The sequence below is a fragment of the Geotrypetes seraphini genome, chromosome 1 (assembly GCF_902459505.1).
Source record: "Geotrypetes seraphini chromosome 1, aGeoSer1.1, whole genome shotgun sequence".
Lineage (NCBI taxonomy): Eukaryota > Metazoa > Chordata > Amphibia > Gymnophiona > Dermophiidae > Geotrypetes > Geotrypetes seraphini.
The window spans coordinates 322823194-322967372 of NC_047084.1; the positions used below are offsets into that span (position 1 = coordinate 322823194).

Sequence of the window (144179 nt, forward strand, 5' to 3'; positions counted from 1 at the left end):
GATACTGCCATTCCAAATTTGAAAGTGTCCGAAATCTTTCCTGGTTGCTACGTTGCCTGTACTTACGATAATCAATGGTGGATAGGCAACGTTGTTGAAGTCTCAATTGAACAAAATGATGCATTGATAAAATTTATGCATCCTCACAGTCCAGCTCATTCGTTTTATTGGCCAGAAAGGCAAGACGTTTGTTGGGTTACAGAGCAACACCTCATCTGCATGCTTTGTGCCCCTTCAGTTACATCATCCGGCCGCCAATATCAATTTCCAGAAACTGCATTGAAGAAAGTGGCTCAAAAATTTAACAGAATGTAAGATTGCTGGCAGTTAAAATCAAAGTGGACTTCACTTCGGCTTGGGAACCATATAAGATACCCAATTTAGGCTTGGGAACCTAGGCTAAGACACCCTAATCATTGGCTTTGGAACCAGAAAGATACCAACAAAAGGCTTTGGAACCTTGACAAAGAAACCAAATGAGAGGCTTGGGAACCTGGACGAAGTGGCCCACCCGTGGCTGGTATTGCACAGCTATCGGGCGTGACCCCTATGACGATGGGGTTGCCAGTTCAAACTCTTGAACTGGTAGTGACAATGTCACCATGGACCAACGCAATAGAGTAGTAGTAATACTACGTCAATACAAAACTGTAACTTTAAAAATGACAGAACTATGTTGAAATAGAGGTTGTTGCCGTGGCAACGTCTCCCAACTTTGTCCCCCTTTTTCAGCCATTGTCAACCTGCGTTGAAAAATGAAGTCCACTTTTCTAGGGGCTTTGAAATATGCTCTTTCTAATGAGACTGATTTGAAAGAGTTTCTAAAAGGTATTTTTCTGTAAAAGCAGGCTGAAAATACCCTATTTTTGGCCTTTTTACACAAATTAGCAACTTTACACTTAATTTGTAAACTAATGGAAAGAGCTTGGAGGTTGAAATTGTACTTTTGAAAACAACGTTGTACTGAGACATTATGCGCCAAATTTCGCATTTATTACTCAATTATTGTGGGAGCTAAGTAATGTCAAACTTTGACTTTTTTTGGAGGACTAATTTTTTCGGCCAAGTTTACTGTAATTCAGGCATTCAATCAGTGCTCGGCAAAAATTGTTATTGGTAGCAATGAACAGAGCTCAAAAAGTTGTGCAGGGTAGCTAAGTTTCCAAAAAAACTGAAACACAGCTCGGGAGATATTGTGTCTCAAAGTTGTCAGAATGTCATTGTCGTACTGTATTTCATTGTGGTATGGGGTCAAACAAATGGCTATATCTCCACAAATATTCCACAGGCGAAACTAAAACTTTACCAAAGTTCGTTTGAGACATGGTGGACTCTGCATATGAAGTTTCATCAAAATCCGTAATGGTCATGCAGGGTACTTTCCAAGAATCTGATCACTTGACATGGAATGACCCAGTTACGTCTCCATCTCCTGCAATCATCTTATGATGCCTTTGAGTTATCTGCCCGAGCGGCTGCTTGCTCTGTGGCTATGCGTCGTTTTGCATGGCTTCGTACCATTGACATGGACCCTAACCTTCAAGACCGCCTGGCTAACATTCCTTGTCAAGGTAACGACCTCTTTGACGAGTCAATCGAGGCAGCCACTAAAAAATTATCTGACCATGAAAAATCATTTGCTTCAATTGTCAGACCTAAACCAAAGCCAGCTCCTGCTAAGCCTGCATGCCATGCTGTTATCTATCAAGGCGTTGTGCTCCAAAGCTGGTTCCTTATACTCGCCCTCCTCTGAAAAAACAGCCACCTCAGAAGCAACAGAAATCCCAACCTTCTGCTGCACCTAAGGCTTCTCAGCCTTTTTTGACTGTTTACAACAGAGCATAACCTCCACCGTTCTGTCTCTGTCTCCTTTTCCCCCTATAGGAGGTTGTCTGCATTATTTTTACAACAGATGGACAATAATTACATCCGACTTCTGGGTGCTTACCATCATCAGGGAAGGATACTCTCTTCATTTCAATCAGGTTCCTCCAGAGCTTCCTCCAAGAGAGTATCCTTCCAATCCATCCCAGACCGCCCTTCTTCTTCAGGAAGCTCAAGCTCTGCTTCATCTCCATGCCATCGAACCAGTTCTCCTAGAGCAGCAGAAAAGGGGGTTTTACTCCAGTTACTTCCTTGTTCCGAAGAAGACGGGCGATCTGCGACCCATTTTGGATCTCAGGGCTCTCAACAAATTTTTAGTCAAAGAAAAACTTTGGATGTTGTCCCTGGCATCTTTATCCCCTTCTCGAGCAGAACAACTGGTTATGCTCTCTGGATCTCAAGGAGACCTACACTCATATTCCCATCCATCCGGCCTCTCAATACCTCATATTTTGGGTGGGAAATCTGCATTACCAATACAGAGTTCTACCCTTCGGCCTGGCCTCGTCTCCCAGAGTGTTCACCAAGTGCCTGGTAGTGGTAGCAACAGCTCTACGGAATCATGGTCTTCAGGTATTTCCCTACCTAGACGCATATCTCCTTGAGAGAGGCATATAAAGATATGGTTGGCTATAAAATAAGCCAGGTGTATACCTAGCAGGGCCTCCGCGTGTGCGGATCGCCGGACTTGATGGACCGAAGGTCTGATCCGGAGATGGCGCTTCTTATGTTCTTATGACTGGCTCATCAAAGATTTCACATCTCTAGGGGTTATTGTAGTGACCCAACGGACTACCTGGTTCCTACAAAGTTTGGGATTCAGCGAGACACATGATGGTACTTCTGGGTCACATGGCCTCCACAGTACACGTTACTCCTTTTGCCAGACTTCACCTCAGAATTCCTCTGGACCCTGGCATCTCAATGGACGCAGGTTTGCTATCCTCTTTCTCGACCCTTCACAGTCACTACTTCTTTGAAGAAGTCTCTCCGTTGGTGGATGCTCTTTTCTAATCTTTCCAGAGGCTTGCTTTTTCAAACGCTCCCTCATCAAAAGGTCCTCACCTACACTTGGGGCGCTCATCTCGATGGTCTCCGTACTCAAGGCCTCTGGACCAGTATGGATCGTCAGTGTCATATCAATCAGTTGGCACTCAGAGCAATCCTCAAAGCTCTCCATGCTTTTCAACATCTCCTTCACGACACAGTAGTCCTCATGCGCACGGACAACCAAGTCGCCATGTATTATGTCAACAAATAGGGAGGGACAGGGTCTGCCTCCCTTTGTCAAGAAGCTCTGGAAGTTTGTGACTGGGCAATCTATCACAACACCTTCCTCAAAGCTGTCTACATTCAAGGGGCACAGAATTGCTTAGCGGACAACTTGAGTCGTCTCCTGCAACCTCACGAATGGACTCTCCCTTCCTCGCCTCTTCATCACATTATCTCACAGTGGGGAACGCCTCAGATAGACCTCTTTGCAGCTCCCCACAACTACAGACTGCCTCAGTTCTGCTCCAGGATATACTCTCCTCACCGCTTCGAGGTAGATGCTTTTCTTCTGGAATGGACGAATCTTTTCCTCTACGCATTTCCTCCATTCACTCTCATTCTCAAGACTCTGGTCAAGTTGAAGAACGATCATGCCACCATGATTCTAATCGCTCCTCGATGGCCGAGACAACCCTGGTACTCCCTTCTACTTCAACTCAGCAGCAGGGAGGCTTATCTTCTACCAGTTTTTCCTTCTCTGCTTACACAGAGTCAGGGATCTCTACTTCATCCCAACCTGCAGTCTCTACACCTGATAACCTGGTACCTCTCAACATAAACCCTCTTCAGTTTTCTCACTCTGTAAGAGACATTTTAGAAGCTTCTAGAAAGCTTACAACTAGACAATGCTATCACCAAAATGGACTAGATTTTCTACATGGTGTTTTTCTCATCATAAGGAGCCTCAGCATTCCTCCTTATCTTCTTTTTTGGACTACCTGTTGCATTATCCAATTCTGGCCTCAAGTCTACATCCATACGAATCCATCTCAGTGCAATTGCGACTTTTCATCAGCCTATTGAAGGGAAACCCCTCTCTGCTCATCCAGTGGTTTCCAGATTCATGAAAGGACTTTTTAATGTCAAACCTCCTCTCAAACTCACTCCTGTGGTTTGGGACCTCACTGTTGTCCTTTCTCACCTAATGAAGCCTCCATTTGAACCAATTGATAAGGCTTATCTCAAGTATCTCACTTGGAAAGTGGTATTTCTCATTGCTCTCACTTCTGCTCATCGAGTCAGTGAGCTACAAGCTTTAGTCACTGTGTTCCATCATGATAAGGTGGTTCTTCGTACTCATCCGAAATTCCTACCTAAAGTGGTCTCAGAATTTAATCTCAACCAATCCATCGTATTTCCAGTGTTTTTTCCAAAGCCTCATTCTCACCCTGGAAAATCAGCTCTTCATATTCTGGACTGTAAACGTGCTTTGGCCTTCTACTTGGAACGCACCAAACCACACAGATCTATCTGCTCCTCAACTTTTTGTTCCCTATGATCCAAATAAATTGGGACATCCTATTTCTAAGCGTACCATCTCCAACTGGATGGTGGCTTGTATCTCTTTCTGCTATGCCCAGGCTGGATTACCCCGTCACAGTACAGTCACAGCCCATAAAGTCAGAGTAATGGCAGCTTCAGTAGCTTTCCTCAGATCTACACCTATTGAGGAAATTTGCAAGGCTGCTACTTGGCCCTCAGTTCATACCTTCACTTCTCACTATTGTCTGGATACTTTGGCCAGACAGTATTACAAAATTTATTCTCCTAAGTTGCCAACACTCCCACCATCCCATTCTGGTTAGCTTGGAGGTCACCCTATGTGAGAATACCTGCCTGCTTGTCCTGGGATAAAGCACAGTTACTTACCGTAACAAGTGTTATCCAGGGAAGCAGGCAGCTATTCTCACAACCCACCCACCTCCCTTGGTTGGCTTCTCTGCTAGCTATCTGAACTGAGGAGACGCGCCGCCCTGTGCTGGGCGGGAAGGCTACTCGAAACTTCTAGTTTCTTCAAGAAAGTCTGCTTGTGAGGCATCTGCATCGGGGCTCCATCGGATGATGTCACCCATATGTGAGAATAGCTGCCTGCTATCCCTGGATAACACCTGTTACGGTAAGTAACTGTGCTTTCTCAACAGGTGGGTGACGTCACTGACAGAGCCCCACAGCGGACAGCCTCGCAAGCAGACTTGCTTGAAGATCTTTGTAAGAGCTTACAAGTACTGCACTATGCATGCACGAATACCTTCTCGCCCGAGTCAGGGCGCGCATCTCCTGTGAGGTACCTCAGTTCAACGTTTTCCGCGGAGCCGAGAAGTCCTCTTCACTTCAGTTCTGCAGTACTTCGTTGCCTTCTCGCACCGTGGCTTTGTTATTTTTCTCAGTCGCTATGCCCGCGTGTCTTTCTTTTTCTTTTTTTAAAAAAAGTTTTCTCTCGTTTCTTTTTGGCCTTAGGCCTAGGCCTGGCCGCTGAACCTTGTTCTTTTGTCGGTCTTTATTTTTTCTATGTCCCGGCCTCTTACCGGTTTCAAAAAGTGTAGCCAGTGCGGCAAGGTAATTTCTCTCACCAACCCTCATCGTCGGTGTATTGTTTGACTGGGTCCCGAACATTGTCCCGACACTTGTTCGCGCTGTGCTGCCCTTCAATCTCAAGCCCTTTGCAGAGGCCGTGCTAAAATTCTTCAACTATTTGGCACTATGGAGCAGTCTGCTGAGAGGGTCTCGACCTCTGCTTCGGGGACGGCCTCGACTTCCACAACCTTGACATCCGTGGTTGCCTCAACCAAGGCCTCAATAACTTCGGTCTTGAAGGCCTCGCCTTCAATTGAAAAACCGCAAATACGGAGGGGGAAGTATCAGATCACAAGATGTAGTGCTGGGATAAAACTGAAAGCTCAGGGTAGCAGTTCTAACCATTAGGCTACTCCAGATATAGGGCTAGATTCACTAAGGGCATGGAACTGATTCTTGCCCGTGGACTGATTTTCACGAATCACGCCGCCAATCCAGCGCCCAGATCGCTCTAGCGATCCCAACGCATGCACAGACTATCTGTACATGGTCTGCGCTTGTGTCAAAGAGCAGTGACTTTTTTTTAACTTAGTCCAGTGAGCCCATGAGTTAAAACCATGGGCTCCCACTGGGGGAGGGCCAGGGCAGCAAGCAGGAGAGTCGGGGGGCAGAGCAGGCTGGCAGGAGCAAATTGGCAGGGAGCAAGAGGAGATTCGGGGCAGAGCAGGCCAGCAGGAGCAAATTGGCAGAGAGGCGGGGCAGGAACCAGGAGAGGAGATGCAAGGTGGCAGGAGCAAATCACAGGAGCTGGAACGTCAGGGTAGACAGCAGGCAGAGAGCAGGAGATTGCAGTCAAAGCAGTGAACGACTGGTCCCCAGAAGTCGCTTGTTTGTGATCGGCCAGCCCAGTTGATGTTGCAGGGGTTTTGTTAGTGAATCGCTGCCTGCCTACGTTTCAATGCCATTTCCCCTCATTTGCATGCACAGATCGGAGGATAATCAGGATACAGGTTAGTGAATTGGGTCCCAAACTGATCTGTTTGCTTAGTGAATCTAGCCCAAAGTTATGGCCAGGTGGCAGGATTGAACACATTGAGCAAGAACAATATCAGCAGCAGAACCTGTCTCTATAAAATCATTTTACTGCTATTATTTTTTTATATAGATTATTTATTAGCTCTTATCTTTATGTTCATATTCAGTAATTCTATTAATTTAAATTGCTGCATTTATTATACATGGATAAAGTGGTTTGCTAGCCTGCTAGTCTATTTTAAAGCAAGGAACTGGACATTAAATAAAAGAATAAAGAGTGGCCTAGTACTTAAGCATAGCTGCCTTAGGAGGTTGTGAGTTTGATTCCTACTGCAGATCCTTGTGACTCTGGACAAGTCACTTAACACTTCATTGCCCCAGGTAGAAAATAACTACTTGTCTAAAAATATGTAAACCGTTTTGATTGTAACCACACTCCCACCCACCCCCTTTACCCTTTCCTTAGACTAACTTAAACTATACAAAGCAAAAAATAACTTTAGTTGGCTTAAATTATACTCACAGCAGCTTAATTTCATGCTTTACCTGTAACCTATGTCGCCCCCCCCCCCCCCGTCTGCCCTTAACACCGTCTCAGAGTATTTTTATCCATACAATTATTTATAGAACAGGAGCGTTTTAAAAAAAATATGTAATCGGCATCGGTCCCAATTTATAACTACCAATGCATTATCACTTACCGCTTTAGTGGCAACCCACGGTTAACTAGCACTGTGCAGCAACTTGTCGCTTTAATAATTCGGTGCAGGACTGATACACTGCCACGAGCAACACCTGGTCTACCGGCACTTGGATGCGGCGATCACTCTGCACGTGTCGGTCGCCAAACGCATGCGCTGGTAAATCAGTTGACGTCTGATACGGATGGCGTGTGAACCTCGTGCATCAGCCCGGGTAAAGAGCAAGTGCGACTGCGCAGAATTATTGACAGGGGGGGTGGGGTGGGGAAGAAGGAAGAAGCGGTATTTGGACGTCTTGGAGGATCGCCAGGTAGGTAGTTGGTCACTGAGAAACTCCTACACCTCCAAAGGAGCCGCGTAGGAGCTACCACCATCCCTACGGGATTACCGCAAACCTCATTCCCGTGCAGCTCTGTACTCCAATTTGCCTTTGAGGTCACTCGCGAGAGGTTCCACAGCATCCCTTCTACGGCGTCTTGCTCTCCTCTGACGCAATTTCTCTCCTTCGGATGCGTCAGCGGGGATGGAGCATCGGAGAAGGAAAGCTGCGGGACTCATAGTGGGCAACCCCAGGTTTGAGTTTTTGAGGGATAGGTCCGGATCGCAGACAGGCAGGAGAGTGTGCGGGGAGACAGGATGAGGTGGCAGACCCTGGGGAGGGGAGGCCGGTTCCTCGGTCTCCTGATGCATGTGAGAGTGTGAGGGCAGCTGAATGTTTGTACCTTGCTATTTATGCAGCATTCCCCCACCCCCACCCCGCTGGCTGGGTCCTAGGGTAGACATTTGAAAGGGTGCCCTAAAGCCAGCTGGCTGTTTCTGCTTCATCTTCGGGCAAGCTTCGGGACTACGCAGCTAATGGCTAATGTAAAATGTGACTAGGGAAGTGAGATAAAAACCAGAGAATTAGGAGATGATCAGTAGAAAATAATTGAAGCTCTCTTCCCCTAAGCTTCAAAGGAAAGTAATATGCATGTACTTTTCGTGTTTCCAGTTGTAATTTTAACTGTTGTCATCCTATGTCTAACTTTAATAGTCAGTTATGAATGTAATACTGAGTTTTCATTTCATGTTTAAGAAGAAACTTAGGACTTCTGTGAAAAGAATCATATGTTGTAGAATGAAGAGGGACTTGTTCTTTCATTTTATTGACTTGGGCCTCTTGAGACACCACTCTGTTCAGCTGCTAAGGATGGTTGCTGTCTTTTGTCATCAACTTCCTGTGGTCCCTTAACCTAGTGGAGAATGCACTGAAATTTAATGCAAAAGCAACATATCAGATAAATTTAGTTGTGTTAGTATATACTGTTAACATTGTTGCAGAAAACCCAGTTAAAACATAGCTGCTTATTTTGACTTTGTTGAATGTCCCATTTTAAATCCAATTCCATCTATGTTCGAGGGTCATTTAATAATTTACCTACCCAGTATGAAAGAAAGTAGCAAGTGTGTGTTGAACCAGTCTGTGCACGTTGTAATATGTCTTAAGGTTACTCATGCACAGTTGTAGAAGAGTGACCAAGATGATATAAAGCAGTGGTCTCAAACTTGCGGCCCGCCAGGTACTATTTTGAGGCCCTTGGTATTATAAACAATGATTCTTTATGGAAAACTTGTGCCTTAAGTGTCCAGCGGTCGCGTTCTGGAACGTTGCCCACCTGTAACCTCACGAAAGTGCTTTCCTGCGTCTGTACGCAATTGTCCTCTCCACTCCACCTCACAATTGCATCTCTTACAGTTGATACTTTGATAGTTTTTCATTTTCTGCATGTTGCAGTTTATAAATCTTTCCTTAATTGCTTCTGATAATTTCAGATAATCCACATTTTGGATTTGTAGATACTTACATCATGCAAAGTTGTCATTTCTTTAATAAGACGTTAACTATTTTTTTTCTGCGGCCCTCCAAGTACCTACAAATCCAAAATGTGGCCCTGCAAAGGGTTTGAGTTTGAGACCACTGATATAAAGGGAATCGAACTCCTCTTGTATGAGGAAAGATTAAAGTAGTTAGGGCTAAGGGGAGATATGATTGAAGTCTACAAAATCCTGAGTAGTGTAGAATGGGTACCATTGGATCGATTTTATTTATTTATTTATTTTTTACTCCATCAAAAATTACAAAGACTAGGGGACACAGAGTTACAGGAACAGAGACAAGAAATCTTATTTTGTCCCGGTTTCTTTGTTTTAGAATTGATAATGGATTATATTCCTGTTTGCATTGGACAAGGTCGGTATGGAACATCAGGTAGAAAAACAATTGTCGAGAGAGCATTTTTATTTGAGAATGATTTAAACCACAATGGAATCTGTTGAATGTGTATATGATTAATGCTTGTTCAGTAAGGATCAAATTAGAAATTATTGAAAGCCTACGCACGGATGATCACCCAGAAATATTATGTATTACTGAATCTTGATTGCTGGATTCAGATGAAATCATAATGGACTAGCTTTGTGTTGATGATTATATGGAGTTTTCTACCCCATGAATTGGGAAGAGAGGGGGAAGCCTGGTATTATTAGCTAAATTGGGGTTTAAGCCCAATGTAATGATTATCAAGAATGACAGTAACATGGAATTTCAATTGATATCTCTTGAGACTCTTAATGTATTGTTATGCTACTGTCCTCCAGGAACGTTATGTTCAGAGATGTCCAACTTTCTTACAGTTTTAATTGAAAATAGGATTGACCCTACAACAACTATAGTGATAGGTGATTTCATTATTCAAGTTAATCAAACTGATAGTGACCTGCAAGATTCCACATTTCTAAATGCAATGTGGGGTTTAGGGTGGAGTCAGATTGTTTCCTCCCCAACTCATATGAAGGGTGACATATTAGACCTTTGTTTTGTACATTCATAGTTTGACAGGTTAAATCCGGTTCCTTGATCAGATTATTTTGTAATAAAATTCTTGGTACTAACAAAGATGAAATGTGAGAGAGATTGGAAATCCCCTTATTGGATTAGGGAAGAGGGGGATGCGCAAGGGCTCACTGTAGCTGTGAAGGAAGCGATCAGAGACAAGAAGACTTTGTTTAAGGAATGGAAAAGATTAAAAACGGACGAAAACTGGAAAAAGCACAAACAGCATCAACGCAAGTGCCATAAAGCGTTAAAAATGGCCAAAAGAGACTACGAGGAAAAAATAGCCAAAGAGACGAAAAACTTCAAGCCGTTTTTTCAATATATTAAGGGGTAACGACCAATGTTCCCTCTAAGGATTGATGAGGTGTGTGCAAAAAAAATATGCATGAGCGACAAGTTACATACTCCACAAATTTATGAGCAGGCGCGGAGGACGCATTTTTAAACAAATGTAGTTTATCCTTGTACTCCTTATGTATTTTTAATCATCTATGGATATGTTTGTATGTTTATTGTTCAAATGGTTTTATTTATTTCCCCAAATTTATTTTTGTTATACGCATTGAAAATATTTGATATTGCGTTTAAATCAAAATCTCAATAAACTTGAAACTTGAAACGAGTGCCCGTGAGATTGTGGGAGGGTTAAATACTCAAAACTTAGAAGAATAACAATTTACTTAAAGTTTTTGCTTCGCCAGCTTTCTGGTATCTTTACATACAGTGGCGTACCTAGCATATGTAACACCCAGGGCCCATCATTTTTTGGCACCCCCCCATCTGTACGAAAAACATGATTTTTAGTAACAAGCCACACGTCACACATGAGTACCTAGGAAAAGGCAGCATCTTACATTTTGCAGTGAGCAGTACATCAATACACCCATTGTAAAACTAAACAAGCCAGACCAGCACAGATCAATCCTACAACGTCAATCCTAACAGAAAACCATGTCTTTCGAACACACAGAACACAGAAAACACCTTCGCCTAGTATGGAATATGTCATCACAAACTAACCCCTCCCCCTTTTACAAAACTGTAGTGTGGATTTTAGCCACAGTGGTAACAGCTCTGATGCTCATAGAATTCTGAGCATCAGAGCTGCTACCACCACGGCTGGCGCTAAAAAACGCTCCACAGTTTTGTAAAAGGGGGGATAAAATAGAAATACACAGCTTCAATGCTCTAGCTCAGGGGTGCCCAAACATTTTGGGCTTGCGAGCTACTTTAAAATGACCAAGTCAAAATGATCTACCAACAATAAAATTAAAAAACACAAAGCACACTATACGCTGAGAAAATGTTAATTATCATTCCTATTCTGAGTTTTTTTCAAAGAGGTCAAGGCAGATGACTCTATGCATTGTCACCTCAGTAACAACCATACAAAAATAGACAAATATACCCCCCTTCCTTTTTATTAAACCACAATAGCAGTTTTTAGCGCAGGGAACTGCGCTAAATGCCCAGCGCTGCTCTCGACACTCATAGGCTCCCTGCGCTAAAAAACACTATTGCGGTTTAGTAAAAGGGGACCATAGTGCAAAATATAGACAGCATATATAAATTCAAACACATTTTGATCACTAAATTTAAAATAAAATCATTTTTCCTACCTTGTCTGGTGATTTCATGAGTGTCTGGTTGCACTTTCATCTTCTGACTGTGCATCCAATCTTTCTTCCCTTCTTTCAGCCTGTATGCTTCCTTTCCTCCAGACCTCATTTCCTCCCCCAACATTTTCTTCCTCTCTCCCTGCCCTTTCATTTTTTTTTTCTCTCTTGATGCCCCCTTTCTTTTTTTCTGTTTCCCTTCTGTCTCCCTGCCTGCCCCCTTTCTTTCTCCCTACCCTCCACAAAGCTACTGCTGCCACCATTGGGGGAAACAGGCCCCAAAGCCACCGCTGCAACCATTGGGGGAAACAGGCCCCAAAGCCACTGCCGCAGCTGCCCCAAGCTCTCTTTGCTTTCCCCGACGTCAATTCTGCCGTCGGAGAGGAAGTTCCGCCCAGACAGGCAGCGATTGGCTGGCCCGAACTTCCTCTCCGACTGCAGCCTTAGGGCGGACCGCCTCCCCCCCCCCCCCGGTATGACACTGAAGACATGGCAGCGGCTCCTCTCACGAATCACCACCTGCGTCGGAAGTCCGATGCAGTCGGGGATCGTGAGAGGAGCCGCCGCTGCATATTTCAACTTTAAAATACAGGCCGCCGCCGCTTCCTCTCACTTCGCCCTCAAGTGAGTGACAGGAGAAAGCGCATGAGCGACGCCACTGAAAACAGTGAGCAATCGCTCATGCGCTCACCTTAGAGGGAACACTGTTAATACGACTCACAAAGGAAGCAGTGGGACCGTTCGATGATCATGGAATAAAGGGAGTACTAAAGGAGGACAAAGCCATCGCCGATAAACTGGGTGGAATCCATCCGAAGGTCATTAAGGAACTGAAAGGGACTATAGCTGAACTGCTTCAACTAATATCCAATCTGTCGATCAAATTGGGAAAGATTCCGAAAGACTGGAAGGTGGGGAATGTTACGCCGATCTTCAAAAAAAGTTCGAGGGGAGATCCGGGAAACTACACACCAGTGAGTCTGACCTCGGTACCGGGAAAGATGGTAGAGGCGCTGATAAAAGACCGCATCATTGATCACCTTGATGGATATAATCTGATGAGGACCAGTCAGCACGGCTTCAGCAAAGTTTGTTTGACGAACTTGCTGCACTTCTTCGAGGGAGTAAACAGGCAGATAGACAAGGGTGACCTGATTGACGTATATCTGGATTTTCAGAAGGCATTCGTTCGACAAGGTTCCATATGAACGATTACTTTGGAAAATTGAGAGCCATGGAATAGAGGGTGAAATATTCACTTGGATTAAAATCTGGCTAGTGGATGGGAAACGGAGAGTGGGGGTAAATGGACAATACTCGAACTGGAAGAACGTCACCAGTGGGATGCCGCAGGGCTTGGTGCTTGGACCCATACTCTTCAACATATTCATAAAATATCTGGAAATGGGTACAACGAGTGAGGTGATTAAATTTGCAGATGATACGAAGTTATTCAGAGTAGTGTAGACGAAGGGGGATTGTGAAGATCTGCAACGCGACATAACCACACTCGAGAAATGGGCAGCAACATGGCAAATGAGGTTCAACATGGATAAGTGTAAGGCAATGCATGTCGGTATCAAAAATCCCATACACAAATACAAGATGTCCGGGGCAGTACTTGGAGAGACCCCCCAAGAAAAAGACTTGGGAGTACAAATCGATGAAGCCGTCCGCAATGTGCGGTGGCGGCAAAAAGGGCAAACAGAATGCTAGGAATGATTTAGAAGGGGATCACAAATAGATTGGAGAAGGTTATCATGCTGCTGTACCAGGCCATGGTACGCCCTCACCTGGAATACTGCATCCAGCACCGGTCGCTGTACATAAAGAAAGACATGGTACTACTCGAAAGGGTCCAGAGAAGAGCAATTAAAATGGTTAAGGGTTGGAGGAGTTGGCGTACAGTGAGAGATTAGAGAAGCTGGTCCTATTCTCCCTTGAAAAGAGAAGACTGAGAGGGGATATGATCGAAACATTCAAGATAATGAAGGGAATAGACTTATTAGATAAAGACAGGTTGTTCACATTCTCCAAGATAAAAGTTAAAAGGGGATAGATTCCGTACAAACGTAAAGAAGTTCTTCTTCACCCAAAGAGTGGTAGAGAACTGGAATGCTCTTCCGGAATCTGTTATAGGGTAAAACACCCTCCAGGGATTCAAGACAAGGTTGGACATGTTCCTGCTGAACCAGAACGAATGCAGGTAGGGCTGGTCTTGGTTAGGACACTGGTCTTTGACCTGGGGGCCCCCGCGTGAGCAGACTGCTGGGAGCGATGGACCATTGGTCTGACCCAGCAGCGACAATTCTTATGTTCTTATGAATTATGGCTCCCCGAATTAGACAGCATAGATAGTCTTGAGATTTCCGAAGTTGCCGACCATTGGTATAACACTTTAGAAACCTGTCTAGAAGACTCTTTAGCTCCATTAAAGTAGGTGGTACCCTGGTGATCGCATACTGCCCCTGGTTTCAGAAGATATTAAAGGTTTGAAAAGAGATGTTCAGCAGAAGGAGAGATCATGGTGAAAGAATCCGCCACAGGAAGCTCAGATTATGTCGGGGGCTTTGACAATATATAAAAGCATGCCTTTAGAGGCAAAAAAACCCCCTACTTTTCTGATAAAATAAGTAAAGTGATAAATTCATCTAAGGAATTATTCAGGATAGTGACAAAACTGGCAAATGGACAAGTAGAACAGACTGGTTTCTTTTTTTACTTGTACTGATTTTCTAACATTGTCCACAAAAAAGTGAGTAAAATATGATATGGTTGTGCATCATTATCCTTTTACAAAAATGACAGGAATTGGGAATTGGAGGTATGGTACTACAGTGGTTTACCTTTTTTTTTTTGTATGGAAGAATGTTTCGTGTTGAAGTAGGGGCAAATCATTTGGAATTGGCGATGTTAAATTATGGCGTGCCCCGAGGATCAACATTATCTGCTGTATTGTTTAATATCTATCCGCTTACATTATGTCGAGAGTTGCAGGATCTTGGGGTTAGCTATAAGTTGTATGTCGATGATATTGTGTTTTCTGGTTACTGTAAGAAGTACAGTGCAGTATGCTGCTATTAAACAGGTTGAAGAATGTTTTCGTGTAATTAAGGAATAAATGGATACTAATCGTTTTAATTAAACACAAACAAAACTGAGGTACAATGTATAGGTCGTCAAAACCAACTTGATCTATTTCCTTCTCTATTGAGCCTAGATAATACAGTGATTCTGTATCCAATGAATGTAAATATTTGGATGTTATTTTGGAGTCCACCTTGTCTTTTAAGCCGCAGATAAGAGCAGTAGTATCTAAAGCTTTTTTTAAAACTTTGGCTGCTTTGAAAACTAAGAGATTTTCTGCTGGTAAAGGACTTTCATACAGTGATAAATGAAATATTGATCCTTATAATTGATTGCTGCAATGCCCTTTACTTAGGTTTACCGAAGTATGTAATTGGGCACTGCAACCGGTACAAAATGCGGCGGACCAACTAACTGTGGGGGCTTCAAAATTTGATCACATTATACCAATTTTAGTCAATCTTCATTGGTTACCTGTATCTGCTGAAATTCAGTTTAAAGTACTTTGTTTGATTTAAAAGCTGAGACAGACTAAACAGCCAGTAGTGATGAGTAATCTTTGTAACCAATATCAGCCAAGTTGAACATTACGCTCTGATGAATAGCTTAGTCTGGAGGTTCCATCCCTAAAGCAGGTGAGATTAGTGTGTCATCGTTTTTCAATGATCACAGTGCAAGGTGTCCTTTTGTGGAACGCCTTGTCGCTTGAAGTCAAAAGGACTCCATCTTTATTAAACTTTAGGAAATTGATTAACAGTATTGTTTGAGTGATATTACTCATGCATATAGGAATGGTGAGCCTGACGTAATGCATATAATTATAGTTTTACTGCATGAAACTGATTTTAAGTCTATTTGTTATAAGATAGTGTTGTGTTTTGTTTGTTTATTAGATGCTGTCTGTCTACTGTGATTTATATGTTTTAAATTATGAATGTTTTTTGTAACTTGCTCAGAATTGCAGGATATAGCGAGTAAGAAATTTCTAAATAAATACTTTAAAAACCAATAGGAGGAAATATTTTTTTTCACTCGAAGAATAGTTAACCACTCCTACCACATGTGTTCTAGAGCTTAACATAGCTAGTTTTTAAAAAAGTTTGGACAAGTTCCTGGAGGAAAAGTCCATAGTCTGCTATTGTGACAGACATGAGGGAAGCCACTGCTTGTCCTGGATTGGTAGCATGGAATGTTGCTACTGTTTTGTTTTTCCCAGATACTTGTGACCTAGATTGACCACCGTGAAGATGGGATACTGGACTAGATGGTCCATTGATCTGACTCAGTATGGCTATTATTATGCTCTTATTATCATCTGCGTCAAAATAGAAATAAACTGCAAGAGGGTGTTCCTAGTTGAGAATAGCAAAGGGGGGAGGGCCCCCCGTGATCAGGCACACCCCCCCCCTGCGATCCGGCACCCCCCCTGCCTCGAACCGGCAACCCCCCGCCAAGATTGGGCACCCCCCGCCACGATCCGACCCCCCCCCAACACGATTGGGCACCCCCCCAACACGATCCGACATCCCCCCAACACAATTGGGCACCCCCCCCGCCGCTTCTTACCCTCATCTGGGCACTCTTGAAAATCGGCCTCCTCCTCTGCTGGGCCTTGAGCATCTGAGCATGCTCAAGGCCTGCGAGTTCACGTTCACGTTCAGAACGTGAACTCGCAGGCCTTGAGCATGCTCAAGGCCCAGCAGAGGAGAAAGCCGATTTTCAAGAGTGCCCAGATGAGGGTAAGAAGCAGCAGGGGGTTCCCAATTGTGTCGGGGGGGGGGGGGCGGATCGTGTCGGGGGGGGTCGGATTGTGGCGGGGGGTGCCGGATTGCGGGGGGGGCGCTCGTAAATCGAGCCATGCTCGGTTTCCGAGGCACCGATTTTGCAAATGTTTTGCTCGTCTTGCAAAACACTCGCAAACCGGTGCACTCGTAAACCAAGGTACCACTGTACAGTAGTTACTATAAAGGAGCACCCCAATAGAAAAGAATGAAACCACTGCAGGACAACAACAGTTATTTCCTTTATCAGCCAGTCTTTTTAATAAGAGTGAATGGTCTACTAAGTCAAAGACTGTAATAAGATCTAATGAAATGGTCAGTGTTACTTAGCCTGTTGTATAGGTCATTTGCAGATTAATCATTAATGAGGTCACCACAGTTTCTGTGCTATTTAATCAGGACTAAAACCTGCCTGTTGGAGATAAAAAATTTAAGAGGTTTCAGCTTGGTAGAATAACTGCTGAAATACTACCTTTTCTGTTCATTTTGATACGAATTTCAATTTAAAGATGGGATGGTAATTTGTTGGAACTAGTTGATCTACTGTTGGACTTTTAAGAATGGGGTGGATTACTGCCTCCTTCCATTGAATAGGGAATACTCCTGATCACAAGTTATTGTTTGTTTGGTAGTAATCCAGTTAGGACTAGATTCACTAAGCAAACCGATCGTGTACTGATCGTTTTGCGACCCCTTTGCGATCCGATTCTAATCCATACATGCAAATGAGGGGAAACGGCATGCAAAGTAGGCTGGGACAGGATTCACTAAACAAATCTGGGACACCAACTGGGCTGGTTGATCAACAGAAGAAGCGACTGCTGGAGACCAGTCGCACACGACCCTGCCGACTCTCCTGCTCCATTGCCGCCCTGCTCTCTGCCCTGATCTTCCAACCTTGCTCTCTGCCCTGACTCTCCTGCCTCGATCTACCAGCCCTGCTCTCTGCCCCAACTCTCCTGCTCTGATCTCTGCTCCGATTCCCTGCCCCAACTCGAGCCCGTGGTTTTAACCCACTTTAAACCCGCAGGTTAAAACCACAGGCTCGCGAGTAAAAAGTAAAATAAAACAAAACATGGACATCAAACGCATGCGCAGACCATCTACAGACAAAGTAGATGGTCTGTGCATACGTTGGATCGCTGGAGAGCGATCCGTGAGGTCAGTGGGGAGCGTTCCTCCTATTGCTCCCATTTGAATACAGGCCCGTTGGGAATCATTCGGCCTGCGTCGGATCGGACACAGAGCGGACTGACTCGGCCAGGTTAGTGAATCTAGGCCTTAATGTGATTTTCAGCCAAGAGAAAGTTATTGTATCTAGGCTCCAGGTAGCTAATTTACAAGATAAGGTATAAGTTTAGAGGGGGCTGACAAAGACAGGTACTTGTAAGAAGTACCAATTGTAAGGAGTTTGATGTTTAGAGCCATTGGCATTGATTTCAACTATAAGTGAATCAATCAGCAAAGTAGGATAGAGATTAAGAGTACCACTGTTGACAGATTGGCCAGCATCAACTGGATTAGGAGATAATTGAAAAGTGGCACGCAAGGAATCAATCTTGGCTTAAAAATAAGAAGTAAAGTGTGCTGCTGACAGACATAATGTATTAGAAAAATGGGGTTTAATGGAAGTTAACTAATTATGAAGAACAATGCTTCTGGGTTGTTTGAGGCTGAGTTAATGAGTTTGGTAATAGTTATCTAGCAGTTATGAGTTGGTTTTGATAAGAGCACTTGAGTTCTTGGCAAGAGTTAAGACCTGGATTTGCACCAGATACTCTCGGTGCAGTGAATTTATCTTTTCAAGGGGCAAAACTTCCCTTAGTATCAAAGTTATATATGTCTAGTGTGAGATTGTTTTCATTGTGAAGCATGTTGGGTAATGGCAGATTTAAGGGTTGTATCCCAAAGAGAAACTTGCTGGTCAGCTGGTAAAGAAATAGTTTGTCAGAAAGTGAAAGGCCAAAAGGGAAAGCAATTCAATATCTGGATGACTGTAACTGTAGGAGAAGTGGAGGGACTAATACTGGAGAGGGGGGGTGCAAAAATAATGTAGTACCAACTAAAGTGAGCTTAACCCCTCCTTTTACTAAGCTGCAGTAAAGGTTTCTACCACAGCCCAGAGTGCTAAATGCTCTGACGCTCATATAATTCTGTGTGCGTTGGAGCATTTAGTGTTCCAGACTGCGGTAGAAACCTCTACTGCAGCTTAGTAAATAAGGGGTTGGGGAAATGAGTTAAGAAAGTGGTATGACCATGATGAATATAATGATTTAAAATGGGAAAAGATAAAGGGGTCGCTTTTGTGGGAAAGAACAACGTTCAGGATATGGCCTGCACTATGAGGCAATGTTCTGTTGTGGATTATTGGACAGAAAATAGAGGGTAGGGCTAAATGCCCATGTCTCTCAATGGAAGAGGGTGAATAAGGAATAAAGTACAAGCGCACATTCAGCACACTCATCACCTACATTGGCGCAAAAACCTGGAACAGCCTCCCGATAACCATCAAAACAGAACCTGCTATCTCAGATTTTGAAAGAAACTAAACTCTTCTCTTTGAGATGATATACTCCATTGACAATCAGTAGCTTGTTCGAACTCAAAAGATTTCTTCCCCATTCCATAGTAAAATGTATTTTCTAATATCTCCTCAGTGCTTATCCGCACTTCTAATTTTCCTCAATGCTTCCTTGTAGAGGACTCTTCACCCACCATCTCCTCATCCTGCTTAATGTCCCCTTTCTCTTTTTTCCCTTATCTGCTTAACACCCGATTTGTACCCCTATTCAGGCATAGAGCAACTCACAAATTGTAGATTAGATTAGAATAATGGAATGCCACAGGGATCTATACTGGGACTGGTGCTATTTAACATTTATAAATGATTTGGAAATTGGAACAAGAAGTGAGGTGATTAAATTTGCAGATGATACTAAACTCTTCATAATTGTTAAAACACATGTGGATTTAAAAAAAATTGCAGGAAGACCTTAGGAAATTGGAAGTCTGGGCATCCAAATGGCAGATGAAATTTAATACGGGCAAATACAAAGTGATGCACATTGAGAAGAATAATACAAATCACAGTTATCAGATGCTGGGGTCAACCTTAGAGGTCAGCACCCAAGAAAAAGATCTGGGTGTTATTGTAGACAATATGCTGAAACCTTCTGCTCAGTGTTCGGTGGAGACCTAAAAATCAAACAGGATGCTAGGAATTATTAAGAATGAGATGGTACTACTTGGATTTCTGCCAGGTATTTATGACCTGGATGCACTGTGGAAACGGGATACTGGGCTTGATGGACCATTGCTCTGACCCTTATGTTCTTAACTGAACATGTTGATAGAAGGAGGCCTAGTTGGTATATCAAATGTAGGGTTCTCAATCCAGTCCTTGAGACACACCTAGCCAGTCAAATTTTAGATAATGGTTACTGCAGATGGGCAAACTAGATGGGCCATTTGGCCTTTATCTGTCACAAAGTTTCTATGTTTCTATATCCATAATGAATTACACAAGGTAAATTTGCATATACTACATTCATTAAATGCAAATCTATCTCGTGCAAATTCATTGTGGGTATTCTGAATACCTGACTGGCTAACAGGGAAAGTATTAGTATAAATGAGAAACCAGGGTGACCAGGGATAAGATGGCGGATGCAGGAAAGGTATAGAGAGGGGAGAGGAAGAACGGTGACCAATTATAATTAGGATAGAGCATATTAGCAAGGTAAAATGCCCTAACTTATGAGGAAGGTAGGAGTGAAAGGCCACTACTCGGACTGGAGGAGGGTCACGAGTGGTGTCCCGCAGGGCTCAGTGCTCGGGCCGCTGCTATTTAATATATTCATAAATGATCTAAAAACAGGGACAAAGTGTGAGATAATAAAATTTGCAGACGACACCAAATTATTTAGTGGTGCTCGGACTATAGAGGACTGCAAAGAATTGCAAAGGGACTTGAACAAGCTAGGGGAATGGGCGACGAGGTGGCAGATGAAGTTCAACGTTGAGAAATGTAAAGTATTACATATGGGAAGCAGAAACTTGAGGTACAACAACTATACGATGGGAGGGATATTATTGAATGAGAGTACACAGGAAAGGGACTTGGGGGTAATGGTGGACATGACAATGAAGCCGATGGCACAGTGCGCAGCGGCCGCTAAGAGAGCGAATAGAATGCTTGGTATAATCAAGAAGGGTATTGCGACCAGAACGAAAGAAGTTATCCTGCCGTTGTATCGGGCGATGGTGTGTCCGCATCTGGAGTAATGCGTCCAATTTTGGTCGCCGTACCTTAAGAAGGATATGGCGTTACTCGAAAGGGTTCAGAGGAGAGCAACACGTCTGATAAAAGGTATGGAAAACCTTTCATATGCTGAGAGACTGGAGAAATTGGGTCTCTTTTCTCTGGAGAAGAGGAGACTTAGAGGGGATATGATAGAAACTTACAAGATCATGAAGGGCATAGAGAAAGTGGAGAGAGACAGATTCTTCAAACTTTCAAAAAATAAAAGAACAAGAGGGCACTCGGAAAAGTTGAAAGAGGACAGATTCAAAACGAATGCTAGGAAGTTCTTCTTTACCCAATGTGTGGTGGACACCTGGAATGCGCTTTCAGAGGACGTAATAGGGCAGAGTATGATAATGGGGTTTAAGAAAGGATTGGACAATTACCTACTGGAAAAGGGGATAGAGGGGTATAGATAGAGGATTACTGCATAGGTTCTGGACCTGTTGGGCCATCGCAAGAGCGGACTGCTGGGCATGATGGACCTCAGGTCTGACCCAGCAGAGGCATTGTTTATGTTCTTAGGTCAAAAGTCCTGACCTCTTATGTAAACAGACTGAACAGCCTAGTGCCATCCAAAATATTGTATTAAATAGGAGTTGCCCCAAGGAGCACTATTCATCATTACCATGTGCTGTTTACGTATAATGCATATAAGAACATAAGAATTGCCGCTGCTGGGTCAGACCAATGGTCCATCCGGCCCAGCAGTCCGCTCATGCGGCGGCCCCAAAGTCAAGCCCAGTGCTCCAAATGAATCCAGTCTCGCCAGTTTAGCATGAACTTGTCCAACTTTGTCTTGAAACCCTGGAGGGTGGTTCCCCCCTATAACAGACTCCGGAAGAGCGTTCCAGTTTTCTACCACTCTCTGGGTGAAGAAGAATTTCCTTACGTTTGTACAGAATCTATCCCCTTTCAACTTTAGAGATTATGCTCTCATTCTCCCTACCTTAGGTGGTGGTAGGCACCCTAACAATGCCTAAGTTAAGTAACAAATATTGTTTAAAATGGCACTGTTAAAATGCCTACCGGCGCCTAAATAATACGTGCCAACATTGCACCTACATAGTCGCTTTAGGCTGCCGAACACCACTACGGGCTTCACTAACACTGGAAGTGGCATTAGGCTGCCTAAAGCGACTGTGTTGGCGTGATTCACGGCATAGATAGGTACTGAAAATATAGGCCCGGAAAACCCTGGCCTACATTTGTGGCGCCTATCTTTCGCAGAGGCACTATTCTTCCTCCCTCTCTCTCCTCCCTCCTATCCTCCTCTTCTCGTCTCCCCTCCCCTCTTCCATTGTCCCTCTCTATAAGTTGCCTTGAGCCTACCTAGGTATGAGCGATGCAGAAATAGAAGATTAGATTTATAGGGTGCCATCGCATGATTGGCACGCGATTGGCCACTTTATAGGCGGTCACCGATATTGGCGCCCTAGAGAGAATCCGGGCCTAAATGTTTATTTGTACACACACAAGTAGACTAGTGAGACTGCCCTGCAGATGTAAAACTGAATAAATGGTGATATGAAGTGTGTTTTCCTTGCTAATGTACCAGGTATTTTCAGTACTAGGTATTTTAGAACTGTTATTCACTAACTGAACTATGTTTATTCCACTCAATCTGTAATACCTTTTGATCATTGTAAACCACATAGAACTTCGCGGTCCTGCGGTATATAAACAGTTATTATTATTATTATTACTGTATAACATTTATTTGCTTGCAAACAGCAGTTGGTGTTTTTGCAGCCTATGCTTGCTTATGAGGCATCCTGCACAGAAACAGCAGTATAGATTAATATGGCAGGGAAGAAAGCTGAGGACTTTTGTTCTTATCTTTGCTTTATCTTTATGCAGCATTGTTAAGAAGCAATCATGAAAAATGGAAGTACCACTGGGAATTGTCCATCCTGCAGAAAGCCTTCAAGTAACGAAGACAGGACTAGCGGGGAGAAGAGTAGCACCATGGGAGATGGTGGAAAGAGCTTCACCCAGGAGCAAGTAGATGGAGTTCAGAGGTAAGAGGCAATGGCATGGATTAAAGGTTAGAATTATGAAGTAGCACCAGGTCAGTTCCTGCTCAAGACAAGAATTTTAATACCTAGTAAGGATTGGTTTTGGAAGTCTGATCAGGTTCTTGGTATGTGACTTGGAAAATAGATAGGCTTTTCTGTGCTGTAACACTTTCAGAAAGAATATATGATGCCGAGTGGTTTCTCTTATGTTAATAAACAGCTAAAATCAAAGGAATTTAAAATGTTGCACCTTTCACATATTGAAAGGGTGATTAAAAATATGTAAATATAGGTACAAGATCCTTTATCCGAAAAGCTGTGAAAACTTAAATTTGACGTGAACCAGAGGTAGTCAGTTTCCCTGACGTGACACACGCTGAAACCAACGCAGTTGTGTGTTTCTCCTGTTCTCTGTGCAATTCAAGTTGGAGGGCTGCAGATTCCATGCAGGGTGGCAGTGAGAAGAAGAAAAGGTCTATCTCTTTCTGATTTAACATTACTATTTCAAAAGCCAAAATATGTCTGGTCCCAAGGATTTGGATAAAGGATCTTGTACCTATATTATTGTACCTATATTAGTGCTGCCTTATGCTGGAATTGTGTGATGGTTTGATGTAATTAGCATACGAAACTCAATAAAAAGGACTTGGAGCTAGCCCATGGTAGCGCCTCCATCCCGACTCTAAGACTGCGTGTGTGTGTTTCCTGTGTGACATCCCTACAGTTGGCTTGGCTGTTGACTACTGGATTCTGTCCTGATGTCACTAGTAAATGAGTGTGCCAGTATAGGCATTATTCAAGAGGAGATTGTTCACCAGTGGACAATGACAGTGCTTACTAGCCAGATTATGTGAATCAAATTCTCAGTCCCCTGACTGAGGGCTTTTGTATCAGTGATGAGGCTTAGTGGAAGGGGGAAAATGAATAAAAATATGAAATAATCCTGTACATATAAAAACACAAGCATTGCCACAGATGAAACAAGAGGTGGCAAGTGCCTTCCTTCCACCAAAATAACTATTCCTCCCCTTCCTGCTCCATGGTCCTGGCCAGCAAGAAGTAGTGCCAAAAGCCCAGCATTTTCACCCTGCTTCTTTCTCCCACATGGTTCACAGATCAGCTCTTTGGGCCCCTTAGTACATCATACATCTACAAATTGTTAACAGCTTGAATTTCAACCTATTGTAATTGAATTGCTTTCGAGGAAAAGGTACCTGTGGGAGAAGGAATAGGTTACCATGGCAAAATGTAGGTACATTCACGGCAGCTCAAGGAGTGATTTAAATTGGTGTGCTTAAGTTCACCATGCAATGTGGGCAACTGACTGGTATTGGCAATACACCCAAGGTCTGCCAATGCTCTGCCCATCTGTATGCTTCCTCCCTCTCGCAGTTAATGTGCTTAATGACTGACACATAGTTTTATAAAATAGCATCTAGCGCTTACATGCGTAAATGCTAATTATTGGCATTATTCTATAAGCCAGGGGTGCCCAAAAGGTCGATCGTGATCGACCAGTAGATCACAAAGGCAACGCAAGTCGATCGCGGAGCCCATTCTGGGCTCCGTGATAGACTCGCGTTGCCTTCCGTTCTACCTGCTTCCCAACTCTGTAAAGAGGACGCTGAAGCGCTGGGCAGACCAACCTTCCTCACCCGACGTCAATTCTGACATCTGAGAGGAAGTTCCAGGCCAGCCAATCACTTCCTTTCTGACATTAGAATGACGGGTGGGGAAGATTGGTCGGCCCGGCGCTTCAGCATCCTCTTTACAGCGGCGGCCTGTTCCCCAATGGTGGCGGTGGCTTGGGGGAGGGCAGGAAGAAAGAAAGAAAGGGGTGGGCAGGGAGACAGAAAGACAGACAGGGAGACAGACAGAAAGGGGGCATGGAGAGAGACAGACAGGGAGACAGAAAGAAAGAAAGGTGGCATGGAGAGAGAAAGACAGACATACAGAAAGAAAGACGGACAGAAAGAAATGGGAGGAGGGCAGGGAGAGAGGAAGAAAAAGTTGGGGGAGGGAATGAGGTCTGGAGGAGAGGAAGCATACAGAAGGCTGAAAGAAGAAAGTGCAACCAGAGACTCATGAAATCACCAGACAACAAAGGTAGGAAAAATGATTTTATTTTCAATTTAGTGATCAAAATGTGTCCATTTTGAGAATTTTTATCTGCTGTCTATATTTTGCACTATGGCCCCCTTTTTTTACTAAACCGCAATAGCAGTTTTTAGCGTAGGGAGCCTATGAGCATCGAGAGCTGCGCAGGGCATTCATCGCAGCTTCCTGCGCTAAAAACCGCCATTGCAGTTTAATAAAAAGGGAGGGGGTATATTTGTGTATTTTTTTGTATAGTTGTTACTGAGGTGACATTGCATAAAGTCATCTGCCTTGACCTCTTTGAAAACCCGCGGAATATAAATGATAATTAACATTTTCTCTGCGTACAGTATGCTTTGTGTTTTTAAAAAATTTTTATTGTTGGTAGATCATTTGGACTCAGTCATTTTAAAAGTAGCTCGCAAGCCCATAAAGTGTGGGCACCCCTGCTATAATCTATGTGTGTACTTAATTAGGTGTCAGGTTATAGAATGAGGGTGCTTCTTTTCAATTCAGTAATTGGAAAGATATTACCTTTTGAAGGGTCCTTCTATATATCTTTGTTTTGCTCAGTACAAGAGGAAATATATTTTTGTTTCTGCTTCTCTTATGTTGCCCTTCATGCATAATTTGATTTCCTGGGGTTTCTTTTTCAGTTTTTGTGCACAGTTCTGTTTTCAATTTCTGGTCCCTTATTCTGTTTTTGGCAAAGGACTCAAATAGTGCTCCTCCACATAGCTGATTTGCTTTGTGCATCTGATCTTATCTGTATGAGTTAATTGTATCTTTAACATCTGACCTGTTTTGAAAGTGTAGCCTCTCTCCATCACTTCTTCCCCACTGCCTTAACATTTTCTGATTTGGGTAATAAATATTATATTAGTGTTGGGTGCCCCGCTGGAACGGGCCCCCGAGCCGACCGTTGATCCAATGGCCGGACTGCAGCCCTCCTCCGTCGGCTCTCCCCTGCTGGAATGGGGGAGGAGCGAAGACAGTGTCGGGTGCCCCGGTGGAACGGGCCCCCGAGCCGACCGTTGGTCCGATGGCCGGACTGCAGCCCTCCTCCGTCGGCTCTCCCCTGCTTAGGCCCTGAACACAAAATTGAGACTTGTTCTCACTGTTGAACTTTAAAGTCGCACTCTCTTAAACTGTCATGCTCAGCAGGACCAGTTCGGTGCTGCCATGGATATCTCCAAATCTTCACAGGCGTCACCATCAAAAACTTTGGTATCTGCTTTGAACATAAGAACATAAGAATTGCCGCTGCTGAGTCAGACCTGGGGTCCATTGTGCCCAGCAGTCCGTTTACGGAGCGGCCCCCTGTTCAAAGACCAGTGCTCTAAATGAGTCCAGCCTCACCTGCGTACCTTCCAGTTTAACAGGAACTTGTCCAACTTTGTCTTGAATCCCTGGAGGGTGTTTTCCCTATAACAGACTCTGGAAGAACGTTCCAGTTTTCTACCACTCTCTGGGTGAAGAAGAACTTCCTTACATTTGTACTGAATCTATCCCCTTTCAACTTTAGAGAGTGCCCTCTCGTTCTCCCTACCTTGGAGAGGGTGAACAATCTGTCTTTATCTGCTAAGTTTATTCCCTTCAGTATTTTGAATGTTTCGATCATGTCCCCTCTGTCTCCTCTTTTCAAGGGAGAAGAGGCCCAATTTCTCCAATCTCTCACTGTACAGCAACTCCTCCAGCCCCTTAACCATTTTAGTCGCTCTTCTCTGGACCCTTTCGAGTAGTACCGTGTCCTTTTTTCATGTATAGTGACCAGTGCTGAACGCAGTACTCCAGGTGAGGGCGCACCATAGTCCGGTACAGTGGCATGATAACCTTCTCCGATCTGTTCGTGACCCCCTTCTTTATCATTCCTAGCATTCTGTTTGCCTTTTTCACCGCTGCTGTGCATTGCGCAGATGGCTTCATCGACTTGTTGATCAGAATTCCCAAGTCTCTTTCCTGGGAGGTCTCTCCACGTACCGTCCAGGACATCTTGTATTTGTGCATGAGATTTTTGTTACCGACATGCATCATTTGCCACGTCGATGCCCATTTTTCGAGCTTGATTATGTCACATTGCAGATCTTCACAATCCCCTTGTGTCTTCACTACTCTGAATAATTTCGTATCATCCGCAAATTTAATCATTTCACTTGTCGTTTATAAAGATGTTGAAGAGCACAGTCCAAGCACCGAGCCCTGCGGCACCCTACTGGTGATGCTCTTCCAGTCCGAGTATTGTCCATTTACCCCCACTCTCTGTTTCCTATGCTCCAGCCAGTTTTTAATCCACATGAGTATTTCACCCTCGATTCCATGGCTCGCAACTTTCTGAAGTAGTACTACTTCACCTTGTCGAACGCCTTCTGAAAATCCAGATATACAATGTCGACCGGGTCGCCCTTGTCTATCTGCCTGTTTACTCCCTCGAAGAACTGCAGCAAGTTCGTCAATCAAGATCTGCCTCATAAGACCGTGTCCGTCAAGGTGATCAATGATGCAGTTCTTTATCAGTGCTTCTACCATCTTTCCCGGTACCGTGGTCAGTCTCACCAGCCTGTAGTTTCCCGGATCTCCCCTCAAACCTTTTTTGAAGACTGGCATAATTTTTGCCACCTTCCAGTCTTCCAGAATCTTTCCCGATTTGATCGACAGATTGGCTTTTAGTTGAAGCAGTTCAGCTATAGTCCCTTTCAGTTCCTTTATGACCCTTGGATTGATGCCATCCGGTTCCGGGGATTTATTGTTCTTAAGCCTATCGATCTCCCTGCATACCTCTTCTAGACAGACCGTCAACCCATCTTAGTTTCCAGCGTATAGCCTGAAGGGTTCCGGTATGCTGTGTATATTCTCTTCGGTAAATACAGACACAAAAAATGTGTTCAGTTTGTCGGCGATTGCTTTGTTCTCCTTTAGCACTCCCTTTATTCCATGGTCATCTAACGGTCCCACCGCTTCCTTTGCGGGTCGTTTCCCCTTAATAGATCGAAAGAACGGCTTGAAGTTTTTTGCTTCTTTAGCTATTTTTTCCTTGTAGTCTCTTTTGGCCCCTTTTACCGCCTTATGGCACCTGCGTTGATGTTTGTGCTTATTCCCGTTTTTGTCTGTTCTTGACCTTTTTCATTCTTTAAACAAAGTTTTCTTGTCTCTGATCACTTCCTTCACCTCTACAGTGAGCCATGCCGGTTCCTTGTTCTTTTTACTCTTGGATCCCTTGTTGATACGCGGTATATATAGATTTTGCGCCTCGGTGACTGTGTCCTTAAAAAGGAACCAAGCTTGCTCTAGCATTTTTTACAGTGCTTATCCTCTTCTTAATCTTCTTCCCCACCAAGAGTCTCATCCCTTCGTAATTCCCTTTTCGGAAGTTCAGTGCCGTGGCCGTCATTCTGGACTGATGTTTCAAGGGTCCAGTTAGGGAAATCTTTGTGAGTCAAGGCATTTTCAACAGTACTCGGGAATGTTGGCTTCCCAGAGACCATTCCAAGGCCTGAGACAGAGGTTCCGGAGCGCCAGGTGCCCAGATCCTGCTCCACTGCAATCCCTAAGAAGCTGCAATGATGCCACACCTGTGGCCCCTCCTCGGGTAGGGGTGGGGGGAGTTTTTGCATGCGTGGATGAGGATATCTTCAGACCACTGGGTGCTGGACTTCATTCAGGAGGAGTACAAGCTAGAATTCTTTCAACCCCTTCCGGATTGCTTCATAAATTCTCCTGTAGGAAAACCTGACAGAGCAGCCAGAGTTCTGGCAGCGGTACAGAGACTCAGTGATCTAGAAGCCATAGAGGCCATAGTGGAAGGCGAATGGGGCTCGAGTAGATACACAGTACACCCAAAAGAGACCTAGATGACTGGAGACCAATCCTGGATCTGAAGTCAGTCAATGCAGTCCTCAAGATCTCCTGCTTCCGCATGGAAACTATCTAGTCAGTCATTGCATCTATGATACCGGGGGAATGCTTTGCCTCCCTAGATCAGATGGAGGCTTATCTACATATTCTCATCTTTCTGACTCACAGAAAGTTCTTGAGGTTCCATGTATTAGAACGTCTTTTCCAGTTTTCTGCTTTTTTGTTTGGACTAGCTACAGCACCATGCACTTTCACCAAGATAATGGTCATGGTAGCGGCACATCTCCACAAGGCAGGGATACAAGTGCACCCTTAACTAGATGTTTGATTAATAAGATCACCCTCCGAGGCAGAGGGAAAGCAGCGGTGACCCAAGTGGTTCAGCTTCTGCAAAGTTTAGGCTGGGTAACTGATTAAACTTCAGAAAGAGTCACTTGGCTCTGACACAGTCCTTGGAATACTTTGGAATTTTGTTCGATACAGATTGGAAAGGGTCTTTCTACCAGATGCATGCACAGCAAAACGCAAGCGTCAGATCCTGGCAATAAAGAACAGGCCATCTCTGACGGCATGGCATTATCTTCATTTGCTGGGGTCCATGGTGGCAAAGATAGATATAGTACCCTGGGTGAGAGCGCATTTACATTCTCTAAAGGAGATGCTGCTGTCCTGGTGGTCCCCACAGTCGGATGCGCTGGACTTAGAGCGTTACCTTGAACAAACACAACTCTGCATAGCCTGGGCTGATGACAGGAGCCACAGTCCCTATTCCGGGAAATGCCTCTGAGCATATCCACGTGGGAGATCTTGATGACCGATGCCAGCATCATTGGACGGAGAGCCCATTACCAAGGGCACCTGTTGCAAGGCCAGTGGTCACCTTCACAAAGGGGTTGGTCAATCAACCACTTAGTGCTTAGAGCGATCAGACTAGTCCTATGGGCACTGGAGAGCATCTTGGAGGGTAAGGCGGTTCGTGTCTCCTCTGACAATGCCACAGCGGTAGCCTGTGTCAACCAGCAGGGAGGCACCAGGAGTGTACTACTGAGATTGGAGGATCAAATGCTGTTCCAATAGGCCAAGGCCCATCTATTGGCTCTCTTGAGTGGACAATGTGCAAGTGAATTTCCTGACTCGTTAGACACTGGATCCAGGAGAGTGTTCTCTATCTTAGAAGGCCTTCAACAACATTGTACAGCGCTGGGGGGTGACTAATGTAAAATAACCATAATAATAAATATAGTGTTTCATACAGCTTGATCTAGAATAACTCCCAAAGACTGCATTAGCAAGTTGAATAATGAAGGGGAGATCCCTCAGGCACACCACTAAGAGGGTGCCAACTATCAGATAATTCATTATCCTTTCTAATGATATAATGCTGCTCTGTTAAAAATCCCTGGAACCAAGAAAAAATGGCTGTGAAGCCCAAAGTCACTAAGAATTTCGAGCATCCTATCAAAATCAACTAAATCAAAAGCACTTTTTATATCAAATTGAATAACAAGAGCTTAGTGATCCCTGTGGTGTAATTCTTTGCCATAAGTGGCTAGTGCAGACACCACAGTTTCTGTGCTATGATTTTTTTTTTCTAAACCACGACTGAGAGTGATGATGAATATTAAAACATTGAAAATCTCGCTCAACCTGTTTCATGACATAGCCCTCTATTAGCGTAACAAATAATGGAATAGATGCGACTGTGCAATAATTACTCACATCAGTTAAACTAAATTTCAGGTTCTTAGGAATAGGTGTTAAAACAATTCTGCCCCCCTTTTTTAAGGAAAAGGCCAGATATGGAGATATTACTTTAAACAGATGGAAGGCAAATGTCAAGACAGCAAAAAGCTTTAAAATATTTTAGAAAAAGCTGTTTCAGATCCTGATATTTAGTCATCAAAATTAGACTTTATTTTTATTCCTTTTTTTAAAGTAAGAAGTATGTATTGAGCACTATTTCTTTTCATGAGACTTATGTTGGAAATTTTTATGAAATTAAAACCAAAAATAAAGAATAAAGACCCATATAGACATTTCAGGCATACACAGACTAACTTCAGCATTCTTCCTTGCATAAAAATGAACTACTTAATCATGGTTGTCCCCTTGTTTTTAAGCTTCTCCCTTTTAAGATTTTAAGAGAATCTTGCTGAAAATAAGGGTGAGCTGTTTTTGGCTTAGACAGTGCTGAAACTGTTTCTAGTCTGGTATCCATGGTGCATACCATGATTCAGTACTTATGCAACTGAATAGCAGGTATTGCATTGGCCTCTTCTGCTGAGCTGTCAGCGGGGACCTTGTTTACAAAATAGAGTAGTACTCTGCTCAGCAAAAAGCTGTTTCTTTAGTGCTGTCTCTAGTGTGCAGAGAAATCCAAGGTGGCACAGCACCAAGATTGACCCAATTTCTTAGTATTAGAGACCTGACTTCAGCCCTCAGCCTCAGCACAAGTCAGATTTTACAATGATTCATCCCACTGAAAAGAAGGAAGATTGTAGAGAGAAGCTTCAGTATAACTGACTGAAAAAGTTGACCAGATGAGTTCTACTGACTTGACCTTTTAATTTCCTCCAGCCTCTTGCTTTTGGACTTCTCCATCACTGAACTTTTATCTAAATACTACTGGATAGCTTTCAAATGTAATAACCCTTGCCACAAGCTTAACTAGTCATAGAAACATGATGGGAGATAAAGGCTAAATGGCCCATCCAGTCTGCCTATCTGCGGTAACCATTATCTCTTCCTCTCTCTAAGACACGTGTCTCAAACACAAGGCCCGTGGGCCAAATCCAGCCCGCCTGGCCATTTTATGTGGTTGGCGATAACTGTGCGCCTGATACTACACTCTCCAGGAACCTCCTTGAGTCCTGACTCCCACACCTACCACTTCTGAAATTTAAAATCTATGGGCAGCCGACGCGAAGCCAGCCTCCCACCATCGCCCTGCCCCGGAAGTATTCTTTCTGTAGCGTTCTGCCTACACGGGAAGAGTAAGTGCTTCAGACAGAACACTTTTAGGGCAGGGCAACGGCGGGAGGCTGGCTTTGCGTCGGCTTCCCAAAGATTTTAAATTTCAGCGGTGGGGAGGTGGTAGGTGGGGAAGTTGGGAACTGGGGATTGTCGTACTGTAGGATCCAGCTGAGAGGGGAGGGCTGGGGTTTGAAATGAGGGAAAGACATGCTGTACAGGCTTCGGAGGGAGGGGGGTTGGGAAAGCAAGAGCAGATGCTGCAGGGGCTGGGAGAGGGTTGGGAAGGACAGAGGCTGCACAGGCTGGGGATTAGGAAGGGAGGGAGAGAGATGCTGTCGGTGGGTGAGGGAAGAGAAAAAGAAAATTCTTGGACATAGATGTGTGGAGTGGGAGGAAAAGAGAAATGGTATACATGGGAAAGAGAGAGAATTGTTGGACATGATAGTGGTGGAGAGGAAGGAGGGAGAAATGTTACACTGAGAGGGAGGAGAGATGACTCAAAGAAGGGAGAGATGTCAGATTCTGGTGAAGGGTGATGGAAGGAGGGAAGAGAGAGATGTCAGACCACTGGAATGGGAAGGAGAGAGAGAGAGATGCCAGACTGCAGAAAGGAGAGGAGAGAATGCGAGAGATGTTAGACCTCAGGAAGAGGGAGGGAAGGGGAGAGAGAGAGATGTCAGACCATGTGAGAGGAGAGAGATTCCAGGCTATGGGAAGGAGAGGAGAAAGATGCCTGACCATATGAGGGGGGGGAGACAGAGATGTCTGACCATGGGATAGGGATGAGATGGTGCACAGAAATGGAGGGGAAGGGGTGACAGAGCTCCTAGCTCACCTTCCTAACTCCCGCTCCCCTGCTCTTCTCCTCTGCCCCCTACATCTCCCCTCCTGTCTTTCTACGACCGCTTATAAACTTTGTCTTATAATTTTTATTGTGAATATCAATTGTAACCCATTCTGAGCTCCCGGGAGAACGGGATAGAAATCTAAATAAATAAATAATGGGTGCGGCAAGGAAGAGATAAGAAGAAATGCTTCTTATGCATAGATGGGAATAGGGGAGAAGAAGGAGGGAGGAGCTAGTACACATGGATAGATGGGAAGGGAAGACATGGAAAAGTAGATCGATTTTGAGAAGAAAGCAGAAAAATGGAAGAAAGTTGAATGTTAAAAGTTAATGCTAAAGATGGATGTATGATCCAAACAGACCGGGGATTTTAAATTACAGTCCAATTGAGGGGGCAATACTTTCAAAATAGAACAAAACACAAAAAAAACCCTCATCAATACTAGGCAAGTTTCTCAAATAGTATCTTCATATAACATTTAAAGGCTTTTGAATATTTAAATGTGCTCATAAGCTCTTCAGCAAGGCGCCACAGGTGCTTGAATTGTAATCATAACACATTGGATGGAGCAAGGATACTTGCTTCTACTGGAGTGGCAAATGTTATGGCTCTACAAAAGTTGTTATCTGAAAAGGTCAGTTCACGGCTCCAACACAGTCTGTGTTTCGCTACGCTACATCAGAAAGCCGGAAGGATGAGCTTTTTATATTTATTTTATTTGTAGTGTACAGTGCCTGAGTCCTTTGGTCTACACACTTGATGTCTTTTTGAATAAAGTTGAGATTAAGTATGGTAATATCTATGAGGTGAAAATAGCCAGGTGGATCGCTGGAATGGTGTCTCAGGGTAAGGATCTATACTTCTACTAAGACTAAGTATCTTAATAAAAAATTTGGCCCACGACTTAGCCTGTGTTTTAAATTTCAGCCTCTTAATGTGATTGAGTTTGACACCCCTTCTCTAAGAGATCCCACGCTTTCTTGAATTCAGACATAGTCTTTGTCTCCACCACCTGTTCTGGGAGACTGTTTCACACATCTACCACCTCTTCACCATCCCGTCCCCGTGATCTCGGTCCCCGTCCACGCAAACCATCAGATCCCATCCAAACAAGCTTTGAATAGTTTTATACTGAACTTATTTTATTAAAGTATAAAAAGAAACAATATTATCCCAGGACAAGCAGGCATGATATTCTCACATGTGGGTGACGTCATCTACGAAGCCCCGATGCGGACAGCATTTCAGTACTTGATTGAAGTACTTGATTGAGTACTTGATTGAGTACTTGATTGAAGATTCAAGCTTGCTGGCTGCACCACGCATGTATGCCTCCTGCTCCACTAGAGGGCGCATCCCCTCCTCGTGGTCTCCAGTTCGATTTTTTCCGCTGTGCTAAGAAGACACGTTTTTCTTAGCGCTGCCCCAGTGCCTTCTTTGCACCGCGATTTATTATATTTTTTTCTTTTTTCGTCGCTAAAAGTCGCTGTGCGTAACAAATTTTTTCTTTCTTCCTGCTCATCGCGCTTTTCGCGCCCTTTTTCTCGGGGGCTCCCGGATCGCAGCAACCGCAAGGCCTGATTGGCCGCGGCTGCCTGGATGTCCTGGCCCATTACGGGCTTTAAAAAGTGCACCGGGTGCGAACGTCTTCTATCTCTCACAGACCCGCATCGCTGGTGCATCCTTTGCCTGGGGGCCAATCATCCAACAGAAACTTGCCCCCGGTGTGCTACCTTCCAACAGCGGGTGCTCCAACGACGAGGGGCCCGCATGGCAGAACTATTTGCTACCGACCAACCCTCGACCTCGGCCTCGAGATCGGCCCCGGCCTCGATCTCGGCCTCGAGTACATCGGCCCCGCCTCGGGACTTGACTTCGAAGGCCTCGAGCTCTCAGAAGTCCTCTGCCCCGGGTAAGTCCCCTCTTCCTTCCTCAGGTTCCACATCGTCGAAGAAGCCAACCTCGGGGACAATGGCCGGACAGAGTGGGAACTCCTTACCCACGGCCCCAGCGAAAACCCCGAAGACCTCCACCACTCGGGAATGCTCCGAAGCGAGATCGCCCCCGGTGGAGAGCACAGCGGCCTTGGACATGCCATCGATGCTGTCCTTGCCAGTATTCCAGGAACTGCTCCGGGCAATGATCACAACGGAGCTATCCGCTGCCATGGCTCACCTTCAACCGGCCTCGACCTTGCGCGCGCCAGGTCAGCCTGAGCAACGCGCCGAGACCCCTCGAGGTAAAGCACGCCATTCTCGTCGCCTCTCCTCTTCATCGGATTCCTCTCCGAGGCATTCGAGGCGCACGTCCCCGGCGGAGCGCCGCGGGGCGAAACGAAAATCGAGACACCTCTCTAAGAAAGCCCGGAGTTCCCCTCCGGCTCGAGGGCGCACCCCCTCGACTCGATCGGGGGGGCCGCTAAGGGTTACCGAGCTATCTCTCACCAACCCACAGCTCCTATTGACTCCCCCTCGGTCCGGGGCTCCGGTCCGAGGCCCAAGGCTTTCGCCGAGGGAGTCCGGGGAGGGATCCCCGACCAGACATCGGTCGGTACCCAGAACCCCGGCGTCGTCCCCAAGGGGCTCCCTGAGACGACGCAGGTCCTCGACCCCGGAGCGCTTCCACAGCGCGTCTCCGGTATCGGACCGAGGGTCTGAGCGAGAACCCCGCTATTCGAGGGAGGCTTCTCCTTCCTTCTCGGCCAAACGGAGGTCTCGGTCACCGTCCCCGCAAGGGGCCACGGGACCCCACCGACCATCCTTCACGAGGTTCGTCCAGGACATGGGACATGCCCTTGACTTGGACTTACAATCTGACTCAAGGTACTCCAAGGAATACCTGGCGGAGCTGGATATGCCTTCCCCGCCCCGAGAGTCCCTCCGGCTACCACTGAACCCGGTACTCGGGCAGACCCTTATCAGGAACCTCGAAACTCCTTACATGGTGACGGCGGTCCCATCTAAAATGGAGTCTAAGTACCGGACGGTACCTTACCCGGGGTTTGAGCAACCACAGCTGTCCCACCAATCCTTACTGGTGGAGTCTTCTCTAAAAAAAGCTCACCCCTCTAGGGTGTCCGCGGCGGTCCCTCCTGGACGCGAAGGCCGGACACTGGACAAATTCGGACGCCGGTTGTATCAGAACTCTATGATGACCGCTAGAGTCCTGAACTACACCTTTACTTTTTCCTCCTACCTCAAGCACCTCATTGGGCGGCTTGCCTCCTTCTCGGAGAGCTTACCCACCCCTCGCCAGACAGAGTTCGGCCTCCTCCTCGAGGATTTTTCCAACCTCAGACTGCACTTGTTCCATGCCGCTTATGACGGCTTTGAACTGTCTTCCAGGGTCGCAGCCTTTGCGGTGGCCATGCGCCGGCTGGCATGGCTACGACTCGTCGATATGGACCCTAACCTGCAAGATCGGTTAGCCAACCTCCCTTGCGTCGGGAAGGAGCTCTTCGACGACACCATCGAGGCTGCTGCAAAACGGTTGTCGGAACACGAACGTTCCTTCGCGTCTCTTGTCCGGCAGAAGCCTAAACCACAGGCCTCTCGCCCTTTCCGGGGATTACCTCGCCGCTACCCCCAGAAGTCCACACCGGCCTTTTCCAGACCACCGCCGCGACGCCCCCAGGCTCACTCTAGGGCTCCACCAAAGTCACAGCCCACGGCGCAGGCGAAGCCGTCTCCGTCCTTTTGACGGAATGAGCGGACGGGGGCGGGCCCCCTCCGCATCTTCACCGGGCCTCCTCCCCATCGGGGGCCGCCTACGAGCCTACTACCCTCGCTGGAAAGCCATCACGTCGGACTGATGGGTCCTTGGCGTGATCTCATCAGGGTACTCGCTCAACTTTCGGGAGGTACCCCCCGACAGCCCACCGAGTGCGTGTCCTCCAAATCGAGCGCAGTTGCCCCTCCTCCTCTCCGAGGCACAGGACCTCCTCCGCCTGCGGGCGGTGGAGCCGGTCCCCCAAAATCAAAGGGGCCAAGGGTTTTACTCCCGCTACTTCCTGGTACCGAAGAAGACGGGAGACCTGCGCCCGATCCTGGACTTAAGGCGCCTGAACAAGTTTCTGGTACGGGAAAAGTTTTGGATGCTTTCCCTTCCGATCCTTTACCCCTTGATCAGCGAAGGCGATTGGCTCTGCTCCCTCGATCTGAAGGAGGCCTACACCCATGTTCCGGTGCACCCTGCTTGCCGCAGGTTCCTGCGCTTTCAGGTGGGGGACCTCTACCTGCAATATCGGGTCCTCCACTTCGGCCTGTCCTCGTCCCCCCGAGTCTTCACGAAGTGCCTCGTAGTAGTCGCGGCTACCTTGCGCTCCCAGGGTCTGCAGGTATTCCCCTACCTGGACGATTGGTTGATCAAAGCCTCAACCAGGGAGGGGGTTATCTCAGCGACCCAACAGACTATTACTGTGCTTCAGTGTCTGGGGTTCGAGATAAACTTCCCAAAATCCCAGCTATGCCCCTCTCAGTCCTTACAATTCATCGGGGCCGTGCTGGACATGGTCCGTCTGCGTTCCTTCCTCCCTCCTCAGCGTCGGGAGGTGTTGGTAAATCTGAGCCGACAAGTCTCGAGATCGACCACCGTCTCGGCACGACAGATGATGACGCTCCTCGGCCATATGGCCTCCACAGTCCACGTTACCCCGCTTGCCCACCTCCATCTGCGGTTACCACAGTGGACCTTGGCATCACAATGGCGACAGGATCGGGACCCGATCTACCGCCACGTGACAGTGACTCCTTCCTTGCAAAGATCGCTCCATTGGTGGGCCGACTCTTCGAATCTTTCCAAGGGTTTGCTCTTTCTCGCCTCGCCACACCACAAGGTCCTAACCACGAACTCGTCGGAGTACACTTGGGGGGCTCATGTAGACGGTCTACACACGCAAGGCCTGTGGACCAAAGAGGACCGTCACTGCCACATCAACGTGCTGGAGCTTCGGGCCATTTACCTTGCCGCGGTGGCCTTTCAGCATCTGCTTCACGACCGGGTGGTTCTCGTCCGCACGAACAACCAGGTGGCGATGTACTACGTAAACAAGCAAGGAGGGACGGGGTCTTGGCCCCTCTGCCAGGAGGCCTTACGGCTCTGGGATCTCCCAAAACATCTCCCTTCGAGCGGTTTACATCCAAGGGGAACAAAACTGCCTGGCGGACAGGCTCAGCCGCCTCCTCCAGCCACACGAGTGGTCCCTGCACTCTCAGGTGCTGCGACAGGTGTTCGACACGTGGGGGACTCCCCAGATAGATCTGTTCGCCTCCCCCGACAATCAAAAACTGCCTCTCTTCTGTTCAAGGATATACTCCCCAGACCGTCTCGAGGCCGATGCCTTCCTCCCAGATTGGGAGGGAATGTTCCTCTATGCGTTCCCGCCGTTTCCTCTGATTCTGAGGACGCTGGTCCATCTAAAATCTCTGAGGGCCACTCTGATCTTGATCGCTCCTCGATGGCCCCGCCAGCCTTGGTTCTCCCTACTACTTCAACTCAGTGTCAGGGAACCTCTGCTTCTGCCTGTCTTTCCCTCTCTGCTATCTCAGAGTCGGGGTTCACTGTTACATCCCAATCTTCAGTCTCTTCATCTGACTGCTTGGTTTCTTTCCCCTTGACTTCCTTCCCTGTATCTCAGTCGGTCAGGGAAGTGTTGGAGGCTTCTCGGAAGGTCTCGACTAGACTCTGCTATTCTCAGAAGTGGACTAGATTCTCGTCCTGGTGCTCCTCTCACCGCCAGGACCCGGTGTCGGTCCCTGTGTCCTTGGTTCTGGAGTATTTACTCCATTTATCTCACTCTGGCCTGAAGACCAATTCCATTCGAGTCCATCTCAGCGCCATTGCTGCCTTTCATCAGCCCCTGGAAGGGAAGGCTCTTTCACTCCATCCCTTAGTTTCCCGTTTCATGAAGGGGCTCCTGAATGTTCATCCTCCCCTCAAACCGCCTCCGGTGGTTTGGGATTTCAATGTGGTTCTAGCTCAACTGATGAAACCTCCATTTGAGCCTATGGATAAGTGTCATCTTAAGTTCCTCACTTGGAAAGTGATCTTCCTACTCGCTCTCACTTCTGCTCGGAGGGTTAGCGAGCTGCAGGCCTTGGTGGCGGACCCACCTTTCACGGTATTCCACCATGACAAGGTGGTCCTCCGCACTCACCCTAAGTTTTTGCCTAAGGTGGTGTCTGATTTTCATCTCAACCAGTCCATTGTTCTACCTGTGTTCTTCCCCAAGCCCCACTCTCATCCCGGAGAGGTGGCGCTTCACACTCTCGACTGCAAGCGGGCGTTGGCCTTCTACCTCCAACGCACCCAGTCTCATCGGTCGGCCCCCCAGTTGTTTTTGTCCTTCGACCCTAACAGGTTGGGGCGCCCAGTTTCCAAGCAAACCCTGTCCAACTGGTTAGCTGCTTGTATTTCTTTCTGCTACGCTCAGGCTGGTCTCGCGCTGTACGGTTGAGTTACGGGACATAAGATCCGAGCGATGGCAGCTTCGATAGCTTTCCTCAGGTTCACGCCTATCGAGGATATCTGCAAGGCTGCCACGTGGTCTTCGGTTCATACTTTCACCTCACACTACTGCCTGGATACACTGTCCAGGAGCGATTGCCGGTTTGGCCAATCGGTCTTACGTAACCTATTTTCTTGAATCGCCAACCTCCCTCCATCCCTTATCAGTTAGCTTGGAGGTCACCCACATATGAGAATATCATGCCTGCTTGTCCTGGGATAAAGCACAGTTACTTACCGTAACAGGTGTTATCCAGGGACAGCAGGCATATATTCTCACAACCCGCCCACCTCCCCGGGGTTGGCTTCTTTGCTGGATATGTGAACTGGAGACCACGAGGAGGGGATGCGCCCTCTAGTGGAGCAGGAGGCACACATGCGTGGTGCAGCCAGCAAGCTTGAATCTTCAATCAAGTTTGCTTGAAATGCTGTCCGCATCGGGGCTCCGTAGATGACATCACCCACATGTGAGAATATATGCCTGCTGTCCCTGGATAACACCTGTTACGGTAAGTAACTGTGCTTTCTGTACAATTGTCTGCTGAACTAGAGAAAGATGTTCAGCTGGCAGGACTTTGTGTGTTTATAAATGTTTATCAACACAGCTAATATACTACTTTATCCTAAAGCAAAAAGAAAATAAATAGAAATTTTTTTTCTACCTTTGTTGTCTGGTTTCTGCTTTCCTCATCTTCTTCTCATTCAATTCCTTCCATCCACTGTCTGCCTTCTTTCTCCCTTCCATCTCTCCCTCCACCCTCCCCCCCATTGGTCTGGCACCCATCTTCTTCCCTCCGCACCCCCATAGTCTGGCATCTCTCTCTTCCCCATTTCCCTTAAGTGTCTTCTCACCCCTCTCTCTTCCCCAGTTCCCTTCAGCGTCTTCTCCCCCTCTCGCTCTTCCCCAGTTCCCTTCAGCGTCTTCTCCCCCTCTCGCTCTTCCCCAGTTCCCTTCAGCGTCTTCTCCCCCTCTTGCTCTTCCCCAGTTCTCCTCAGCGTCTTCTCCCCCTCTTGTTCTTCCCCAGTTCTCTTCATCGTCTTCTCCCCCTCTCACTTTTCCCCAGTTCCCTTCAGCGTCTTCTCCCCCCTCTCACTCTTCCCTAGTTCCCTTCAGCGTCTTCTCCCCCATCTCACTCTTCCCCAGTTCTCTTCAGCGTCTTCTCCCCCCTCTCTCTCGCTTCCCCAGCTCCCTTTAGATGATGGCAAAGATCAAAATGGCCCATTTAGTCAGTCCAGCAGGCAACTGATGCTCCATGCCATCCTCATGTCTTTGTTTATAAGGTTATAACTGAGCTGCTTCAGGCACTTGGTGTTGCAGAAATGCATGTGAAGGGAAAATTTATTTTGAAAGTATTAAATAAGATCCATTTGCTTCTAAAACCTGATTTCTCATTCTTTTCTTGTTCACAGTATAAAGAAGTGTAAAACTTACTATGAAATACTTGGGGTCAGCAAAGATGCCAGTGAAGAAGACTTAAAGAAAGCTTATCGAAAACTTGCCTTGAAGTTCCATCCAGATAAAAACCATGCTCCTGGGGCAACGGAAGCATTTAAAAGTAAAGTCGAAGGATTTCTGAGATTGATACTTCACACTTGCTGGACTTCCAGACAGCTTCCCATTTTCATGCCACATGAGACTGTGCTTTGATAATTTTCAGTTGTCCATATCCACAAAAAAGGAGAACTGGGAATGTGAAATCAAACATAAAATTGCTTTAAAAAATTCCAGTAATACAAGTATACAAAGCATGAAACAAGGTCTCAAAACTTTTCACCAAGGAAGGAAAAAAAACTGATTCCTCCAATGATAAACATTCACATGGAGAAAATTCACATCACAGGCTCAAAAAAAACTTCCAGAAAAGAAATTCAGTTTTAATAAATATCAAGGTAATATATAGAAACAAAACAAAGAAAATAAAGGAATACCTTTTTTATTGGACTAGCTCGATGCATTTTATGATGAGTTTTCTACATAGTACCTTGGAAAGTGGACTAACGCAACCACCACACCATTTCCCTCAATAAATATTTTAAAAAAACTATACTTTAAGTGATAAATGTGAAAAACAAGATATATTTTCCCAAAAATAGCATTTAGTTTCAAAAACTTCTTGAAACAATTGTCACAGTCCCACTGACGGTAGCCAGCATTTTGCAACTTTGCTTCAGGGATTCAGGACCACCAAACATTTTGCATTTCAATGTGGTTCACAAAACATAAGGGCTGGGGTAAAAAGTGGTCTTCCTGCCCTTACATGGCTTTTTCCTACGTGCTAAAGTTATTTTTACCATAGCATTAAAATGGCAGATTTTTCCATTTTTAAAATTAATGGCCATACGCTAATGCTGGAGCAGGTAGCCTGTATAGGCCTCGATGACGAAAGCAAGAATCCAGATGTGGGAGTCATAAGGAAGATGCTGATTATCCAAAAGATGCAATTGTGTTTTTAATGTATTTATGTATATCCACTTTATTTTGATATCTTGTGGAAAATTTGATTTTAACTTGTTTATCTGATTTCAGTTTTAAAGTGACATTGCATTCCCAAGACATTTATTTATGTATATTTACTTTGTTTTTATATTTATGATATATTAGATTCTTGACAAAGGCAGAATCGCTGAAACACTGTCAGTCAAGTCGACCCCCTTTTTTACATTATGCTGTTTATCAATAAAGCATCTTTTGGATAATCAGCTGCTGAGTGATCGACATCTTCCTCACAACTTCCATATTTGGACATGTGCTAATGCTGCCATCAAATATTTGTGCTAATCAACATCCAGCAATATAGCTGTTCTGATTAGCACAGGAATGCCCACTATCTAGCCCCCAGACATGCCCCCTCCAAGAAAAATGTTAAAAATATTTTATAAAATGCAGTTAGCTTGTGTAGACTTAGAAATTACTACAAGTTGCCTGAGCCATTTTAAGCTGTGGTAAGCACACATTCTGTAACAAAGACATAGGATTCAGTACTATAGCTGTTCCTTCCTCCTAGTCACAAACTTTGCAGAAGGGTGTCACTCAAAACTTCATAACTTCTCCCATTTACTGGAGAAAAGCTCCCTCTTCAGTTTTTCCTTCTGCAAGTTAACTCAGAAGGTGTGTTCTGATCTGCTCTGCTTTCTTTTTCATATTTTCAAGTATTTTTTCAGTTGGTTCCTGTTTTTCCTCGTGGCTTCGGTGCTCAGAGGTCCTATTCTTGGGCTTACTCTGCCAGGGAAAGGACACAGTCCCATGTGGGTAGACTGTTGCTCACAGGCCAATCTCTCTGCCTATGGAGCCAGTCTGCTTTGAGTCCCTTCAAGAGCTCAGGGTTCATTCCCCTGGGAGCATGCTCACCTGCTGATTATCAGAGGCTTGAGCATAGACTGTGTGGCCCCTGTGTAACAACCATCTGGGTATCTGGGCTGTGAAGTTTCTCCCCCCAACATATTACGTGGATTTTCGGGGGTTGGAGTCCTTGGTCAGGGTCTGCCTGACTGGCAGCCAGACGATTTCCAGCGGTGGACCTGTTCCTGACACTTTCTGAGGTAGAAATCCTTTCCCTGCAGTAGGCTGCTTCAAGCTGACAAGCACCAGAAGTGACAGCAAGTACTCCCATTATTCCCTATGGGAAAATTCAGGGGGGGTCTAAATGGCAGATTTGAGGATTTCTGGGGTTAAGAGTCAGTTTTCTCCATCTCCAAAACCTCTTTTCCAATGTTTTTTTATTTTCCAGTAAAGCTTCCATGGGCCATTGGTGTGATTTTACTGGCGGCAGCCATCTTGGATTTTTATTGATCTTTTTTATCTTGCTTTTTTCTGCCTCAAAACCCCTCGTTTTGCCTAGGGATCATATGTAATGGTTTAATGGAATCTATCCCTAATTCATGCATTTTTTTTTGTGTGTGGCTTTGCCAGCTGTGTAGCGGCCATGTTCTCCGTGCCATGGGGCAAGGGAGGAAGGTGCGGGAGCTTCAGGCTCAGCCTCTCAAGTCCTCCAGGGTGTTAGATCACCAAAAAGCCCGGCCTTCAGGGAAATGATCCCATCTAGAGGCCGCACACAGCATCAATTTCCTGTGGAAAGCCTGCTTAACAGGCCCAGGAAGCACTGCACTGCCTATGGGTACATCAGCTCCAATACAGAGGTATTCATGGCCCAAGCAGGCTTCTCTGCCTCAGTCCACGCTGACTCCAAGTATCAGTGACCAGTCGGAGTAAAACTGGGAGGACTGGATGTCTCTTTCCATGCCTTTATTATCCGCTGCATCCTTGGACATGTTGGGGTCTCTTTCAGGGAACAGCGGTCAAGAGGCCATGGAGTTGATGATCACTCTGTCTGAGTTGAAGTAGGATACTCGGCAACCCTCCATCTCCCAGTGTTCTGGTATGAGTGGTATTAACGTGCAGACTACCTTTTTTCCAACTCATCTGGATATCTTAGTCACTGCCTAATGGGAGCCTTCTGAAGGCTCTCTGATTGTAGCCAAAGCTCTGTCTAGGCTTTACCCTATGACTTCATATTTCAACAGCTGGTTTCACAGCCGAAAGTGGATTCCGCAGTAGCGAAAGTGAGTAAGCGTACCTTCCTTCCTGGTGAGGAAGGAGTGTGCTGAAGGGTGCACAGAAGCATAAGGTGGACATGGTCTTTAAAAGACTATTTGAAGCACCGGCTTTGGGTTTCAAAGCAGCAGCAGCTGCCTTCTTCATGGCATTGGCCTGTCATACCAGACTGCGGTGTACTTCTCTGGCGCTTGAGATGCCTGTCCCCATATGATTACGGGAAAAGTGGATTATGTGGCTGATATTCTTTATGACATCTTAAAGAGTCATGAGCAAAGTTTTGGCTTATGCTATTTCTACCCGCTGGATGCTCTGGAATAGGGCAGCGTGTGAGTGATTCAACTTTCAAAGGCCACTCTCAGCAGACTACCCTTCTAGGGGCATATGCATTTTGGCAAAGGTTTGGATGACTTTATGGCCAATGTGGCGGATCACCATTACAAATTCCTCACAGACAGCAGGGTTCCATGTTTCAGCGAGGGCGGAAGAGGTAATATTTGTGTTTCTCGGAGATTTGTGTTTCTCGAAGATTCCACCAGTCCATTTTCCTGGAGGACCTTCCAAGGGTTAAGACAGAGAGGTGGTAACCACAGAAGCCAACACGTGGTGACTCAGCCAACTAAAAGCTACAATGATGCCAGGTTAATTGCCACGCTGCCCTCGCTTTGGCTGGTGGCTGTTGGCTTTCTGGAGGGAATGGGAACAGATCTCATCAAACTGTTAAGTGCTGGACATCATTCAGGAATGGCATCCTCCTCCAGATCTGTTTGATTTCCCAGCAGGTCGGCCAATAAAGGTGCCAGTGTCCAAGAAATAGTGCAACAGCTCTTGGACATACACACCGAAGACCCAGTGCTTAAAAAAGAAATGGACTCTGGCTGATACTCTGCAGTCTTCATAGTGCCCTAGAAAGGCACAGAAGATTGGAGGTGCATCCCAGAGCTATAGCCCGTGAACAAGGCACTAGGAGTTCTCTGCTTCTGCATGGAGATGCTCAGTCATTGAGGTGATGGCTCTGGGGGAATTTCTAGCATCCTTGGATTTTATGGAGGTAAATCTTCACATTCCTATTCTTCCAGAGCACAGAAAATATCTAAAATTAGGTTTGCCGACCCCTAGTCCTGCCCCAGTGCCGCCTAGTTAAGCCCATCCCACCCTAATTCTGCCCCCAAGCCCGCATTAGCCCTCCCCCCCCCCCCCCCCCCGCTGCCTGCTCTTGTTGGGCAGCATGCACGGACGTCCTCCCTACCTGACACAGCTTTTCAAAACCTGGACAAAGTGCCGGGTTTTGAAAAGCCGCCTGGTGCCCCGGACATGTCCTCAAAAGGAGGACATGTTTGGGAAAATCCAGACATCTGGTAATCCTATCTAAGATTCCATGTGCTACAGCAACACTTCAGTTTGTGGCTCTGACTTTGATTAGTCATGGCCCCACACCTTTGCCAAGGTGATAGTGATAGTAACGATGCAGGATAGGCATATAGGTGCATCCTTACCTGACCACTTGGCTTATCAGAGCTCCCTCTCATCAGGAGGGCAAGCACGTGGTACGGTAGGTGGTGTTTCCACCCACACACACGCGACTGCAGGCACAGGCAGGCAATTTCTTTACTAATGCGCCGTAAGGGGGAGGGAGGGAGATTCTCGAGCCGCTGAAGGGCGGTGAGGTGGCAAGAGGGAAGGGTGGATGTTGCGGGGACAAGGATGGGGCAGTGAAGGGGACAGCAGGGACAGGGACTGGGCGATAAAGGGGACCTGGTCCGGTGATGGGGCAGTGACAGGACAGATTTTTTTCCCCATGTCATTCTCTAGCTCCCATCCCAGTTATTCTAGCATTCCTGCAAACCAGTCTGGTAAAGGGCCTAGCGGTTTCATCCCACAACATACAAACTTAGGGCTCTGAGAGGTATGGAGTTGCTGGCATCTCACCCAGACATCCCCCATTTTTGAGCAGGGGCAAGCAGCTTGCAGCTCCCACTGTGTAGACTGTTCCTGTCTTGGGACCTTAATGTTGTTCTGAAGGGCCTATCTCGGGCTTCGTATGAGCCCCTGCCAGACGCATCCCTCTTGGATCCTGTGGTTGAAACTGTGTTTTTGGTTGCCGTAGTCAGAATTATAGATCCTTTCCTGTAGAGAATCCTTCCTCCAGGTTTACGGAGTCTGGTGTTTCTCTGTGGATGGTACCTTCCTTTCTACTGAAGGTTATTTCTGAAGGGGAATGGGGGAGAGATCTTTCATGGCTGAAGGTAGTTTCTGCCTTCCCTGTCATTCAGGAGATTCGTTTACCCACCTTTCACCCTAAGGGTTTGACGAAACAGGATAGAATTTTGCAAAGACTGGCTGTGCGTAGAGCTCACTACCTGGAGAGGACTAATGATTCCCAGTTCTCCAACCACCTTTTTATGCTGACCAGCCAATTAAGTCGAGGCAAGTCAGCTTCGATTGCAAGATGGATTTGCATAGCAATTTCATCTTCCTACATTACCTACAGTAAACAGTCCTCTATCTCAATCGCAGCACATTTGACTAGAAATGTGTCTACTTCCTGGGCAGAGTCCCGGGCTGTTTTGCCTGATGAAATTTGTAGAGCAGCAACTTAGTCTACTCCCCACACTTTTCCGAGGTTCTACAGGGTGGATCTGGTAGCTCGAGAGGATGCCGCTTTTGGGTCCTTGGAACTGTGGGCAGGCTCATCTGTCCTTCCCTAGATGTCTGGCATTGCTTTGGTTAGCTATGCTACAGAATCTTATGTCTTTGCTACAGAATGAAAGATTAGGTTCTTACCATGCTAATCTTTCTGTTAGAAGACATAGGATTCTGTACGTCCACTCTGCAGACTTTTGATTTGCCTGATTCCTACATCAGATGTTGCCAGTGTCCTCCTCGTGACCTCATCTGTATCTAAGATTTAGCAGAGACAAAACTACAGTAACACGAGAGTTCCTATTCCCTTTCTCCTTTGGGAGGAAGGGGTTATGGCGCCTACTAGTTGTACTTAGCAGATTGGTTCCAAGCTACTCACATTCATAATTTGTTGTTTAATGTTAAATTGTTAATTATTATTAATCATTATTGTTTTTTTCATAAGTTACAGAGCAGAATAGTATATGTTTTGTCGCCGGAGACGTTCCCCTTGCTCCTCCTTTCTTCTGTTTCAGTGGCATTTGATTGTTTTGGTAGTAACTGAAGAGGGAGCTGTCCTCTAAAAGGGAGGAGTTGGAAGTTTTGAGTGACACTTTCTACAAACTTCACTACTAGGGGGAAGGAATAGCTATGGTATAGAATTCTATGTTTTCTAACAGAAGATTAGCAAGGTAAGAACCTAATCTTTCACTAGTGCTTACTTCAGCTTCGTAAAAGGGCCCCATAGTGTTCTGAGACCTTGTTTCATGATTTGTACACCTGTATTACTGGAGTTTGGGTTGTTTGTTTTTTTTGGGAGGGGGTTAAGAAATTAGGTTTCTGCTGTCCATATGTTATGTTGGTTTTCACATCAGGGTATTATGTTTTGATTTTCTATGTTCTCTGTTACCCGCATAGATTTTTGGATATGTGGGATATACGGTAAATGTCTTAAATAAATAAATAGGCCTTGACAAAATTATATTAGATCCAGATATTAAGACCTCTATCACAACCCCTAACCACCACTCCCTTTTCCTCCCAAAGCGTACCACAACTCAATTAGGGCCTGATTAGCTAAGCCAGTTCTATGTCTAGGGAAAAGAAAACTTTTAATTAGGCCATCAGCATGCCATTGCAAAGGCAGCAGCCCATCACCCACTACTGACAAGCATATGTGTGACCCCTGACAGTTGAGCCTACAGAAACTGCCTTTTTTCTATCATGGCCTGGGTCCCCACCCGTTCCTACCCCTCTCTTTCTCTTCCCAACCTCAAAACTAGCCAGCTATCTCTAATCCCCACAGTTAGCCATACAGCAAGCTTAGCCAGTTCTCCTTTCCATTGCTGTTTCTCTGAAAATATATGCACTTTTTCTATCTTTGCATGCACAGCTCTCATTAGGTTTAACCCACATGATGTAGGAGCTCTGGTGCTAAGTTCACTGACAGTGGCCAGTTCAAAGACATGAACTGAGTGTCGCGGTTCAATTTTAAAGTGACTTTTCATGTGCAAACAGCATACGATTTTCTTATGGGTTGTGTACCCTAACTCACAAATTTGATTGTAGAAGGCATCAGTCATTTTTATCAGATCTGCCTCAAGTTTCAAGTTTATTGTGACTTGATATACCGCTTTTCATTTCCAAAGCAGTTTACAATTTTAAAAGTTTGTCTTCCTGGGCAGTGCCCTATCTCTTTAGTCTTAACTTCTACAAGTGAGTTGAGAAAGGTGTCTTTTCCTCTGTTCTTCACTAGATTTGTTATTTTCAGGTATTAATACGGTCTTCTTCAAGGCTTCACAGTGCAAAGAGGTTCCCAGTAGTCTGAAACAGCTCTGCCTGGGAGAAGCATCAGATGTTGGAGTCCGAAGACAGGAGGACCACATTTTAAAAAGCATACCTGCCTGGTTGGTCTGCTCGCTCCTGCGGAGTCAAGCGCTGGAGCTAATGCTGATTAGAAGCTGCAATTGGCCAGAAGACTTGGCAGAGATCAGCTGCGTTCCCCCCCCCCCCCCAGGAATTGTAGGGAGCGTGTGGGGTCAAGGGTTACAGGTTTTAGAACCTGAATACAAGCCACCTTTGCTTGTCTGAGGCAGAAAATCCTTCTCCATTTCCAGTAGCAGTGAGAAGCTGATGCAGGCACAGCACATGGCAGTTTTGTGAGTACAGCTCATTATTGTCTATGGAAAAATCAGGGTGGATCAGAAATTGGCAAAACTAAGGTTTTCTGCTGTTATCCCAAGGGTTCTCTGCCTCTAAAATCCTGTTTTCACTGTTATGAGCTATTTTGCTCCCACGGGCTGATTTTTTTTAGTGCCAAAACGCGGCCATCTTGGACTTTCAGATTTTATTTTAAAAGCTGCTATCTACCTCCAGAACACCTCAATTTTGTTTTAATTCAATTTGTAATGGACTCATCAGGTGGTTTTACCTCTTTATTATGCCATGTTTGCATCTGGGTGGGCACCTCAGGAGGTTCCATGTACTGCATGCCATTGGGCACATGAGGGGGGGGGGCAGAAGCCATGGGCTTAGCCCCCTCTGGTCAGTCTGTTGATCATGAGTCATAGAAAGTGCGAGTTGGTTCCACCTTTAGTTTTGCAATTGCAATGTTTATTTACTGTTTTTTTTGTTCCTGTTGCAGAATAGAGCAAAGTTAATGTTATCGGGGAGTCCCCCGAACCCCTCCTTGTTATACTTTCCTCTCTTAGGAGTTATTGCTTGCTTTGGTATGGACTGAAGAGAAAGGGCACTGCCCAGGGAGACAAGGAGGCAGAGCTGAGAAAAATGATTGATTCCTCAATCTAACTCGTGAATTGGGGTACACAACCCATCTGAAAGGAATCGTATGCTGTTCTACAGGAAAAAGGATTATTGAGGTAAGAACCTAATCCATCCTTATATTTTTTTTTATTAATGACATAACTTAGTTCAGTTTTATTTTTAATAAATTTTGGTTCAGACCCTTATGGTTTGTGAAAACATTTAGATGCCTATTTGGTTGTGTGTTTAAAGAGCTTTGATTTTGTGTTGCACTGTTGATTATGTCCTGAACAAGGAAGGGGTTGAGGGGGTAGGATGCATATACTATACGGGTCAGGTTTCCATGTGGGGCTCTGCAGTCCAGTGTTGAGTAGGATCAATGTTCATATATTTGAGATGGAGTTCTGAGTCCATGCTCACAGCCTCTACCAAAGAGGAATGTAAGAGAAAGGGAGGGAATTTTGGATTTAGCTAATGCCCTTTTCAGTTACAGCTCAAGGTGAGTTACATTGAGGTACAGTGAGTATTTTCCTGTCCCTGGAGGAATTTCAACCCAAGGACCCTTTTACCAAACAGTGGTAAAAAGTAGCCTTAGTGCACTAGTGCTGCCCAATTCAAGGAAAAATGTTTCAATTCGATTCGCTTTTCCTGCCCTATTGGGTGTTTTGTTTTGTTTTCAAACATCCTAGTGGGTTTATTTCATAGCCTCTTCACCCACCCCCCACCCCCTTTGCCCTCTCCTACCCATGCTGGTGCTGTGGTGTAAACAAAATAACCAAAAAAAAAATTTTTCCTCTCTCTGTTAGGTCCTAGCTCACACTCACTGTCTAACCCCAGCTCTGGCAAAATTCATATTGTAATCACAAAACAGAAAATAAAATTATTTTTTCTACCTTTTGTTGTCTGGTCATTATTCAAATCATGTTGGTCCCAGGCTCTGGTTTTTGTTTGTCTTCTGATAACTCGCTTGCCAGGGTCTCCTGCCCATTTGACGTTGTCTTCTTTCTCCGTGCTCACCATCCATCTTCCATCTCTGTCCTCCCGTTCCTTTTCCCTTCCCTCCCCTGGAGGTCTGGCATCTTTCCTTTTTTATCTTCATCCCTGCAGTCTAGCATTTCTGTAATGACCACTCCCCCCCACGTTCCCCTGAAGAATGAAAGAGCGGCTTCAGTGTTAGATCCCACCATCCCCAGATCCACCATGTCTCCTTTTCTCAATTACCCTTTCATCCAGCATCTCTCCCTCCTTTCCCACCACTCCAGGGTCCACCATCTTCCCTTTCTCTTCCCAACTGCCCTTCTATCCAATATCTCTATCTCCCTCTCTCCACACCATCCCTTGGGTCCAACCTCCCTTTTTTTCCCTCCCTCCATCCCATTGATCACCATCTCTCTCTCTGTTTTCAGACTCATTATTTCTTCCCCTTCACCTCCCAACCTTAGTCCAGCTAGCTCTCTAGACTTGGAATGGCCCGTCAGAGACTGCTCTGCGATCTCCTTTTACTCTTCAGTATCACCCTCCCTTTTGTCCTTTTCCTATTTGTCTTATTTTCTTTAAACTATTGTATTTCTTACCCTCTTCCCTTTTGATGCGTAAGTCTTAGACATAAGAACTTAAGAATTGCCGCTGTTGGGTCAGACCAGTGTTCCATCTTGCCCAGCAGTCCACTCATGTGGCAGCCCTCAGGTCAAAGACCAGTGCTCTAAATGAGTCCAGCCTCACCTGCATACGTTCCTGTTTAGCAGGAACTTGTCCAACTTTGTCTTGAAACCCTGGAGGGTGTTTTCTCCTATAACAGACTCCGGAAGAGCTTTCCAGTTTTCCAACACACTCTGGGTGAAGAAGAACTTCCTTACGTTTGTACAGAATCTATCCCCTTTCAACTTTAGAGAGTACCCTCTCGTTCTCCCTACCTTGGAGAGGGTGAACAGTCTGTCTTTCTCTACTAAGTCTATTCCCGTCAGTATTTTGAATGTTTCGATCATGTCCCCTCGCAGTCTCCTCTTTTCAAGGGAGAAGAGGCCCAGCTTCTCCAATCTCTCATTGTATGGCAACTCCTCCAGCCCCTTAACCATTTTAGTCGCTCTTCTCTGGACCATTGTCTGTCAAGTATATGTTGCATGTTTTGTTCCCCTGTAAGTTGTATGGATTTTAGCTATGTACATCGCTTTGAAGTATGATTAAGCAATTAAATCTTAAATAAATTTGGAAACTTGTATATGCCCCTTTCTTTGGACCTCTCCTTCCCTCCGTGTACTTCTAATAGCTACACCAGGGGGGCCCCCGAAGGCCGGCATGCTTCAACTTCTCTCCACTTTCGTCGTCCTGGCCTCCCAGTCTCACTTTAAAAACTAATTACAGCCTGCAGAGGAATGCAAGTGCTGTAGCGATTCTAGCATGCTGCCATTGGCCTCCACTGCACATTTCCTTTGCTGCGAACCCACCCCTCCTCTGATGTCATGTCCTGTTTTGGTCTGGGATGGACCACGGCAGAGGGAATGTGCAGCGGAGGCCAACGGTAGCCTGCTAGAATCGCTACAGCACCAGCGATCCTCTGCAGGCCGTAATTAGTTTATAAGGTGAGAACGGGAAGCTAGGGGGAAGCCGGACGACAGTGGAGAGAAGGGGAAAACATGCAGGCCTTTGGGGAGCTCCCTAAAGCCGCAGAGCCGAGTGTTCCCACAACACTGGTTGTCTATGCAGCACTTCCTGACCGACATCCCCCCCCAATGAGTTCTGACATTGGGCCTCCTAAATCGAGAGTGGCAGTGAACGGCCAGCAAGAGGCAGTGCTTAGGACAGGCTTCGCTGCCAGAGCACTGCTGCCTACTCCTGCTGTAGGAGGCCCGAAGGTATGTGGGGAGAAGGGTTAGTCACTGAATCGGCGAGCCTGATTTTTTTAAGAAAACAAATCAATTCACCGAAGTGAATCAGGCAGTATTGTAGTGCACCCTTATGTGGGTCTTTCCTGCATTCTAAGGCCATTTTTACCACTGGGGTAAGATGACTATTTTTTGTATTAATAGCCATGTGCTAATTTTATAGATTAGCGCGTGAGCCCTTACTGCCACCCATATTGTGGGCAGTAAGGGCTCATACGCTAATCAATTAGCACACAGCAATTTGACTACACTAACAATTAGTGCAGAGCATGCCCACTCTCTGCCCCAGGCGTGCCCCACTGCAGTAAAATGTAAATTTTTTTTTTTTAGCACATTGTTAGCATGACGTGTACATCTGCAATTATTGCAGGACCTCAATGCACCCCATGGTATGCCATTTTTTGCTGCAGGTAAGCACGCATTAGTGCTTACCATAGCTTTATAAAAGGGCCCCTAAGTTTGTACATGAAGCAGTGGAGAGTTAAGTGATGTCCAAGATCCCAGGCTTCCATGGTTCTCATCTGGCTGTTCTAACCATTAGGCTACTCCTCTGTTTGTGAACTATACATGATTGCTTGCATGGCCATTCAACTCTGTAGAAGCTGTGGCCTACCTCATCATTCATACATAGGTGGTCCCTGTAGTCTATGATTGATTATCAAAGTTTCAAATTCTTTACATCTCTCCTGAACTTTATATATTAAATTCAGTTCTTAGCAGGTACCTGATGGGAGGTACAGTATATGGTTTGCATGGCAGGATAGATAAAAAGGGATGCTTTATATAAGTTCTTGGTAAAGCTGAGTACAGGCCACCTTTTAGAGCTCAGCTTTCCCTGAAACAGCCCTTCCGTTAATAAATTCAAATATTATTCACCCTATAAGAATAGTTCTTCTAAAACACCTTGATAAAGCAATCTTGTTTCTTTGCTGCATCTTTTAAGCTCCCTCTAGTTTCTAGTTGTTCTTCGACATGGCTGCCCAGAATCGGCCACATTTGCCTAGGGCTTGACTAGCAACTTCACTTAGCTCAAAAAGCAGTATAAAATCCCTGGTGTTAGGGGGATCTTAGATATTTTGCCTTTTCATTTTAGGACCTAGATGTGACTTGAGGTATTTCTGGGTTCCCAGTTGCCAGTACTCAGCCTGCAGAAATGTCCTTAGGTTTGAGGGGTGGGGCTAATGGGAAGGAAGTGGGAGGATGGTTTATCTTCTGTGAAGCTTCTCTCTGCTGTCGTGTCATGTCATGTCATATACTTTCATTGGCTTCAGAGATTGGAAATGCTTATGCTGTACTGAGTAATCCAGAAAAGCGGAAGCTCTATGATATGACAGGCAATGAGGAGCATGTGAACAGCAACCCGAGCAATGGCGGCTTTGATTTCCACCGTGGATTTGAAGCAGACATAACTCCAGAGGACCTCTTCAATATGTTCTTTGGAGGAGGCTTTCCTTCAGGTATTGTGTCTATTTAAAGCATTTTGATATCAGAACTGCCATAAGAAGTTATTTTGCAGCTTTTAGATTTGCTTGGACTGGGAGTGTCGGGCTGTCTGTCCATTAGGCAAGGATGATAGTTCAGGACTGAAATAAATCTGGCTGGCTATTGGGAACAATGAGGAAGCATGGCCAATACAATATTTTACCCTGAAAATGTGGTTTTCTTCCTAACAGTTCTTGCTCATGCCCTTTTATACACACTCTTGTGGCTTCCTCTTTACTCCATGTACCTCTTCTTCCTTTATCTGCCTCATCTCCCTGATTCCTTGCTATGAACAGTGGGGATAGGAGGAGGGGTTTTATGTAGCTTAGGTAAGTAGATATAAGGGTCCTTTTTACTAAAGCTGGGGCAAAAGTAGCCTTAGTGAGCTGCTTAGGCATGGCTTTCCCACGCACTAAGACTACTTGTGCTGTGGCCAGAAAATGACTGACTTCCCATTTTCCTAATTAATGGCCACAGGCTAATCTCGCCATTGGCGCGTGGCCATTAAACAAAGTTACTGCGTGAGCCCTTACCAACACCTGTTTTATAGGCAATAAGGGTCCATGCACTAACATTGTGCTAATCAATTTGCACACGGCAAAGCCTCGTGCACTAACTGGTTAGCACTGTTTGTTTATTTTATTTATTTAGATTTTTATCCCATCCTCCCAATAGCTCAGAACGGTTTACAAGTAAACATTCACAATGGAGTGAATTGGACATACAAGATTATACAGTAGATTTAAATACTTGGACATACAAGACTGTGCAGCAGTTTAGATATAGGGACTATACAGCAAATTAAGAACAGTAGTTTAAATATAAGTAGTTTAGTTTAGATACAAGTTATTTGAGTATAGGCTGAGAGTGGACTATACAGAAATTTATACCCACTCTTTAACCCCAAACACCCGCTTAGAGAAAATTATGTTAGCGCACAGAATATACTGTACGTGCAGATAGAGAAATTTACTGCGGAATGGCAGTGCACGCCCCGCGGTAAGCCCTTTTATTGTACAATAACCACATGCGAGTGTTTACTGCAGTTTAATAAAAGGACCCCATAGATCTGTATAATAATGTATGCATCCTCTTTCATTATGAGTGCAGGAAATAAAAACAGCTAAATAATGCACTCCCATAAATTCTGCATATGTGTGAGTGGTGGTTATTTGTCTAAAATATATTGCATCTAATACATAGCTCAGGTACTATGTAAAGTGCACTAAAGCAAAACAAAAGAAGCCAGTGCATGTTAAAAAGTTTTAGTATACTGAAACAAAATGAAACCGGATGTAAACTAACTATCTACCCAAACCAAATTTGAAATTGTCAGGTTCAACTATATTAGCTCTCCACAGCTGCAATTGCTGCTTTCAAGACCAGCCATCCTTGGTCTCAGATAGATGGAACGCAATCTCCCCATTAGGTGTTCGTTCTTTTCTTTTACATTGTACACAAACATCCAAAAGTGAAATAAAACCCTGTCGATTTTAATTTGGTTTATCGGGTTTTTTGGCCACATGACCTTTCTATTGATTTATAAAAAGTGCTTTGCATAGAACATAAGAGTTGCCTCCGCCAGATCAGACCAGAGGTCCATCGTGCCCAGCAGCCCGCACCCGCGGCGGCCCGTCAGGTCCATGACCTGTTAAGTGTCCCTGCCTTTCCTATACCTATCTCTATGTCTATCTGTACCCCTCAATCCCCTTGTCCTGTAGGTATCTATCCAAACCTTCTTTGAAACCCTGTAGCGTGCCCTGCCCTACCACAGCCTCCCTAACACAGCGTTCCATGTGTCCACCACCCTCTGAGTAAAGAAGAACTTCCTAGCATTTGTTCTAAACCTGTCCCCTTTCAATTTCTCCGAGTGCCCCCTTGTACTCGTGGCTCCCCACAGTCTGAAGAATCTGTCCCTGTCTACCTTCTCTATGCCTTTCAGGATTTTGAAGGTTTCTATCATGTCTCCTCTAAGTCTCTGCTTTTCTAGGGAGAACAGCCCCAGCTTTTCTAACCTGCCAGCGTATGAAAGGTTTTCCATACCTCTTACCAATTGAGTTGCTCTTCTCTGGACTCCCTCAAGTATTGCCATGTCTTTCTTGAGGTACGGTGACCAGTACTGGACACAGTACTCCAGATGCGGGCGCAGTGTTGCAATTGATGTCCTGTAAACTGGTAATACAGAGTTTTCCAGTGGTCATGCTTCTGAGTGTAAGCTAGTATCCTTTGCAGAGGAAAAGCAGGTATAATGAAGACTAATAATATCAGATCCTCTTGTGTTTGTCTTTCTTGTATGCACATTAAAGACTTGAAACAGGTGCTACTTTTCATTCCACAGGTAGTGTGCATTCATTTTCTAATGGATGGGACAGGTACAGTTACTACCATCAGCACCCCCACAGTGGCAATGAGCGAGAAGAGGAGAGGGGAGATGTGAGTACATGGGCTCTGTAAAATTGCTGTTTCTCCTTTAGGTAGAGACATAAGAATGTGCAGGTGAAGAAGTAAATGTGGAAATCCTTTTTAGGAAAATTAGTTTTTCTTCTGAAGGCCTATTATGGAAAACTTGGAAACAATGGGAGAGATTCCAGAAACTGTAACGTTGGGTGGATGAAGAGTGCAAAGTCAAAGTTTTTATTAGTTATTTAGCCCATCCTCCCAAAAAACCCAGAATGGGTAACAATATGGTGTTTCTTAGCACTGTAGGAGCGGTCAAACTGTCTTCAGCCTCATTGAGCTCTGCCAGCTCATGGCTCTTACTTCTGATATCAGGCTGTTGGCACTATTTCAGATAAACTTGTATAACCTTTCAAAAGGTCTTTGCAAGTCATTTATACAATATGGGTGGTTTCTGAATTATCCGTTTTTTTGTGTAATGAAATGTCTTAGAATTCAATAATAATAATAATGTGTGGAGAATATTTAATGCTTTTTTACAAAATGGAATCGTCCATTGCGTTTAAAATTTGCATACTCTTCAAATCGACGTACATGCTCAAAATGAACAGATACAGAGAATAGCAATAGTAACTCTAGATTTATGTTAAAAAAACAAACAAATCAAGTACCCACAGAAAATGCAGGTGCATATCTCTGCACATACTTTTTCCAGGACAGTTTTCAAAGGGGAAAGTAAATGTGTATTTAAGAACTGGTGCAAAATTTAAGAAGAAATAGCCATGGACTTTGTATCAAAATACACTGTTATGAAAATAGGACTTTTTCAAGTGTAACAGGTGTGTCATTCTGCACAAGCGGGTTATCTTCCTATGGTCGCAAGCCATTTGCAGAAGGAATCCACTCCAGATTCTTTTCTGTGATCCTCCTACTTCGCTGGGAGCTCTACTGCCATTTACAGTTTTTCCCTTCTGTATGTGAACTGGAAGTAGTTTTTCTGTTTTGATAAGTTTTACAGAGTGGATGTGGCAGTAAGAGAGGACGCTTCCTTTGAGTCTTCTGTTTTACGGGCTAGCACAATCAGCCCACCCTAGATGTCTGGGACTACTTTTGTACATCTCACTTTTCCAGAATGACACATCTATTGCACTAGAAAAAGAGATTATGTACTTAACTTGATAATATCTTTTCCAGTAGATAGGTGTATCATTCTGGACCTCTGCCCTCTCCTTCCTGCGCCTGCGTACTGCCCCTTTCTGATTGTTATTCTACAAATATGTATATTGAATGCCAGTCAATCCTTTGGGCCTGGAAGAATACTGTATAATAGATTGCTAGAGTCTACAGGGGTACTACTTGAACTTCTGTTGGCATTTGGTTGTTATATCATTGTTCAAGTTTTATTTTGTTAGAGCAGCACTGTTTGGGAAGTTTCCTATTTCCTTACTTCACCTAATCTCAGGTGAGCTCTTGCATGCTTGGGTAATAACTGTAGATGGCAGTAGAGCTTCCAGTGAAGTAGGAGGATCACAGAAAAAATCCAGAGTGGATTCCTTCTGCAGATGGCTTGCGACCATGGGAGGCTAATCCTCTTGTCCAGAATGACACATCTATCTATTGGAAAATATATTATCAAGGTAAGCACATAATCTCCTTTTATGACACTATATTTTTTCAAAGGTTTCTGCTTCCCTAAACTAATGATGTCTTTTCTCTTAATTTTATTGTGTGATTGGCTCATACTGGCAGAGATGGTACAAAGATGTACTATGCAAATCTTTTTTCTTTTTTAATTCTTTATTCCTTTTTAATCAACTATGCAAATCTTTTTCACTCATGTGCCCTCCCATTCTTATATATCTATGTGCTGACAGAAACTCTGACACAGCATCTGTCCCTCAATCTCCTACCGTCAGCACATCTGCCTTTTCCTTCACCCTGTTAATTTTCAGATCAACACCTCCTCAGCTCTTCCCATTCCATATGTTATTTCTTACCAAAAATGGAGTGTGTCCCCTGAGGATCCTCCTCCCTCTTTCATTGCCAAGAAAGGATGGACCCCGATGCACCATGTTCTGAAGATGCGGTAATAATTACCGTAGTGGGAATGATTTTTCTTTGCCGGGTGATGCTCAGCACAAACAGATGCAAATTCTATGCATGCTATTCCTGTGGAGCAGCCCTTATAAGAGGGGAAGGAACTGTTCCTGGTGCTTGCTCAGAAGAGCAATTGCTAGATACAGGTCCTCCCCACCACCATTCCTTCTGCCAGGCGGCTGCTGCTGCTGGTTCTACTGATTATGGCAGGGGAATCCCCGATCAGCTGAACTGACTTTGCCCATGAAAAAAAAAAGATGAGCCCCAATCCCCCCTCCTGCCATGCCCGCCCAAAGACTACTGATTTAGTGCCCCATAGCCGATTGCTGCACCCTCTTGTCGAGCTCCTGTCTTCTCTCCCACTGAGCACCGCCTGGGACCCCCGACAACCCCCCACCTTCATACCTTTATCTAAAATTGGCAGGAGGGATACCCACTCCCTCCTGCCTGAAGGCCAACCCCCCACTGACCCAGGACAGGCAATCCCTCTATTCCCTCCCCCGTATCTTTTCTCCAAATCGGCAGGAGGCAGGATGACCACTCCCTCATGCCTGAAGGACACCCCTCCCCACCGGCTCAGGACCCATGCAAATCCCCAACAAACAACCCCATACCTTTTACTTGAAAGTCTGGCAGGAGGGATGCCCACTCCCTCCTGCCAGTAGACCCACCACTTAAAATGGTGGACCTTCCCCTTCCTGGTGCACCTGAACCAATCAGAGCCTTAGGATGCATCAGGAAGAGATAGGCCTGCTGGCATGAGGGAGTGTGCATCTCTCCTGCCAGATTTTCAGCTAAAAGGTATGGTGTTGTAAGGGGGGGAGCCTCGAGCCGATAGAGGGGTGGAGTGGGCATCCCTCCTACAGACTCAGAAAAAAGTTTTGTGGGAGTGTTGGGAGGCCCTGGACTGGTGAGAGGCTCAGTGGGAGGGGTCCGGGTGCGGGCATGGGCGGGGGAATCTTTTTATTAGCATCAGGGCTTTTTACGGCAGTCTTCTGTCATAGCCCTACTTTCCTGTCAATGCCGGAGTCTATCAGTGCTCGTGCACTGATGGGAAAGTAAGGCTACGACAGCTCAGACCTTGCCATTAAAAGTTTGCATGGGAGGGGCATGTGGCATGGCAGGAGGGAGTGGGCATCCCTCCTGCTGATTTTTGCTAGTGGGCGGGGGATTCCCAGTGCCACGTTTGTTGGGGAGGGCCATCATCGGCCAGGGGGGGGTCTTTTCTTTTTTTTAATGGGACATTTTTGCTTGTCTAACATATTCAAAATATCTGTGCCATTAAAAATTTTTTTGAAAAAAAACTCCAAGCAGACCTTTCGGTAGCACACTAGACCTGTAGGTTTTTTCAGATCACTAAAACCCTTGCTTTTTTTTTTTTTGTGCATAACCACACGATGTTAGTGCATCAATCACTTGGCTAGTTTGCATGGGGTTTTAGCTAATTTGCATAGCCGGATCGGAAAATGGGCAATCGAGGGGAAAAACACGCGTTGAGCCATTTTGTGCATCGTTTTGGCAAATGTGATCATCGCTAAAGCTGTCAAAACAGGTTTAGCAACGATCGCTGGCTTAGAGCATCTGGGCCCCTGAGTGTACTGTGCCTTAAAAGTAGGTCAGCGTTCTGGAGGTTTACAGGTCTTTGTTACCTTTTAGTTCCTGGCTTATTAGGCAACCATTTAATTTACCTAATTGTTCTGCATCAGCAAAGTCTCAAGTTTCAGGGCTCAGTGAATGCATACCTCATTTTTAGTGATGTATTAAATAATGCACTATTGTGTTTTGTCTTCTCATTACTTTGTTATACTCCACAGGGAGGCTTCTCCATCTTCATCCAGTTGATGCCCATATTTATATTGATAGTTGTCTCTTTATTAAGTCAGCTGATGATGTCTAACCCACCGTACAGTTTATATCCCAGATCGTAAGTATTGCCCTTCAAATCCATTTTGCAACTGAAAGTGGGAAGTCTCTCTTTTTCTCTGTCTCCCTTCTCTTTGTGTTTCTAAGCTGTGTTCTCACAAATCCTGTATGTAAAGCAGAAAGATGATAACTTGTAAGTTCTTTCTCCTGATTTTTTAATATTAAAATTTATGGTTTGGGATGAGAGGTGAAAAGCAGTGTCGTCATGTTCATTTGGAGGCAGCCACAACATTTATAAAAATTTGAAAATGCTCATTTTTATGCAGGCAGCCTAGATATTTATTTATTATTTATTAATCACTTTTTTCATGAAGAGATTCACCCAAAGCACTTCACAATACATTGAATAGTAATCAGGTACTCTTTAAGTATTTTCCCCATCTGTCCCGGCAGGCTCACAATCTAACTGTGGTACCTAGGGCAATGGAGGGTTAAGTGACTTGCCCAGAGTGACAGGGAACAGGCTAGGGTCAAACTCATAATCTCAGGGTGCTGAAGCAGCAACTCTAACCACTAGGCCACTGGAATAATCTCTAAGGGTACACAGGTTTAAGAATAGCCTTACTGGGTCAGACCAATGGTCCATCAAGCCCAGTAGCCCGTTCCAAGTCACTAGTACCTGGCCAAAACCCAAGGAGTAGTAATATTCCATGCTACCGATCCAGAACAAACAGTGGCTTCCCCCATGTTTTTCTCAATAACAGACTATGGACTTTTCCTCCAGGAACTTGTCCAAACCTTTCTTAAAACCAACTACGCTATCCTACCACAACCTCTGGCAATGCGTTCCAGAGCCCAACTACTCTCTGAGTGAAAGAAAACTTCCTCCTTTTGGTTTTAAAAGTATTTCCCAGTAACTTCATCGAGTGTCTCCTAGTCCTTGTCATTTTTGACGGAGTGAAAAATTTATCCACTTGTACCTGTTCTACTCCGCTCAGGATTTTGTAGACTTCAATCATATCTCCCCTCAGCCATCTCTTTTCCAAGCTGAAGAGCCCTAACCATTTTAGTATTTCCTCACATGAGAGGAGTTCCATCCCCTTTATCATCCTGGTCGCTCCTCCTTGAACCTTCTCCAACGCCTCTATATCCTTCTTGAGATAAGGAGACCAGAATTGAACGCAATACTCCAGATGAGGTCGCACTATGGAGTGATACAAGGGCATCACAACACTCCTATTCTTGCCAACCATCCCTTTTCCAATAATTCCCAGCATCCTGTTTGCTCTTTTGGTCTCCACCGCACATTGGGCAGAAGGTTTCATCGTATTATTTACAATGACACCCAGACCAGGTACCTTGCAGGTTCATCCAAACGCCACACCCCAGAATGCCTATGTATTAATCATATACCATTGTATAAACAATCTTGCCAACATGCATTCTTCTGTATATCTGTGCAGTTTTATAAAGCAATATTGTTCACCTGTAACAGGTGCTTTTCATAGTCAACAGAACAGAATTGATAAAGCACATGTGGATGACATCATCCATTGATGCTGTGATAATCAGTGGCGGACCTAGGATATGTGACACCTGGGGCCAATCATTTTCTAACTCCCCCCAAATATAAAAAAACATTTCTAGTAATTTTATTTATTTTTATATCCCATCCTCCCCAGAAAGCTCAAAACGGATTACAGTTTAACATTCACGGTGTTACAATATAACATTCCACACTGGCACTGTGGTGTAAACAAAATAAACAAAAGACCCTCTCTCTTTTTAGATCCTAGCTTACGTTTGCTGTCTAGCACCAGTTCTGGCAGGATAAACATTTCAAATCTGACGTATTGAAATCACAAAATAGAAAATAAAATTATTTTTTCTACCTTTTGTTGTCTGGTCATTTTATTTTTCAAATCATTTTAGTCCCAGGCTTTGGTTTCTGTTTATCTTCTTTTAACTCACTCGCCAGGGTCTCCTGCCCATTTGATGTTTTCTTCTTTCTCTGTGCTCACCAACCATCTTCCATCTCTGTATTTTCCCTTCCACTGCCAGATCCAACATTTCTGTTTCTTTCCCACTGTTTACCATCTCTCTCTCTCTCTCCCTGCTTTGTGCCCTAGGTCAAACTTCTTTATTCCCATCCATGAATCATTTCTCCCTGCCCTCTACCCTATGTCCAACAAGTCTACTTTTCTCTTCTCCATGCATGTCTCCCTCCCCTCCACCATATGCAGGATTTCTCCATCTTACCCCCTTCTACCTCTTACCCCTTTCTACCTCTTTGTTGCATCTCCCTTCCTCTTCAGCCCATGTCCAACAATTCTTCCTCTCCCTCCCATATGCAGCAGCTTTCTCTCTCCCTCCTATCCCCCTGTGTAGCAGTTTTCCATCCCTCCCCCCCAATCCACCTGTGCAGCACCTCCGGGGAGGTTCCCCATAACCCTCCTTCGTATTTTCATAATTACAGTGGTGATTAACTGCTTTGGTACAAACTGAAGGTGACAGTGCAGTCCACTGGGAAAAGGAGGCGAAGCTAAAAGATATGATTAACATCCTGCAAACAGTTTGCAGGAAGAGAGATATGACCTATCATTCGGAATTCTTTGCTCTTCTTCTACAAAGAAAATTATCAAGGTAAGAGCTTAATTTTCCCTTTGGGTCAGTCATGGTGGCGAAACCAAACTCAAAATTTGGTCAGCCTCTAGTCCTAAGCAGGTTTTGTGTTCAGGATGTCTACAATGAATCTTCTTGATTACATGGACAGGTTGTGCATTAAAATATGTAGCCATTGTGGATCAGGGTTTGATGCATATTTAGTCTGTCATGTGCTCCTAAAGCAGCAAGTGAGCACATATTTGTCATCAGCAGCCTTTCAAAACTGACTGTTGGCTTAGGAGAATTCAAGATGGCGGCAGCCTAAGACTCGCACTCCTGAGTCAACCTGATAGCGTCATTTTTCTCTTACCTCTGCAATGATGCAACATACCAAGCGCAAGGGGATAGTTCGGGTAGATCCCTCCCTGATGCAGCAACGGTTGATTTGCGAGTTCATGTCAATTTTGAACCCCGTGGAGTTCTCTGGGGTGCTGTCCCCCACTCAAGGAGAAGTGGAGGACTTTGCCTGTGAAACATCTGTCTACCCCTTTTGCTGTTCCACCACCGCGCCCTGCTTCACACACTGCAATGTCTGAGGAACCCTGCCGAATGGAGAGTGCAGGGGAAACCCCAGTTCGAGGGACAGAAGCCGCGAGAGCAACGAAGGAGCAGGGGGAGCTGGGAGCTAACAAGGAAGTCAGCTCTCTCTTGGTTAAACCTCCGGTGGTTACACTGGAGGGTATTTGGGACACTCTCTCCAGTCTGAACACCATTGTAGCCAAGTCTTCACGAGAAGTCGCAGCTTTAGTAAGTACAGTTGACTCTTTGGGACTTAAATTAGAAGGGACCAAGGAAGATTTCTTCAGCAATTTAAAACAAGTAAATGAAAAGGTGGAAAAGCTTTAAGATTTAACTTTTGGACTAATTAAGGATAAAAATCAATTAAATTTCAATCATCGTTTGAATATACTTCTTTTGAACTTTCCTAGGTCTCTGGGGGTTTCTCCTATTGAGATGTTTAAAAAATATCTTGTTGAATGTTTAAAATTTTCTCCTGAAAGTATACCACCTGTTAATAAGATATACTATTTGCCATAAAAAAAAAAGTGGGGGTAAACCCAGAGGCTGAACAGGTTAACTTAAATGCTGAAGGTATATTAAATGTTACAGATCTTTTAGAATTAACTGTATCTGAAACCTCTGAAAGAATGAAATTGTTAGTTACGTTGGTTTTTGAACAAGATGTAAATGCAACCTTTTGTTTATATTTTCGATCTCCACAAGTATTGTTCTATGGGGAAAAAAATATGTATCCCAATGTTGCTAGACAGACACAGGAACGTAGGAAACTGTTTCTTATAATGAGGCCTGAAATGTCTCTTTTTGAGGTACATTTTTATTAGCTTAGCCCTGTAAATGTCTAGTTAAATATTTAGGGGTTAAATATATGTTTTATTCTCCTGAACAACTGCGAGCCTTCTTAGACTTGAAGAAATGGGCTACAGGGAATGTATAGTTGTAGTGAACAGCACTTAGTTAAAATGGGATTTATTGCTGTTAAACCTATTCCTTGATTGATTTCTTGAAATAATGTTTCTCTTCACTTATTTAGAATTCCTCCCCCAATGTTTAGTGGTCTAAGGAGCTTTAAAAAAATTTTCTTTCAATACAGTGGAACCTTGGTTTACAAGCATAATTCGTTCCAGAAGCATGCTCGTAAACCGAAATACTCGTATATCAAAGCGAGTTTCCCCATAGGAAATAATGGAAACTCGCTTGATACGTTCCCACCCCCCACCCCACCCCTCCGAGGCCAGCAGCGCTGCTACCCTCTCCCCCCGCTCGCAAAGCCCCCCCCCCGCCCGAACAACTTGAAATTTACCCCCTGTCTGTCACCGGCACGCAGCCCACAGGACGTGCCGGTGCCGCTTGAAGAACATCCTGCCTCCGAGAATTTCGGCGAGAGGGAGAATAAGAAGGCCTTGAGCATGTGCAGATGCATGCTCAAGGCCCGGCAGCGGCAGGAAGTTCTTCAAGCGGCACCGGCGTGTCCTGTGGGCTGCGTGCCAGTGCCAGACGGGGGGCAAGTTTCAAGTTGTTTGGACGGGGGGGTGCCAGTTCGCGTGTGGGGTGGGGTTCGAGCTGGGGGGCCTTTGCGAGCGGGGGGGGAGCAATGCCGATTCTCGGGGGAGGGGGGTGCTCGCAAATCAAGTCAACACTTGGTTTGCAAGACAAGTTTTGCGAGAATGTTTTGCTCGTCTTGCAGAACACTCGCAAATCGGGATACTCGCAAACTGAGGTTTGATTGTATTGTGTTGATATTGTATGGAATTTTTTCCTTGTATACTTCAAGCTGTATTACTGTAGCAAGAGTTTGTTCTTGTAAATATAATTTTGAAAAGAGATATTTTGTTTTCTCTTGACAGCAGCACAGGACAAACCATTAAAATGCAGACAGAAAACCTTCGTGTTCCTTACTATGTCAACAAAGATTTTAAGGTGGAATACACTGGCATGTTGTTACAAAAGATAGAAAAGAATGTTGAGGAGGATCATCTGGCTAATATCCGCAATAACTGTTGGAAAGAGAGACAGCAGAGTAAGTCAAGTTACACACCTTCACTGGAAAGCACTTCAGGTGGAGTGAAAAAAAAGACAAAGGTCTATAATAGTTATACTTCTCTCTCTTTCTGTCTGTAAGTATGTGCCTATATATGTAACACATACATCATTCAAGGTATCATTTTTGCGGCAATGACCTGGAATAGTTTTGCCACTTCTTTCAGACTTCAGACTCAGAGCAGCAGGATACTGTCCTACATGGAGCCTGCAGGGAAGATGGGGGGGGGGGGTGAGCCTGGAGTAAAGCTGAATAAAGAAAAGCTGAATAAAGACAGAGGGGCTGTTCTCTGTCTTTATTCAGCTTTTCTTCTCTTGTTTTTCCAGTCCCTTCAGGGTCAGTTCCTTTTTGCCTACAAATTAAGCAGTCTAAATATAGATATTTCAGAATGCATTTTAAAGCTAAAATTTCTTGAACCTTTTGTTCATGTAATCCCTGCCCCCTTGGATTCTTGTGCTGAGTGATTCTAGATCTTGTTATTTGCTTAGACAAGAGATACCTAGCATCACACTTGCAAGCTGTTTTTATGCAAGGCTGGAAAGGACAAATATTGTGCAAACATACACCCCTAAAATATAGTGTTATCCCAGGACAAGCAGGCAGCTATTCTCACATATGGGTGACGTCATCCGACGGAGCCTCGATGCGGACACCTCACAAGCAGACTTGCTTGAAGAAACTAGAAGTTTCGAGGCGCCAGCATCGCGCATGCGCGAGTGCCTTCCCGCCCAGTGCACAGGGCGCGTCTCCTTAGTTCTTAGTTTTCCGTGGAGCCAAGAAGTCCCTCTTTTTGGCTCTCTCCGGTTACTTTGTCGTTTGTGCCTTCTCTCACCGTGGTTTTGTGTTTATTTTTCTCACGAATCGCTGTGTTCTTTATTTTCTTTCTTTTTTAAAAAAAAAATTTTACTTCCATCCGTTCGTCCGGTACAGGCCGCTCGGCCGCGGCCTGCGGGCTTCGTCTTTGCATCGGCTGTCTTTTTGTCTATGCCCCGGCCTGTTACCGGTTTCAAACGGTGTTGCAAGTGCAAGCGCACGATATCCTTTACGGACCCTCACGGACGCTGCCTCAAGTGCCTTGGGCCAACTCATCATCCTACCTCATCATCCTGCCTTGCCAAACACTTAAGCCTCGTGCTTTTAAGCGTCGTTGCTTCCTAGTGGATAACCTCTTCGAGATGGAGTCTTCTAATCTCTCAGCATCGAAGGTGTTTTCGGCATCGGCCCCAGTCGACGCCTCTCCTTCTACTGTTTCCACCTCGAGCCTCATCCAACCTTCGTCTTTTGGAGCGGCTCTTGCTTCAGCGTCCTCGGCTGCCATATCTTCTCCTGTCTCCTCAGGTCAGATAGCTCAGCACTCGGTTCCGCCAGTGGTGATTAAAGTTTCGAAGCCTCCCAAATCGAAACACTCTCACACCACTGTGTGAGAACCTCCAGCCAAGGCAGGTGGGCCGGTTTCAGATGCGGTACCCTCCTTGCCGGCTGTGCCCCAAACTCTTTGGAGGAGCAGATTCTTAAAGTCCTCACTATCAGGGACCTACACTGCTTAATCTGCTTCAGCCTGGACATACAGAAGTCTCCCGTGAGGTCGAGCCGCCTGTGCCCCGGTCTGATCCTCCACACTCGATGCAGGGAGCGGAGTCTCTGTGAGTGGCTGGTCGGGCTTCCAAGCACGAAACGCATAGAGTAGAGTCTGTGCGAGTGCATCGACAGGATACCTCCCATTCTACCAAGGGAGTTCAGTCTTCGAAGTTGCTTCAGGGCTCTTCCACGCCTATAGATCTTCGATCAACTGCTTCTGAGGCAACCTCTGCTAGATCTTCAAGATCCAGTTCGAGACATAGTTCTCGACATCATTCGAGGCCTACTTCGAGGCATTCTTCGAGACATCATTCCTCAAAGCCTCGGTCCTCTCCGGCCTCGACGAGACCTCCAACTCCTCGTTCCAAGTCTCCGATGCCCGCTCTCGAAGACATCCCGATGTCTACTGCATCGTCTAGGTCTCCAGGTTCTTTCATACCATGGTTTCCTGCCGAGGCTTCTACTTCTTCGACTCCAGTTGCCTCGACTTCTTCGAGTCCTTCTCGAAGCCGTGCTACTGCAGATCAGTTATCTTTTTCCTCATTTTTGAGACAGATGACTGTAGATCTGGATGTTCCCCTGGACACTGGATCTAAATACTCTAAAGAATATCTCGAGACCATGCACCTTTCTCAACCTCCAGCTTAGTCTCTCAAACTGCCATTGCACAAACTTCTTGATCAGACTTTTACTCGATGCATGGAGACTCCCTTTTCCATTCCAGCAGTTCCAGGAAAGTTAGATGTCAGATATAAAACCGTGCATCATAAAGGTTTTGACAATTCCCAATTGTCGCCATCAATCCTTGCTTGTGGAATCCTCTTTAAAGAGATCCCATCCTTCTAGAGTGTATGCCACAGTTCCTCCTGGCAGGGAAGGGAAGACCATGGATAAATTTGGACGTCGCATTTACCAAAATGCTATGAGGTCTTCAAAAGTACTCAATTACAACTTTCATTTTATTACGTATTTTGAGTTTCTTTTATCTCTTTTGCCGAAATTTGTGAATTATCTGGATGACAGCATGCATTTTGAATTCTAAGAAGTCATTGCTTCTTTTTCTCAATTGCGTATCCATCTTCTGCAATCATCTTATGATGCTTTTGAGCTCTCTGCTCGAGCAGCGGCTTGCTCTGTGGTCATGCGTCGTCTAGCCTGGCTTCGCACCATAGACCTGGACTCTAACCTTCAAGATCGTCTAGTGAACATCCCTTGTGAATGCAATGACCTCTTTGATGAGTTCATCGAGGCTCCCACTAAAAAGTTGTCTGACCATGCTAAATTGTTTGCCTCCATAGTCAGACCAAAGCCTAAACCAACTCCATCTAGGCCTGCTCGCCCTCCTGTCATCTACCAACGGCGTTTCCCTCCAAAGCCGGCGCCTTACACTCGCCCTCCTTTGAAGAAACAGCCACCCGCAGAAGCAACAAAAGCCTCAACCTTCTGCTACACCTAAGGCTTCTCAGCCTTTTTGACTGTTTACTCCAGAGCGTAACATCCATCGTTCTGCCTCTGTCTCCTTTTCCACCTATAGGAGGTCATTTCCATCTTTTTTACAGCAGATGGACGGTCAAAACATCCGACCTTTGGATCCTTTCCATCATCAGAGAAGGATACTATTTTCATTTTCTTCGTTTTCATTTTCTTCATTTTCATCAGGTTCCTCCAGACCATCCTCCAAGTCCATCCCAGACCGCCCTTCTTCTTCAGGAAGCTCAAGCTCTGCTTTGTCTCCATGCCATCGAGCCAGTTCCCTTGGAACAGCAGAGCAGGGGTTTTTACTACGTTACTCCCTAGTTCCGAAGAAGATGGGCGATCTGAGACCCATTTTGGATCTCAGGGTCCTCAACAAATTTTTGGTCAAAGAAAAGTTTTGAATGTTGTCCCTGGCATCTCTATATCCCCTTCTCGAGCAGAACGATTGGTTATGCTCTCTGGATCTCAAGGAGGCCTATACTCATATTCCAATCCACCCGGCCTCCCGTCAATATCTCAGATTTCGGGTGGGAAATCTGCATTTTCAATACAGAGTTCTACCCTTCGGCCTGGCCTCGTCTCCCAGAGTGTTCACCAAGTGCCTGGTAGTGGTAGCCGCAGCTCTAAGGAATCATGGTCTCCAGGTTTTTCCATACCTAGGCAACTGGCTCATCAAAGATTCCACATCTCAAGGGGTTATTGTAGCAACCCAACGGACTACCTGGTAACTCCAAAGTTTGGGATTCGAAATCAACTTTCCCAAATCTCAACTTCAACCCTTTCAGAATCTACAATTCATTGGAGCTGTTCTGGACACTGTCCAACTCAGAGCATTCCTTCCTCAACAACGCCTGGAAGCTCTTCTTCAACTCTGTCACACCATGTCTTCCCGCTGTTCCATCTCAGCGAGACACATGTTGGAGCTTCTGGTTAACATGGCCTACACAGTACACATGACTTTTGCCAGACTTCACCTCAGAATTTCTCAGTGGACGCAGGTTTGCGATCCTCTTTCTCAACACATTACAGTCACTCCTTCCTTGAAGCAGTCTCTCCGTTGGTGGATGCTCTCTTCCAATCTTTCCAGAGGCTTGCTTTTTCAAATGCCCCCTCATCAGAAAGTCCTTACGACAGACTCTTCCACCTACGCTTGGGGCGCTCATCTCAATGGTCTCCGTACTCAAAGCCTCTGGACCAGTACGGATCGTCAGTGTCATATCAATCAGTTGGAACTCAGAGCGATCCTCAAAGCTCTCCATGCTTTTCAACATCTGCTTCACGACACAGTAGTCCTCGTTCGGACGGACAACCAAGTCGCCATGTATTATGTCAACAAACAAGGAGGGACAGGATCTGCCTCCCTTTGTCAGGAAGCTCTGGAGGTGTGGGACTGGGCGATTCCTCAAAGCTGTTTACATTCAGGGAGCTCAGAATTGCATGGCGGACAACTTGAGTCGTCTTCTACAACCTCACGAATGGACTCTCCATTCCTCGTCTCTTCATCACATTTTCTCACAGTGGGGAACGCCTCTGATAGACCTCTTTGCAGCTCCCCACAACTTCAAACTGCCTCAGTTTTGCTCCAGGATATACTCTCCTCACCACCTCGAGGCAGATGCTTTTCTCTTACAATGGACGAATCTATTCCTCTACGCATTTCCTCCATTCCCTCTCATTCTCAAGACTTTAGTCAAATTGAAGAACGATCATGCCACCATGATTCTCATTGCTCCTCGGTGGCCGAGACAATCATAGTACTCCCTTCTACTTCAACTCAGCAGCAGGGAGCCATACCTTCTACTAGTTTTTCCTTCTCTGCTTACACAGAGTCAAGGTTCTCTCCTTCATCCCAACCTGCAGTCTCTACACCTGACAGCCTGGTACCTCTCAACATAACTCCTCTTCAATTTTCTCAATCTGTAAGAGATATTTTAGAAGCTTCTCGAAAGCTTACAACTAGATAATGCTACCACCAAAAATGGACTAGATTTTCTACATGGTGTTTCTCTCATCATAAGGAGCCTCAACATTCCTCCTTATCATCTGTGTTGGATTATCTTTTGCACCTATCCAACTCTGGACTCAAGTCTACATCCATTCGAGTCCATCTCAGTGCAATTGCAGCTTTTCATCAGCCTATTGAAGGGAAACCCCTCTCTGCTCATCCGGTGGTTTCCAGATTCATGAAAGGACTTTTCAATGTTAATCCTCCTCTCAAAACCGCCTCCTATGGTTTGGGACCTCAATGTTGTCCTTTCTCATCTCATGAAGCCTCCATTTGAACCAATTGAAAAGGCTCATTTGAAGTATCTCACTTGGAAAGTGGTGTTTCTCATTGCCCTCACTTCTGCTCGACGAGTCAGTGAGCTACAAGCTTTAGTTACTGATCCACCATTCACTGTGTTCCATCCACTGTGGTTCTTCATACTCATCCGAAATTCCTACCTAAAGTGGTCTCAGAATTTCATCTCAACCAATCTATCGTACTTCCAGTGTTTTTTCCAAAGCCTCATTCTCACCCTGGAGAATCAGCTCTTCATACTCTGGACTGTAAACGTGCTTTGGCCTTCTATTTGGAACGCACCAAACTACACAGGACTGCTCCTCAACTTTTTATCTCTTTTGATCCAAATAAGTTGGGACTTCCAATTTCTAAACGCACCATCTCTAATTGGATGGCGGCTTGCATCTCTTTCTGCTATGCCCAGGCTGGATTACCACTTCACAGTAAAGTCACAGCCCATAAAGTCAGAGCAATGGCAGCTTCTGTAACTTTCCTCAGATCGACACTGATTGAGAAAATTTGCAAGGCTGCTACCTGGTCCTCGGTTCATACCTTCACTTCTCACTATTGTCTGGATACTTTCTCCAGACGGGATGGACAGTTTGTCCAAACAGTATTACAAAATTTATTCTCCTAAGTTGCCAACACTCCACCATCCCATTCTGATTAGCTTGGAGGTCACCCATATGTGAGAATACCTGCCTGCTTGTCCTGGGATAAAGCACAGTCAGTTACTGTAACAGGTGTTATCCAGGGACAGCAGGCAGCTATTCTCACAACCCACCCACCTCCCCTGGTTGGCTTCTCTGCTAACTATCTGAACTGAGGAGACGCGCCCTGTGCACTGGGCGGGAAGGCGCTCGCGCATGCGTGGTGCGGGCGACTCGAAACTTCTAGTTTCTTCAAGCAAATCTGCTTGTGAGGCGTCCGCATCGAGGCTCCGTCGGATGACGTCACCCATATGTGAGAATAGCTGCCTGCTGTCCCTGGATAACACCTGTTACGGTAAGTAACTGTGCTTTCTGCATCATCAGAAAGGGAAAATTAATTTCCATTAGAGAAGTTCTTTTGTTCCTGTTTTCAGAACTTCTGTTTCCCCATATTTCCTAGACCCAGTGTAGGGAGCATACAAACCAGGGTCAAAGAAGTAAAACTTTATCTCAGGCATGGGGGCATGTGTGTACGTTTCTGCATGGGTGGTGTAGAATTGGGGTGCATGCATATGATCCTGATTTCTTCCAATCCTCTTCATTTTAGAAACAGATTTGATCTACGCTGCAAAAGTATATCGTGATGATCGCCTGAAAAAGAAGGCAGATTCCATGTCAATGGAGAACTGCAGGGAGCTAGAACGGCTGACTAGTCTCTATAGGGGTGGATGAATCTCAACTACTACGTGCACTCTCTCTAAAAATGTGTACATGGGGTTCATTTTGTACTGTAAGATAAGGAAAAAAAACCCTTTTATCTCCCAATGGCCAAAGCAAACACTAAAACTGCTATGCAGCTGTCCTCACAAACCTCTGGTTGGAAAGGATCATCCCATTCATTTTCAGGTAGTGTAAAGTCTACAAAAAGAATATTGTAAATATCTTCAAGACTTACTTCAGCTGCATATGTGGATTCCTCCTTTGGGAATGGCCATCACCTCTTTAAAGAGCTTCCCTACGTTACTACTTGTCTAGTACTCGTTTGGTTTGTAAATATATGAAGGAAAGGATAATTTCTTCTGTCTATAAGAGCTATGTGATTTCTATTTAAAAACTCAGAAATTGTGCTTCAAAATGAGAACTTTTCCCTGATGGGTTAAAAAGGTGTGTGCACCACTCCGTGCAAGTCTGATATTAGCTACATGATTGAAAAGTGTCAACTCTTGGCATTGACAGGTGGTCGATTATCTGACACTTTATGAGGAAAGTAGAGGAGAGCAAAGTTAATGCACTATTCTGTTTGTAAGAACTGCTAAGCTGTGATGTAAATACTTGTGCCACTAGCTGATTTTAGTTTTGGAGAATCAATTTAATTCCCTCACCCTCTTTCCATTTTACTTAAAATCTCTCGTTCACCCCACCAGATGATACACCCAGGTGCATAAGTTCTTTCAGTGGCTGAGGGCTGGCAATTTCAAAGACTGAATTGTTCAGCACTGTTCTCTTCACCAGTTGGGGTTGATCCCTTTCCCAACCTCTAGCGCATCACTTCCACAGCAGGGCAGGCCTGAAAAGCTGCAGTTTGAAAACTGTTGCACAGATTCTTGGAAGAGTGCAGGCATGTACCTTGTGACAGCAAAGCTAAGCTGAAAACAAAGAATTTCCCATGGAAATAAAAATGCCTCAATAGAGCTTGTGGGATGGGATACATGGTCTTATTCTGGATGTGAGTGTACTGAAAATGCAGCTGTTTTCTTACATCTTATTCTCTACTTGTAACTGCATAACTTAACTATACTATTGTTCATTCTCTCTTTCTACTTGCCTTCCTCATTCCCACTCCTGCCATAGATCCAGCCTACAGTCTCCAGCATCTTTATATTTTGGTCTACTTAATGAACTAACCAACTAGTTTAATGAGTCGCTTATAAGGCTGTTCTTCACCCTGCTACATGATGTCCTTTTTAAGATCAGAAGAGCCTAAATTAAGTACTAACTATGATGCCGTATGGCTTGTCATACCCCAACAAAATGACTCTTATGTGTATTGTGACCCAAGTTAGAATTGGTTCAGTTTCATTGAGATTGTGGACCAGTGTGGCATGATTAAATGTAATGGTTTTAAGTCATCTTATCCAGAACAGCATGTTAATGCTACTTAGTGGTTCTCAAACTCTTCTAATCAGAACCTCACTTTTGAACTGAAACAGAATGAAAGATTCAGCATAAAATAGAATGACCCGCAAATTCAAGCTAAAGTCATATAGTGTTCCTCAAAGATGTAAGTGTGATGCCCTGTGTTCAGTTAGTTATTTACACCCTACAAGTTTCTTTAGCCCCACACACTGGGATCACATCCTTCATCCTGAGGAAGGGTAGATAAGGGAACTGGATTCCCACCATGCTTGCATCAGACTGGTTGCAGCTCATTAACTTTGATAACTGTAGAAGAAGCTATGGATTAGGAGGATAGGATATGGATAGGAGGCTCTGGACCTGCTTTGCCAAATATATTGGTTCTTTGTTAAGGTGGCCATGCTAAGAATTTCTTAATCTGTTGAGTTGCAGATCATTTTTGCTAGTCTTTAAGAAGATGCTTGGCTAAGAGATCTCTGGCATGCAAAGCAGTTGATAAAGCTTTGAGGGCATTTTGATTTTATTGAGGGGGATTTGGCCTCGCAATGTCCTCCTTTGAGCTTCCAGCAAAATTTGATCTGGATTCTGTTCAACTACCATGTCATGAGCTGGCCTTTACAGTTACCCAGGGGGTTTCCCATATTTTAAAACTATGCCCCCCAAAAAAAACAAACCCCAAAACCTTTTTGCAGTTGCCACAGCAACAGTTAAGTAACTGGTCATGAGTAAAACTGCTCTATTGTAGACTTAACATGTTAGAAGGCAAATATTAGTTGAGGATGCACATTAATGCCAAGTTGTAGACTCTGATAGCTTGAGAGCATGATTGGAAGAAAGTTAGTATATCTTGGGATAAGTACATTGGAGGGTTGTGGATGCCTGGAAAGCCCTCCCTATAGTGGTGGTAGAGGCAAAAACAGTGACAGAGTTAAAAAAATGTGTGGGATAGACACAAAGGATCCCTAAATAGACAGAGGATAGTATTGACACAAAACTTGACAGATCAAAAACTATAACTTCATTCATGATGCAAAGGAATAGTGCTTAAATAGAAGCCCAGCAGTGGGAAAGTGAAGATGATACCGGACGGACTTCTGTGGTCTATGTCCCATATATGGCAAGATCGGCGTGGGGGGAGCTGGAGTTAGCTGTGACAGCTGTATGGAGCTGTGTAGCAGATGCTGTATAGACTTATACGGTCTCCATCCCATATAAGGCAAGAAGGATCAGGAGCAATTATATCTATTTTAGACCAAATTCAAATCGTCAGTACAGATCTTACTGATCTGGGGGGGGGGGGGAAGGCGGTAAATAAAATGAATACTTACTGGTTTGTTTACTTGAGAATGAATGTAACTATAGGGCAGACTTGATGGACCGCACAGGTATTTTATCTGCCTTCATTTACTAAGTTACTAGATGGCATAGATAGGCACTCTAGTTAAACCATAAGGTCTTTATATGCCTTCTTTTTTCTAAATTGTTATGTTTATAATATGAAAAGAGAGCCATTCTAAGAAAGAAAAGAGATAAGCTTTCAATCATTATAGTAAATTGATTCCTGGTGTAGAGATTGAAAGCTTTGAATTAACGCTGTATTGCATTGCCTGCAATGTTTGGGGTTTCCTATCAGCAACAGCACTTCTCTGCCTTGCTCAGTTTTCTTTAACTTGGGCATATTTCTCTCTTTTTTTTTTTTTTTTTTTATCTTGCTGGTTCATTGTAATAAGCTTGTTAAATTTTTGCCTTTGAACTCTGCAATAGCAATTCACTTTTAGTCTTTACTCTTTTTAATGTAAATTAGCCTAATTATTAAAGAATGATCTGAAATACAAAAAAGAGCAGCAAAGCCGATGAGTGGGAGATTTGCCTGATCTCCATGAGGAGTGCAGTGAAGGTTCCCAGTACTGATAACTGAATTTGACAACGAGGTGAACATATGAACTAAGCCACTTGTGGCAATCATAGAGAAGGCACACGCTGCTGTATCACAGATCCAGGAGGTTACCATATTTAGAAATTATTGACTAGTAATTATGGGCATACTCCTTATATTAAGGGTTATGTTTATCTGAAAGCGGTAGCACTAGTTATATAGAAGTGTGTGCATTTACTGTATGTTTATTTACTGTATAATTACCAGCTTGTTGCTTTGCTTCTTTCTGACTCATTTTGCTTTATAAGATAATTTCCTTCCTTTGTAATAATATATATTTTTACACTATGGAATAGATCATAGATATGGATGTTCACATTTTGTTTAAAAAAAAAAAAAAAAATCTGTTCTGGATGTAGTCTTCCATTGTTCCTGTTAGCTTTTAGGCTTCAATGGCACCAGTGTGATGCCCTTATGGGGAAGACAGTCAAGATAATGTCCAGCACAACAGTGACCCCCCCCTACTTCCTTTGACTATAGTGGTTAAATTTTGAAAATATGAATAATTAATGGTACCTCAAGATTGAATAAGGTGAAATTTAAATTTTACTGTTCTCTTTTCTTGAGTCTTAGTAGACCAAACAGATGGGCTATGTCCCCTTGCCAGCAGATGGAGGCAGAAAAACTTTGTGAGCTGACTCTCCTAACCTACAAATAAGACTGATAACAACTAGACATCTTTTGTCAGTGTTGCATTATAAAGCCCTTTTACTGAACTAACCTTGGGTTTTTTAGACATGGTCCAATCATTAAACAGAAGCAACAGAAAATGATTTGAGCCTTCCTTTTTTTAATGAGCCAGCTGAGAATCCCTGTTCCTGAGAATAAGGAACTATGTACTCCAACACAATTTGTCACTAACATACTTTCCATCCAAAGAGAGAACTAACTAGAAGGAAACAACCCCACATAGATAACAATGGAAGAGAAACAAGTGAGTTGACCAGTCCAGACAAGGATATAAGTCATGCTTTATATAAGTAAAAATTAAGATTTGAAATCACTTTGATATTAGCACCATTTTATTAATTAAGAAGAACAGATTACCACCTCTTCAGAAATTGCAGTAGCTCCTCCACCACAAGCTTCATGAGATCAGTATATTATGGCTGTTCTAGTGCAAGAGGCACATCAGTCTTGAACCATTGGGTAATCACCCTCAAAACCACAAGTTTGCTTACAGAAGGCATCAATAATTTTCTTCAGCTCCACTTCCTTTCCCAACAGGCTGTGCTGTAGCCACTCAGTTTTCCTTCCTACAAGTGAGTTGAGAAGGTATTTTTCTGATCTGATCTGACTTCCTTTTGTTAGTTTCAGGTTTTTGTCCTGGATCTCAAGGTTTATCGCTGCTGCAGAGATTCCCAGGGTTCTGTAGCTGGGAGGATTCTCCCTGGGGTACCTGCTTAGCTAGCCTGCTCTAATGGTCATGGCACTCGGACTGTTCCATTGGAAGCGAAGCGAAGCTCCTGATTTTGGCAGGAGCTTTTAGTTTTAGGCTGTGGGACCTCGAGATGGTCCGAAGAGCCAGAATGGGGCCGGCGGTGATTTATTTTATTTATTTATTTATATCATTCTCCCAAGGGAGCTCAGAATGGTTTACATAAATTTATTCAGGTACTCAAGCATTTTCCCTGTCTGTCCCAGTGGTCTCACAATCTAATGTACTTGGGGCAATGGGGGGATTAAGTGACTTTCTCAGGGTCACAAGGAGTAGTGTGGGTTTGAACCCACAACCTCAGGGTGCTGAGGCTGTAGTTTTAACCACTGCACCACACTTTCCACTTCCCAACCACCGTCGTCACGCGTAGAACCATGAGGAGGTTCAGTTTCGGCCCACCTTTTTTGGGGCAGCTGGCAGCTCAAAGATACAGACCTTTGGAGTTTTCAGCCTTGTTTGAAGCAAAAATTCTTTCCTTCTCAGCTGCAGGGGCAGCTACAGCAGTTCCCAGCACAAGCAGGCACATGTGAGTACAGCCTATGGGAAAAATCGGAGGGGGGGGGGGTCTCTACATTGTAATTTTGAGGTTTTCTGGGGCCAGATTGGGGGTTCCCCACTTCTTTTAAAAAAAAAAAAAATCCCATAATTATTTTACTTTTTTGCTTGTTTTGTGGCGCCAAGATAGCTGCTGTGGTGGCCATCTTGGATTTCAAGGACCTCTGAAGAAGGCAAATGCTGCCAAAACAGCCCGTGTAGGTCTGGATATCTATTTACAGCAAGTGACTTTATTATTTGAAGCCATTAGTTGGCTTTTATTACATTGTGTATTGCATTGTATTTTGTATTAATAAACATCATCGTTTTAACTTCTGGGAGGCCAGGGATTGGTTCCACATTGTTTTGCTGGGCCATCTTGGATTTCCCATTTTCATTTTAAAAATCTCTATCTGCCTTAAATTGCCTCATTTTTGCTTAATATTGGGATTACTGGACTCCTCCAGCACAGATGCTCAGGATTCATGCCAGATTTGCACTGGATGGCTGGCAGAGGACCATCTTTGATCTGCATGCCGCATAGCACGTGAGGGGGCAGGCAGCCATGGGCTCAGCCTCCTCTGACCCCTTGAGACTTTTGGAACTACAGATGAGTTGCTCTGGGAGAGTTAAGACCTCCCCAGAGGCCACAAAGTCTGAGTCAGCATCTGTGGCTAAGATGTGTCAAAGGGAGGACACAAAATCTTCATGAAAGCAAAAGTAGTACCTGCAGAGGGCAGCTGGCTTTTCTGGGCAGGTATTTACTCCAGATTTTTTGTCTTGTTTATATGATGCATATTTGAATTATAAAACTTAGTCTGCCTGCTCTGGTTCTGCTCAGATGATAGCGCAGAGGGAGCAGCACTCCAGGAGTGCAGAGTTTGGTAGGCAGGGTGCAGAATGAAACTGGGATGATTCAGACTCAGATTCTATGCCTCTTCTCTCCCTGAGTGAGCTGTCCATGTTTGGAGGTTCAGAATCTCAAGCTGAGCCACTGGCCAGCAGGAGGTGGATGCTCTGCAGGTGCTGGGGTCCATGGTGGTGACCATAATGGTGGTACCTTGGGCAAAAGCCCATCTACAGCCACTCCAGGATGCATTATTATCCTGTTGGTTGTCTTGGATGGATCCTCTCAGCAGGCCATTGATGTGGAAAGCAGAGGCGAGACAGTCTGTGCTGGTGGCTCAAGACAGATTACCTCTCCATGGGCATGCCTGTTTGCATTTCCTCACGGTTAATTCTAACAACAAATACCAGCCTTTTTGTCTGGGGAGGCCATTACGAGGGGCACTCAGTTCAAGGGGCATGGCTGACCTCTCAAGAAGTGGTTGCTCAACCAGCTGGAACTACAAGCCATCTGTCTGGCGCTCTAGCAGCTGGAGACCTTCCTGGAAGGCAAAGTGGTCAGGGTCCTTTCGGACAAGGCCATGGTAGTGGCTTATGTCAACAAGCAGGGAGGCACCAAGAATGCTCCCTTGAGAATCAAAGTCTGCTTGTGGTTTCAGTGGGCAGAGGTTTACCTGCAAGCACTCTCAGCAGCAAAGATGGCATGTGTGTGCAATGTTCAAGCTGTCTATTAGAGCTGACATACCCAGGACATCAGGAAATTATCCCTGGCACAAAGAGCATTTGGCAGCATTGTACGTTGTTGAGGGGTGTCTGAATTTCAACCTGATGGTGATGGTGGAAAACAAGACTGCATTGCCAGTTCTTCAATTGAATGTACGAGTTTGGAAGCACCGGCAAGGACATGCTGGTAAAGATGTAGCCATGGTCAGGTTTACTTTTATGTGTTTCCCCCTTGGCCAATGATAGGCTGTGTACTTTAAAGAATCGCGGCTCACCCAGATCTTGTCATCCTGGTCGCTCCAGACTGACCACAGTGGCCATGGTATGCGGATCTAGTCTAACTGAGGAAAGACAAGAGGTCTCAAGCTACCACTGCATCTGACTCTTTTCTCTCAGGGCCCAATTGCCCTGGAGGATCTGGAATGCTCTGGGCTAACGGCATGGCTCTTGAGCACAGAGGCTATTCTGAGATGGTCACTGAAACTTTATGCAGGTCCAAGAAGCAAGCAACAATCGAGGCTTATGCAAAGGCTTGGAAGATGTCATGTTTGGTGTAACAATAGGAAGGTGGATCCCTTCCATGCTCCAATAACAGCAGTTCTGGAATTTCTCCGGTCTTGTCTCTCAAGGTGCTGCTTGTATGTCTATCATGTTTTTGAATACGAGTGGATCAGATTCCTTTAGATTCGCACCTGGATGTTTCCAGGTTTCTTAAAGGGTCCTTGCATCTTCGCCCGCAAGACAGCCTTTTCCAGCTTGGAATCTTAACATGGTTTTCAAGGCCCTCTGCCAAGCTCTGTATGAGTCCTTGCAGGAGGCGTCGCTTGTGGAATTTACAGTATTCTTAGTGGCTACTGCCGCAGCACGAAGTCTAGAACTGGAGCATCGCTCTGTACGGTGCCTTCCTTCTTACCAAACGTAGTCTCAGCATTTCACTTTAACCAAGAAGTTTGTCTGCCTGCATTTAGTCCTATGGGCCCCAAGAAAGAGGACCAGATTTGAAGTTACAGGACTTATAAGGTATCTAAAAGTGACGAATGAGTTTCATTTTTCCAATCATCTGCATTCCCAAACTCTATCCAGAAAGAAAGACTGACTTCCAAAGCTTCCATCTCGACATGATTTGCATTTCTTCAGCATACAATGGGTGTGGGAAATGATCCCTATGAAAGAGCACTCCATTAGGGGTGTGGCTGCTTCATGGGCAGAGTCCTGGACTGTTCCACCTGAGATTTGTAGGGTGGGACTTGGAACACCGTTCATAGCTTTACGAAGTTCCACAGGATGGAAGTGAGCCTGCTGCTAGCACTGAGGACCCAAAACCCGTGTCCAGGCAAGCTGTCATCTGGCCCACCCTGGACTTTGGGGAATGCTTAGGTATGTCCCAGTGTTTCAAGACTAATATGCCTGTTGCACTAAAAAGATTAGGTTCTTACCTCGATAATCTGTCTTGTAAAGAGGTACATCAGTCTTGAAGCCCATCCTGTCAGTATTCACTGTCACCAGCTGGGTTACAAAAGTATGTTAAATGAGAGTGGACTCACTGCCTCAGACTTGTATGTCTTACCAGATGTTTGCATTTACCTATCAAGCAGGGTTGTAAAGTAAAGAAACAACCAGAATTCTTTCACAATCCATGATGGTTAGTGCAGGTTAACATAAGAATAGCTTTACTGGGTGAGACCAGTGGTCCATCAAGCCCAGTAGCCCATTCTCACACTGGCCAATCTAGGTCCCTAGTACCTGGTCAAAACCTAAGGAGTAGCAACATTCCATGCTACCGATCTAGGGCACACAGTGGCTTCCACCATGTCTTTCTCAATAACAGACTATGGACTTTTCCTCCAGAAATTGTCAGATAGGTGGTTTGTTCATTCTACTTTATTTTCGACTTCAAGTTTACAGTTCTAATGATTTATTTATGTTTTTTAACAGAACAGTAATTGGTTGTCAGGGAGCTTCCCCATTCTCCTCCTTTCTATGTTGTTTGTTAGGCTGGTATTCTATTGCTTTGGTATACACTGAGTGGCTACAGCACAGTCCATTGGGAAAGAAGGTGGAGCTGAAGAAAATGTAATCAACCTTGCGGTTTGAGGGTGACATCCACATGGTTCAAAATTGATGTGCCTCTTTACAAGAAAGAAGATTATTGAGGTAAAAACCTAATCTTTTTATGAGACAGCACTAGTATCAAGTCCCAAATGATCCATTACTGTGAGAATTATTCTGCCCTACCAAATACTTGATTGTGCCTTATTTCTTTTCTCTATCTTTTGTTTTAGTCATCCTCAGTATATCAGGGGAAGGTCCTGGTTTGGTATGCTAAGGAAAGGAAATTAACAAATAAATTTAAAATGTCACCTTCTTCATCTACAAGACCAATGTAGTCAAGAGCACTTTAAACTGAGCAGGTATCCTCCAATTGCATTGCTGCCAGCAGGGGTGGTGCTTCAATACTGTGTTTTCAATCTCTAGGGATAGGCAGGTTTCCTGGAATCCTGCAGAACTTGCCTGTCCCTCACTATTGAAAATGTGATGGTGAAACATCACCCTCCACGGGCAGCACTTTAGGTGAAGGACTCCTGCTCAGCTTAGAGGGAACAGTAGGGATGTACCCACCCCCAGTCTTTCTCAGGCGGAGAGAAGATAGCACATAAATGAGGACTCTTTCACCAAAAGCCACATCCTCCCTAGTGTTCACATCAAATTTATAGCATGTTGTAAAGGCGTGCATCAGTGACTACATCTCTGCCCTACAGATCTCTACTGGGGACACTGCACATCACTCAGAAGATGCTAGGGCTCTAGTAGAATGAGCCTAATGCCCTTCTGGCAGCATCTTCCCCCTCACAAGGTAGATATAGAAACAGTCATCTCCATACTCCATGGCACAATGGAAACATTAGAAGCTGCTTCCCACTCTCTATGCCCACAGGAAACAGAAAGTTGGTTTAAATGGTCAATATTCTTAATGGAAAAGTGTAAATAGTGGGACACTGCTTTTTAATATATTTATCAATGATCTAGAGATGGGAATAACTAGTGAGATAATTAAAATTTGCTGATGACACAAAGTAAATCACAAGAGGATTGTGAAAAATTGCAAGAGGACCTTGTGAGACTGGACATCAAAATGGCAGATGACATTTAATGTGAGCAAGTGCAAAGTGATGCATATGGGAAAGAGGAACCCGAATTATAGATATGAAATGCAGGGCTCCATGTTAGGAGTCACTGCCTAGGAAAAGGATCTAGGTGTCATCACAAGAAATGTTGAAACCCTCAGCTCAATGTGCAGCGTTGGTTAAGAAAGCAAATAGAATACTGTATTAGAAATTATCAGGAAAGGAATGGAAAACAAAGATGAAAATTTTATAATGCCTTTTTATCACTCTATGGTACAGCTGCACCTCGAATACTGTGTGCAATTCTGGTCATATCTCATAAAAGATATAGCAGAATTAGAAAAGGTACAGAGAAGAGCGCCATGATAAAAGGGATGGGACGACTTCCCTATGAGAAATGGCTAAAGCAGCTTGGAGAAGAGACGGCTCAGGGGTGATATGATAGAGTAGAGTGGAAAAGGTAGATCTGTAAATTCCTTGTTTACTCTTTCCAAAAATACTGGGACTAGGGGGCATGAGATGAAGGTACTAAGTAGCAGATTTAAAACAAACTTTAACACAATGTGTAATTAAACTCTGGAATTTGTTGCTGGAGAATGTGACTAAATCAGTTTAGCAGGGTTTAAAAAAGGTTTGGAAAATTTTCTAAAAATAAAGTCCATAGGCCATTATTGAGATGTCTTGGGGAAATCCACTGCTTATTCCTAGGATAAGCAACATAAAATCTGTTTTACTACTGGGGATCTAGCTAGGTACTTGGGTTGGCCACTGTTGGAAACAGAATACTAGGCTTGATGGACATTTGGTCTGTCTCAGTATGGCAATTCTTACATTCTTATGTAAATGGTGAAAAGCCGATAAGTTTTGCCAAATCAGTTTGTGACCTTCATATTGACACAGTGGAGATTTCTGCCCATTTCCTGGGAATCATGCTGACGAATGTTGACAAAGTACCTAGTTTAAATGGAACTGGGAACAACCTCAAGAAGAAGAAAGGCACTGGACAAATGGTCACCACTTTCCTGGAAAAGACAAAAAAAGGTGGTCTTTTGTAGTTATTTGTTCAGCAAAGAGGATCTTGGAGTTGTAAAATTCTCCTTGCTAAATCAACTACTATTTATTATTTCTGTAGTGCTACCAGAAAAAAACAGCGCTGTATATTAAATACACAAGACAGTCCCTGCTCAAAACAGCTTACAATTTCATTACCAAAAGACCACCTTTGACATTAGATCCTTATTGGTTGCTTCCCTGAAGAGCTCAGAAGGTGTAATCATCAGCACCTCAAGGACCTATGGCAGGACCTGTTGCCTAAGAAAATAAGAATAGCCTTACTGGATCAGATCAGTGATCCATCTAGCCCAGTATCCCAACTTCATGGAGGCTAATCTAGGTCACAAGTACCTAAAAAAATACAAATAGTAGCATTCCATGCCACCAATCCAGGGCAAGCAGTGGTTCTCCTATGTCTATCTCAACAGCATTTTATGGACTTTTCCTCCAGGAACTTGTCCAAACCCTTTTTAAAACCAGCTACATTACCTGCTCTTAATCCTCTGGCAACACATTCCAGAGCTTAACTATTCTCTGAGTGAAAAAATATTTCCTCCTATTGGTTTTAAAAGTATTACTCTGTAACTTCATCGCGTGTCCCCTAGTCTTTGTAAATCTTGATGCAGTAAAAAATCGATCCACTTGTACCCGTTCTACACCACTCAGGATTTTGTAGACTTTGATCATATCTCCCCTCAGCCATCTCTTTTCCAAGCTGAAGAGCCCTAACTCTTTAGTCCAGGGATGTCCAACCTTTTGGCTTCTCTGGGCCACATTGGCCGAAAAAAATTTTTCTGGGGCCGCACAAACGCGCAAACACTGCAGCAAGACAGAGGAGGGAGCTGGCATGATGGTAAACACCCGGGGCAGCAGAGGAAAACACTACATCGCCCTCGACCGTGGCCATACAAAATACTTCATGGGGCCACAGGTTGGACATCCCTGCTTTAGTCTTTTCTCATATGAGAGGAGTTTCATCCCGTTTATCATTGGTTGGTCTTCTTTGAACCTTTTCTAGTGCTGCTATATCTTTTTTGAGATACGACCAGAACTGAATTCAATACTCAAGGTGAGGTTGCACTATTGAGTGATACAGAGGCATTATAACATTAGTCTTTACCATCCCTTTTCTAATAATTCCTAGCATCTTGTTTCCTTTCTTGGGTGCTGCTGCACATTGGGCAGAAAGTTTCAGCGTATTGTCCATGATGACACCCAGATCTTTTTCTTGAATGCTGACCCCCAAGGTGGACAGTATCATCCGGTAACTATGATTTGGATTTATCCACATTAAATTTCATCTGCCATTTGGACACCCAGTCTTCCAAGTTCCTAAGGTCTTCCTGCAGTTTTTCACAGTCCGCATGCATTTTAACAACTTTGAATAGTTTAGTGCCATCTGCAAATTTAATCACCTCACTCGTAGTTTCAAATCACATGATGTATATCAGCCAATCAGGGCTACAGCCCACTCCACCAACTGATTGAATGAAATTAGACTATACACATCAATTCAATTTCTAAATTCAAGCCTGCAGGTTGAACACTGTTTAGCTGAAAAATCCACCATTGTTCTTTATAGCTCAAAAGATATTCAATATCACCACCCTCTGTCCCCAACTGAATAACACCCAAAATTCTCCATTTCAAATCATTAATAATATGGTTTTTCTCCATCCAATGCATTACCAATGTAACCGTTGTGACTGATTCATGATTTGTGCTCAGTTAATTTTGTCTTTACAAAACGAGAAGTTTTCATAAGAACATAAGAATTGCCGCTCCTGGGTCAGACCAGTGGTCCATCGCGCCCAGCAGTCCACTGATGCGGCGGCCCCCAGGTCAAAGACCAGTGCCCCAACCGAGACCAGCCCTACCTGCGTTCGTTCCAGTTCAGCAGGAACTTGTCCAACCTTGTCTTGAATCCCTGGAGGGTGTTTTCCCCTATAACAGATTCTGGAAGAGCATTCCAGTTCTCTACCGCTCTCTGGGTGAAGAAGAACTTCCTTTCATTTGTACGGAATCTATCCCCTTTTAACTTTAGAGAGTGCCCTCTCGTTCTCTCCACCTTGGAGAGGGTGAACAACCTGTCTTTATCTACTAAGTCTATTCCTTTCATTATCTTGAATGATCATGTCCCCTCTCAATCTCCTCTCTCAATCTCTTCTTTTCAAGGGAGAATAGGCCCAGCTTCTCTAATCTCTCACTGTACGGCAACTTCTCCAACCCCTTAACCATTTTAGTCACTCTTCTCTGGACCCTTTCGAGTAGTACCGTGTCCTTCTTCATATATGGCGTCCAGTGCTGGACGCAGTACTCCAGGTGAGTATGCACCATTGCCCGGTATAGAGGTATGATAACCTTCTCCGACCTGTTCGTGATCCCCTTCTTAATCATTCCTAGCATTCTGTTCGCCCTTTTCGCCGCCGCACATTGCGCGGACAGTTTCATCGACTTGTCGACCAGTCCCTTTCCTGGGGGGGGTCTCTCCAAGTACAGCCCCGGACATCTTGTATTCGTGTATGGGATTTCTGATACCGACATGCATTACCTTACACTTATCCACATTGAACCTCATTTGCCATGTTGCCCATTTCTCGAGCGTGGTTATGTCGCGTTGCAGATCTTCACAATCCCCCTGTGTCTTCACTATTCTGAATAACTTTGTATCATCCGCAAATTTAATCACCTCACTCGTCTTACTCATTTCCAGATCATTTATGAATATGTTGAAGAGCACAGGTCCAAGCACCAAGCCCTGCGGCACCCCACTTGTGACGTTGTTCCAGTCTGAGTATTGTCCATTTACCCCACCCTCTGTTTCCTATCCGCTAGCCAGTTTTTAATCCACATGAGTATTCCACCCTCTATTCCATGGCTCTCAATTTTCCAAAGTAGTCGTTCATGCGAAACCTTGTTGAACGCCTTCTGAAAATCCAGATATACAGTGTCGACTGGGTCACCCTTGTCTATCTGCCTGTTTACTCCCTTGAAGAAGTGCAGCAAGTTCACCAAGCAAGATCTTCCTTTGCTGAAGCCATGCTGACTGGTCCTCATCAGATTGTGTGCGGTCTTTTATCAGCGCCTCTACCATCTTTCCCGGTACAAGAGGTCATACTCAATGGTCTGTAGTTTCCCGGATCTCCCCTCGAACCTTTTTTGAAGATTGGCATAACATTCACCACCTTCCAATCTTCCGGAATCTTTCCCAATTTGATTGACAGATTGGCTATTAGTTGAAGCAATTCAGCTATAGGCCCTTTCAGTTCCTTTATGACCCTCGGATGGATGCCATCTGGTCCCAGGGATTTGTCACTTTTAAGCCTATCAATCTGCCTGCGTACTTCCTCTAGACTGACCGTCAACCTTGTCAGTTTCCTGTCTTTGCCCTCAGTGTATAGCCTGTCAGGTTCCGGTATGTTTTGTATATCCTCTTTGGTAAATCCGACGCAAAAAATGTGTTCAGTTTATCGGCGATGGCTTTGTCTTCCTTTAGCACTCCCTTTAATCCATGATCATCCAATGGTCCCACTGCTTCCTTTACAGGTCATTTATATCGAAAGAACGGCTTGAAGTTTTTCGCCTCCTTGGCTATTTTTTCCTCGTAGTCTCTTTTGGCCCCTTTTACCGCTTTATGGCACCTGCGTTGATGCTGTTTGTGCTTCTTCCAGTTTTCATCCATTTTTTATCTTTTCCATTCCTTGAACGAAGTCTTCTTGTCTCTGATCGCTTCCTTCACCGCTACAGTGAGCCACGCCAGTTCTTTGTTCTTTTTCCTCTTGGATCCCTTGTTGATATGCGGTATATATAGATTTTGTGCCTCAGTGATTGTGTCCTTAACAAGGGACCATGCCTGCTGTAGCGTTTTTACAGTGCTTATCCTCTTTTTGATCTTCTTCCCCACCATGAGTCTCATCCTTTCATAATTCCCTTTTCGGAAGTTCAGTGCCGTGGCTGCTGTTCTGGATTGATGTTTCGCCCCTGCATCAGCGTCCCTTCTACTTCTACATCTTGTGCCTGTCCTCATAGTCCATTTATAATTAAGTCCAGAATTTCATTTTCTCTCGTGTTTTTTCCTTGACAAGTTGTTCCAGGAAGCAATCGCCTACAGCATCCAGGAACTTTATCTCCCTACTGCAGCCGGAGGTGCCTAGGTTCCAATCTATTCCCAGATAGTTGAAATCACCCATGATAACTGTGTTACCTCCCTTGCAGTTGCGCTTGATCTCATCTATCATTTCTCTATCAATTTCTTCGGACTGCCCAGGTAATGCAGTATTTAACATAAACAGAGTTGTGGTATTTGCTGTAGCTGAAAACATCTGAAATGTTTGAGGATCTCTCCACTCAACTCCAATTTGGGCCTGATCACATCACTGACAGGATTCACATTTCGGCTGGCCTGATATAACCTCATCATTAAGCTGATAATCCATTCTTCTGTAAGTCAAGATCTAACCCTATGTTCTTATGTCTGCAAAAAGAAAAGATTGGTCAGTCCTTAAAACACAAATGTAAGGATAGAATTTCCCAATATTTCATACATATAGATATTATCTTTGAATTATATTGTGAATGAGGAAACAGTTGTCATCTCTTCCTGTGGCCTGTTCTTATATTGTGACAGTTCCCACTAAGCATATCTTGCCCAAGTATATGCCTTAAGAATGATCTTTGGAGGGCAACCATGATCCAAAAATTGGGACTCCAGGTCCTCAGGCAAAACTTTAAAATCCTCTGAGGATGAACAAATCCGGCAAAGAAGTAAAAACTGACCTTCTTATGCTGGATTTAAGAGAATAAGGATGAAAACTTTCAAACTGCAAAAATGCATTTTTGTCTACTAGTTTGCGATATAGTGAAGTATTTAAAGCATTTCCATTTTTGAATACTTGGACATCTAAACAGTCAATGGAAGTCAAATGATGTGGAGCCATAAATTGTAAATGATTGTCAAACACTTATCCACTGTAGAAACTCACTCAATTCACACTGTGTTCCAGACCAAACAAAAAATGTTTGAACATGAAAAAGATGTCTAAGAATCTCTTCCAAATTTTGACATAGTGAAACCACTCTGAACCACAGATAGATTTTTCTTCAAATCGAGCCACATATAACGTGGCTACAGATGGTGCTAGGAAGGCACCCGTTGCCACCCTCTGCGTTTGAAGGTAAAACTCACCACAAAAAAAAAATAATTTCTATTGATTACCAAATGAGATAATTGCATCAAAAAGTCTGTCATATATAAATTAGATGTTCTGGTGTTCAAATTATCATATATAATTTCTAGTGCAGACTATTGAGGTATCATAGTATACAGTGAAGTAATGTCCATTTTTACCAAAATATCCAATTTTGTTACTTGAATAGCTGAAATTGATTGCAAAAAATTAGTATCCTGCAAATATGATCTCATTGCTCTTGCACTGGGTTGCAAAAAATAATAAGCTATTCTGCTGGCTCCAACAGCGAACCTCTCATGCTCACAATGGGTCTACCTGGTAGAAATTGAATATTCTTGTGGATTTTGTGGAGAAAATATATATAGAGAGAGAGGAGTGGATGGATAAGGTGGAAGGAGGAAAGCAAAAAAAAAAAAAAAAAACCAAAAAAAACTCTGTGGAGTGACGATGTTCCTAAATGGACTTTATTTGAAAGTGTCAGAGTTCCAAAGGTACACTGAAATCATCCACCTAAAATAATTCCATCCACATAAAAATAAATCATCCACATCAGAGCTTTAAAGGACCTAGTCTGCTAGGGATACAGGACCCAACATGGTCCGCGTTTCGACAAAAAGTCTTCTTCAGGGGTCCCTGGGGGTCCTATAAAGGGGGGTACATGGGAAACAATTGTGTGGTGAGCCGGAAGTGAGACACTGCTTGCATTTAAAGTCCATTTAGGAACATCGTTACTCCACAGTTTTTTTTTGTTTTCTCTGGATTTTCTTTGTGGATATTTTGGGGTCAATTCCTTTTGTTTTTTTGAAGGAGGAAAGCACCCTTACTGGTCAGCATGCCTTTCTTCACAGCATTCTCCACTAAAAACTGTGACATCTGTTAACTGTTGCTGATCTTCCATTACATAAGCTTCAGTTGATTGCACAACCACTACACCCACCCTTTGCTCTCAATTGACAATAGTCTCATAGTTCAATCAACGCTGATATCTGTGCAGTAGTCACATTCTTGCATTTAAATATAGGTAGTGCAGGTTCCCAAATGTTCAGATTTTGTAACTTCAAATTCCAATAAGATAGTGCTGAATCCATATTATCTGTTGGACACCAATGTGATTTGGGACGTTTAATGGATATGTCAACTGAGGAAACGAGTGGTATAGAACAACCAAATGCAGCTTCTTAAAAAATGGGAAAATGCCACCCTTGCTTTAAAAGGTTCATAAGACACAGCAGGGATAAATCCTTATTCCAAAACTTGAATTTGACTCACTGACAATGCAACATCTGAAATATTGATAACATGCAATCTTCAGGCAATTCCTTTGTTCGTTTATTGGCAATCTTGCATCGCCCCCACCCTCTGGTAAATGGTGTATTTTGTCTTTTTTCAGGAGTCTGTTTGCCCTGACGCAGCATTCAAAACATAGCTATGTCAGCTATTTTTGAATATTTCAATTTAAAGAGCAAGAATTATAAAACCAATTTTGATAAACAAAATGTACATGAGAACTCACAATGCTTTTTGGACATATGAGGAAGTGATATTTGACCAGGTTTGTCGGTATGAATGTTTATTGACAATGGTAACATCTGTGAAGTTCTAAAAAATAACATTTAAGTTGGTATATCTCTAACTGCTGCTCTTCCTGAGGATTCTATCAGCTGGTTTCAACACAGCAGCAAAGAGGGGCCACTCTAACGCTGTCCTCTAGTGCCAAGACACTTGAGAAGGAGCACGCCAGGCTCTGAGGGAATTGTGTTTTCTTTCATCTCTCCTAACTGCTGCTCTTCCTGAGGATTCTATCAGCTGGTTTCAACACAGCAGCAAAGAGGGGCCACTCTAACGCTGTCCTCTAGTGCCAAGTCACTTGTGAAAAGCACACCAGGCTCTGAGGGAATTGTGTTTTCTTTCATCTCTCCTAACTGCTGCTCTTTCTGGGGATTCTATCAGCTGGTTCAACACAGCTTTCCCTGTCCCTATATAACCTGTATAGCTTGTATAGCCTGCTTATTTAACTTGTACAAACTACATGTCCAGCATGTCATAGATTGTTATAAACTGCACCTATAGCCTGTTACCGCATGTAAAACCACATGTATAGCCAATATACCCCTGACCCTGTTCTAAGTTCTCCTATAGGACACTATTCAGTTGCTAAGTGCCTGACCTTGTTCAAAGTTTCTTATTTGACACTATTTAGTTGCTAAGTGCCTGTCCTTGTCCATAGCTTCTTATAGGACACCATCCAGTTGCTAGTGCTTTCAATGTTAAGGGACGAGCGCAATATTTAAGCCCTCTCCTTTACCTCTATACTAGTTCCATCAAGGTATGCTAAGTCTGTGTAGTCCTCTCTCTACCTAGTTGTCTAGATCCTCTTCTTGCTTAAATACCAAGTTGCCTAGCTTTTCCCCAAAAAAACCAAAAGCTCACGAAAGGCTCACCTCTCACCATGAAGCCACCCTCGTGGCCCTTTCTCCTCCTACTTTGCTTTTCCCTCAACTCCACCCTCTGCGTAACACCTCCTTCTCCCGATCTTCTCAATTCTGCAAATACCAATAATATCTGCCCTGGCCTAAAAATCCCCACGCTGATTCGCACCAGACCACATCCTCCCAAAAAAAAACCCCGAAGAATCAACCATGCTTCTTTAAAGTCTGTTTCCCCTGCCAATCTCCCCAACCTTGCCTCTGACTCGCTCACCCCAGTCCCAATGCTTTATTGCAACGCAAGATCCGCTTGCAACAAGATTCAAATTCTGAAGGACCTACTTGAAGATTCTGACCCTGGTTTCCTATGCATCACGGAATCATGGATTAAAAAAGATGACCTATTTACACAAAATGAACTCTGCTCCCATGGCTACCAAGGTCTCTTTTCACCTAGGTCTAACAGTAAAGGAGGTGGCCTGGCAATTCTCTACAAATCCTTTTTCGATGTTCAGCTCCTCGAAAGGGGTTGCTACACCTCACTAGAATACATGCTTGCTTCCGTCAATGATGAACTTCACCCTCACCCACTGGGCATCCTGCTCCTGTACCGCCCACCTACCCCTTGGAACAACTCCTCCGAACTCGTCCTTGAGACTATGACAAACGCCTTCCTCAAGTTCCAAAGATTATTGATCATCAGAGACATCAATCTCCACCTAGACGACATCACCAGCAAGGATACGATTGAACTTATTAGCTTCCTCACCTCCCTTGGCCTCACCCCCCCTGCACCATCCCCAACCCACAAAAAGGGGCACACACTAGACCTCATTGGCTTCCTTGACCTTACCGCTCACAAGACGTCAATTGATGACACTCGCTGGGAACATGGCCCCTGGTCTGACCACTTCCTAGGGGCTTTCTGTCTCCCTATCTTTATGTCGCACCTTGGGGCTCCACCCCGTACTTTCAACCCCATTACCTTCCGCAAAAAAATCACAAGCGACCTGTTCTGGTCTAATTTTCTCAATCTATTCTCTGCCCCTAAGCCTACAGATTCAGGTACTAATTGGCATAACTGGGTCGCTCTCTCCAAATCCACCTATCTTTCCCTCGCCCCCCTTTCCACTAAATCCATCTCCTATCCCCGCAAGGCCCCTTGGTTCCTCCCATATCACAGAGAGCTAAAACAGAAATGTCGAGCTCTGGAGCGCATATGGAAAAAATCAAAATGTCCTATAGATAGACAGTCCTGGAGAGTCAATATCAAGCTGTACAATACAGCACTAAAAAAAGCAAAAAAGAACTTCTATGGTGACAAAATCTCCAGGTCCAACAATCAAAGCAGTACTCTATTCAACATCTGGCGCTCCCTAACCTCCAAAAGAGACCCCACCTTGCTCCCCTCCTCTCCCTCAGCCGATGTTCTAGCAAAATTCTTCAATGATAAGGTTTCTTCCTTGAGATGCTCTTTCCCTCCTTCAGTTTCTTACAACTCCCTAGTGCCCACCGATTCCATTCCCACCCTAATGGTCTCCAACCCTATCCCAGCTAACAGATCCTGGACCACCTTTGAGCACGTATCTGAATCCCTGGTCCTCAATCTCTACCTCAAACTGAAATCTTGTAATTGCTCCTTGGACCCATTCCCCTCCTACCTATACGAGAATATTCCCGCTCAGGCTATTTCTTCTATCACCATTCTCATAAACTCCGCCCTTCAGTCGGGCCATTTCTCCCCAGAAATGGGTCATATCGCCTTGACCCCACTACTGAAAAAATCTGACCTTGACCCTTCCATACCATCCAGCTATCGCCCAATTGCAAATATCCCTCTCCTAACTAAGATGCTAAGAGTCCATCATTTCTTCCCAACTCTCATCATACTTAGAGAGATTCTCTATTCTTTTACCCTATCAATATGGCTTTCGTCCTAACTTCAGCATCGAATCCCTACTGTCTTCCCTGATTTCAAGGGTTCAACAACTTCACTCTCGAAACAAGTTCGCCGTACTCCTATAATTTGACCTTTCCGCTGCTTTCGACGTTGTTCACCAACTCTCTGAGATAGGTATCAACTCCACAGTCCTAGGTTGGTTCTCTAAATTCCTCCGCTCTCGTTCTTACATTGTTAACATGAATGGCACCTCATCCTCCCCCTGGAGTCCCGCAAGGCTCTCCACTATCCCCTATCCTTTTCAACATCTATATGTCCTCCCTAAAACTCCTCCACCTATCCCCCCTTGAAACAATTTACACTTATGCAGACGACATCCTCATCCTCCTCGAGACCGATTCGAACCTCACCGACCTGTCTAAAAACATATCCTCTTGTATAATGAACCTACAATCCTGGGCCCACACTGTGCAAATGAAATTGAATGAGTCCAAAACAAGACTTCTTTGGCTCGGTCCAAAACTAGATCACCTACCCACCTCCATGCCACTACCCTCTGGCTCCTCTCTGCAGCTTGAGTTCTCGAGCAAGGTCTTGGGCATCATCATTGATTCCACATTGTCCTTCAATGACCACCTCCAATCCTTGGTAAAAAAAAATGCTTTTTCAGCCTTCACATGCTGAGGAAAGTTAGATCCTGCTTCCATCAAAAACATTTTACCCTCCTTGTCCAATCCATCATCCTCTCCAGATTGGACTATTACAACTCTATCTACTTAAGCCTAACTAAGAAAAACCTCCACAGACTCCAACGGATTCAGAATGCCGCAGCCAAGCTCATCTTTGCTAAAAGTAAATTTGACCATGTCTCCCCGCTCCTGGCCAAACTCCACTGGCTTCCGATAATCGCCAGGGTCCATTATAAATGCGCCTGTTTAACTTTCAAAATCCTATATGGTATCCTCCCTCCCTTTATCCCTCTTTCTTGGAATTCCTCAAACCCTAATACCACCAGATCCTCCCACAAATTAAAACTATCCTTCCCCTCGCTAAAAGGCATTTCCCACACAGGAAAGCTAGGGACCTCCCTCCACTTCAAAATCACTGAGCTCTGGAACAACCTTACCTCCCCTCTTCGGAACTTGAGCTCTCTCCAAGTTTTCCGCAAACATCTGAAAACCTGGCTTTTCTCAAAAAATGTAAGTCTCCCTCCAATTTAGGAATCAAGGAAACTCTTACATCTTGGCATCCCAAGTCCTGTAAATTTTCTTCACACTTCTACCTCTAACCCTCTGTTGTAGTTCCTTCCTATTTCTCCTACTGTAAACCGCGTCGAGCTCTACGACCGTGGAGATGATGCGGTATACAAACCTAAGGATTAGATTAGATTAGAATAGATATACTTGTATGTGTGGCTATAGTTAAGAGTGATCCTACTCCAAGTATTTTTCTGACTTTAACTGGCATTTGTTACATTACATTACATTAGTGATTTCTATTCCGCTTTTACCTTGCGGTTCAAGGCAGATTTACATAAGAATTGTTATGATATTAAGAAGTAGAGCTAGTTTCCTGGAGAGCTGTGACTGAGGAGCTCACTGGATGAGCCCTCTACAGTGATCTTATATACACTCAGTCTCTTGAAGCCACCTCCAGGGTATGGCTGCCATAGGTTCTAATACTTGCAGATACTGCATTATCATCAGTTTCTTGACCACCAGCAATTCCTGAAGTTGACTTTGAAGCTTGGCCATTCTTTTTTAGGTCAACCTTACCTTACAGTTTTTGGTATTTAAGACCATCCCCAGGTACTTGAGACTTTTCCACATTCACAGATTTGAGGGTCTGAAATCACTTTGGCTATAGAAGATTTGGTTCTGATAGGTCAGTCATTTGTACTCCTCTGTACAAAAAGGCTGCCACTACCACCATAATCTTGGAGCAGATTTCTGGTGCCACTAACATGCAATTGGGAGAAAGTGCTAATGACCCTACTTATCAGAATATGGATATAAGCCTTGAGAGATCAAGTGTCACTGTGATAAAGACAGATCACAGCATTTTTCCTTTTTGAAGCTTGGAACGCAGAGGAAATAGTTGATACCTTTTGAGATTCAGGATAGATGGAAAATTTTCCCTCTTTTGAGGTATATTCCCCAAGTGGAACCTGGGCCAAGCATCTTTAGATATAGCGGGCACTTTATTGTCTCCTTCATGATTTGCTACTTGGTTTCTGAATGATAGATCCAGATTGATCTCCAGCATAGATCCTGAAATTCCAAGGCCTGGCCCTCCTGGCTAATGCAGAAGAGAAGGAGAAAAGAACAGAGAGTTCTGCAAAAAGCAGAGATTACCAAGGGGATAAGGATATCAGTTCATAGTCAGTCACGCGTGAGACACCAGCGTGCCGACAATTGAGCACTGACAATTCGGTGCAAGAAAGAAGCATGCCGCGGGAAAACTTAGTTCTAAAAAGCTCCAAAGCAGGGTGTGAGTGGGGAACCCACCCCATTTTACTGTATAGTGGTTGCGCTGCTGTTTGGGGGGGGGGGGGGTTTGGAACCCTCCATTATAGAGAAAATGGCAGCGCGAACACTATGCAGTAAAGTCGGAGCTCTTTAAAACTAAGTTTTCCAGCGGCACGCTTCTTTCTTGTGCCGAATTGTCGGCGCGCTGGTGGTCTGGCTTGCAATTATCCCATCACCAGGATATCACTGGAGCCAGACTTAGGTTAATAATTTATTGATGACCCCATAGGGTTGTGTTTCCACGAATGCCTGTTCAGGGGTCCTTAGTTCTCTATGAGAATAAGCTGTGTGTTTTCACAAACACTAAGCTCCTCACAAAGTTGATCCAGTAAAGCTCTGCGTCACCTTTTAGAACAATATTGAACAGAAAGATTGCACAAGCTCAGGTGTTCAAAACTGTTTATTTTACTTTTACAGCAGCTATGAACACCTGAGCTTGTGCAATCTTTCTGTTCAATGTTTTTTTGAAAAGTGAAGCAGAGCCTTTGTATGATCAATTTGTATGAGGAGTTTGTGTAAATACATTTGAGTTTATTCGCATAGAGAATTAAGGATCCCTAACTTAGGCACTACTGAAACATGATGGTCAACTCAAAACAGTAGGGATGAAAATAATTTTTGCTTGGGATCCAAAGTTAATTGTAAAAGATATAGCAGCATCACAACAGGATTTTCCAGTGCAATAGGTGTGTCATTCTAGACAAGTGGGTTATCTCTCCATGACCACAAGCCATCTGCAGAAGAAATCCACTCCAGATTTTTTCTGTGTCCCTCCTTCACTGTGAGCTCTACTGCCACCTGCAGTTTCCCTTCTGCAGCGAGGGAGGAAATGAGAGAGAGAAATGTTGTGCAGTGGTAGGAAGGGGAAAAGAATGTGCTTTGTGTAGTTTAATTTTGTGGTTACCATTGTGTATTGTTAATAAAATTAACTTACATTGTATTGTATATATACAAATAGTAATATTATTATGGAGGTTGGGTCTGAGGCGGAGCTTTTGGGTCCTCCCAAACAAAAAAGTGTTCCGCTGCCTATGGACTCTACCTATAACTAAGGTGACCATACATCCTGTTTTGAACAGGATCGTCCCTTTTTCAGATCCCCTGTCCCGTTGTCCCCATGCACAGTTTCGGGATATCGAAATGTCCCGTTTTAAGAGATGGTGTCCTGAAGCTATGCGTGGGGACAACAGGAGAGGCGATCACAGAGAATGGGCTCCCTGCTTCCCCATCCGCTGCCACAACCCAACCACGGGGGGAGGGGGGAGGCTGCTGACTTGTTTTACGCATGTGGTTTTCTCCTGCGGCCGGGCTACAGAGAGACGGAAATGTCAATCCAGCTGGCCATCCGCTGCCGCTCCTGCTTGAGGGGGGAGGGTCAGTTTGAAAGGCCTGCATGTTCCCCGCTCTTACCTTAAGCTAATACGGCAGCCTGCAGATCGCCGGTGCTGTAGTGATCCTTGCAGCTGCCTGTCCTCCTCAGCGGCACGTTCTCTGCTACAGTCCCGCCACTCCTCCGACAGGGGCAGGATCGCGGCAAAGGGAACATGCTGCTGAGGACGATGGCAGCTGCAGGGATCGCTATAGCACGGCAATCCTGCAGGCTGCCGTATTAACTTAAGGTAAAAGTGGGGAAGCTAGGGCAACATGCAGGTGGTGGGGGGAGGGCGGCATTATAACACTTTTGCTATACTCATACGTTGAAGATTGTGGGTAAGCCACGTGCAGCATTTCAAAGCTGCTTGGGCCAGGCTATGCAGGAGTGCTGGAGCAAGGTCGGAGCAGTTCAAAGAGTCCACAAGAACAGAGGGGATGTAAGGTGGGGGATTGGACAAGTGCTAGAGGCAGGGAGGGGGAGAAAGCTGAGATGAGTTTTCATATGGAGATAAGAGAGGATGCAGTGTGGGGGGGATATTGGGTATATTGATGTAGGGAGTGCTGCTGGGGCCAAAGGAGCAGCTCAACAAGGGGGACAAATGCTGGAAGGCAGTGAGGGGGAGGGGGCACAAACTCAGGACATAGGAAGGAAGGAGAGAGGGAATAGAAAGGGACAACTGTTGGGCCTGAGTGAAGAAAGAAATAAATATTGGGTGCACAGTATGAAGAAAATGCAACCAGAGACTCATGAAATCACCAGACAAAGGTAGGAAAAATGATTTGATTTTAGTGATCAAAATGTGTCAGTTTTGAGAATTTATATCTGTTGTCTATATTTTGCACTATATTTGTCTATTTTTCTATAGTTGTTACTGAGGTGACATTGCATATTTTAAAGTCATCTGCCTTAACCTCTTTGAAAAATAAAACAAATATAAATGATAATTAATTAATATTTTCTCTGCATAGTGTGATTTGTGGGTTTTTTTTAATTTTATGGTTACCATTATGAATTGGGGTGGGGTTAGGGCGGGGCTGAAAATTAGTAGATGTCCCCTTTTGAAGAAAAAAAAAATGTCACGTTACCTATAACCTAGGTTGGCTCCCAGACTGCCCTTCTTCTCCAAATCTTATCCATGCTAGAACCAGCTCGAGTGTTTAGGAAAAAAAAGAAGACATTGAGATCAGTATTGGTGCCGACCTTATAACTCCTAGTACTTTATTTGACACCTACCGCTTTGGTAGCAAACCACGGTTAACTAGTACTATAATGCAACAAGTCCTCGCCTCAATAACTCAGCATTGTTGCATTTGTTAGCAAGGTCCACACATGAAGGCGCCATTGACTTGTTAGCAAGGTCCACACTTGACACATGAAGGCGCCATAGTCAGGCCCACCACCTAATCTACCGGCCCAGGATGCAGCTTTCTGGCTAGAGGTCGCCGTACGCATGCGCCAGTAAATCAGGTGATCTTCTGATGTCGCTTGTCCATCTGTAAGCCGTGCTGCATCAGCCCGCGGGGAGAGCAAGTGCAGCTGCGCTGAATTATTTACGGACGGGATAACCCTGGGTAGGGGGGTTGGCCACTAAGAGGCTCCTACACTTCCAAGGGAGCCCCTTAGGAACTTATATCTATCCCCGCGGGATCTCCGCAAACACCGTTTCCATGCAGCGCTCTACTTCCATCTGGTTTCTTTGAGGTCGCTCGCGACACGCCCCGTAGCTTCCCTTCTTCGGAGTCCCGCCCTCCTCTTATGCAGCTTTTTCAGTTCTCCAGGGTCCTGCCCTCCTTTGTCGCAACTTCCCGTTCCTGGCAAGGGGGGACGCATTCTATTGTGGGAAGTTGTGTCAGAGGGAACGAGGATTGGAGAAGGGACGCTGTGGGATTGGTGGTGGGTGATCTCAGGTATAAGTCTGAAGGTAGGATGGTGGGGGGAGGGGAGGGATTGCGGACAGGGGGGAGACAGGAAGAGATGGTAGACCACGGGGAGGGGAGATTGGCTCCCTGTCTCCCAGTGCGTGTGAAGAGGGGTCCTTTGCACGTGAGAGTAGCGAGTTACGTCACATACCTAATACATGTCTGTTATATTTTGTGGTGACAGTAATTGATTTTCCCTTCCAGGACCTGGATTGCAAAATAGAATAAAGTTTCCATACAATGGCAGATGTGAGTAGTACTGTAGTATGCTTTACACTTCTGCACGCTTCTGTTTTTGATGTTGTCAATGTACCTGAAAAATGTAAAGCAGCTATGAATTGTGCCAGGAAGGAATGTTTCAGGAAGTGCAGTCCAGCACCCAATCGGGGTTAAAAAATGGATCCTTCTGTTATTCCTTGGTCTTAGTGGATATTTTAGAAAGACAAAGTAATGGTGAAAAACTTCACTTGCTGTCAGGTTTGTTTGTTTTTTCTTTTATAATACTGCAGCTGAATATGGTTGGGTTTTTTTTGCATGTGATCTCCTTAAAAAAAAATTACATATAGAAACTTTTGAATGATAAAAGCAAAATACATCAACAACTACAACTAATTAAAAAAAGAAATCAATATATGATAAGTCCCAATCAAGGAGAGACAAGAACAAATGATTATCTGTACAGCCAAAAAGTCTGATAATTGTTTTTTAATCTCCAGTCTATTTCATAAATATCTCATACTGTCTTAATCCCTTAAAAATGTAAAGGGACAAAAAAATACAAATTTGTTTCCTTGATAAATAATCAGGCATTTGTAAAGGACCTTAAAATAAAGAGAGCCCCCCACAGGAAGAGCCCAAAGTTGGAGAAAAGCCACTGTTTAATGTTAAAAAAAAAAAAAAAAAGACAAGAAATTCAGCTCAAGTGGGAATCACCTCATGAGAAGTTGTTAGATCCAAACTCTGGTGTTAAATCACTCCCCTCGGGTCTCATGGTAAGTAAGATCTTTACCACAGAAATAAATTATTTCTGTGACAACTTCAAAACATCTTTCGAATACATAGAATACATATTTTCAGCCACCCTACAATAAAAACCTGCCAATACAAAAGATTCCTTGACAGAACACTAGCCTTCCAAGCAAGTCAACGGAACGGCTGGCTAGGCAACATCATCAAGCACTCCTCATCCTATCTTAACTTCACAAAACTAGTTAAAACCAACCTGTTTAACCGATTTGTAACCATGAACTCTTAAACTTTCCCTGCACTCTTATCACACATACTCGACATCCCTGCATAGTGACTTCATGTAACCAAAGACTTCATTGTTATTCTTTTTCGCTGACTGTCCAGCTCTTCTTGTAAACCGCCTCGAACTACTATGGCTTTGGCGGTATATAAAAATAAAATTATTATTATTAACTGATAGAGAAATCTCTTGTCATACAACTACTCAAATTCCTAACTAGGTAAATTATATAATACTGTACTTCCAGTTTGCAGTACATTGCTAGAGAGCAGGGCTAGTAGCACCCTGAGCTAGCTTCTGCTTTGGCACCTCACATCAGCTGTCAGCCAGCCTATCCTCATCTGTTCCTAACCAACTAACTTCCCCTTCACCTGCTTACGTTAGTTCCCTTCCAGCTGGGTCCCCCTGCTGCCTGCATAACCTTGACTCACCTCGGGGGTGATGGGGCAAGATTGATCTCCAGTAGCTCATACCCCAGCAACTACCTTCTTCAAAATGGCACTGCTGACCCTAACATTAGTCTTGTGGTGCTATTGCTAAGGGTTCAAGCTGCCATATAAAGGAACAAAAGCCCTTATATGACAGCTTCATTCTCTAGTAGTAGTAAGCGCAGGCTGTGGAGTTGAAGGCATTCTGACCTGCAGCTGGTGTTACATGGGCCCAGAAGAAGAAAGACCTAGAGGAGAGTACTGGGGAGGTGGAAGAACTAAAGAATACAAAGTAAAAATAAGAAAGAAGACTTAGATGGAATGGAGTTGTGGAAGGAAAGAGGAGACAGGTAAAGAGAGAGAGAGATTTGTTTAAAGAGAGAAGAGGAAATGAAGGAAAATTGAAGCATAATGGAGATGTGATGAAGTGGTGGGTAAAAGTTTAAGGAGGTATTGGAAGAGAAGTAGATGAGGTAGGGTTGGTTAGGTAAAGACAAGAGGAAAGAGGCACTGAGGGATGGTGAGTTGACAGGGTGTTGTAAAAATAAATTTTAAAAAGGATGAAAATATAGCCAAAAAGATGGCAGAATATCGGGCACAGAACTGGTTAGAAATGTCTTTTTATTTTCAAATTGATCCTTGTTTGACATTTAAAATATTAGTTTTTACCAACTGTTTCACAGAAATTTTAACATTCACGGTGAGATAGGAGGAAGTATAGCTGTTGGACAGAGGAAAGGGGCTGGAGTGGTGAATAATAGGAGGGGGAAATGGAAAGATGTGTACACTTTAGGGTCCTTTTACTAAGGCATGCTAATTCCATTAGCACACCTTAGTAATTGGACCCCTTAGGGCTCCTTTTACTAAGCTGCGATAGCAGTTTTAAATTGCCGCCTGCTAGACGCTAACGCCAGCATTGAGCAGGCGTTAATTCTAACCGCATAGCGCGGGTTTAGCGTGCGCGGCAATTCAGCACGCGCTAAAAACGCTATCAGTTTAGTAAAAGGAGCCCTTAGTGTGATAGTCTCGTTTCCATTTAACTATATATTGAAGTACATAATTTTTCTTCACTCTCTCTTTTTTTTGCAGGAACTGAAAAGGTTCCTTTACAAAAAATTACCAAGGTAAAGTAGTGCTACTGGGGCATTAAGGGATAATTTTATAAGGAGCTATTTAGCTTAAGGCACCAAGAATGTGCATAAATGCTGATATCTACACAAACAAGTGGCCTCTTGAGGCGTGGATGTATAGGTGCAAGTTTTATATTGTGTACTTCACTGTTTGTGGGCTGAGATCCAATGATGGAAACTACCACCCCCCCTCTGCACGCCATGTTCAAAGGAAGGCTCTCGTTGAGACCACCTTTGAGCTTTAGGGGCCCAGAATCTGGAACAACCTCCCACATACATCCTTCAACAAACACCCACATACTTCCAATTCAGGAAAGCACTGAAAACTAACCTTTTTTCTTCAATGCATTGACCCTTTCCCATGCAGTCTCCTGCATGAAATCTTCCATGACATTTCTTTGTAATATCTATGTTTCTTTAGCAATTCTAATATTGTGTAAGCCACAATGATTCCTAGCTGACACTTGCGGGATACAAGAGTTGGTATGGTATGGATTCGCAAACATGTAGCTTCCAGGATGCTGAAAGTTGTGTGCCAGTCTTGCCTAAAAGTCAGAGTGCTTGCACCTAAATTGTAGGGGCATATTTTACCTCTTAAGCTAGAATTGGATAAAGGGAATACCTGTATATGCTCAATTATAAAGCGATCTCATGTATGTTGAGGGCAGTTTTGGGACTAAAAATGGCCAAAATTGGTGTGACCTGTATATAAGTTGAAGCCATAAGCATAGTCAAATTTGACCCCTCTCCCCAAAAACCAATGTCATTGTCCCTGACACACATACAGTTCTCTCTGACTCAGTCATACCCCTTCCCAGTCAGCCTTACACCCCATCACACAGATTCAGCATGCCTCTCTGCTGTCCCTACCACCACACAGATTCAATATACCCCCCCCCCCCCTCCCGACACACAGTGTATATTTATTCCTCACTGATAAGTCTCTCACTCTAAACTTTGGGAAGTTCACAAATCACTCATCCTTCCTAATTGAGGAAAATGTTTTATTCAGGAATCGGTATTTACAGACAGACACTTTGATTTTTTTTTATCACTCCCCAGTCACACCTTTTACAAACCACTTCTCTTTAATTTGAATTCTTACAAGATATCCCTGACTTTACTTACACATGTTACTTTTTAAAATAAGTGTATATTTATTCCACTTACTATTTAAAGCTGGGTTTTACTAAGTCGCGGTAGTAGTTTCTACTGCGGCCCAGAGCGCTAAATGCTCTGAAGCTCATAGAATTGCTATAAACGGAGCATTTAGCGCTCCAGGCCACATTAGAAACCTCTACCACGGCTTAGTAAAAGAAGCCCTATGTGTTTTGGATTGAAGGATTTCTTTCAGTTTATACTGATGATGACAATATAAAGGCATTGAAATAATTTCTTCTATATAAAGAAGAATGGCCTGGTGATATTTTGTTGATGAAGAATATTAATCAGAATTCCATTGAAATGATTCCCTCAAAATTGGAGGTTGCTTCCCTCCTTCACCTTCTGCATCTGCCTCCTCCCTCACCCCCTGCCTTTCTTTCAGCTGCTAGCTTAATGCTTTTTCAGGGCACACAGGGGCTGATTCTATAAATGGGAATCCTGATTGTAGGCGTCCTACTGCTTTTTAGCAGCCAATTGGGACACATGTTTAAAAAAAAAAACATTTGTCACAGTTAAAGGAGATGCATCAGGGCACTTAAGCATGCCCAAGGCTGGGCATGGGCATGGTTTCACCCAGAAGTGTCCTTGGACGAGCTTAGTGGCCGTAGGTGTCTCCCTAGGGCTGCGACAGACGCCTGAAATGTAGGCCAGCAAAATGCTGGCCTACATTTCAAATATACGTGGCTGCTGAGCTAATCGTGGCAAGGGAATCCCCCTGCTGCAATCAGCTGTGCGGCTGTGGTAGGGAATTCGCCACGAAGTCCCCCAGCAGGAGGGATGCCCACTCCGTCCAGATGGAACCGCTGACACACCTCCCCCCACTCCCACAAAATCTCCCAGCAGGAAAGGTGCCCACGCCTTCCTTCTGGAACTGCTGCCCCTCCCACTCCCCCCGATCCTATGGGTCCCAAGGCACCACACTCTACCCCCCAGTACCTCTGTAGTAGAAGGTCCTGTCAGAGGGATGCTTACACCCTCCGGCCTTCTGGCCCGCCACTCCAAAATAGTGGGCCTTCCCCCTTCCTAGTACATTCTGGGATACACTGGGGAAGGGCCTAAGGCCCTGATTGGCACAGATGCCTAAGGCCCCTCTCAGCCCCAGCAAGAGGAAGTGGGCATCCCTCCTGCCAGGAGATTTTGCTGGGGTGGTCTCTGCCGCAGCCATTCAGCTGATCGTGGTAGTATTTTCACCCCGATCAGCTTTGGGGAAGCCTGCCAGCTCAGCTGATCAGGGATCCCTTGCTGTGATCAGTTGATTGCAAGGGATCCCTGATCAGGCAGGAGCAATTCTGTAATCGACACCTGTGACATGGGCACCAGTTAGAGCAGGGGTGCCCAACGCGTCGATCGCGATCGACCAGTAGCTCAGGAAGGCAACTCGAGTCGATCGCACTCGTGTTGCCGTCCTGATCTACGGGCCGATCAGCCTTCCTCTCCAGTGTTCTCCCTAGGGCCTTTTAGCTGGGCGGTCCGCCCAGCTGTCATCTGCTGCTGCTGAACATTAAAAAAAACACCCAAAAAACTGGCTTGGAGATTTCAGTCCCTAGCGAACTTATGCTCCGGGCTCTAATGTGTGCGTGCAGGCTTCTCTTCTCTTTCCTCCGAAACCGGAAGTTATCCCAGGACAAGCAGGCAGGTATTCTCACTAGTGGGTGATGTCATCTGACAGAGCCCCGACACGGACATCTTGAAAGCATGTCTTGCTTGAAGAAACTTAGAAGTTTCGAGATGCCCGCACCGCGCATGCGCCAGTGCCTTCCCGCCCGATGTACCGGGCGTGTCTCCTCAGTTCTTTTCTTTCCGCGGAGCTGAGAAGTTTGTACTTCATTCTGCGCTGACTGAATTTCAGTTTTTTGCCTTCTTTAACCCGCGTTTCTGTTTATTTCTTTGACTTTATTTCAATTTTACTTTATTTTTCTAAAAAAAAAAACAAAAAAACTTAAAATTATTTCTTCCGGCGGTTCGGCCGGGCCGGCCTCGTGGCTGCGGCCTAGCGGCTTCGACCTTGCAGCGTCGATTTTCCGGCCTATGTCCCGACCAATCACCGGTTTTAAAAAGTGCAGCAAGTGCCAACGTGCGATTTCGCTGACGGACCCACACCGACGCTGCCTTCAGTGTCTTGGTCCGGAACACGTTCCGAAATCGTGCCGGCCTTGTTCCACGCTCACTGCGCGCTCGTTTAAGCGGCGCTGCTTGCTCTGGGAGTCGATGTTCAAGATGGAGACTGCTAAGGACATCTCTGCTACTGCGGCTGTAGAGGTTTCGCCGGTCCATTCGAAACCTACGTCTGCGACTCCTGCATCGACCATCGTGAAGCCCGCATCGTTTGTCCCGGCTTCAGCTTCGAGTTCAGCATCGGCACCTGCCTCCGTCTCCTCGGTTCAGGTACCGCCTTCCACTGTCCCTCCCGTGGTCATCAAAGTGCCTAAAGCTAGCAAGCAGAAGCACTTGGCCACGAAGGAACACGAAGACCGTGCAGGAGGACCCCCTTTCGGTGCGGATCCCTCCATATCGGCTTCGCTTCGATCCCTGCTAGAAGCTCAGTTTGTCGAGCTTATGCGCACTATGGGACCCCGGCTTATCGCCAAAATTCACGGTGAGCTTCCGACCCCGGTTTCAGAGGGCGGTCCGCCCCCTCCCCCTCCTCCTCGTCGTTCGATCTCTCTGCTCGACGAGGGGGATCGGCGGAGGGCGGCGGAATCCTCCAGGAGGGCTTCCCTTCCTGAGATGCCACCTTTGGAGCCCATCACACCTCCACGTCAACAGGGTGCTAGGGCGGCTCCTGATAATCGTAGTCCTGGGCATACTGCATCGCAGGAGGAGTTCTTCCGCACTCCATACCAGACCTGGGTGGCGCTGCGTGAATCCGCATCTCTGCCACCTCTGCGATCCACTGCATCGAGCCCTATCCATTCCTTTGAGGTTTCAAAGGATCACTCGATGCATAGAAGATCTCGTTCTCCGTCCCGTCACCGGGAGGGGCATCGATCTCGGCACTCTTCTCGGCACTCCTCACGTCATTTGGAGGTGTCTCCGCAGAAGAAGATGCAGCGTTTGGGATACTCCTCGTCGGATGTGTCCCAGCCGGAGGGGCCGGAGTATGAGGAACCATCTGCCTCCTATTCTCCATGCCGATCTCAGCTCTCCCTGGACCCGGAGGCTTCCACGTCTTCTAGCCCGTCTCGTCGGCCGGCCTTGGCAGACCAACTGTCTTTCTCATCCTTTCTCCGACAGATGGCGGATGACTTGGATGTGACTTTGGACACTGGGTCCAAATATTCTAAAGAGTATTTGGACACCATGCATTTACCTCACCCTCCGGCGGAGACACTTCGGCTTCCTCTACACAAGCTGCTGGACCAGACTTTCATGCGCTGTTTTGAGACACCGTATTCCTTACCTGCAGTTCCCAGTAAACTGGATGCTCGATATCGCATCGTTCACCACAAGGGGTTTGAGGGAGCTCAACTTTCTCATCAGTCCCTTCTAGTCGAGTCCTCTCTCAAACGTTCTCATCCCTCCCAAGTCTATGCTTCCGTGCCTCCGGGCAGAGAGGGGAGAACGATGGATAAGTTTGGTAGACGTATCTATCAGAACTCGATGATGGCGACTCGAGTACTCAACTACAACTTTTTCTTCTCTTCATACTTGGATTTTTTCTTGCCGGTGCTCCGCAAGTTCATTCCTTTCATCGATGCTCAGGCTCGTTTCCAGTTTGAAGAGGTGGTGGCGACCCTGTCCCAATTACGCCTTCAACTGATGCAATCCTCCTACGATGCCTTTGAGCTCTCGGCTCGAGCTGCGGCATGTTCGGTTGCCATGCGTCGCCTGGCATGGCTTCGAACCATCGATATGGATCCGAACCTCCAAGACAGACTTGCAAATGTACCTTGTGCAGGAGCGGATCTATTTGATGAGTCTATCGAAACTGTTACTAAAAAGCTGTCGGACCATGAAAAGTCTTTTCAGTCTATTCTGCGTCCTAAACCGAAGCCTCAGCAGTCTCGTCCATCTAGACCGCCTCAAATTTACCAACGGCGTTATCAACCGAGGCAGACTCCTCCTGCGAGACAGCCTGCGAAGAGACAGCCTCCACAGAAGACGCAGCAGAAGCCTCAGATACCGGCTGCACCCAAGGCTACTCAGCCTTTTTGACTCTCTTCCAGGGAGCATAACCAACGTTCTGTCTTCCCCTGTTTTTCCCATAGGGGGTCGTCTCCATCATTTTTGTCATCGATGGGAGTCAATCACCACAGACCTTTGGGTCCTTACCATCGTAAGAGAGGGATACTCTCTTCATTTCCACCGGGTCCCCCCGGACCACCCTCCAAGAGAGTATCCTTCCAACTTAACGCAGACCGCCCTTCTTCTCCAGGAGGCTCAGGCCTTGCTTCGGCTTCGGGCCGTCGAGCCGGTCCCGTTAGATCAGCAGAACCAAGGGTTTTACTCCTGATATTTCCTGGTTCCGAAGAAGACGGGCGATCTGCGGCCCATTTTGGACCTTCGGGTCCTCAACAAGTTTTTGGTCAAGGAGCGGTTCCGTATGCTGACCCTTGCCTCTCTCTATCCCCTCCTCGAGCAGAACGATTGGTTATGCTCTCTGGACCTCAAGGAGGCCTACACTCACATCCCGATTCATCCGGCCTCCCGCAAGTTCCTCAGATTTCGGGTGGGACATCTACATCTGCAGTATCGAGTGCTTCCATTTGGCCTTTCCTCTTCGCCCAGAGTCTTCACGAAGTGTCTGGTGGTGGTGGCCGCTGCACTCCGGAACATGGGTCTCCAGGTGTTTCCATACCTCGACGACTGGCTCATCAAGGCCCCGTCGGCCCCAGAGGTCATTTCGGCGACCTTGGCTACGATTTGTTTTCTGCAGAACTTGGGCTTCGAGATCAACTTTCCCAAGTCACATCTTCAGCCCACCCAGACTCTTCCCTTCATCGGGGCGGTCCTGGATACCATCCAACTTCGAGCGTTCCTTCCTCCTCAGCGCATGGATTCTCTTCTTCTACTCTGCCAGTCGGTGTCTTCTCGCCCGTCCATCTCAGCGAGACACATGATGGTCCTCTTGGGTCACATGGCATCCACAGTTCATGTGACGCCTTTTGCCAGACTACATCTCAGAATTCCTCAATGGACCTTGGCATCTCAGTGGACTCAGGTGTCCGACCCGTTGTCCCGCCACATTGTAGTCACTCCTGCTCTACGGCAGTCTCTTCTCTGGTGGATGACCTCTTCGAATCTATCCAGAGGTTTGCTGTTTCACTCTCCTCCCCACCAGAAAGTTCTCACGACCGATTCATCGAACTATGCATGGGGAGTTCATCTGGATGGTCTTCGCACTCAGGGGTTCTGGACCAGTGCGGAACGACTCCATCAAATCAATCTTCTGGAGCTCAGAGCCATCTTCAATGCTCTTCAGGCTTTTCAACATCTGCTTCACGACATGGTGGTCCTAATTCGCACCGACAATCAGGTCGCCATGTATTATGTAAACAAGCAAGGGGGCACGGGCTCGGCCTCCCTCTGCCAGGAAGCTCTTCGAGTCTGGGATTGGGCGGTCCGCCACAACACCTTCCTCAGGGCTGTCTACATTCAGGGGAAGGACAATGTCTTGGCAGACAAATTGAGTCGTCTTCTCCAACCTCACGAATGGACGCTCAATTCCAAACCCCTTCATCAGATATTTGCACGGTGGGGGACACCTCAGATAGACCTCTTTGCAGCCCCCCACAACTTCAAGCTGCCTCAGTTTTGCTCCAGGATCTACACTCCTCTCCGCCTCGAGGCAGACGCTTTTCTGCTGGGTTGGGGGAATCGCTTCCTATATGCGTTTCCTCCTTTTCCTCTCATTCAGAAGACTCTGGTCAAGTTGAGATCAGACCATGCCACCATGATTCTAATTGCTCCTCGGTGGCCCAGACAACCTTGGTTCTCCCTTCTACTTCAACTCAGCAGCAGGGAGCCCATACTTCTTCCAGTGTTTCCTTCACTACTCACTCAACATCAAGGTTCACTACTTCATCCCAATCTGCAGTCCCTCCACCTGACAGCTTGGTTCCTTTCAACATAACTCCTCACCAGTTTTCTCAAGCAGTGAAAACTACTACTACTGCTACTCGACAATGCTACTCCCAAAAATGGACTAGATTCTCCTCCTGGTGTATTTCCAATGCCACGGAACCTCAGCGAGCTTCCCTTTCTTCTGTATTGGACTACCTTCTACACCTATCTCAGTCTGGTCTCAAGTCTACCTCCATACGAGTCCACCTGAGTGCTATTGCGGCTTTCCATCAGCCTCTACAGGGGAAACTTTTGTCTGCTCATCCTGTGGTTTCCAGATTTATGAAAGGTCTTTTTCATGTCAACCCTCCTATCAAACCTCCTCCTGTGGTTTGGGATCTCAATGTTGTCCTGTCTCATCTCATGAAGCCTCCGTTTGAACCTCTCAACAAGGCTCCACTTAAGTATCTCACCTGGAAGGTGGTTTTTCTGGTGGCCCTCACGTCTGCTCGCCGGGTCAGTGAGCTTCAGGCCCTAGTGGCGGATCCACCGTTCACTGTATTCCATCATGACAAGGTGGTTCTTCGTACTCATCCGAAATTCCTGCCTAAAGTGGTCTCTGAATTTCACATCAACCAATCCATCGTGCTTCCAGTGTTCTTTCCAAAGCCTCATTCTCATCCTGGGGAAGCTGCTTTGCACACTCTGGACTGTAAACGTGCTTTAGCTTTCTACTTGGATCGCACAAAGCCTCACAGAACTGCTCCTCAACTTTTCGTCTCCTTTGATCCAAACAAGTTGGGACGACCTGTATCGAAGCGCACCATCTCTAACTGGATGGCGGCTTGTATCTCTTCCTGCTATGCCCAGGCTGGATTATCCCTTCCCTGTAAGGTCACAGCCCATAAGGTCAGAGCAATGGCAGCCTCTGTAGCCTTCCTCAGATCGACACCGATTGAGGAGATTTGTAAGGCTGCCACTTGGTCCTCGGTTCATACATTCACCTCTCATTATTGTCTGGACACTTTTTCCAGACGGGATGGACAGTTTGGCCAAACAGTGTTACAAAATTTATTCTCTTGAAATTGCCAACTCTCCCACCATCCCATTGGGGTTAGCTTGGAGGTCACCCACTAGTGAGAATACCTGCCTGCTTGTCCTGGGATAAAGCAATGTTACTTACCGTAACAGTTGTTATCCAGGGACAGCAGGCAGCTATTCTCACGTCCCACCCACCTCCCCTGGGTTGGCTTCTCAGGCTAGCTACCTGAACTGAGGAGACACGCCCGGTACATCGGGCGGGAAGGCACTGGCGCATGCGCGGTGCGGGCATCTCGAAACTTCTAAGTTTCTTCAAGCAAGACATGCTTTCAAGATGTCCGTGTCGGGGCTCTGTCGGATGACATCACCCATTAGTGAGAATAGCTGCCTGCTGTCCCTGGATAACAACTGTTACGGTAAGTAACATTGCTTTATGTCCGGGGAGGGGGGGGGAGAAGGGAAGCCTGCACGCACATGTTGAGAGCCCTGAAGCAAGCGTTCGCTACGGGCTAATGCGGGAGACAGGTTAGTGAAGCATTTGTTCTTGTTCCTGCCGGGTCCTGCCTACTTTCTGTTTCCGCAAAGGCAGGACCCGGCAGCATTTCCCCCAATAGGTTGATCACGATCTTGGGCTGATCAGCCTTCCTCTTCCCGACGGCAGAATTGACGTCGGGGAGAGGAATGCTGGTTGGCCCAAGCAGGGAGAGCTTGGGGCCTGTTATTGGTGGCGTTTGGGTCCTGGTCCCCGATGGTAATGGCAGTGGCAGTGGCTTGGGGGAGGGCAGGGAGAAAGAAAGAAAAAGGGCAGGCAGGGAGACAGAAGGAAAGAAGATAAACAGAAAAAAATGAAAAGGAGGCAGAGAGAAAGAAAGGGCAGGGAAGAGGAAGGAAAAGTTGGGGGAAGGAATGAGGTCTGGAGGAGAGGAAGCATAGCATACAGGCTAAAAGAAGGGAAGAAAGATTGTATGCACAGTCAAAAGAAGAAAGTGCAACCAGAGACTCATGAAATCACCAGACAAGGTAGGGAAAATGATTTTATTTTAAATTTAGTGATCAAAATGTGTCTGAATTTATATCTGCTGTCTATATTTTACACTAAGGTCCCCTTTTACTAAACCGCAATAGAGGTTTTTAGTGCAGGGAGCCTATGAGTGTCGAGAGCAGCGCTGGGCATTCAGCGCAGCTCCCTGCCTCTAAAAACTGCTATCGTGGTTTAGTAAAAAGGGAGGGGGGTATATTTGTCTATTTTTGTATGGTTGTTACTAAGGTGATAGTGCTTAGAGTCATCTGCTTTGACCTCTTTGAAAAACCCTGGAATAGGAATGATGATTAACATTTTCTATGCATACAGTGTGCTTTGTGTTTTTTTTTAATTTTATTGTTGGTAGATCATTTTGACTTGGTCATTTAAAAAGTAGCTCGCAAGCCCAAAAAGTGTGGGCACCCCTGAGTTAGAGAATCGGGGGGGAGGGTTAGGCGGGGTTAGCTGTCTGTCCCTTAGGGCAGATGCGATTCTGTATAAGACGCTAGTGTGCGATTCTCAGCCGCTTCTTGGGCAGCTGCTGAGATCAGCGTCCTATACAGAATCTGCCCCATAGTGACTACTCTTCACAGCAGCATTCTAGCTCCATATTCCCACAGCAGCCTCCTGATAGGCCCAGTGGGGAGAGGTAGAAGGAATATTAGTGTTCCATGATTAAAATAAGAAAATTATTTTAATTCAGTTGTATTGTCCACTGGTGCTATGTAGGGGGAGTGTATGTTTTGGCAGGGTTTAATCTAATCTAATCTAATCCTTAGATTTGTATACCGCATCATCTCCACGTTCGTAGAGCTCGGCGCGGTTTACAGAGAAGAAATAGGAAGGAACTACAACAGAGGGTTAGAGGTAGAAGTGTGAAGAAAATTTAGAGGACTTGGGATGCCAAGATAAAAGAGTTTCCTTGATTCCTAATTTGGAGGGAGACTTAAGTTCCTCATTAAATGGCACACATGCTTTGGTATAATTGTTTATGGTTTACAGTATTAATCTTAATATACCATCAAGCTGCAAGCTGCTAGTACAATAACAAATATAAAATGATTAAATTAAATCAGAAAATAACTCAATTTCTTTAGTAGGACAGCCCCCCAAAAACCCACTCCATCTAAAAATAAAATATAAAACCAAGATAAACTAAAATAAAAATCAAACATACCCATTCAGTGGATCTCTACCCAGCTTTCAGGATAAAGGTGGCTAGTTATTTACAGTGAATATGCATGAGAGCGATTTGAATGTAATAGAAATCTCATATGTATTTGGTTTTTAGGATATCTGCAATTTTAGTAGGGTGAGGACTGAGTTGAGAAGTACTGGTATATCTCATACAGAGTTCTGTTACATCTCTAGGGAGGTGCAACTCTGGTATTTGAAGGCCTCCAAACCACTCTATTCTTGGGAGCTATATCCCAATGGAGTGTATGATAAATATAAATTTACATTTCAGTGCATTAGTAGTATGCTTATCTGTGCAAATTTAACGCTGTGCTTATTGACCAACTGGTAGCGCTGAAGGACTCACATCTAACTTAAAGGAGGAAGGGGTGATTTTGCTTTTCTCATATATGTATTCAAGAACCACACACCCTGCCCTGTCATGTGTTCCCAAGATAGCAAGAAACAGTTGATGAGCCACCTTTTATTCTGTATTTTCTTTATATAGTGTGGAAGGTCTTCATGCTATTGTTGTGTCAGACAGAGATGGAGTACCAGTCATAAAAGGTATGTTTCTAAATGTTAACTTGAGTTTAAATGCCATTAGTAGAGTGGGGGTGATGTGGCTAAACTGGAGACTCGGGTACAACTGGTCTCTCTGTCACGACAAGTGAGATCTGGGTACATTGTGAGAGGTGAGTGCTGAGCTTGGTGGTTTTGCTTAGAGATGGCTACTGCAGATTGTGAGTAACAAGCCAAACATTACTAAAAATATTTTTAAAAGCTTCATGTGAATAATGCCTCAGTAATTACTGTAAAAAGACCATCTGACCCTCCAGTTTTCCCAGTTATTCTAGCATCGCCGATAAGGATCCTCACAACTGTCACAGGTCAGGGCAAAGTATTACCTTCCTCCTTTTGCTTGCCACCATATTGGATAGAAGAACTTATAAAATCCCCACAGTTCCCTTCAGTACACCACCTTTCCCATATTTAATCACACCACTATAAATAGCCACAATATCCAACTTCTTAGGTCTTTTTTGTAGCTTGTCAGACAGACCCTGTTATATGAGTGCAAATGTTTCTGCAAAGACTTCTGTTTACAGAATTAGGATCTTGCGATGGATGGATTCAGCTGCCAGTTTGACTTTAAAGAGTCAATATGATCTAAATCAGGGGTGTCCAACCTGTGGCCCAAGGGCCGCATGTGGCCCCGTGAAGTGTTTTGTGCGTCCCTGGTCGAGGGCAATGCAGTGTTTTCCTCTGCTACCTCCGGGTGCTTACCGTCTTGCTGGCTCCTTCTGTCTTGCTGCAGCTTTTGCGTGGCCCCAGAAAAGGTTGAACACCCCTGAAATAGCTATTACCGTATTTTCACGCAAATAACGCGCACCCGTATAAAACGCGCACACGGGTATAGCGCGCAGAAACCACGATGATATGTACAAAAACTTTGGTATACCGCGCTCACGGGTATACCGCGCATGCTGCCCGACGCTCCTTTCGCCCGCCCTGACTTTCCGACTCTCCGTTCACCCCCCCTGACTTCCGTGCACTGTCCCCCCTTGAAGGTCTGTCCCCATCCTGAAAGCCTGATGCCCCCCCGACGTCCGATACATCCCTCCCCCCGAAGGACCGCCGACTCCCCAACAATATCGGGCCAGGAGGGAGCCCAAATCCTCCTGGCCACGGCGACCCCCTAACCCCACCCCGCACTACATTACGGGCAGGAGGGATCCCAGGCCCTCCTGCCCTCGACGCAAACCCCCCTCCCCCCAACGACTGCCCCCCCCCAAGAACCTCCGACCGCCCCCCCAGCCGACCCGCGACCCCCCCTGGCGACCCCCACGACCCCCCCACCCCCCTTCCCCGTACCTTTGGTAGTTGGGCCAGAAGGGAGCCCAAACCCTCCTGGCCACGGCGACCCCCTAACCCCACCCCGCACTACATTACGGGCAGGAGGGATCCCAGGCCCTCCTGCCCTCGACGCAAACCCCCCCCCCCCCCACCGCCCGCCCCCCCCAAGAACCTCCGACCGCCCCCCCAGCCGACCCGCGACCCCCCTGGCGACCCCCACGACCTTCCCACCCCCCTTCCCCGTACCTTTGGTAGTTGGCCGGACAGACGGGAGCCAAACCCGCCTGTCCGGCAGGCAGCCAACGAAGGAATGAGGCCGGATTGGCCCATCCATCCTAAAGCTCCGCCTACTGGTGGGGCCTAAGGCGCGTGGGCCAATCAGAATAGGCCCTGGAGCCTTAGGTCCCACCTGGGGGCGCGGCCTGAGGCACATGGTCGGGTTGGGCCCATGTGCCTCAGGCCGCGCCCCCAGGTGGGACCTAAGGCTCCAGGGCCTATTCTGATTGGCCCACGCGCCTTAGGCCCCACCAGTAGGCGGAGCTTTAGGATGGATGGGCCAATCCGGCCTCATTCCTTCGTTGGCTGCCTGCCGGACAGGCGGGTTTGGCTCCCGTCTGTCCGGCCAACTACCAAAGGTACGGGGAAGGGGGGTGGGGGGGTCGTGGGGGTCGCCAGGGGGATCGCGGGTCGGCTGGGGGGCGGTCGGAGGTTCTTGGGGGGGGGGCGGTCGTTGGGGGGGAGGGGGGTTTGCGTCGAGGGCAGGAGGGCCTGGGATCCCTCCTGCCCGTAATGTAGTGCGGGGTGGGGTTAGGGGGTCGCCGTGGCCAGGAGGGTTTGGGCTCCCTTCTGGCCCGATATTGTCGGGAAGTCGGCGGTCCTTCGGGGTGGGGGTGCGAGTGGTCCTGCCGGGGGGGGGGATGTATTGGACGTCGGGGAGTCGGCCGGGCAAGAGGGCTTGGGCTCCCTCTTGCTCCGATCGTGGATGCGGGTGCGGGTGGGAGCGCGTGCGAGCGGTCGTTCGGGGTGGGGGTGCGAGTGGTCCTGCCGGGGGGGGGGGATGTATCGGACGTCGGGGAGTCGGCCGGGCAAGAGGGCTTGGGCTCCCTCTTGCTCCGATCGTGGATGCGGGTGCGGGTGGGAGCACGTGCGAGCGGTCGTTCGGGGTGGGGGTGCGAGCGGTCCTGCTGGGGGGGGGTGAATCGGGCGTCGGGCGGGGTGGGAACTATGTTTTAAAACTTTTGTATACCGCGCTCACGCATATAACGCGCGAGGGGTATGCGCGGTAGGTAAAAACGCGTATAACGCGCGCGTTATATGCGTGAAAATACGGTAATTGCTAGGGACTCTCTCAGGTCTCTTTTATAGCCTGCCAGGCAAACTTGAATGTGAATTTATACTAAGATTTCAAACTTTAGTTTTATTTTTTGGTCGCCCGCATATCTGTCTTTAAATTCATTTGTAGCCATGTTCTTTCCCTCGCCCAACATTTCTCTTTGAAGGTGGGGTGGTCAACAAGAGAGTGGCACAGTGGTTAAAAGCTACAGCCTTAGCACTTTGAGGTGTGGGTTCAAACCCACGCTGCTCCTTATGACCCTGGGTAAGTCACTTAATACCCCCCTTGCTCCAGGTACATTAGATAGATTGTGAGCCCGCTGGGACAGATAGGGAAAAATGCTTGAGTACCTGAATAAGTTCATGTAAACCGTTCTGAGCTCCCCTGGGAGAACAGTATAGAGAATTGAATAAATAAAATAAATCAGATGCAGACTTCTTTGTAGCTTCATTTAATCATGGCAGAGGATTATATTATGCACAGTACGTATGTCTGGATTAAATAAATGTTGATCTCAACATGTGGCTGATGCTGAACTTGAAATATTTTTAGCAAGATTTTGCCTATATGGATTCCATGGTCCTCTCAATAGAATATTCTCAGAGTTTTGTTGGTTTCGGAGATACTCAGGGTAGGGTTTCATTCAGGGCCCTATGTATTGGAATGTTCTTCCCAGTTTTGTGCATAAGGAACTCGTTTTTTGTGTTTTTGGAAATTGGTGAAAGCTGGCATATAATACTGCTAATTGTTGACTTTTTAATGACCTTGTTTGATTTATTTATATTTTAAAAACATAAGAATAACCGTGCTGGGTCAGATCGATGGTCCTTTTTCCCCAGTATCATGCTTCCAACAGTAACCAATCCCAGTCACAAGTACCTGGCAGAATCCCAAATAATAGCAACATTCCACACTACCAATCTTAGGACAAGCAGTGGCTTCTCCCATGTTTAAATAGCAGACTATGGACGTTTCCTCCAGTAATTTGTCCAAACCTTTTTTTTTTTTTAACCCAGATATTCTAACCGCTGTAACCACATCCTCCAGTTTTATCATAAACTGCTTTGAAGTAAAATAAATAAATGCAAGCCTCCCTTGAGCATGGATTGTACTGTTTGGCTTCTTGTTTTTCACTCTGTGCTGCGTGCACTGAAGAAAAACCACTGTGCATCACCTTTGTGCTTTTTATCTGCCTTTGTCATTTGCTGTGTATTGTTGCTGTTTGTAGTGAATTTTGCTGTGCTTTTTGCTCAATAAATGCGTGCCTAGGGTTCTTTCTTCGTTGTCGTCGTCTTCGCCCCTCCCCCCCAATCCCCGTTGAGCCTCCCACCCGATTTTCTCTTCTCGCGGTCTGGCCGGCTCCCTTAGTCCCTTGCTGCTTGGCGGCCTCTACTGCCTTGATTTGCTCTTCCGTGTCCCTGATGACATCGTCAGAGACGCGGCAGAGCAAATCGGGGCAGTAGAGGCCATGAAGCAGCGTGTTTACAGTGCTGCGGCCGCTGCTGGAGCCAAGAGGTTTGTCGACCGTGGGAAGGGAAGAGGGTGGCAGCGGCAAGGGACTAGGGGAGCTGGCCAAACCGCGGTGATGGTGCGCATCTTCAAAAAAGTGTAGGTGGGAGGCGACTGAAGGAGTTTCAGCTCAGGAACGGCTGGAGGGTGCTGCAGGTGGCCCATGCAGGTAAACATTCTCACAGGAGGGGAAAGGGGCCTGATTCGGGGGGAGGGGTGTGCTTGGAGGCAGACAGCTTTGCTTGGGGGAAGACAGAAGGGGGGCCACGGAGAGACAGGGAGGAACTGGAGCGGGAGAGGGAAAGGGGCCTGCTTTGGGGGAGGGGTGTGCTTGGAGGCAGACAGCTTTGCTTGGGGGGGAGACAGAAGGGGGGCCACGGAGAGACAGTCAGGGAGGAATTGGAGGGGCAGAGGGAAAAGGGTCTGCTTTGGGGGAGGGGTGTGCTGGGAGGGCTCTCAGGACGACGCCTGCAGCTCCGAGCAGCCAGCGCTCCCGACATGCATCCCGCCAGTAAGAGGTGCTGTTGGACCGGGGGAGCAAGGAAGAGGGACAGGGGGAGCAGGGAAGAGGTGCTACTGGGCCGGGGGAGCAGGGAAGAGGTGCTACTGGACCATGGGAGCAGGGAAGAGGGACAGGGGGAGCAGGGAAGAGGTGCTACTGGGCCGGGGAGCAAGGAAGAGGGACAGGGGGAGCAGGGAAGAGGTGCTACTGGACCGTGGGAGCAAGGAAGAGGGACAGGGGGAGCAGGGAAGAGGTGCTACTGGACCGTGGGAGCAGGGAAGAGGGACAGGGGGAGGAGGGAAGAGGTGCTACTGGACCGTGGGAGCAGGGAAGAGGGACAGGGAGAGCAGGGAAGAGGTGCTGCTGGACAGGGAAGTAGAGTGGGGAGGGAAATGCTGCTGGTGAGAAAAGGGGGCTCGGGCTGAAAGGGAACAGATGGGAGAAGGGGGCTGGGGGGGTAAAAATGGGTTTGGAGCTGGGGCTGAAAATGGGGGACATGTGAGGGAAGGAGGCTTTACTAGCACCCGTTAATGTTAACGGGCTTAAACACTAGTCTATCACTAAAAGTCTGGATACAATCTAGATATTGGTAGAGTGTCACTCTGCTACATGTGGTGTGCAACATAGTAAATGGCAACGCCTTCATTGTGTATGCTTTTCTTTTTCCAGTTGCCAATGACAACGCCCCAGAGCATGCTCTTCGACCAGGATTTCTATCCACGTTCGCACTTGCAACAGACCAGGGAAGCAAACTAGGGCTTTCAAAGAACAAGAGCATTATCTGTTACTATAGCACATACCAGGTGAGCAACTGCATGCCACGGGAGTATTGGCCAACCCGTCCTTCCCAGAGAAGCGGTGTCCAACTCCGGTCCTCAATGACTGCCTTTACCTTCTAGGATTTCATTCTGTTAGCAATGAGTATTCAGAACATTTATTTTCATAAAGGTGCTTTATTTAGTTTGTAGCTGATGAATGTATTTTAGCTGTTAGGGGAGAGAATCCTGATGAACTACGGTTGAAATCCCTGTCCAAGTTCACGTGATTCCTTGTTACAGAAACAAGATTGAACTATTTCTTTTTGTAAGAAAGGGGTTTTTCTCTTCTACAAACTTGGCCAGCCCTAGATGCTCCATTGTGGCTATGACTATACTTGATTTAAAAGACAATCTATAATAATAAAATGCTAAGTGCGCCTGCTCACTCTTACCGCGTGTTCCCTGAGATCTGATCTGTCGGGATGTGGTCGGTAAAGTGCACTTAGCTTTCCAGTGGCTGCATGTGGCGTATGCCATTACCCAGGCGCCCTGGATCGCCATCTTGGCAGTGGCTTTTTCTTTTCTGCCTCAACTCCTCTCTGTTCCATGGCACAGATGGAGGAGCGAGCGAGGCTGGGGAGGGAGGGGGAGCGATGAACGGAAGGTTCAAATCCGCCCCTTCGCCTCTGAAGGTGATTTCCAGCTGGGGAGGGGGAGGGGAAGCAGATGGTCGGGGTCCTGTCTGTTCGCTCCGTGCGTCCGCCCTCAGCTGTAGGAAGGGAAAGGAGCTGCTGATGGTAAGCCCGAACGGAAGCTTCAAATCCACCCCTCTGAAGGTGGTTTCCAGAGGGGGAGGGGAAACGGATGGTCAGGATCCAGGCTGCTCGGTCCATGCGGCCGCCCTCAGGCATGGGAAGGGAAAGGAGCTGCCTGCAGCTTTTGGCTCTGTCAGTCCCGTTGAGTATGCAGTAAGATTTTGCAAATTTGTTACACAATCTAAGACAGGCATTGTTGTCTGAGTAAATATACTCCAAATTTTATATACTGGGTATAAAGAACAGACTTTTTTATTCAGGCTCACCACTTCAGGAAACACTCATATCCCCTGTGGTTGTCCTTTTAACAGCAAAGAAAATATACATTTCTCAAGTATCTTCCCTTATTCATTCCAGGGATAAATTACTCCTTTCTTCTGTGCACTTTCTTAATTCCAGAGGAGCAAAAGGACTCGTTTTTTTCCATGGTTAATTATTTTATTTTGATAGGGAAAGGGATTGGGATTTGTATACTGTTTTTTTGTAATTATACAACTTCACTCAAAACAATTTACATGTAGGTACTTCAAGCATTTTTTCTATATGTCCCGGTGGGCTCACAATCTATCTAATATACTTAGGGCAGCACTGGTTTGAACCAACATCCGCAGGGTGCTGAGGCTGTAGCTCTAAGTACTACGTCACAGCAAACTTACAGTAGTAAAAGATAATTGTAGCTGAAGGCCATTTGGTATATGCTGGTGTTGCTTTAAAAAGATATTTTCTTGCTTTTAACACTGTGAATAAATACATATTTTTTTTTCCAGGTAGTACAGTTCAATCGATTACCATTGGTAGTAAGCTTCATAGCAAGCTGCAATGCAAACACAGGTATCTCTTTACTGTGGACTGTATCTGTATGCTTACATAATACTTGTCTTTTTTTTTTTTTTTTGTATCAATAAATTTTTATTGAAAAAAATGGAACAAAATCAACAAACCTCCCATTCGGGACCAACATACAGGTTACAAAAAGCACAATCTAAATACATGGTCCACCACCTACAATATGCCCTCCAAAAATTCCTTCCCAACAAATAACAAAATATCACCAACATAAACCTCCTCCCCCTCAACAATACAATAACCAAACCTCCCCAATCTGCACCCTCCTTCCTCCAACCCCCACCCATCTACTAGTTCCTCCCCTACAAAAGAAAACATCCAATACCCCCCTCCCTCCCCTCTCAAAAATCCACCAATACTCAACCCCGAAGCTTGCCACAAATCAAATCCCAATCTCTGTGATGCATATCAAAATATCCATGTTGTTTAACAGTTATACATTCCATATGCAACAAGGACCCCACCCTATCCTTCCAGTCCCCTGCGGTAGGCACCACTGGCTTTTTCCAATAAGGCTAACAAACATTTGGCTGCAGAGAGACCCAAACGACGGAGTTTTCTACGCCACCAGACATCCCTCAAGTTAGAAAGACCCAATAAACAAGTCTGTGGAGTAAGCGAAACCAACTCTCCCAACCAAGCAGTCAAACATCCAGTAATCATAACCCAATAAGGTCTAACCTTAACACAATCCCACCAAACATGAAAAAAGGTCCCTCCCCCCTCCCTACATAATACTTGTCTTAGATATATTGCTGAAGATATTAGATATTCAACAGTAAAAACAATGAACATATTCACACTGGGTGCAACTTCTGGACTGCATTAGAAAATAATAATTTAGAAAAAATAAATAGTAGTAGTAGTAATATTTGATGTCGTCACAGCCTGCTTTCCTGCTCATGTTGTCACTGTCTGCAAGGATGATATTAGCTCTAGGTTAGAAAAGTGCATTTTATGCCATAGTTTTATTGTTAAGACCAATTACAGGGACTATCTATAAGCAATAGTCAGTAAAAGGCTATGTATATAGTTTTATTGTTGGCTGGTTACTGTTTTTATTAGGTTTCCCTGTATGGTGTCTCCAGGATATTTCTGAAAAGTAGCATTTCATCACTGATGTGTAGCTTACCACAAAATCCATATTTAGAAAAATGTCTTCTAAGCTAATATTTCTACAGCATGACCTGAGTGCATGCATACATTCTTGGAATCTTCTGCTAGCTTTCAGCCTTAGTATTATCCTGCTGTAAAAGGTACCCAAAGAAAAATTCATAGTAACAAACTTCCTAGTTCAACAAACTGTGCAGAAAAAAACAAGCAGTAATATGGCACATCATAATAAAGGTTCAGAATGAGTTGGTACTGAATACTCAAATGCACACTCTGCAAAAGCCTTTATACTATTGCTGACACCCAGCAGGGCTTAGACCCTTGGTCATTTGGGGATCCCTACAAGCACTGCACAAGCCTCATCTGCATCCAAGCATATGTGCTCCCTTTTACTGGTAACTTTGTGCCTGCCAACTTGGTTCCTGCTTGGCTCTGGACAAGTAAACGATGACAGAAGTCCAAGTTGGTTCCACAGTAAAGGAGGGAATACCAAAGGAAAAAAAGACTGTAGAATGCAACGTTCTTGAAGTGTTTATTGTGAGCGATGGGAAATATCAGGATAGATACATCCACTGTGTAAGGTTGCTGACCCTGGCCATGTTGATGGACCTGACATGGTCCATGTTTCAGCTTAAACAAGCCTTCCTCGGGTCCAGGCCAGTTTTCACTGCTAAAGATACTGAGATGGGTGTCTATGTTTTTTTTTTTTAATTCTTTATTCATTTTTACATATACAACAAGTGTATTAGATAAAATCATTTAAACTTATAAATACACACTTGATTAACTCTCATATAACACATTAAATATAACATTTCATTACATATTTATATTCTATAATATCTTGAATATTATGTACTATACTATTAAGATGCTCCTTACTCAAAAGGCGAAAATTTAACTTGAAAAGACAAGTGTCAGTTACAGATTCGCGGCTTTGGGGAGTCCCTGCCGCTCAGTTGATGGGGTGGGGGTGGGGAAATCACCCTGCTCGTCTCGGCTGCTGTGGTCTAGCGGCCAAGATAAGCAGCTGAAATGTAGGCCTGGGTTTTTCAGGTCTACATTTCAGCTGCCTATGTTGGCACGATTCTTTAACCAGCGCCCTGGAATGATTGACAGGTGACTTGGACACTGGTTACAGAATCTGGCCCATGTTGCTGAACTCAATAAACCTTGTGCTGACTCAGTGTGGCTTAGCTTTTATTAATGCTCTCTATATCTTCTGCATTAGTTTAAAATTAAAGCATTTTGAAGCTCTCTTTGCTTCTTCCAACTTTGTCATTTCCTCTCTGCCTATTGTTGATTTGCTCTTGTGACATGTTTGGAGCGCCACAGGAGTTCTGTGGTATTCTTAACTTTGTATAACTTTATGGTGCTATAGCCAAAATCAAATAACATTGTTTAAAAATTTTATGTGGTTTCCTTTTATGTTTTTGACAGGGTTGATCATCAGCTTAGAGAAGGAGCTTGATCCCTTGTTTGAAGAGCTGAGGCAGGTGGTAGAGGTTTCTTAAAAAAATAATTGATGAACTATCTTGCTGTACCTTCTTTCTATAACTTTCACTGGAAGGACTTGAGAAACTATCGCTCTGGCAAGTCACAGAAATATCTGCAGTGGAGCTGCTGTTCCTTCATAGCATATGTGGAGCATAATGTATAAATGTTTTCCATAGGTGCACACAACAGTAGAAAACCTTTGATAAATCAGGTTCTTCATGCCACATGCAGCATTTTAACAATGCATATGGAAAGATTAAGTGAAAGTTGAAATGTAAGATATACAACAAGCAAGCTAGGGTCAGTCCTTAGTTCAGTCCTGATCTAAATATCTCCCACTTACTGGAGCTTTACTTGACAGGGATGGCTCATGATAGCTGACAGAGCTCAGCAATTCAGACCCACCCAGCATGAAAAGCCTTTCTGTACACCCAGGATTCTAAGCAATTGCTGTTGCTATTCCTGGCTAATGTTGGCAACGGTACAGCCCATAAGTGTTTATAGGGGCTGGAAGTCTATGACTAGTGCCACAGCTTCACAGGTATGTTTTGTGACTTGGCCACTAGTGACTGAGTTTGTGCCGCTTCTCGGCTTGCTGTAGCTCACACCTCCTCTTCTTCCTTTCCCACTTTTGAATGGTGCTCACTGTGGTACTGAACTGCAGATAATCTCAAATAGGTGGTTTTATACTTCTCCAAAATACTGTATTGGATTCCTCCAAAAATAGGGAATGAATGAATTGACTCAAAAGATTTTGTGAACACTGTCTTCTGACAATCAAAAATATTTTTGTATCAACACATCAAATTCTATGACTGTATAAACATTTCTAAAACTACTGAAGCTCCTGAGTGGTATGCCCTAATAACCATGAGGCTTTCTGTATATTGCAGCTTCAGCTATTGCCTCTTGGATAGATGGGGGAGTGCTTTCTAAAACAGTTGTAAGGTCATGAATACTTTCCAGGATGGAAAAGGATTTTGTAGTTCTTTTTCACATTGCTTCCTTCCAGGACATTTCACAATATCTGCTTATTTTTTCTCGGTTAGGGGAGATAGAATTAGCATTGTAATATAAATGGCATTGAAAACAGATATAATAAGGGTGTATGTGAGTTTATATATAAATAGAGAGACACACACATTGATACCTTTTTACCCTATTGTGTTCAACTGTAATACTTCCCCTGGAAATGATCCTGTCAGATTTCTGGGAGATTGCTTCTCTTAGTACCATAGATGGATGTGAAGAGGTTCTGAAAGTGAAAATGCTGCCTGAAGATTTTTTTTTCTAATGTGCAGATTTTACCTAGCAGTGTTCCATTTTATATTCAAATTGTCTTGTAATCAGATGCTCTTGTATCCTGTTGCCTACATGTATTAATTCAGTACTGTTTTACTTTATTTTTCTTAAATATGTAAAGTGCTGCTGTCTTCAAAGGAAGTAAATTCATTTTCTATAGTTCTGTGCAGGAGTCTTTATCATACTGTTGAATAAGGATACAGTCGTGAAAAAATTAGGACACCCCATGAAATATTCAGTTCTTTCTTAAGAAATGTTCCAGTGTAATAGGTGAGACATTCTAGACCATAGGGTTATTTCCCTTTACTCGTATGGGTTGCAGAAGAGAACTATAAGTCTTTAACTCCGTCTCTAGGGTACATCACAGCCTAGCTTAACTCCTCCTATCAGTCTTTCTCTTCCACATGTGGTTGCAGTGTGTTAGTTCTGCTTTCTCTAATTTATTATTTTTAATTCGATGTAGTTTTGTTGACTTTCATGGTTCTTTCGTGTTCTACGGACATTTGAAGTGCTACCTGCTTGAGAATTTACAGACTTTGGACTGTAGCTGACAGACTGATCCCTGATCTCTTCGGGGTACCTGTCAGACAGTCTGCTGGTCTTTCTTGGATGTCAGGGCCGTCCCTGATCTTATCTCACTCCATGTTAAGCAGGGGGGTCGAGCACAGATTGTTCAGCACACTTAGGGGGCTCAGCGGCATTCCACAGCGTGCAGCCTGTGTTTTCGTACCTCCACCCATCTCCAGGCAGTGTTATATAGTGGAGTCTGACCGACAGTCTGATCAGCTCGAGGACAGCTTTTCCAGCAGTGTGGCAGTGAATTCTCACTCTTAGTCGGGGCTAGAGAGCAGTCTAAAATTGAATTATTTGGACACCAGAAAAGAGGACATGTTTGGCATACACCAAATACAACATTCCAGGAAAAGAACCTCATACCAACTGTGAAGCATGGAGGTAGAAGTGTCATGGTTTGGGGATGCTTTGCTGCAGCAGAACCTGGTCAGCTCACCATCATAGAATCCACCATGAATTCTACCGTGAATCAGAGGGTGCTTAAGGAACATGTGAGACCATCTGTATGAAAATTAAAGCTGAAGCAGAACTGGACCCTGCAACACGACAATGACCCAAAACATCCCAGTAAATCCATCAAGGATTGGCAGAAAACTAAGAAATGGAGAGTCCTGGAGTGGCCAAGTCAAAGCCCTGATCTTATTCCCATTGAGATGCTGTGGGGTGATTTGAAATAGGCTGTACATGTAAGAAACCCCTCAAACATCTCACAGCTGAAAGAATTTTGCATTGAGGAGTGGGCCAAATTTTCCTCAGACCGATGTCAGAGACTGGTAGATGGCTGCAAGAAGCATCTAACTGCAGTTATTTCAGCCAAAGGGGGTAACATTAGCTATTAGGGTATAGGGTGTCCTAATTTATTCCTCAGTTAGAATTCACATTTTTGTGGATATCTTTTGTTTCATGAATAAATTAAGGAAAAGTTTTGTTGTTTACCTGCAATTACATCACTTTCTTTTCCAGAGATAAATTTAAAAAAAACTTTTGACATCGATATGTGAACATTTCTTAAGAAAGAACTGACTATTTCATGGGGTGTCCTAATTTTTTCACATGACTATATTATATGTAGCATTTATGATTAGAATGGGTGTTAAATCTGTTGTAATGTTGGGGTTAGATGAATCAAATTTGGCAAAATGTACACTAATTTGGCATGAGACAAATATTTAATCTACTGGTAAAATAAATGTATAGAAAATGCACTAGAGAGTTGTGTGGGAACAGAAATCAAACCTGTCCCCGCACATCCCTGCTGGAAATCAAATCTGTAATCTCTTCCATCTCCTCCTGTCCCCAAATGCCTCAGAAGAAATTATTTTATTTAATTATGCTACTGAATTAGAGACTGGTAGAGACCCATTTACAAATAAGCAAAGACACTATTAATTTGGAAATATTAAATACTTTATTAATTTGGAAATATTAAGTGAAAAGAATACATACTTTGTAAATGGGTCTCTGCCAGAGCCTCTAATGTAAGTATAAAATATAGATATTCCAGCTGATGAGGACTCTCAACTTAAGTTAGCTGAAGACTTCCTCTGAAGGTGCCCAAAAATCCTTTTTACCAAGATTGGCATGCAGCAGCAACATCCCTAAGCCACAAATGCTATGAGGAGAGACTGGAAGCCCTGAATATGTATACCCTAGAGCAGGGGTGTCCAATGTCGGTCCTCGAGGGCCGCAGTCCAGTCGGATTTTCAGGATTTCCCCAATGAATATACATGAGGTCTATTTGCATGCACTGCTTTCATTGTATGCTAATAGATCTCATGCATATTCATTGGGGAAATCCTGAAAACCCGACTGGATTGCGGCCCTCAAGGACCGACATTGGACACCCCTACCCTAGAGGAAAGGAGAGACAGGGGAAATATGATTCAGACGTTCAAATACTTGAAGGGTATTAACCTAGAACAAAATCTTTTCCAGAGAAAGGAAAATGGTAAAACCAGAAGACATAATTTGAGGTTGAGGGGTGGTAGATTCAGGGGCAATGTTAGGAAATTCTACTTTACGGAGAGGATAGTGGATGCCTGGAATGTGCTCCCGAGAGAGGTGGTGGAGAGTAAAACTGTGACTGAGTTCAAAGAAGTGTGGGATGAACACAGAAGATTTAGAATCAGAAAATAATATAAAATATTGAACTAGACCAGTTACTGGGCAGACTTGCACGGTCTGTGTCTGTGTATGGCCTTTGGTGGAGGATGGGCAGGAGAGGGCTTCAATGGCTGGGAGGGTGTAGATGGGCTGGAGTAAGTCTTAACAGAGATTTCGGCAGTTGGAACCCAAACACCGTACCGGGTAAAGCTTTGGATTCTTGCCCAGAAATAGCTAAGAAGAAAAAATTTTAAAAAAAAAATAAAATTTAAATTGAATCAGGTTGAGCAGACTGGATGGACCATTCGGGTCTTTATCTGCCGTCATCTACTATGTTACTATGCTTGGTATAAGGGAATTCCATCCACATTTGGAGGAGGTCCTCAGCTGGCAGTGCTTAGGGATCCCCACCAGCTACAGCAAATATTTCAACACTGGAGAAATAAAAATAGAAATGCATTTTCTTTTCTGTTGAACACAACACAAAGACATCTGCTATATACATTGCCCAAAGCTAATGTATTTCAGTCAATAAATTCTTTTTTTACCTTTATTGTCTGGAGATTTATTTTTCCATCAAGTTTTCCTTTTTTCTGCAAATTCTTCTTCAAGCAGTTGCTGTCTTTTGGTTCCTCCTACCATGCACCTGCATTTTTCCTTCTGTCATCCCTTCCTCCTACTCTAAAGTATGCTCACTCTCTTTTACCCCTGCCCACTTCTAACGCAGTATTTCTTCCTCTTTTTTCTACCCCCATGTGCAACATGCCTCCCTCTTGCACTGTGCATCCTCTCTCCCTCTCATTCCCTCCTTGCAAAGAGAGTGTTATCTCTCGCACCCTCTTTACAACCATGTCCAACATTTTGCCCTCTTATCTCCTGGCCATTGGGCAGTATCTTTTGCCTCGCCCCACCAGCCCCATGCCCATTTCTCCTTCTATCATCCCCTTTAGCATCATACATGTGATTTGTAAACCAAAGTCTGAATTTTGAAGATGATGCAGAGATTCGCATAGGCCATCTACTACTGAACCTGCTGTGTTCCACTGTAAGAAATCTTTAACCTGATAAGAGTCATGTGCATGGGACACCTATAGTGCTCCTTATCTACTAGGAACCAATGCTTGAGGAGTAAATATATGTTAAGGCACACTATGTAGCATAAACAGTATACCCCCTCCCCCCCCCCCAAAAAAAAAAATCAAATTCTACCCTGCACAACCCAGGCTGTGTATTATAAAAATAGATTTTATTTACAATACAATCTAGCATAAATACGTGAACAAGTCAGAATTATAAGAAAGTTATGCAGCATGGAAAAAAAGCTATTCTGCTTTACTACCAAGTTGAACACACACACAACAACCTTTACTAAGCCTCTTAAAATAGGTAGCCTATTTGCCAAGTAATAACAGAGATGGTTTACCACTTGGCAGTAAGGTCTCCTGAAGAGGTGTACGAACAGCGGGAGGTAGGTGATTCCACAATGATGTCCTTCAAGTCTGATGTCACGGCAGCCTGCGAGTCTGATGTGCAGCTTGGCTTATATAGAGAGGGAAGGCTTTGTCCTTCCAATTATTGTTCAATTCTTCTGGAAGTTTCAGAAAGGTCTCACAATGTCCCAGAAAGTGAGATCATCTTTTGCCAACCACATGCCCATGAATCAGCAGGTTCTGCCACAGGGCCAGGAACATGACAGTTTTGCAAGACCTCATGCATATTACATCAGCCCAATTCACTGGAGAGTCACTCGAGGGTCTCTCCCTCTCTTCTTACAGAACACTCTGCTCAAGGATGAGGGAAAGTTTCCCAATGAAGAAGATGATACATCTGTATTTGTTCTGCAAATAGGAGCTCCCTACTTTAAATATTAGGGCTTTGGAAGCCCTCATTATATCTGTTCTAGCATCCCAAACCTCTTCTTCCTCGAATTCCATCATGTCAGGGACCAAAAAGCATCCTAAGATCTTTCACATTTACAAAGCTATGCAGAGTTCATTTTGGCCCAGCAGAGCACTTCATATCATATTTTTGTCCTCTTCTCCATGTGAAGCTGGCAAAAATCGAGTTTCTTAAAATGGTTTCTTTAGTCACTGCAGTTACTAAGAAGACTATGGCACCCACACAATAAGATATTGCTCTCAAAGATATTCAAGATCACAAACTGGAAGCCTCCCTTAAAATGCCTACAAAGTGGCTGTCTTATCTCTCCGAGCTGCTCTTTCAGGCTCTTATGTGTCCAAAATATGGCTTAGTTTTATCCAGCAGGCTGATGGTCATTCTATGGAGTCCAAATTTCTTGCCTTTAGACATTCCTACCCTGAAAACAGGGTTAGCCTATTTGGCTGGTGGTCCCTGCAGTGTGCTTAGCATTTTGGCAAAGCAAATACCTTTGGCAGGTTCTGCGAGACACCTGTTTTTGCTTAGGAATTGGGTGACAAAACCCACACTGACAAAGCTTCCTTTTAGAGGTAAGCTATTACTTGGAGAGGACTTGGAAATGCTTGTCAAAGATTTAGGGGAATTAAAGTCACATTATTTACCTCAGAACAAGCCCAACTCTTCTTCTCAGTCTTACTCTTGTTTTGGAGACTCCAAGTGGTATAGTCTTGTTTGATCTCCCATCCCTAAGTTGCGCTATTAGCATAAACAGTCTTTCTCTTGTGCAGACAGAAGAGCTAGGGGCCTGTCCACTCAGACATCAGTTCTTCTCAGCCTTCACAATGAAGGCTGTATGGTCCGTCCTCGGACATTTTCACTGGAGGTTGTCTTTCAAGTTTTTTGGAGCCATGGACTCAAATCACTTCGGATTGGCGGGTCCTCAAGATCATAAGAGAAGTCTACAAACTAGAGTTTTTCCTTCCTTTTTGCAGATTTCTTCTTGGAGTCTCCTTGTGGTATGCCAGCCAAGAAGAAGGTGATGCAAAATATCTTGCAGGGCCTTTGCCTTTGAGCACCGTTTTACCTGTTCCACTCAAAAGTGGGATCTGGGAAGATATTCCATTTATTTGTGGTCTCCAAGAAGGAAAGCTCCTTCCATACCTTTCTTGACCTAAAACACATGAACAAATTACTGAAACTCACACACTAGCATGGAGACTCTTTGGTTGTTATTAGCTTCTGTCCAGCCAGGTGAATTCCTCACATCTCTGATTCTCAGAGGCCTATTTTCACATTCCAATTTGACAATGTTTTCTTCACTTTGTAATCTTGGGGCAGCATTTTGTGCTTAAGGCCTTGTCTTTTGGTTTATCCACAGCTCCAAAGAGAAGAAACCACTTCCAAGGTAGTGGTAGTAGTAGAATCTCTTCTTGACCAAGCTATGAGTTTATTCTTTATCTGGATAGGTGGTTCATCAAATCTGCTTCTTATGAGGAAAGCCAGGTAATTACTCCAGTCATTAGGTTGGGTGGTCAGGTTGGCCAAGAGCCACCTGGTTCCCTCTCAGTCTCTGAAGAACCTAGGACATATCTGTAGGAAAATATTTTTCCCACCTGTCATCCAAGGTTCTCAAATCCTGGATCTTCCTGCCCCTCAAGCATGGAATTACATGCAAGTCCTGGGTTCTATGGCGGCAACCTTGGATATAGTTCCTTGGTCCAGAGCGCATATGTGACTGCTTCAGTTCTTTCTCCTCAGTTGCTGGACCTAGTTCATCAGGAGTACAATGTTCACATTCCCTGGATTTGTCAGGTAAAGCAAAGTATGACTGAGTGGCTTCAACAGAAAACCTCCTGTAAAAGAATTCATTGGTGTCTCTAGAATTGGTGGTAGTCACCACAGATGCCAGTCTTCAAGGTTGGGAAGTTCAATGCTTTGATTGTACCAACAGAAAGGTTGTATATCAAGTCCATGACCAAGCAGACTTTCAGAGGTGTCATGGCCAATTGACCATATAGAGCTCGGGACAATTTGCAGAGCTCTTCTGACCTTTGCTCTGACCTTACATCTGCAGCTTATCAGAATTCTTTCAGACAACACAATGACGATGTCATATATCAATACTCGAATATAAGCCAAGATTTTGGGGCCAAAAAAATGGCCTTAAAATGGGGGTCTTAGCTTATATTCGGGCCATTGCCTACCCGCCCCCCTCCCAGACTTATTGCAGACTTCCACAGGGCCTTCCACAAGATCCATCTCCCATCCCGGCCGAGAACTTGTAGCAGCCAATCAGCCAGCAGTCTCGAACAGAGTGGGAGATTAGGAAGATCGCTTCTGCTCCATGCACTGGCTGTCTACCAGGGACCCGAAAGGTACATGAGGGAGGTGGAATCAGCCAGCAGCTCCTTGCACTGGCTGGCTACATGGGACCTGAAAGGTTCATGAGGAGGTGGGAGGGAGGTGTGGATGTCAATTTCAGCAGGCACAGGAGGCAGAAGGGACTCCTGTCCTGCTCATCGCGAGGCTGCCGGGGAGGGGTTGGATTTAGCTTGGACAGGAGACAGGGAATCCTCATATCCTGGACCACTGGATCCTTCGGCAGGCCCGGTGGAGGCCTGCAAGGCAACGGGAGGGAGATGGTACAGGGCAGTGAGGGGGGGCTGGGTGCAGAGACGGGCAGGGAGGGAAAGGGGCTGGGTGCAGAGTCTGGCAAGGGAGGGAGGGAAGTGGTGCTAGATGCAGAACCTGGCAGGGCACTTGAATATTAAGCCCCTGTCTTATATTCAAGTCAACCATTTTTTTTCAACTTATGGGGGTCTCGACTTATATTTGAGTATATATGGTACTTGAAAGTGCTGCCTTGGCCTTGGAAGTCCATTTTCTTCTGTAGGTGGAGAAAATCTACTGTGCACATTGCAGGGAGCCTGAACACTCAAGCAAGAATGTACTAGACACTGCAGAGTGAGAACTTTCTAATCAAGCATTTACTCTCATAAAATAGAGATTGGGACTTTCTCTAATGGATCTGTTGACCAGGAAAAGAAATTTGAAGCTCCCATTGTTTTCCAGTCACCAGAGGGAATTTAGCTCACAGGAGGTGTATGCTGTCCTCCTGCTTTGGTCCATAGATGATCTGTACATTTTTTTTCCCTCCCTGGCCATTAATAGGCAGAGTCTTGAGATGCATTGCTTTCCATCCAGGCCTCCTAGTTGCTTCGGATTGGACCAAGAGGCCATGATATGCGCATCTCATTCATCTCCTAGTGGCCAGCCCTCTTCCATTCCCCTCGAAGAGGGTCCTTTACCATCAAGGGCCTATTTAGACGAAGAAGCCATTTTGCTTTTGGTCTTATGGCCTTGCTATTGAGAGGTCTAAAGTAAGAAAGAAAGGATACCCAGAGGATGTTATGATACTTTTACAGGATAGGAAGTGTTCCACCTTCATTGTCTATGCTAGAGTATGTAGAATGTTTTGAAGCATGATGCAAGGAAAGGGCAATTTCTTTTTTCTATTTTTGCTTTCTTCAAGAGGTTTGGTTTGGTTTATTTATAATCCACCTTATTCAAGGCGAAGTACATAAACACATTCCTAAACAGACATAACCAACATTTCAATTATTTTACAAAAATAAAAACTGACACCAAATTACATAATCAGACTGACATATCAACATTAACATCGTCAAACAACCCTGCCATCCTAAAAGGATCAACTCAATGAGCAAACATGTAGTAGTCATAACAAAGCTGATGAAGTCATTCTGTGTATTTCATACAACAGAATAAATGACATTTTAACAATTTCTTGAAAGCCTGCAAACTTTATTGCTGCTTAATAACAGAAGAAAGCTTATTCCACTCATCTGACCACTACATGAAAAAACCTTTTCTCTCACTGTCTGCAGACTTAACACCATTTTAGATGGTATAGTCAAGTTACGCTGTGTTGCCCAACAAAGCTTTTGCATCCCAGCATATGGTGATATGCAATCCATCAAGTATTGTGGGGCACATCTTTGCACACTTAAGTAAACCAACAGCAATAATTTGTACTTAATTCTAAACTCAATTTTTAACCTATTCAGCTTGCAATAATACTCTGATACATGTTCATTTCTTTGGCAAGGACTGCAGCAGAACGAGATTTGGGAGTAATCATTAGTGAAGACATGAAAACTGCCAATCAAGTGGAGAAGGCTTCATCCAAGGCTAGGCAAATGCTGGATTGTATCCGGAGAAGCTTTGTTAGTCGGCAGCCCAACGTCATAATGCCATTGTACAGAACCATGGTGAGGCCTTATCTGGAGTACTGCGTACAATTCTGGAGGCCAGTAAGGATGTGCTGAGGGTTGAGTCGGTTCAGCGAATGGCCACCAGGATGGTCTCGGGACTCAAGGATCTATTGTACAAAGAAAAGCTAAACAAATTGAGGCTATACTCTCTCGAAGAACGTAGGAGAGGGGAGACATGATTGAGACGTTTAAGTATATCACTGGTCGTATTGAGATAGACGACGATATTTTCTTTCTTAGAGGACCCTCGGCCACAAGAGGGCACCCGCTGAAAATAAAGGGCGGGAAGTTTCAAGGCAACACTAGGAAGTACTTCTTCACCGAAAGAGTGGTTGACAATTGGAATGAGCTTCCAGCACAGGTGATCGAGGCCAGTAGCGTGCCAGATTTTAAGAACAGATGGGATGCTCATGTCAGATCTCTAAGAGGAAATGGGACATCAGAGTGCGATCTCTCAAAGCGTAGCTAGGAGGGTGGATGGGTCAAAAGAGTGGGCAGACTTGATGGGCCTTGGTCCTTTTCTGCTGTCACTTTTCTATGTTTCTATGTTTAAAATAGAGGGATTTTAGAAAGGGATTAATATTGAATACTATGAAAGTACTAATATCGGCATTAGCTTGCTACAGGGGCTGTTTGAGCAATTCTTTCTTTTATGGACCACCTGGATATGCGGTTGCTCCTGGGGAGTTGTAGCCTCTCTGGATCTGACACAGGCCTACTTGCACATTCCCATCTTCTCAGACCAAAAAAGTTTCTCAGATTTCATGTGCTGGCAAATCATCATCAATATATGCTAGATCAATATATGCTATATATCAATATATGCTAGGACATATGCTAGATGTAATTTACTTAGATTTCAGCAAAGCCTTTGATACGGTTCCTCATAGGAGGCTGTTGAACAAACTTGAAGGGCTGAAGTTAGGACCCAAAGTGGTGAACTGGGTTAGAAACTGGCTGTCGGACAGACAACCAGAGGGTGGTGGTTAATGGAAGTCGCTCAGAGGAAGGAAAGGTGAGTAGTGGAGTCCCTCAGTGTTCGGTGCTGGGGCTGATCCTGTTCAATATGTTTGTGAGTGACATTGCTGAAGAGTTAGAAGGAAAAGTGTGCCTTTTTGCAGATGATACCAAGATTTGTAACAGAGTAGACACCGAAGAGGGAGTGAAAAATATGAAAAAGGATCTGCAAAAGTTAGTTGAATGGTCTAATGCCTGGCAACTAAAATTCAATGCAAAGAAATGCAGAGTAATGCATTTGGGGATTAATAATCAGAAGGAACCGTATATGCTGGGAGGTGAGAAGCTGATATGCATGGACGGGGAGAGGGACCTTGGGGTGATAGTGTCCAAAGATCTAAAGGCAAAAAAGCAGTGTAACAAGGCGGTGGTTCCTGCCAGAAGGATGCTGGGCTGTATAAAGAGAGGCGTAGCCAGTAGAAGGAAGAAGGTGTTGATGTCCCTGTACAGGTCATTGGTAAGGCCCAACTTGGAGTATTGTGTTCAGTTTTGCAGACCGTATCTGGCGAAGGACGTAAGAAGACTTGAAGCGGTCCAGAGGAGAGCGACAAAAATGATAGGAGACTTGCGCCAGAAGACGTTTGAGGAGAGACCGGAAGCCCTGAATATGTATACCCTAGAGGAAAGGAGGGACAGGGGAGATATGATTCAGATATACTTGAAGGATATTAACATAGAACAAAATCTTTTCCAGAGAAAGGAAAATGGTAAAACCAGAGGACATAATTTGAGGTGGAGGGGTGGTAGATTCAAGAGCAATGTTAGGAAATTCTACTTTACGGAGAAGGTGGTGGATGCCTGGAATGCGCTCCGAGAGAGGTGGTGGAGATGAAAACGGTGACTGAGTTCAATGAAGCGTGGGATGAACACAGAGGATCTAGAATCAGAAAATAATATTAAATATTGAACTAAGGCCAGTACTGGGCAGATTTGCACGGGCTGTGTCTGTATATGGCCATTTGGGGGAGGATGGGCTGGAGAGGGCTTCAATGGCTGGGAGGGTTTAGTTGGGCTGGAGTAGGTTTTAACGGAGATTTTGGCATTTGGAACCCAAGCACAGTACTTGGTAGAGCTTTGGATTCTTGCCCAGAAATAGCTAAGAAGAAAAAATTTAAAAAAATTTAAATTGAATCAGGTTGGGCAGACTGGATGGACCATTCGGGTCTTTATCTGCCGTCATCTACTATGTTACTATGTTAATTTTTAGCTCTTCCTTTTGGCCTGGCAACAGTTTCTCACCAAGGTGATTGTGGTAGTGGCAGCTTACCTGTGCAAGATGGATTTACAGGTCTATCCCTACTTGGACGTCTTGCTGATCAGATCTCCCTCGTTTACTAAGGGTCAGAAGACTGTGGATTGGGTTTTCAAAGTCCTGGAAGACCTGAGCTGGATTATGAATTACAGTAAGAGCCATTTGACGCCAACGCACTCCTTGTGTAACTGGGTGTCTTGTTCAACATGGCAGTGTTAACTACTAGAGGCACACAGGCAGAAGTTATGCTCTCAGATTTCCTGTCTCTTGGACAAGGCTGCTCCATCGGCATGGGACTATCTCCAGGTCTTGGGGTTTATGGTGGCTGCAATCGATGTAGTGCCTTGGGTAAGAACTCACATGCATCCCCTCCAGCACGCGTTGCTCTCCTGCTGGTCCCCTCAGATGGACACGCTCCAGAAGTGCCTACCTTGGTCTCTGGAGGCTCGAGCCATCATGAGTTGATGGCTACAGCCTAGACCCTTTCTATGGGCATGCCTCTGCAGATCGCTTCCTGGGTGGTAGTTGCAACTGATGCCAGTCTCCAAGGCTGGGAAGCCCATTGCAATTGACACCCAATTCAGGGGCGTTCGATGCCCTCACAGAAAAATTGGTCGATCAACAGATTAGAGCTGCACGTTATTCGTTTGGCTCTAGTGAAGCTACAAAAGATGCTGGAAGGTCAAGCAGTCAGTCTTCTCTGACAATGCAACAGCAGTGTCAATCACCAGGGAGGTGCCAAGAGTGCATCTCTGGCTCTGTAAGCTCATATGCTCTTCCACTGGGCGGAGCGTCATCTCCAGGCGCTCTTGGCATCGCATGTAGTCAACAATATTCAAGCAGACTTCCTCAGCAGACAGACCTTTGAGGCGTTTCAAGCCATAGTTCAGCACTGGGGTCGTCCTCACTTTGACCTCATCGCAACAGCGAAGAACAAGAAAGCCAACGGATTCTTTAGTTGAAGCAAGGGTTTTGACGCTCTAGTGCATCCGTGGCCTCAAGGAGTTCTGTTGTATGTTTTTCCTCCCTGGCACATGATAGGCCGAGTCATTCAGCGGATCACATCAGCAGCATAATTCTGGTGGCTCCAGATCGGCCTCGCAGACTGTGGTACACAGATCTAATGCAGCTTCGCAAAGGGTGCAGCCTCTAGTATCTGGTCCATTTGGACCTTCTGTCTTAGGGTTCAGTCTGTATAGAGGATCCAAATTGCTTTGCTTTTACGGCATGGCTACTGAGCATGAAAGCACTAGAATGAAAAGGCTATTCGGATGTGGTCATTGCTAGTCTTTTCAAGTCAAAGAAGTCGACTATAGTCTTGGCTTTTTCTAAGGCATGAAAGACTTTCCAACATTGGTGTCACCATGAATGTGTGGAACCGTATTCGGCTCCAGTGTCCATTGTGCTGGCCAGGAGGGTCTGGACAGGGGCCTCACCGTGGCTTCCCTTCGGGTTCAGATCGCTGGGCTCTCTTGTTTCAGAGCTCGGGATTATATTCCTTTACTAGCATCTCTCCCAGACATTGCTAGATTTTGGAAGAGGGCTCTTCGAATTCAGCCACCAATCAAGCCACCTTTCCCTTCATGGGACCTTAACATGGTTCTCTCCAGCCTCTAAAAGGTGCATCCCTCTTGGACTTGACACTTAAGGCGGTCTTCCTGGTCACAATCACTTCAGTGAGACATGTCTCGGAACTTCAGGTTCTCTCTTGTACAGAGTCCTTTTTGAAGATCTCAGCGTCTGGGACTCCCTACGGCACTGTTCCTTCTTTTCTGCCAAAGGTGGTTTCAGCTTTTCATGTAAATCAGGAATTGCGCTTGCCTATGGGGTCTAAGTCACAAGACCGCCTTTTGAAGAAGTTGGACATGCACAGAGTGCTCCTAAATTTAGACTCTCAGACCATTTGTTTGTGCTGACTCATTTCTCCAAGTGGGGTGCTCCTGCTTCCAAGGTCACAATTTCCAGATGGATCCGTAAAGCCAGTTTGTCAGCATACATTATTTCTGAGAAGTAGTCTCCTGTTTCTGTCAAAGCACATTCTACCAGGAGCGTGGCCTCATCTTGTGCTGAAGCTAGGGCAGTCTCCCCAGAGGAGATTTCCAGAGTGGCTGCCTGGTCCAGTCTGCATATCTTTGCCAAGTGTTACAGAGTTTACAGAGTGGTGGCATGACAGGACTGTATCTTTGGGTCCTTGGTTTTGAGGGCTGACATAGTCAGCCTATGCTAGATTTCTGGGACTGCTTTGGGTGCATCCCACATGTCTAGAATGACTCGCCTATTACACTGGAAAAAGTGATTATGTCCTTTATCATGATAATATCTTTTCCAATAGATAGGTGTGTCATTTTATACTCCCACCCTATCCTTTGTGCACCTACCTATTGTTTTCATGCTGTATATACATCCCTAAGTTGTATCTTGGATGCTATTCTGCGCTTTGGGACCTTGCAGATATCTGTATAAGATGTTTGAGTTCCTATGTTACTTTGTTTGAGCAGATCTATTGATACTTTGGAAAATTCCTATGAAAGTGCCTACTTCACCTTCTGTCAATGGAGCTCTTTATTTTTGGGTACTAACTGCAGGTGGCATCAGAGCTCCCTGTGAAGTACAGAAATGGCAGGGAAAAAATTTGGAGTGGATTTCTTCTGCAGATGGCTTGCGACTATTTGAAGAAAACCCACACGTCTAGAATGACTCATCTATCTACTGGAAAATATATTATGAATACTGTGTGCAATTCTGGTCACTATCTCAAAAAGATGTAGCAGAATTAGAAAAGGTACAGAGAAGGATGACAAATGATAAAAGCGATGGGACAACTTCCCTATGAGGAAAGGCTAAAGCGGTTAGGGCTCTTCAGCTTGGAGAAGAGGCGGCTCAGGGGTGATACAAGAGAGATCTATAAAATACTGAGTAGAGTGGAAAGGGTAGATGTGAATTGTTTGTTTACTGTTTCCCAAAAATACTAGAACTAAGGAGCATGTGATGAAGCTACTACTTAGTAGATTTAAAAGAAACTGAAGAAAATATTTCTTCACACAATGTGTAATTAAACTCTGGAATTCGTTAACAGAGAATGTGGAGAAATCATCTTAGCAGGGTTTTAAAAAGTTTTGGATAATTTCCTAAAAGAAAAGTCCATAGACTGTTATTGCGAAGACTTGGGGAAATCCACTGCTTAATCATAGAATAGGCAGCATAAAATCTGTTTTACTACTTGGGACCTGAGTTGGCCACTGTTGGAAACAGGATACTGGGCTTGATGGATCTTCGGTCTGTCCCAGTATGGCAATTCTTATGTTCTTTTGTATCCTGTCTTGAGGTTTGTGGCAAAAAAATAGAAAAATAATAAAAATATTGGCTGGGCTAGTCCTGCTATGACCTTGTCATGCCTGTTCAGATTTCCCTAAAACCAGCAGGACTATTAAGTCTATAAATATCAATGATGAAAAGCAAGGAGTAGTGTAGCCAATTCTTTATGATGATGCAGAGTAGCTGGTTGCTGTACTGAAATTTTGTTTCTTTCCCAGTTCAGGAACCTGCTTTTCCTCCCGTGTCATTGCAAAGCAGTCAAAATGAGGTCTCTGTACTGTAGGGAAGAGGGACATACAAGGGAGGAGCAAAAGGACTCTTTTTTTCCATGGTTAATTATTTTATTTTGATAGGGAAAGGGATTGGGATTTGTAGATCGGCTTTTTGTAGTTATACTTCAACCTCACTCAAAGTAGTTTACATGTAGGTACAATCTCTCACAATCTATCTAGAATATCTAGGGCAGCACAGGGTTTGAATCCACATCTTCAGGGTGCTGAGGCTATAGCTCTAACTACTACGTCACAGCAAACTTGCTTATATACAGTAGTAAAGGATAATTGTAGCTGAAGGCCATTTGGTACATACTGGTGTTGCTTTAAAAAGATATTTTCTTACTTTTAATACTGTGAATAAATACATATTTTCCAGGTGTTGCGGTTCATTCGATTACGATTACGATTGGTAGTAAGCTTCATAGCAAGCTGCATTGCAAACACAGGTATCTCTTTACTGTGGACTGTATCTGTATGCTTACATAATACTTGTCTTAGATATATTGATGAAGATATTAGATATTCAACAGTAAAAACAATGAACATATTCATACTGGGTGCAAATTCTGGACTGCATTAAAAAATAATAATTTAGAAAAAATAAATAGTAGTAGTAGTAATATTTGATGTCGTCACAGCCTGCTTTTCTGCTCATGTTGTCACTGTCTGCAAGGATGATATTAGCTCTAGGTTAGAAAAGTGCATTTTATGCCATAGTTTTATTGTTGGCTGGTTACTGTTATCCGTTTTTATTAGGTTTCCCTGTATGGTGTCTCCAGGATATTTCTGAAAAGTAGCATTTCATCACTGATGTGTAGCTTACCACAAAATCCATATTTAGAAAAATGTCTTCTAAGCTAATATTTCTACAGCATGACCTGAGTGCATGCATACATTCTTGGAATCTTCTGCTAGCTTTCAGCCTTAGTATTATCCTGCTGTAAAAGGTACCCAAAGAAAAATTCATAGTAACAAACTTCCTAGTTCAACAAACTGTGCAGAAAAAAACAAGCAGTAATATGGCACATCATAATAAAGGTTCAGAATGAGTTGGTACTGAATACTCAAATGGACACTCTGCAAAAGCCTTTATACTATTGCTGACACCCAGCAGGGCTTAGACCTTTGTTCATTTGAGGAGCCCTACAAGCACTGCACAAGCTTCATCTGCATCCAAGCATATATGCTTCCTTTTACTGGTAACTTTGTGCCTGCCAACTTGGTTCCTGCTTGGCTCTGGACAAGTAAACAACGACAGAAGTCCAAGCGGGTTCCACAGTAAAGCAGGGAATACCAAGGAAAAAAGAAGACTGTGGAATGCAATGTTCTTGAAGTGTTGTTTATTGAGAGAGATGAGAAATATCAAGATAGATACATCTACTGTGTATGGTGGCTGACCCTGGCCATGTTGATTTACCCGACACGGTCCATGTTTCAGTTTAAACAAGCCTTCCTTAGGGGTCCAGGTCAGTTATCACCTTTAAAGATACTGACTTGGATGTCTATGCTATTAAGATATTCCTTACTAAAAGGCAAAAATCGAACTTGAAAAGATGAGTGTCTGCTTCGCAGAATCAACTCTGCAAAGCAGATGTTTGTCTGTTCCAAGTTCGATTTTTGCCTTTTGAGTAAGGAGTATCTTAATAGCATAGACATCCAAGTCAGTATCTTTAGCAGTGATAACTGACCTGGACCTCTGAGGAAGGCTTGTTTAAACTGAAACATGGACTGTGTCGGGTCCATCAACATGGCCAGGGTCAATAACCATATACAGTGGATGTATCTATCTTGGTAGTTCTCATAAGAACATAAGAAACGCCTTCACCGGATCAGACCTTAGGTCCATCTAGTCCGGCGACCCGCACACACGGAGGCCAAGCTAGGTGTTCCCTGATGGAGACCTTGTTAACCCGTATCCCTCAATGTGCTTTGCAAGAAGGTGTGCATCCCACTTGCCCTTGAATCCCAGAATGGTAGTCTCCTTCACAACCTCCTCCGGGAGAGCATTCCAAGTGTCCACCACTTGCTGTGCGAACAGAACTTCCTGACATTTGTCCTGGGCCTGCTGCCCCTCAGTTTCAGTCCATGACCTCTTGTCCGTGTCACATTTGACAATGTGAATAACGATGTTTCTTGCTCTATTTTGTCGAATCCTTTTAGTATTTTAAAAGTCTCTATCATATCCCCTCGCAGTCTCCTCTTTTCGAGGGTGAACAGTCCCAGTTTTCCGAGTCGTTCTTTGTAGCTCAAATTTTCCATACCTTTTACTAGTTTCATTGCTCGCCTCTGCACCCTCTCCAGCAGGGTTATATCCTTCTTTAGGTATGGAGACCAGTGTTGGATAAAGTATTCCAAGTGTGGTCTGATCATTGCTCTGTAGAGCGGCATTATGACGCCCGCTGATCTACTCATGATCCCCTTCTTTATCATGCCCAACATCCTGTTTGCTTTCTTTGCCAACGCTTCGCATTGAGCCGACGGCTTCAGGTTCCTGTCTATCAGTACCCCCAGGTCCCTTTCTTGTTCGCTCTTGCCCAATGTTACATTTTATATTCATGTTCCTTGTTTTTCCTACCCAGGTGCATCACTTTGCATTTTTCTATGTTAAACTTCATCTGCCACTTTTCCGCCCATTTCTCCAGCTGGTTCAGATCCTTCTGGAGATCCTCGCTGTCCTTTTGTGACCCAACTGCCCGACATAGTTTTGTGTCATCTGCAAACTTGATTATATTACTTGTTGTTTCCTCTTCCAGGTCACTTATGAAGATATTGAATAAGATGGGCCCAAGAACCGAGCCCTGGGGCACGCCGCTTGTCACCTTCTCCCAGTCCGAGAACTTCCCATTTATGCTTACCCTCTGCAATCTGTTCTCTAGCCATTTGCCTATCCATATGAGCACGTCCCCTTCTATTCCGTGGCTTAGTAGTTTCCTTATAAGCCTTGCTTGTGGAACCTTGTCGAATGCTTTCTGGAAGTCCAAGTAAATTAAATCCACCAGGTCTCCACTATCGATTTGTTTGTTCACCTTCTCAAAAAATTGAAGTAAATTCGTCAAACATGACTTCCCCTTCCTGAAGCCGTGTTGACTTGCTCTCATGAGGTCGTGATTTTCCAGGTGTTGCACTATGCTATCCTTGATTAGTGCTTCAACCATCTTCCCAGGAACCGACGTAAGACTCACAGGTCTATAGTTAGCCAGTTCTCCTCTCGATCCTCTCAATAAACAACATTTCAAGAACGTTGCATTCCCTAGTCTTTTTTTCCTTGGCTCTGGACAAAGTAACATGTACACAAGGTATTCTCCAAAGATATGGAACATTGTGACACCACAAAATCCCAGAGACATTGAAAGGACATTTAGAGCCCAGTGTTCTACTTATCTTTTCTATAGCACTACTAGATATACACAGCACTGTAAATCAAAACTTAGAGACAGTCCCAGCTCAGAAGAGCTTTCAGTCTAGTTAAGACAGACAAACTGGACAAGAAGGTGCATCTATACACAGTGCTCAGGTGGATGAATTACAGGAATGATAAGACAGATATTGGTGCTTAGCAGGTGGATTGGAGTTTGGAACTGAAAGCAGTTTCAAAGAAGTGGGTTTTGAGTCTGGATTTGAATACTGCCAGAGACGGAGCCTGAGAAACCAAGACAGACAGTTTGTTCAAGGCATACGGTGCAGCAAAGTAGAAGGGGCGGAGCCTGGAGCTGGCCGTGGAGATAAGAGAGACTTATCTGTTGAATGGAGTGCCCGGGGAGGTATGTGGGGAGAGAGGAGAGATACTGAGGACCTGTGGAGCGAATATATTTGTAGGTCAGTAAGAGGAATTTGAATTGAATGTTAAAACGGATAGGGAGCCAGTGTAATGTGGGCATAGCAATATTGGCAGAATATGAGGCGTGCAGCAAAGTTCTGCACAGATTGAAGGGGAGAGATATGGTTTAGCGGAAGGCCAGTGAGAAGCAGGTTGCAGAAGTCTAAGCAAGAGGTGATCGGGGTATGGATGAGGGTCTTAGCGGTGGGCTCAGAAAGGAAAGATCTGATTTTAGCAATATTGTAGAGAAATAAACAACAGATTTTTTTCAGTCTGTTGGATATGTGAAGAGAATGAGAGAGATGAGTCAAGGATTACCCCGAGGTTGCAAACTAACGAGACAGGGAGGATAAGGGCGTTGTTCAAAGAAACAGAGAACGAGTGAAGAGGAGAGATTGGTTCAGTGCAGTAGTGACAGAGTTAGCGTGTTGATCCTTTTAACTTTTTCCAGATATTGTATTCAGTGGCACTTCAGTGCTGCCATCTGTAACCATATTTACATATATGGTTTGTTTTAGAACAGCTATTAACTGCAACCAGACTTGTCCAGTTAAGTTTATCTGGACAGAAATGAACATTGTAATTATCCAGCTAAAGAAAATGTGCTTCTGGAACACTTTGTGTATTAGCTCTTGGAAGTAGCTAAACTTTGTCCAGATGTCTTATTGGCTAAACAAAACCTTAAATTTTTAGGAGATGTATTATGAGGAATTTAAAAAGTAATTGTCTAAATAACAAAGTTAGTCAGAGTAATCTTTTGAGTATCAGCTTCTTACATACCAGAAACCAAATATACACGGATCACCAGCAGTATACATATGTGGCTCCCTGACTAGTAGTAGATAGATCTAACAAATTTAAACATTTTATTATAAAGATCCAGCAGCGAATATATAAAAAAAAAGTTGTTTATAAGATTTAAATTGACGTTTCTATTCTGCTCAACCCAGGCTTGGTCAGACTGAGGCATAGACCAAAGTAGCACACATTTATTTTCCCGGCCCAATCATCACCAAAACTGATCCACTGACATGATCTAGATTACTAATGATCATTCCTTAGCTCAGGGGTAGGCAATTCCGGTCCTCGAGAGCCAGAGCCAGGTCAGGTTTTCAGGAAATTCACAATGAATATGTATGAGATGGATTTGCATGCACTGCCTCCTTGAGATGCAAATCTATCTCATGCATATTTATTATGGAGATCCTGAAAACCTGACCTGGCTCCGGTTCTCTAGGACCGGAATTGCCTACTCCTGCCTTAGCTGCACATCCTGTATGGTTGGGGTTTATCCCCTGCCTACCAGCAGATGGAGGTAGAGAAATTGTCTTTTCCCAGTGATATCATCAGTATAAGGGCTGGAGCTCTGTGGGAGAACTCAAGTATTTTCTCCATCTTCAGCAGATGATAGGTTGTTTAGGCTGGTGCACCTGGTCCCTTCCTTACCTCACAACTGTGCAGGCTAAGGTAACACCACTTGCTAGAGCCTAATGACCTTTCTCCCAAGTTGAAGCCACCATCCATCACCCATGGGTGATTAACTTGATGGAGTGCTCCATTTGGTCCTTGTAGGGCCCTTGCTGCAGGAAGAGCAGGGTTGCCTCGTCTAGCATTATTCCCTTTTCAGGAGCACTAAAAGCTGGCTTAAAAAAATTAAAAATGAACCAAAAGCCCACACCGACAGCCAGGTGGGAAGAGAGGGGGATGAAGCTTGGTGATAGAGAATGGCATGGGGACAAATTGGTCCCCATCCCCACAGGAACTCAATTTCCCCATTCCATAAAAATTTAGCTTCTAGACTTTTAAAAAAGCCATTACGTATCCCTGGAAATGAGTTATAAGAAGTGGATGTACTTTTGGAATCTGCTGACTTCTTGTGTAGCCACTGTCAGAGACATGATGCTGAACTCAGTAAACCTTTTCCTTACTAAATGTGGCTTAGCTTTTGTTAATGCTTTCTATAGCTTCTGCATTAGTTTAAAATTAAGGCATTATCTTAAGGCTCTCTTTGCCTCTTTGTCATTTCCTCTTCCTACTGTTTATGTGCTCTTATGACATGTTTGGAGCGCCACAGGAGTTCTGTTGTCTGCTTAACCTTGTATAACTTTATGGTGCTATAGCCAAAATCAAATAGCATTGTTTAAAAATTTATATGCAGTTTCCTTTTATGTTTTTGACAGGGTTGATCATCAGCTTAGAGAAGGAGTTTGATCCCTTGTTTGAAGAGCTGAGGCAGGTGGTAGAGGTTTCTTTAAAAAAATTGGTGAATTATCTTGCTGTAACTTCTTTCTATAACTTTCACTAGAAGGACTTGAGATCTTACCTAGCAGTGTTCTACTTTATATTCAAATTGTCTTGTAATCTGCTGCTCTTGTATCCTGTTGCCTTTGTAAATTAATTCAGTACTGTTTTACTTTATTTTCCTTAAATATGTAAAGCGTGGCTGTCTTCAGAGGAAGTAAACCTATTTTCTATAGTTCTGTGCAGGTTCTAATTTTGTATAGAGTCTTTATCATACTGTTGAATAAAGAAACAGTTGTGTGAAAAAAATTAGGACACCCCATGAAATATTTAGTTCTTTCTTAAGAAATGTTCACATATTGATGTCAAATCGTTTTTTATTTAGCTCTGAGATGTGGCGCTGTCTAGCGAGAGCAAATAAAGGAGGGTGTGACAAGCTGTCCAAAGATGGAAAGTGTAAAAGTCATTTGTGTCTTATAAGCAAACTTAATTTAAAAAAATCCTTATAAGGATAATTAACAAAAGATCAG

General features: G+C 44.8%; 2 protein-coding genes across 11 annotated transcripts; both read left to right on the forward strand.

The window, feature by feature from the left end:
* Positions 1-7279: 7279 nt before the first annotated feature.
* Positions 7280-75831, forward strand: DNAJB14 (DnaJ heat shock protein family (Hsp40) member B14). 4 transcript variants are annotated; one of them, XM_033957050.1, is made up of 8 exons: positions 7280-7401; positions 22710-22870; positions 40552-40697; positions 53232-53417; positions 55781-55875; positions 59751-59860; positions 64830-65002; positions 71619-75830. In XM_033957050.1, the coding sequence occupies exons 2-8, from the start codon at positions 22728-22730 to the stop codon at positions 71741-71743; spliced, it is 978 nt and encodes a 325-aa protein (XP_033812941.1). In that variant the 5' UTR covers positions 7280-7401; positions 22710-22727; the 3' UTR covers positions 71744-75830. The 4 variants fall into 4 exon arrangements, with proteins under 4 accessions (XP_033812941.1, XP_033812956.1, XP_033812933.1 ...); XM_033957065.1 differs by lacking the exon at positions 7280-7401 and adding an exon at positions 7408-7497 and having other exon boundaries at positions 64833-65002; positions 71619-75831; XM_033957042.1 differs by lacking the exon at positions 7280-7401 and adding an exon at positions 7408-7497.
* Positions 75832-96960: 21129 nt separating this feature from the next.
* On the forward strand, positions 96961-143884 carry LAMTOR3 (late endosomal/lysosomal adaptor, MAPK and MTOR activator 3). Of its 7 annotated transcripts, none has more exons than XM_033957113.1 (9): positions 96961-96985; positions 98344-98388; positions 100906-100940; positions 111860-111918; positions 117222-117355; positions 118893-118956; positions 121525-121576; positions 137968-138037; positions 143589-143884. In XM_033957113.1, exons 2-8 carry the CDS (start codon positions 98380-98382, stop codon positions 138002-138004), a joined length of 390 nt encoding a protein of 129 aa, XP_033813004.1. In that variant the 5' UTR covers positions 96961-96985; positions 98344-98379; the 3' UTR covers positions 138005-138037; positions 143589-143884. The 7 variants fall into 7 exon arrangements, with proteins under 7 accessions (XP_033813004.1, XP_033812995.1, XP_033813014.1 ...); XM_033957104.1 differs by lacking the exon at positions 96961-96985 and adding an exon at positions 97375-97687; XM_033957123.1 differs by lacking the exon at positions 96961-96985 and adding an exon at positions 97695-97715.
* The last annotated feature ends 295 nt before the right edge of the window (positions 143885-144179 follow it).

Coding starts and splice junctions, on each gene's coding strand:
- DNAJB14 (XM_033957050.1), top strand. CDS start 22,728: ATGAAAAATGGAAGTACCACTGGGAATTGTCCATCCTGCAGAAAGCCT. Junction 55,876..59,750: donor GAGAAGAGGAGAGGGGAGAT/GTGAGTACATGG, acceptor TATACTCCACAG/GGAGGCTTCTCCATCTTCAT. Junction 65,003..71,618: donor TTGGAAAGAGAGACAGCAGA/GTAAGTCAAGTT, acceptor TCTTCATTTTAG/AAACAGATTTGATCTACGCT.
- LAMTOR3 (XM_033957113.1), top strand. Junction 111,919..117,221: donor TGGAGTACCAGTCATAAAAG/GTATGTTTCTAA, acceptor TTCTTTTTCCAG/TTGCCAATGACAACGCCCCA. Junction 118,957..121,524: donor AAGCTGCAATGCAAACACAG/GTATCTCTTTAC, acceptor TGTTTTTGACAG/GGTTGATCATCAGCTTAGAG.